The 134,981-nt window shown below is 46.7% G+C and overlaps 2 protein-coding genes across 2 annotated transcripts; one reads left to right on the plus strand and one right to left on the minus strand.

The window, feature by feature from the left end:
- Nucleotides 1–39,144: 39,144 nt before the first annotated feature.
- LOC142259342 (uncharacterized) lies at nucleotides 39,145–110,558 on the plus strand (the record flags this gene model as incomplete). Its single annotated transcript, XM_075331806.1, has 2 exons — nucleotides 39,145–40,393; nucleotides 108,647–110,558. Coding segments are annotated over 2 exons (1,956 nt in total), but the record flags the coding sequence as incomplete, so codon positions are not given.
- LOC142259343 (uncharacterized) lies at nucleotides 57,696–87,941 on the minus strand. The gene is made up of 9 exons (XM_075331807.1): nucleotides 87,822–87,941; nucleotides 87,513–87,692; nucleotides 87,307–87,430; nucleotides 87,126–87,223; nucleotides 66,582–66,731; nucleotides 66,279–66,452; nucleotides 66,074–66,197; nucleotides 65,877–65,990; nucleotides 57,696–59,948 (listed from the first exon to the last, which is right to left on the minus strand). Exons 1-9 carry the CDS (start codon nucleotides 87,897–87,899, stop codon nucleotides 58,666–58,668), a joined length of 2,325 nt encoding a protein of 774 aa, XP_075187922.1. The 5' UTR covers nucleotides 87,900–87,941; the 3' UTR covers nucleotides 57,696–58,665.
- Nucleotides 110,559–134,981: the final 24,423 nt, after the last annotated feature.

A 134,981-nucleotide genomic window follows, 5' to 3' on the forward strand; every position in this document is an offset into this window, starting at 1 on the left:
AGCTTGGATGTTGTTTCTCCCCTCCGTGGGTAGGGGGTTGGTTGTCCCGGGGTCCGGTGAGGGAGGGATGGCAGGCGGGTTACGGGGCCTGGTGAGGTGCAAGGTCGCGGGGGCAGCGCTGTGCCGCACGGCACGGTGGTACTCAATCAGCCAATAATGAATGCAAAGTCTCCGGTAAAACAAACGGCTGGATGGACGGGTCCCACAGATGGCTGTGGTGTTTCTCCTCCCGGTAGGTTGATGGTGACTGCCTTTCCCTGCACCTGTGTTGTGTTAACGGTTCCAATGGCTTCCCACCGGTAACCCGCTCCCCAGCTTGGATGGATGCTGAGGGAGCCCCTTTTGCCCGCATGCTCTGGCCCTGGGAACTGTAGCCTTGGCGGTGACTGTGTTTCCCTTTACGGTTTGAGCTGTTGCCTTCAATCGGGTTTTGACTGCTGGGAAACCCCGGAGATTCCCTTCGCTAACGGATTTGACCGGTTTTACGGCGACTCCTAGCCTGGTCGGGGTCCGTAAGCCCTGCCGAATGGTGCTGGCTTCTCTTTGCTCCCCGATCCGGTACCGTCGGGCCACCGCCCGTCCCCGGTCCTTACGGTTCGCTCCAATTAGCCTCTCCTGCAGACGGTCACCACCGTCTGCCAACCTTGCTGTTCCGTCCAGGCCACACACCCGGACGCCTTCAGTCTCCTCAACTACCACTTCACTTCACTCCTCACTTCTCCAACTTCAAACTCTATCTGTCTTCTTTTTCCCGCCTCCAGGACTGTGAACTCCTCGGTGGGCGTGGCCAACCGCCTGGCCCACCCCCTGGTGTGGACATCAGCCCCTGGAGGGAGGCAACAAGGATTTTGTTTGACTTCGGTGTGCCTAGCTGGGGTGTGGGGTGTGTTGTTGTAGTATCTGTGACGACCTGGCTTGTCCATGGCGCCACATTCCCCCTTAGTAAAATGCAGACCGTCCGCGGGCTGCCTGTCCATCACCGGTTTTATTTATTTATTTTTTTAACTGCAAAAGATAAAAACGGTAAAAACATGTGAAACATAAGCATTTTTTTTTTTTAATCTTCCCACATCGGGAGGCACATTCTTAAACGTTACAAAACATTTTTATTAAGACGGTTACGGCTTCCGCTCTTCTCCCACCCAAACAACCTGGCCCTGATGCTGCCCCTAAGAAGTGGGCAGCACCCCTTGACCCCAGTCCATCACCAGGCTGCCCGAGCGGGTTCTGTCTCTTTCAGGGGACCCACGTCCATGGGGGACCCCTGAACCCCCGGAGGATCGCCACCGGTTACGGTAGTGGCGGGCCTGGGCCATCACTTTCCTCCAGGCCCATCCTCCCAAATCTGCCTCTCCGGAGGCGGTAACGGTATCAAGCCAACAACATTTTTATTTACATTCCACTAAGTTTGTGGTTGCCCTGCCAGTTTTCGGGCTTGTCCGTAGCAGTTTCTATGCAATGGTTTCAGACAGTCCCTACGGGGACCAGTTGCCGGCAACGGCCGGTTAAATCACGGTTGTCAATCAGATGAACTTCGGTTGATTCGCTTATCATTTAAAAACTTTCAAACTGGTGGTCCCAACGGGGACAACTGCAGCGAGGCTCCGCTGCCATCACTGCTCGCTTTCATCATCCTCAGCCGGCCCCGGGTGGAGGAACACGGGAACCAGCCCCTCCAGCGCATAGCAGGCGCGACGAGGAAGGGCCGCCCGGTACCCGTTATTTCCGCTCCGGGGGATGTAAGTGGCCAACATGTCACACAGGGCAACGACCCCTTCGTCTTCCTCCGAAACAGGCTCTGTGTCAGGTCCGGAGTCGCTATCATCCGTCCCTGTGCCAGGCGGGTCACCGCCAGCTGCCGCAGCCGCCGGGCTCGCCACTCTCTCGGCCACTGCTACGAAGGGGTGTACGCCAGACGGACCAGCAGTAGCGCGGTGCACGGGCAGGGAAGACGGAGGCGGCATGGGGGCCAGGGGTAGACCGGGTCCCTCAGCCGCAACGGCCAGTCCCTCGGGGACACAGGGGCGTGGGTCACTCACCAGCTCCTCCATCATGGCATCCATTCCATACACCCGGGCGACCGCAGCTACCTCCTCCACCTCCGCGGTCCACTGCTCCATCAGCATACATATCTGACTCCGGTAGCGTCGGCAGATCCCTGCCGTTCGGGCCCTGAGCCACGCCGCCGTTCCGGGCACCGGCTCTGTAGCCTCTGCGTAGCTGGGTGGAGCAGACATACTTTCCAGGAATCAGCAGATCGCAGAGTCCCGGCGTCCCTGCTTCTATAGCCGCGGGCTACATGCGGCCAGACGCCATCCGTCCCCCTTAGTCTTTTTCCGGCTCATCCTCTACAGGGGCGGGGTTTCAGCTTTCGCGCCTCCATTACTCGGGAAGACGCTCCCCAGCTTGGATGGATGCTGAGGGAGCCCCTTTTGCCCGCAGGCTCTGGCCCTGGGAACTGTAGCCTTGGCGGTGACTGTGTTTCCCTTTATGGTTTGAGCTGTTGCCTTCAATCGGGTCTTGACTGCTGGGAAACCCCGGAGGTTCCCTTCGCTAACGGATTTGACCGGTTTTACGGCGACTCCTAGCCTGGTCGGGGTCCGTAAGCCCTGCCGAATGGTGCTGGCTTCTCTTTGCTCCCCGATCCGGTACCGTCGGGCCACCGCCCATCTCCGTTCCTTACGGTTCGCTCCAATTAGCCTCTCCTGCAGACGGTCACCACCGTCTGCCAACCTTGCTGTTCCGTCCGGGCCACACACCCGGACGCCTTTAGTCTCCTCTACTACCACTTCACTTCACTCCTCACTTCTCCAACTTCAAACTCTATCTGTCTTCCTTTTCCCGTCTCCAGGACTGTGAACTCCTCGGTGGGCGGGGCCAACTGCCTGGCCCACCCCCTGGTGTGGACATCAGCCCCTGGAGGGAGGCAACAAGGATTTTGTTTGACTTCGGTGTGCCTAGTCGGGGTGTGGGGTGTGTTGTTGTAGTATCTGTGACGACCTGGCTTGTCCAGGGCGCCACATGTGGGGTCAGGAGGGGTTTACAGTGTGGATGTAGCAGAGCCGTGTGTGTACGAGGTGTACGGAGCGGAGCCGTGTGTGTACGAGGTGTATGGAGCAGAGCCGCGTGTGTACGAGGTGAGCGGAGCCGCGTGTGTACGAGGTGTGCGGAGCGGAGCCGCGTGTGTACGAGGTGTACGGAGCGGAGCCGCATGTGTACGAGGTGTACGGAGCGGAGCCGCGTGTGTACGAGGTGTACGGAGCGGAGCCGCGTGTGTACGAGGTGTACGGAGCGGAGCCGTGTGTGTACGAGGTGTGCGGAGCAGAGCTGTGTGTGTACGAGGTGTACTTGAGCGGAGCCGCGTGTGTACGAGGTTCACGGAGCAGAGCTGCGTGTGTACGAGGTGTGCGGAGCGGAGTCGTGTAGGGACTTTCCCAAAAAATATTGTAACTGCGCCATTGGGATCCATGGTCTTGGTATTCTGTGAAGGGCTCACAAAGTGAGGTAATGGAAGCTGTAGGCAGACAGGAGGCTGAAAGCCGTGGACGGACATGTAGCAGATATCCTGGAAAACCTGGGACGAGTAGCAGAGGCACTACCAGTCACAGGCATACAGCAGAAGTCCTGAAGACTGCAGACAGGCTGCAGAGGTACTGACACCCACAGGCAGACAGGTAACTGAGGTATTGGAAGCCGCAGACGTCCTGGAGACCTCAGACAGGGGCAGACATACTGGAAGCCACAGGCAGATTGGTAGCTGAGGTGCTGGAGGCCACAGATAGCCTGGAGATGTTCTGGAGACTGCAGACAGGTCGCTCTGCACAGACTAATAGTCCTAATACCAGGACACATGGGTGTATCTTGGTAGCCTTATATAGGCCAGTTAAGCTCAGCACATGGAGTGTGTCCGGCTACCTATAAAACCCAACATGGAGCACAAGAAAGTTTAGCAGACCGGGGGAAGGGAAGAGATTTTGAAGGATTCTCTTTCTCTGAACAGAAGGCCATTGTAATGCTAAACTAAATGGATGAGGATCGTAATTTGGAAAAATTGGTGGAGGGTCATGATGTAAAATCTAAGGTCTCAAACCCTGATTATTATCCAGTAACATCTCGTATACCATCATTAGACATGATTCAGAATTTGGTAGAAAAGGACCTGTTGGCTCTGCACCGTTATGTCTCCTGCAATAACAGTAAGGCTAAGGACACACGGCGAGTAAAACGGAGAGTGGAATGTGATAAAAAAAAATCGCTTTCTACTCGGACCAATGTTACTCTATGGAGCAGCTCCCATGAGCAATTTTTTTCTCAGCCCTAATCGGACCGAAAAAACAATTGCAGCATTCTGTGAGTGGAATCTGATTAGCTTTCACTCGCACCCATAAAAGTCTATGGGTGCGAGAGAAACATCGCATTGCACTCGCTTCACAACGGAGTGCAGTGCGATATACACATCAGCTGACAAGGGAAAAGATAGGGAGATAAGTCCCTCCCTCTCCTCCGCAGCGCCTGTCCCTCTTTCCCGCAGCTGTGCTGCGATCGCAGGATAGCATCACAGTGGCATCACACTCAGCTTACACTCCAGCAGAGTGGGAGCCAAGTGTCATGCAATGCAATCGCATTAATGCTCATGAGGCCGTAGCCTTAAAAGTTATATAATTTAACCAAAAATTAGTATAATGCCATTCGTGGTCTAAAAAATAACAACTGCATCTGACCAGACCTGCAAACCACAAGGAATGAGGGTTACCATCGTGATTTTCATGTATATAGTTAATCAAGCGGTTGGAGCCTTTTTTCGTGGTGATGGAATTATAGTGTTGTTTGAACCGTATACATATAATGGTCTAATAGTCTGTTAAAAATATATATCTTAAATATATTTTTCTTTAAATATGTGATAAGACGCATGAGTAATAGACTTCAAAAAATGTAAAAATAAATGTATTTTATATTGAGTAGAAATGGTTGACAAAAATAGAACAATTCATTAGTTCAGTTACAGAAATGAAAAATAGTATTCTTCGTTAGCTTACGTGAGGAGTTCAATAATAGTCCATTTCTTTACTAAATCAGTAGAAGTCTTATTCTTCATTCATCTTTCCCTGGATCCTGAATGGGTAAGGGCATGCTGGAGACGTGTCATCATGTGTTGCTTCATCTTGGATGGGTGGATGGTTTAGGGCTCAGCAGCTTCGACATGGGTCCTTCTGCAGGGACGATTCCCCTCTGCCTCCGGACCCTTCCCCTCCGAGAAGTGTCATGTTATATATGCAGCAGTTCAAATCCATATAGGGAGATTCTGCTGTACACATGATGTAAGCCTCCAATATAGACAGGACTGTCAGCATATATACTCAATATGTCCTAATATTCTAAGTTTAGCTAGCTGTATTAATAATATTTAATGGGTTTTTTTTAATTAATTGTGACGGGATCCCTCTCCCATATCACACAATCAACAGAGCGAGAGATGGCTGTACAATCCAAAGAGCATTTATTCCAAGCAAATCAAATGGTCCATAACATAATCCATAAAACAGAGGGTAAAATTGTCCAGTAATGGCATAAATGTCCAGGGAATCAGTCACAATCCTCCAGCATTCCGTTTCCAGGCAAATGGGGGTTTCTCACAGTCTCTCTGGCATGCTGGCCGCAGCCTCAGCTTTTCCCTGCCAGAGGATCAATCTTCTTCCTTCTAGTTCTCAAACAGACTGACTGAATCTCCCTGGTAAGCAAAGAGGTTACAGTAGGTGGACTCTAGGCCCACCTTCACCCACATCCAGGGACGGAAGTTCCTCAAGAGGCTGTAACCTTGCACTTACTTACAAACAATACAATGTACACACAAGCAGTACAAATAATGGACAATGAACCAAGCTTAAAATAGGAATCTGTACAGCAAGATACACTTCCCCCCATATCCCACCATCACAACCTCTCCCTTCTTCTGAATAAGTGAGTATGCCATGAGGTCTACACAGATCTCTGGCCATCTCACTTAAGTCCATATTGCTCAGCTGTGGATAGTATATGGTTCTACTTGCCGGGACAGTCCATCAGCATTCTGGTGTTGGCTTCCACGCTTGTATTGGATGGAGAAGCTGTAGGTAGTCCCTTGTACAGCGATAGGGTTGGAAGGACAAACTTCCCTTTTTGTCCTCCTTTACTCCAACTGTGTTTCCTGCACCCACAAATCGGCATTGTAGATCTCCCACATCATTTCCTAGGAGAATATCTGCAGGCAGGCCGCTCATCACCCCAACCACACATTGCTTGACTCCAAAGCCAAAGTCCAGATTCACAGTCACCTTTGGGATATTCCTCCTTTGTCCTCCAGCCAATTCAATAACAATCCCTGGTCCATGATGTATCACCTCTGGCCGAGCCACTCGGGGATCAGCTATTGTGAGAAATGCCCTGGAGTCACAAAATCCAATGACTCTGTCCATCCAGCACAACCTCCTGTAAGTGCTTACTTTGATGGTAGTTCGGCTGTAGAGAATGAACAGGTCGATTTGGTGCAAGGTCATTCCTTAAACGACCAGCAGGGCAAGTGTTTTGCAAATGCCCAGGTTGCCCACATCGATAACATCTCCTCTGCGTCGTACTCCTTCCAATGTGCATTCTGGAGAAGGTAGTAGGAGAACCTGGTGACAAAGGCCGGAGGCCATACACTCCAACAGCAGCATCTATGGTGCAGGCGTCAGTGGTACACTCCAGTGGAGGTGGTAGTAACTCTTCCTCAGGAAATATGGAGTGCACAAAATGTACCGGACGAGATGTAGGTGTGTGGGGGTCCCTCCGAATCTTTGCGGGACAATTGGATTGCAGCTGCCTAGGTTGCCCGCACCCATAACATCTCCTCTCTGTAATTTCCTCAGGGCGTGGTCGGAACTGTTGGGGCCCAGAATTGTGAGCCGTGGTTGTCATTGGCCTGCAGCTGCGTGGAGGGGCAGATATAATTGGAGAGGGCCGAGGAGCAGGAGAATGCTGTGGCTTATTGTCCAGAAGCCCCCTCCATAGTGGTCAGATAGTAAGGGCTTCATCAGCCAGGGCTGCAACTCGATCCAAGGGGCACGGCTTGCGCTCTCTGACCCATTCCCATAATTCTGAGGGACACTTGTAAAGAAATTGTTCTATAAGAAATACCTGCATAACGTCTTCCACAGTGAAAGCGTCTTCCGCTTCCAGCCATCTTCGACATTCCTGGGACATCTTATGGGCATACATCCTAAACGATCCCCACGTGGTGCATGGGAGGTCTTGGAACTGTGCCCTATGTGAGTCTGGGGTGATGGAATGGAAATCCAGGATAGTCCGTTTTACAATGTTATAATCCCGGTTCCGCTGTGAGTCAATGGTGCGATAAGCCTCTGCCAGGCTTCCATTCAGGAGTCCCACTAACAAACGCACCCAGCCAGAGTGGGGAACCTCCATCACCGCACACTGCTGCTCAAAGTCCTTGAAGAACCCTTCCACATCTCCAGAAGCCTCATCAAATGGCTTGAAGTCTGCCCGGGTGATCAGTACAGGCTCCCAGATCGCTGAGTTTACACTCCAACTCACATTACTCCCTCTGTCGGACTCCATTGTTTCTTGTCTCCGCTGTGCTCGGCGAGCAGCCTGCTCCGTATATTCCTGAGATACACCGGGGCCAAGAGCTGCCATTTTTTCTTCAAACCGCACCACCCACTGGCTTTTTGGAGCAGGGTTCCCCGTCCCCAATGTTTGTCCGTCAGACATCTGGGAGGAGGTGGACTGGCTCGCATCAACCAGTAGATCAATTAAGGCCTCTTTACTCAGTCCCTGGTAGCTCAGGCCCAGATCTCTGGCTATCTCCTGTAGACTGGATACGGTCCAGTCTCTGTACTCACTCTGTGGGTGGATCTCCATTGGGCTGTGCTCTGTTGATCCCACCACTGCCACCTGTTGTCACGGGGTTCTTCTCCCATATCACACATTCAACAGAGCGAGAGATGGCTGTACAATACAAAAAGCATTTATTCCAAGCAAATCAAATGGTCCATAACATAATCCACAAAACAGAGGGTAAAATTGTCCAGTAATGGCATAAATGTCCAGGGAATCAGTCACAATCCTCCAGCAGTCCTTTTCCAGGCAAATGGGGGTTTCTCACAGTCTCTCTGGCATGCTGGCCGCAGCCTCAGCTTTTCCCTGCCAGAGGATCAATCTTCTTCCTTCTAGTTCTCAAACAGACTGACTGAATCTCCCTGGTAAGCAAAGAGGTTACAGTAGGTGGACTCTAGGCCCACCTTCACCCACACCCAGGGACGGAAGTTCCTCAAGAGGCTGTAACCTTGCACTTACTTACAAACAATACAATGTACACACAAGCAGTACAAATAATGGACAATGAACCAAGCTTAAAATAGGAATCTGTACAGCAAGATACACTTCCCCCCATATCCCACCATCACACTCAATATGTCCTATTATAATGGGTATGATAGCTAGATGTATTAATAATATTTAATGTTTTTACAGTACACGTCGCGCACACACGGCTCCGCTCCGTACACCTCGTACACACGGCTCTGATCCGTACACCTCATACACACACGGCTCCGCTTCGTACACCTCGTACACACACGGCTCTGATTCGTACACCTCGTACACACACGGCTCCGCTCCGTACACCTCGTACACACACGGCACCGCTCCGTACACCTCGTACATATACGGCTCCGCTCCGTACACCTCGTACACACACGGCTCCGCTCCGTACACCTCGTACATATACGCTCCGCTCCGTACACCTCGTACACACACGGCACCGCTCCGTACACCTCGTACATATACGGCTCCGCTCCGTACACCTCGTACACACACGGCACCGCTCCGTACACCTCGTACATATACAGCTCCGCTCCGTACACCTCGTACACACACGGCTCTGATCCGTACACCTCGTACACACACGGCTCCGCTCCGTACACCTCGTACACACACGGCTCTGATCCGTACACCTCGTACACACACGGCTCTGATCCGTACACCTCGTACACACACGGCTCCGCTCCGTACACCTCGTACACACACGGCACCGCTCCGTACACCTCGTACATATACGGCTCCGCTCCGTACAGCTCGTACACACACGGCACCGCTCCGTACACCTCGTACATATACGCTCCGCTCCGTACACCTCGTACACACACGGCACCGCTCCGTACACCTCGTACATATACGGCTCCGCTCCGTACACCTCGTACACACACGGCACCGCTCCGTACACCTCGTACATATACAGCTCCGCTCCGTACAGCTCGTACACACACGGCTCTGATCCGTACACCTCGTACACACACGGCTCCGCTCCGTACACCTCGTACACACACGGCTCTGCTCCGTACACCTCGTACACACACGGCTCCGCTCCGTACACCTCGTACACACACGGCTCTGCTCCGTACACCTCGTACACTCACGGCTCCGCTCCGTACACCTCGTACACTCACGGCTCCGCTCAGTACACCTCGTACACTCACGGCTCCGCTCCGTACACCTCGTACACACACGGCTCTGCTCCGTACACCTCGTACACACACGGCTCCGCTCCGTACACCTCGTACACACACGGCTCCGCTCTGTACACCTCGTACACACACTGCTCCGCTTCGTACACCTCGTACACACACGGCTCTGATCCGTACACCTCGTACACACACGGCTCCGCTCCGTACACCTCGTACACACACGGCTCCGCTCCGTACATCTCGTACACACACGGCTCCGCTCCGTACACCTCGTACACTCACGGCTCCGCTCCGTACACCTCGTACACACATGGCTCCGCTCCGTACACCTCGTACACACGCGGCTCCGCTCCGTACACACACGGCTCTGCTCCGTACACCTCGTACACACACGGCTCCGCTCCGTACACCTCGTACACACACGGCTCCGCTCCGTACACCTCGTACACACACAGCTCCGCCCCGTACACCTCGTACACACACAGCTCTGCTACATCCACACTGTAAACCCTCCTGACCCCACACATAAACTTCCCCTCATCCAGCACCATGACAACCAGCACAGCAGAGTCCTGCATACACTGAGGAGCTGATCATGTGACCCCTGACTCCTCCCCTCCATGTGACATCATCACATGTCCTGTAAGCACAGAGCAGCCATACATCTAGTGTGCGGCTCTGCAGGTGGAGGTAGGTGCAGGGTCTCTGTTATTTTGGGGTCATCATCATTATCATTAACCCCTTCATGTCCAGTTCCAGACCAGTTTACTCCGGTTTTTGATCAGGTACATGTTTATATTAGAAAGGGAGGAGCCAGCACTGCTTGATCAGACATGTCATATGGGAGATAAATCCCCTCCTCCGGTCCCCCCCCCCCCCGTGTGGCCAAAGTGCCCCCCATTCCCCCTCCTCATACTGATAATCTAAGATGGTGGCTGCACGCTGCATTCATCCTCCTCCTCTGTTTTATGTCACATCTGACATGTCAGATGTGACAGAAATGTCCTCCCCAGGTCCAGCTAAGTCACCCCCTGTCACTCCCCGGTCCTCCCCCGGTCTCCTGATACCAGCTGCTGCTCCTCCCTCGCGATCCCTACTCATCTTCTGAAAAATATCGGCTGCATACGCAGAGCGGTTCTATCCCCAGGGCTTGATGCCAGGTGACATTACACAGCTGGTATCAACCCCATTTATTACCCTGTTTGCCACCGCACCAGGGCAACGGGATGAGCCAGAGTGAAGTGCCAGGATTGGTACATCTAATGGATGCGCCACTGCTGGGACGGCTGCAGCCTGCTATTTTTAGGCTGGGAAGGGCCAAATAACCATGGACCTTCCCACCCTGAGAATACCAGACGCCAGCTGTCAGCTTTACCTTCGCTGGTGATCCAATTTGGGGGGAACCCATGGTTTTTTTTTTAATTATTTATCAATAATTAAAAAAAAAAAATAGCGTGGGGTGCCCTCTGTTTTGGATCACCAGCCAAGGTGAAGCTGCCAACTGTGATCTGCAGGCTTCAGCCATCTGCTTTACCCTAGCTGGCTATCAAAAATGGGGGGAACCCACATAGGTTTTTTTTAAATTATTTATTTTTTTGGTTAAATATAAGGTAAACACCCTTCACTGCCACATGAAAGTCACTAAAGGGTGCCAGCTTAGATTATGCTGGGGGGTGGGACATTATATATGTGTTTGTCTATCTATCCATCCATCCTAGCTTTTTAGGCTTTGTGTCCACAATCAGTGTTTGCAGCATTTTGGACACAGAGTCTTTTTGCTGCGTCCAAAATGCTGCGCTGTGCAGTACAAGCGCAATGGAAGGATTTTTGGAAATCTCCTGCCCACCGTGCTTGTTTTTTTTCCTTAGCATAATCTGACCTGCAGCGCGGCTTCCTGAGCCTCAGCATGTCAATTTATGCTGTGGAGACGAGAGTTTCGTCCAAAGGGAAAATACAGCTAAAGTCTTCAGCATCCTGAATCTGGATCGTGGCCCGGGCAGCTGCGTTCTCCAGTGGACAATACTCGCATCTCTGCACGAAAGCTGACATTGCGTCTAGACACAGTGTCACCTGGTCGTGGGCACATAGCCTAAAAGTGAGAAATTTGGCACTACAGCAACACTTTTGTGAAGTACCTGTGGGTTCAAAATGCTCACTATACCCTCGAATGAAATCCTTGAGGGTCTAGTTTTCAAAATGGGGTCACTTGTGGGGGTTTATGCTGTATAGGTCCCTTTAGGGGTCCTCAAAAAGGCGACATGGTGCCTGCAATTTTTTTCAATTTTTCCAAAATTCACATGGTGCTCCTTCTGTTATGAGCCCTCCCGTTTGTCCAAACAGAGATTTTTAGCCACGTGTTGGGTATTCCTGCGCTCATAAGAAATTGGATTACAAACTGTGGTGTCCACATTTTGGTGTTGCCGCTTGAAAAAGTGAGAAATTTGGTGCTAAAGCAACAGTTTTGTGAAAAAAAAAGAAAATTTTCAATATGACGACCTAAGTTTATTAAATTCTATAAAGTACCTGTGGGTTCAAAATGCTCACTATACCCCTGGAGAAAATCCTTGAGGGGGTCTACTTTCCAAAATGTGATCACTTTTGATGGAGCTCCACTGTTTAGGCACCTCAGGAGCTCCAAACGCGACATAGCATTCGCTAATGAATCCAGCCAATTTTACAGTCAAATGGCGCTCCTTCCCTTCCGAGCCCTGCCGTGCACCCAAACATTTGATTTCCAGGACATATGAGGTATCTGTGTACTCAGGAAAAACTGCACAATAAATTGTATGGTGCATTTTTTCCTGTTTCCCTTGTGAAAAAAGAGCTTTGATGTCACTTTGATGCCCATTTTGTGCCAGTTTGATACTTTTTTTTGCTGCTTTTAAGTGTATTCACATCAGGGCTCCGCATTGTATTGTATTTTATTATTGTGATTTTTTGTTTGTTGTAAAAAAAACCCAAAACAATAAAAACTGAAAAAAAAAAAAAATAAACCAACTTCAGCCTCGAATAAGAAACTGGATGATTAAGAAACCAACTTCAGCATTGTGTCTGATGTCGAGCAATACCAGTTTGAAAATAAGGGAAATGTCTGTTATTACCACATATATACCCTGCCCCCCGCACTGACTGACAGCCGCTGAGCATTGGAACCTGCTGTCAGTCAGTGCTGAGAGCGCAGTATACTGAGCAGTGACTAAAACTGCATCGGTGCCACCCCTATGACTGAAAGCTGGACGCCGTCTCAATATATGTCTATGATCACATTTACATATTTCTTAGCTATTTAGTAACACTTCTTATTTTGTGTATATGGCTGCTTTTTACCTGGTCGGGGCTAATAACAGAGATTTGCATTGACAGTGGTATTTTCCTATATGTCACACATTTGGAAGAGGGTGAGGGGGGGGTCAGTTCCGTATTTTTATTTTCATCTTCCTTCCCTTGTAACTGGGGCTGATATAATGACTCAGCGGTGACCATATCCTCTGTATATGGGGGAGGAAGCACCATCTGCTCTTTCTACCCTGTTTCCTCGAAAATAAGACGTACCCTGAAAATAAGCCCTAGTAGGATTTTTGGGGGCTTTTTTTGAGTATACTTAAAATATAAGCCCTAATCCAAAAATACACCTTGTTGTGGTTCCATAATGAATTGTCCAAACATCTAAAAAAGTTAAAGAATACAGCAGAAGTTTTATCAAAGAAAGCAGACACCACCAAAAGAAAGCAAATATCCCCCCCAAAAAAATAATTGCACTCACCAGACCCCAAATAATTACAGTTGGCAAGTACCGATGGTGCATAGCCTCTCACACAGAGATCTGTGTCACTGTCAGGTCCCTCACCATTCATTACACCAATGTATACAGTGACAGAGAAGACAGAGGCAGTAATAAACCGTCTGTGCCTTATGTAGAGATGGATGGATTTCCTCTCCGTTGCTACATGATTGTGTGTAGCTGCGCGGCTCTTTTATTTTTCCACCCACATTGCCGTATAAAGGATAGTTGTTTTTTTTTAAATGACTCATAGGTTTTAATTTTACCATAAAATCTACTGGAAATTAAGTAAAAATTCCAAGTGCGGTGAAATGGTGAAAAAACAAATTTTTCATCATTCTTTTTACTCCGTTCACAATGTGCTGAAAGTGAGCGGTCAGCGTGATTCTCCAGGTCAGTGTGATTACAGCAATATCAGACATTTCTTATTATCTAAGTGGTGACTAGAGATGAGCGGACCCGTGGACGTTCGGCTTCTGCTGGTCCAGCTGAACATTTGCAAAGTTCAGTTCTGGACTTGACCTGGACTTTATTTGAAGTCACTGATTGGCAGTTCCGGTCTCCGCCCACATGCAGCCATAAACAGATCACTAACAGGGGTCTTTTCAGTTTTATTTCTTGGTGCACAATACATCTGATCACACGAGAGCGGTTTCCATACGTGAAGCTCCTGAACCCAAACCTGAACTTTGCTATCTTGGAGAAGTCTGAGTTTGTACCGAAAACTGAACTCCAGGTTCACTCATCTCTAGGAGTAAATAAAAATCAGAGTTTTCTAAAAAAAAAAAGAAAATCAGCTTGTGTCTCCATTTTCCGACATCAGAGTTGAGTGACGACTTGTTTTTTGCTTGATGAGCCGACGTTTTCATTGATACCATTTTAGGTGCAACTTCATTTCATGTTGAAATTTTTTCTACTGCCCAAATGATGATAATAATAATAATTTTATTCATTTATATAGCGCTATTAAGCGCTTTACATACATTGGAAATAATATCGTCCCTTCATTATTATCTCGATTAATGTTACATATCGGCTCATCTCCTTCCCATTCAGGTCCTTATAATATCGGATCCTCTCAGTGGTTTTATTCTATAGAAGAGAATTCTCCTGATTGCCCCGTGAAGGATGGATATGGACAGGGACAAGATGGCGGAGAGGATATTACACCTCACCCTAGAGATCCTCTTCCGGCTTACTGGAGAGGTAAGAGATTCTGATGACGTCACATTACATCATTCTTATCTATGGGAATAACAGATGGACAGAACTGGAGAGGTGAGGACTCTGGAAATGTCTGGAGTGAGATTTCTTACTGTGTCTCTCCATAACCAGGATTACACAGTAGTGAAGAAGACCTCTAGTGAGCGCTGTCAGGCCCCTGTGTCTGAGGGATGGGGAAGACCCCTGAGCCCAATCACGGGGCCTCCACCCCACCCCCCGATACATGAGGACATCAATGACCAGAAGATCCTAGAACTCACCTACAAGATGATTGAGCTGCTGACTGGAGAGGTGACACTGCTGGGAATGCTGGGACATTATACAGTAATGCTATGAAGGGATCGGTGGTGACGGTATCATTGTATGTGTCAGGTTCCTATAAGGTCTCAGGACGTCACCGTCTATTTCTCCATGGAGGAGTGGGAGTATTTAGAAGGACACAAAGATCTGTACAAGGACGTCATGATGGAGGATCCCCAGCCCCTCACATCACCAGGTAATAGACAGGACTAAATACACACGGCCTATAATTATCTGTATGTAAGGAATGAATTCAGTCCCTGTATGTGTCTCCTCCAGTTCTTTCCAGTAAGAGGACAACACCAGAGAGATGTCCCCGTCCTCTTCTCCCACAGGACTGTAAACAAGAAGATCCCGATGTTCCTCAGGATCATCAGGTAGATGGAGAGAAGGAGCCATGAAATCTCCCTATGATGTGTAGACGCTGTGAAGGTCTTGTGCTCAGTCTTGTTTTATCCTCCAGTATTATATGTGTTATGCTTGTGTAATCAGAGCGGTGGAGATGGCAGGATTAGGAGATATAAGAGCTTTGATTCCTTTTAGTTCTCGTTCAGTTTAAGGGGTACTTCTCACATAGCGAGATCGCTGCTGAGTCACGGTTTTTGTGACGCACCAGTGACCTCATTAGCGATCTCGCTGTGTGTGACACTGAGCAGCGATCTGGCCCCTGCTGTGAGATCGCTGCTCATTACACACAGTGCTGGTTCATTTTTTAGACGTTGCTCTCCCGCTGTGAGGCACACATCGCTGTGCGCAAGAGAGCAACGATCTGAATGTGTAGGGAGCAGGGAGCCGGCGTCTGGCAGCCTGCGGTAAGCTGTAACCAAGGTAAATATCGGGTAACCAAGGGAAGCCCTTTCTTGGTTACCTGATATTTACCTTCGTTACTAGCGTCCGCCGCTCTCAGGCTGCCAGTGCCGGCTCCCTGCTCTCTGCACACGTAGCTGGAGTACAGATCGGGTAAATAAGCACAGCGGTTTGCTTATTAACCCGATGTGTACTCTGGCTAGGAGTGCAGGGAGCCAGCGCTAAGCAGTGTGCGCTGGTAACAGAGGTAAATATCGGGTAACCAAGCGCTTGGTTACCCGATATTTACCTTAGTTACCAAGCGCAGCATCGCTTCCACGCGTCGCTGCTGGCTGGGGGCTGGTCACTGGTCGCTGGTGAGATCTGCCTGATTGACAGCTCACCAGCGACCATGTAGCGACGCACCAGCGATCCTGACCAGGTCATATCGCTGGTTGGATCGCTAGAGCGTCACTAAAGTGTGACAGTACCCTAAAAGAAAACACTAGCGCTCACGGAAAAAGATGAAAGGGGACTGTATCAACTCTATCAACTCTGAAACAAATGAGGTTTATTGAGAAGATAGCTAGTCTCACAATTTTGAAAGCTGCAAGCAGTGGACAGGGTCCGTGTGAACCTGTCAGGGTAAAAATACAAAACGGGATTATGTATATGACTGCTGCGCTAATAAAGGAAACACAGTGAGAAGGGAATTGAATAAAATATGTATAAATATATAAATACTAAAAATATTTTGGATACCTGCAGTTTTGGAGGTTAATTGAGTGATCTTTAAGGAGGTAATGTAGAGCCAAAGTAGTAGGCAGAGTTTCACTAGTATGGCAAAAACAAAAAGATTTAAAATGAGTATGAAACAAAAAAGTGGGGGGGGGAAGAGGGGGAGGGGGTAATGGATTACAGTGGGGTCATAGATATAAACTTGGCTTTTTGGGTTCCCAGATGGAGATAGGGTTTGTAGTTCCCTAGATAGTGGACTCTGAAAGGGCAACAAGGGTGTATGGCTGAATCTTGCCTAAAGGTACCATCACACATAACGAGATCGCTAGCGAGATCGCAGTTGAGTCACGGTTTCTGTGACGCATCCCGTTAGCGATCTCATTATGTGTGACATCTACCAGCGATCAGGCCCCTGCTGTGAGATCTCTAGTCCTTGCAGAATGGTCCAGGCCATTTTCTTCAAAGGCGATATCCTGCTGGGCAGGACACATCGCTGTGTTTTACACTGTGTGACAGGGTCACAGTGACTGCTGAGATCGTTATACAGGTCACTACTGCGACCTGTATTGTTCCTGCATCGCTGGTAAGATCTGACTGTGTGACATCTCACCAGCGACCTCCCAGCGACTTACCAGCGATCCCTATCAGGTCGCATCGTTTTCGGGATCGCTGGTGTTAGGTTGACCTAACGGTCACAGCTGTTGCCAGCGATGTCCGAATGCAGAGAGGGTACCGGTGAGTGTGACCCCCCCCCTCTGCTACTCCGTCTCAATGAAAACAAGCGGACGCCGTTATACACATAAGACTAGAGATGTGCGGCTCCGAATAGAAAGTGTATTGGTATTGTTTACATTACAAAGTTATACAAAGTTGATTAGGGCGTAACTATGCAACATACATATTCATTAATCTACATTCATTAAGGCGTGGATTGCATATTCCCAGCAAGAGAAATTAATATAATGACTTATACTCCCATAACAAGATGTTTTTCAGTCGTCTCTAAGTCAAAACATTCTGCGTCCTTGAGGTTGGTCTCACAGTTTATTACGCAAATAAGTCTGGTTTGGTCTTGCCAGGGAGAAAGAATTTCTATTATTTTCTAAGTCAGTGAAAAAGGTTAACTCTTTCCTCACAATCCCCCCTATTGGCGTGATTGATGGACAGGGGGCCATCGAGAAGCTGTGGACTATAGAGAGAGTAGGCTAGCCTCCAGATACTTTGAGCCGCGGGTTTGCTCAGGGAGTGTCGTCTCACATCCGTCACCCAGGACTGCCTGCATGCCTCTCGATAGGAGTCTCATCATGATACGCCAAGGTGATTTCTAGAGGAAAGAGTAGAGAAGAGAAAAAAGGCATATTAGTGATTTCATACAGGTGCTGAATAATCATTGTATCTACATTGTTTCAAGCAGCGGGAAAACAAAGCCATTAGCAACTTGAACACTACATAAGCAACTAGTAAACAGAGTAACACTTGGAACACTGATAGTCTGTTGTAACAGCCTCCCCATTGAAACACTTCGTTTATTGGGACTGGTATGGCTAAGTATGGCATGGAAGAGGCTGTCACAGGTGCGTGTGTACATATCCAGCAGTCTGTGATCTCAAGTTTTTCAGCTAACACTTCATGATGGGTCTCAAATGAATTCTGCCGTGGTGTAGAAGGCCCCAAAAAGGGAGTACACATAGAAATACTTATCAGCAGTATTAGGCCTTCTTGCAGTGGCTGGCATGGACCCATGTTGATCTCCCCTCAAGTTTGACGGAGGTTGGAGTGGTCAGCTGGATAGTCAAAGGCCCTTCGAATCGTGGCTCAAGGGTCTTTCTCACATGCTTCTTTAGGTAGACCCGGTCACCAGGCTTTAGAGAGTGGGTTCCTGGAATGGCATCAGGATCAGGTAGAGAAGAGTAGACCCTTTGGTGGGTTTCAGTTAGTCTCTTCTGCAGGGAAACAACATAAGACGTTAGGCTATCACATTGCAGGTGTAACTCCTGTGGGAAGTAGCATCCTAATCTGGGTGCACTACCAAAGAGTATTTCAAAGGGTGAGAGCCTGTGCTTTCCCTGCGGGGTAGTCCTTATAGAGTAAAGAGCTATGGGGAGACATTCTGTCCATGGTCTACCAGTCTCCTCCACTGCCTTGGCTAGTTTGAGCTTTAGAGTTCCATTTAACCTTTCCACTTTCCCTGATGACTGTGGGTGGTAAGGAGTGTGTAAGGCTGACTGAATGCCTAACAGGGTACAGGTGTTCTGGAAAACTTGTCCAGTGAAATGAGTACCTCGGTCTGACTCTATGACTTCAGGGAGTCCAAACCGAGGCACCAGCTCACAGGCCAATTTTTTTGCTGTAATTCGGGCCGTGGCTGAGCTTACAGGATAGGCCTCTGGCCATCCTGAGAAGAGGTCTACACAGACAAGTACAAACTCGTAGATGCCATGTTTTGGCAACTGTATATAGTCTATTTGTACTCTTTGAAATGGGGCAAACGTCTTTGGCATGTGTCTTTGCGGGGTTTTAGTTAGCTGGCCTGGATTATGTTGTTGACAGATGTGACAAGCTTTTATTCTCTGGGAGGCGTATTGTCTGAAGCCGGGGGCTATCCAATATGGTTGCATCTGGTTCATGATTGAGTTTGTGCTACTGTGTGTGGGATAGTGGAGTACTTGGAAAATGGCAGGGAACCAACTGCGTGGCAGGACGTGAAGTCCGTTTAGGCGCCAAATCCCCTCCACTTTTTCTGCCCCCTTGGCCCACCATCCGGCCTTTTCTTCTTCAGAGGCGTTTTCTTGTGTCTCAAAGAGGTTCTGCATTTCTTCCTCCGTCGTTGACACTGTTTCCGTCTCCTTCAAAGGGAGTAAGGCTGCTTGTTTTGCTGTTTGATCGGCCAAGCGATTTCCCCCTTGCCTCGGGTGTTTGAGCCTTGGTGTGGGCAGCAACCTTTATGATTGCTAGCTGTTTTGGTATCAAGGCTACTTCCATTAGTTTCTTCACTGAGGCTCCATGCCTGATGGGATTTCCTGTTGCTATGAGGAATCCTCTTGTCTGCCAGATAGTGCCAAAATCGTGCACAATGCCGTGTGCATAGGCTGAGTCCGTGTAGATGTTCGCCGTTCGTTCTTCCAGAAACTCAATTGCCCAGATGAGAGCAAGAAGTTCTGCTTCTTGAGCAGATATGCGTGGAGGTAGCGGTTGTTTGGCTAAGACTGCATATAGAGTCACTACTGCAAATCCGTCGTGGAACTTGCCTGCTTCATCAGCGTATCTGCTACCATCCACAAAAAGTTCAAAGTCTGGATTTGTAAGCGGTGTTGCCTGTATATTGTGCAGGGGCTTTGCCTCATGTTCAATGAGTTCCTGACAATCATGATCAAATGGTGCGCTGGTACGTTTGTCACTCTCTTCTGTCCTCTCTTCTGTCCCCCCCTCTAAACTTGTAAAGATCAGCAGATCAGCAAGGTTTAGACTTGTAACTCGAGCAAATGAGATGTTTGGGGGTAGCAACAGCGTGCACTGGAGTCTGACTTGTCTTGCCATGGAGAGGTATTTCAACTGCACTTGATTGAGAACAGCATAGATGTAATGGCTGGTAAGGATGGTAGTCGGGAAATCGAGTGATATTTCAGATGCTTTCTTCAGTATGTTTGAAACTGCTGTAACAGCACAGACACAGGTTGGTGCTGCTTTTGTGGCGTTGTCAAGTTGAGAGGAGTAGCACCCGATTATGTGATGTTTGTCCGTCTTCTGGGTGAGTACTCCTACGGCAAATCCTTGAAGGTCTGCTACAAACAGATTAAAGGTGAGATCATAGTTTGGTAGTGCCAGAGCAGGTGCATCAATCACTAGTTCCTTGAGCTTTTGAAAGTTTTGTCGAGCTTCTTCTGTAAGGGAGAAAGGAACATTCTTTGTGCAATCATACAGCGGTTGCATGAGTAGTGACGCATTGGGAATCCACCGTCTGCATTTATCTCTGCTTGCTTTGCATCCTACTTCTGCCAGAAATGTAAGCCTTCCTCTTCACTAGGGCAGCACAGTAGTAAATCATCCACGTACTGGTAGATGTACTGCGAGAGGTAGCGGGAGGGGGGATTGTCTCAGCTGCGGTGGCGTAATTCCAGGCTTGACTGAAACTTTTACTGTGGGCACGGGTAGTGTGCCGAGGTCAGTTTTTGATGTGGACCAGAGTTTTGCAGGAACTTGTAGAAGTATTGGGTCCGTGTTTACTTCATGTGTAACTTCAGATTCTGGTTGATCTTCTATCATCTGGAGGGTGCACAGGACTTCTTCTGGGATATCTTCTGGAATTTGCAGGATAGCAGATCCATCTTCATTGTAGACAATCTGAGCTTGTAGTCTTGATAGTAGATCTGCTCCCACTAGGGCATCTCCACCCAGGGGGGACACTAAGAATTTAGACACGAACATGTGTGGTCCCAGTTTCACCTTCAGTGGATGTGTTATTGGGATTATCTGGGCTTGTCCATCAAATCCGGATACTACAGTAACTTCAGATGAGATGGATCCTTCAGGCACTAGGTTCCTGGGGTTCAGGAGCGTGAGGCTCCTGAGTCCACCAAAGCTCTTATTTCCTTGTTGCCAATGTGAAGGGGGACGTGTATAAATGGACCTCTGGCATCCCTATCCCGTGCTGCCGCAAGTCAGGCAGTCTTCTCCTCCTGACTCTCGGGTTGGTTTTGAGTGTCCCTCTTCTTCTTTCTACAGTCTCTGATCACATGTCCTCTGACTCCCACAATAGTAGCAGGTCGGTGCCTTCCTTCTTGTACCTTCTGGCTGACCGTCCACTGCTGCTATGACAACTTTCTTGTTGCTCCTTTTATCCTTTGCGTCGGTTTCTAAGCCACTTGCTTTGTTGACTAGAAGATCTATGTCTTCCATGTTTCTCCATTCTGGGCAGCACGCTTTCAATCTTTCTGCCAGAGGTGCATGTATTCCATCCATGAAGGATCTTACCATCAGGCGACATATTGCACCCGCTTGTAAGTCCAGCCCTTCATCTGCGAATGACTGCATCAATCTGTAGTAAAATGAGCTGACATTCTCCACAGGACCTTGATGCACTGGTCCCATTGTGCCCTTAGTTCTTTGCTCCTGGGCGCAGAAGAGATTGAGTCTTATCATGAAATCTTGGCCCGATTCCACATTACGGGTATTGTCCGGAACATGTCCTGTCAGGTGGGCAGTGAGTTTGGCATACAGTTCGGGAGACATTTTAACTCTACACAAACCTTCCATGTCCAACCAAGTGCTTCTGTAGGAGACCTGTATTTGGTTCAGGTAACGTGAAAAACTGACTGGGTTTCTAGTCGGGTCTGGAGCATTTTGCAGGAAAGCCATCTGCTCGGCTGGAGTCCAGGGTACGTAGTCATCATACGTACGAGGAACTGCATCTCTGGGAGCATCTGGGTTTTGTGGATTAACAGGTGGTCTTATCAGGACTCTTCTTTCCACTACGGGATAGAGAGGCACTGGTGCTGTGGCTTGTAGCTTGTGCTGTGGGGCTCCACAGGCTAGGCATGTTTCACTCCAGTCCGGATTTTGTTGGCCACAGTTTGTGCAGGTCCATCCCGGGAATCCTGTTATTTTTGGAGCTGTTCCAGGAGTAGCTGACAGGTACTGAGGAAGCTGCTGTTGATCCTTATTAGCCTTCTTCCCAGCTTCTTCCCATGTGTCTGATTCTTCATGGTATATCCAACCTTGATCGTGGGCTGTTTTTGCCATGTCAGAAAGAGTTCTGACTAGTTTAGTCCATGATTTATCTGCTATTACTCCTGCTCTAGTAGCTCTTATTGTGTCCCATTTGTTGGGGTCCAATTGATCCTTCCCCTTCAATCCAAATGTCTTAAAAACTTCCTTGGACTGACTGGCTGTTCTTTTGCCATGATAACACGTAATGAGATGTTGCAGGGTGCATCCAGCTCTTCTGTCTTTTGATATTCCTTGCCCCATTCTTCTTCTTCTATCTTCTTCAGCTTTTAGACCCTTGAACGTCCTTTGGACTAAACCTACCTATCCTGGAGATACTCAGAGACTAACTCCTTTTGTATTCCTACCTAAGGTGAGGTCTAGAACCACCTTTCCTGGAAGTACCCAAAGACTGATTCTTGATCTGTATTCCTACTGAAAGGTGGTGTCCTAACTTCAGAGGGGGCTGAGAATGTTGAATGGTGCTGGGTTACCCTTCTTGTACCAGAGATACACTCTATATCCGATAGCAATGGCAAACAGGGCTATTCCCACTAACACTAGGGCAGTGAATATCACATCCATTGGACAGAGCAGGTACACTATTCCCTTTCAACACTCACTGATCTATGACAACCAACAAGGACAACAGCACAGAAGTAAAGCGCAGGAGAGCAGACACGCGACACACGGAGAGGCAGAGAAACACAGAGAAACAAACAAACAAACAACCAAGCAAGGCACAGAAAACATCAGCTGGCAAGGCTCTCTCAGAGTTCAATAGAAACCCACCAATAACCCAGTATCTACTCACAGTGTACCTCTTGCGCGTTGAGGAGAGGGGAGATCAGATGTGGGGAGCATAAAGAGAAGAATAAGGTTCAACTCTTACCTGGCCAGGTGTTTCTGGTCCCCACGTCTGGTCCACCCCTCCTCTGAATGGCAAGATAGTCCACTGCGTCCTGGGATTAGAAACACGGGTCCCTGGTTTTCGGGCGCCAGATAATGTTAGGTTGACCTAACGGTCACAGCTGTTGCCAGCGATGTCCGAATGCAGAGAGGGTACCGGTGACCCCCCCCCCTCTGCTACTCCGTCTCAATGAAAACAAGCGGACGCCGTTATACACATAAGACTAGAGATGTGCGGCTCCGAATAGAAAGTGTATTGGTATTGTTTACATTACAAAGTTATACAAAGTTGATTAGGGCGTAACTATGCAACATACATATGCATTAAGGCGTGGATTGCATATTCCCAGCAAGAGAAATTAATATAATGACTTATACTCCCATAACAAGATGTTTTTCAGTCGTCTCTAAGTCAAAACATTCTGCGTCCTTGAGGTTGGTCTCACAGTTTATTACGCAAATAAGTCTGGTTTGGTCTTGCCAGGGAGAAAGAATTTCTATTATTTTCTAAGTCAGTGAAAAAGGTTAACTCTTTCCTCACACTGGTAAGTCGTTGTGTGTGACTGGGCCTTAAGGGAATAAAATCAGTGAATGCGGGAGGTTAAGATTAGGTAATACTGTTACAAGATAGGATAGTACAGTGATCCTAATGCCTGGCATATAGGGGCTGTCTGATTGGGGTGTCCAAATATGTAATGCCCAGATTGGATTAGATGTGGTGTCCAAAGGAAGATTAACAGGCTGTAAATATACAAATATACAAAGGTAGTCTGACTAGTTCCAGATTTACCAAAATGACTAAAGATCTGCCTGGTGCAGGAGAAGCCGGTATAGTCACTTGCCTTGCAGTGGTGGTCAGCGGTGTAAGCGCTGGATACACAGGAACAGATTTTCCTTAGAAGTGTGCTTAGAGACACCGTGGATCTGATGGGAGCAGTGGGCGCTCTAATATGGGTGGTGAAACACGGTACAGAGAGAGTTCCGGACGGAAAACTACTTCCTCCAGTGACCGCGTACAAGGGAGAGCTGGGTGACGTCACTCGCTGAGGGCTACAGAAGCCAGTAAGGGGCAAAACAGGAGCACTTTTTTGTTTCTTACTCATTTTAAATCTTTTTGTTTTTGCCATACTAGTGAAACTCTGCATACTACTTTGGATCTACATTACCTCCTTAAAGTTCTCGTTCACACTAATGTACTTTCAGTGCTGTCCATAAAATAACACAACATCTCGCCCTCAGACCATTGTTATTGGATGTGGCGGTGCAGATGGGGATTTTTCTTTCTCAATGACTGAATCTGCGTGTGAGAATAATCCCAGCATCCCACGCCTTCCGTAAATCAGAGGAGACTCGTCCATTCAGGTCTGTGTCTGCACAAACCATCAGATTCCCACCAGCTCCACCATACAGCACACATTGTATTACGGATACATTGCAGTTCTGTAATGTAGGAAGCTGTAAATGGTCTTGTAAATTATTTTTTTAAATTAAATGGTTTTATGAAAGTTTTACAAGTTACAACCAAATAAACATTGGAGGCTACCCAGCCGCTACCCAGCCTCTACCCCCCTCCCAACCCTCCCCTCCCCAACAAACATTAAACAGTCTTGTAGAAAGGAGAGATAATGTTAAATCTGCAGCTCCACACATTCCTAGACAAAAGTTCTTAAGTACCATTATTACATTTATCAATTAATCCAATTAGACTTTTGTTTTTCTTTGAGCTTTTGCTTTGTTTGGCATTGTACACATTTGAATGTCATTTTTGATGAAGAATCTAACCTGTTCCCATGCTCTCTGTTCTCCCCAAACCTCCGTCATCATTATAGATAAGTTCTGCAGAAATTTCTCCACCTTTGCCCCTTGTTATCAATTTAGAGTAAGCCCAATCTAAACCTAATCAGTTCCCTCGAAGCCAACCCTGACCCGTCTATCCATCGTGCCCATACTTTTTCAAATTTGATGACGCCATTTCTTTTACGGTATATACTTTTCTCCACATTTATCACCCAATTAACTTTTTTGACATATTCAGATATTGTAGGACTGTGGTCCGAGATCCAGTGATGAGCGATTAGTTTCCTGGCAATAAATAATAGTCTAGATACGGCCACTTTGCCCTCCTCCTTCAAAGGTAAATCCTCCATGTATCCCAGAATACATACAAAGGGAGTTAAGCTCGTCTCTATCGTATATACTCTATCGATTATTTCTGTCACCTCTCTCCAGTAATGGTCAATATCAGGACACGACCACATCATATGTAATAGATCTCCGGAACATATTTTGCATCGCGGGCAGAAGGGGTCAGTTCTGACTCCGATATCAAACAGGAATCTAGGAGTGCGATATACTTGGTGAATAACGTACAGGTGTGACAGTCTGTATGCCTCCCCCAATGATAGACTAGGAATTCTTTCTAAAATTTCTACCCATTGGTTGTCCTGAATAGGTCCTATAGCTCGTTCCCATTTTTCTTTTGCGTTTACTGGAAAGTTCCGGTGGACCAAATATAATAGATCCCAATATAAACGAGAGATCACTCCCGCTGAGCCTCTAGAGGTTGCTATGCGTTGCATGACTTTGTTCTGCTCCAATGCTCTGTCCGTAATAGAGATTTCTGCCTGATAGGCATGTCTCAGTTGCAAGTACTTATAAAACTCCGAATTCTGGATCCCAAACTCCGCTTGCAACTGAGGGAAGCCTCTGAGTTGCCCCCCCCTCCACAATATGGGTGAATCTATTTATCCCTCTCAAAGCCCAGCTCCCAAACCCCTCTAAATGATGATGCAAGTTAGGTAACCTTGGAGTTTTCCATATAGAGGTGTATTGTGAAATTCCCTGAATGTCTTGTAGTTTTTTAGTTTTATCCCAAAGTTTTTGGATTAGTAGTAGGGTTTGGCAACTATTAGCAGCAGCTCCGAAGCCTCCTGCCTCTAGAACCTCGTATAGACTAGTGGAGTGAAAATATTGTTGTAGAATCATATACTGTGCCCCCCCCTCCAGGGTCCTGCCATCCCCTAATGTGCTGAAGCTGAGCCACCAAATAGTAAACCCATGGATTGGGTACCGCCAGACCTCCACTACTTTTATCCCTCTGCAGGGTCTCGAGCCTAATGCGCGGCATCTTTCCGCTCCAGATCAATTCCCGGAATAATGCATTTACCTTATGGAAAAATATTTGTGGGATCCATTGTGGAGAGTTGTGTAGCTTGTATAATAGTTGGGGCATCCAGATCATTTTGATCAAGTTAGTGCGGCCAACTGCTGAGAAGGGCAGGCGAGACCAGACTTCCTTCTTATCCTTAAATTTCGACAGAATAGGGGTTAGGTTGAGATTCTCATAATCCTCAACACGAGTGGTGACTATTATCCTCAAATATTTAAACTGGGCAACAACCTGGAGGCCCGAGTGTACGTAGTTAAGTGAGTTTGTGGTTCCATCCACCGGAAGTAATACAGACTTTTCCCAGTTGATTGATAGACCTGAGTAGTTCACAAATTCTTGTATAACCCCCATTGCTCTTGGCAGTGATGATGTTGCATTGGCCAGAAAAAGGAGTGTATCATCTGCGTACAACGCTATTTTTTCCTCCTGACCACCCCTCCTGAACCCTGTTATGTCTGGATTGGATCTAACCATTGCCGCCATAGGCTCAACGGCCAGAGCAAATAGTAAGGGCGATAGCGGGCATCCCTGGCGGGTGCCGCTACCTAGGTGGAAAGGAGAAGTAAGGCATCCATTAACTTTGATCCTAGCAGTAGGGTTATTATATAGAAGTCTTACCCAGAAAATAAAGTCGCTCCCCAGTCCAAATCTGTCAAGTACTGCCCAGAGAAACTCCCACTCAATAGAGTCGAAAGCCTTAGTGGCGTCTAGGGAGCAAATTACTCTATCCCCTGAGTTATCAACTGGCAATTGTAAGTTGAGTTGTAACCGTCGTATATTCACTGCCGTTGATCTGGAAGGCGTGAACCCCGACTGGTCCGAATAGATTACTGAAAGTATAACCTTATTAAGTCTGGAAGCTAGTACTTTAGCTATTATTTTGATATCTGTAGGTAACAGAGAGATACCGTGTTTCCCCGAAAGTAAGACAGTGTCTTACATTCTTTTTACCCCCAAAAGTCCCACTATGTCTTACTTTCGGGGTATGTCTTATATTGGAAAAAAATCCCACAGCAATCGCAGCAAGTCTCCATGCAATGTACCGTATGGGGACTTGCCGCGATTGCTGCACATTAGGGCACTGAGGCTGCGTGTTTTTGTATGTTGTCCGTGGTCCTGATGGACCACGGACAACATTACTGCAACATTTCTCGGTGGCCGAGCGTTCGGCTGAGCGCTCGGCCGCCGGCATGTCAGGGCGCTCGGCTGGGTGCCCGACCGCCGGCATCTGACTGCTCTCAGCTTGGCACTTGGCCGCCGGCATGTCAGGGTGCTCGGCCGCCGGCATGTCAGGGCGCTCGGCTGATTGCTCGGCCGCCGGCATGTCAGGGCGCTCAGCTGGGCGCTCGGCCGCCGGCATGTCAGGGCGCTCGGCTGGGTGCCCGACCGCCGGCATTTCAGGGCGCTCGGCTGAACGCTCGGCCGCCGGCATGTCAGGGCGCTCAGCTGAGCGCTCGGCCGCCGGCATGTCAGGGCGCTCGGCTGGGCGCCCGACCGCCGGCATGTGACGGCTCTCAGCTGGGCGCTCGGCCGCCGGCATGTCAGGGCGCTCAGCTGGGCGCTCGGCCGCCAGCATGTCAGGGCGCTCAGCTGGGCGCTCGGCCGCCGTGCATGTCAGGGCGCTCAGCTGAGCGCTCGGCCGCCGGCATGTCAGGGCGCTCAGCTGAGCGCTCGGCCACCGGCATGTCAGGGCGCTCAGCTGAGCGCTCGGCCGCCGGCATGTGAGAGCGCTCGGCCGCTGGCTATTGGGAGCGATCAGCTGATCGTTCACAATAGTCGGCTGCCGGTACTGTAAAGAAGAAAATAAATAAATAAATAAATAACGCTTTCCGTTTACTATGTCTTACTTTCGGGGTACGTCTTACATTAGCCGACCCCCCCAAAACCCCCACGACGTCTTACTATCGGGGGTGTCTTACTATCGGGGAAACATGGTAGGTCTATAAGAGTCAGGGATGAGGGGATCCTTGCCAGGTTTAGGTATGACAACTATCACTGCTTCTCGCATCGACTGGGGCAAGGAGCCATTTTTGGCTGCTTGCTGGAAGGTCGACAGCAGCTGGGGGAGCAGGATGTCTCCAAACTTTTTGTAAATCTCTGTGGGGATCCCATCTGAACCCGGTGACTTATTATTGGGCATGGAGGATACCGCTAAATGCAACTCTTCCAGTGTGAGTGGACTGTTTAGGTATACCCTGTCCTCATCTGAAAGTGAGGGCAAGGGGATGTCTTTCAGGTAAGAAGCTATCTGTTCCCTATCATATTGCAATTTAGTACTGTAAAGTTGTTCGTAGAATTCAGAGAAGGTAGCCAAAATTTGGTCAGGTTGATTGACTATGGTCCCGGTTTTGTCCCTTAGCGCCCCCACAAATGTGTTCTCCCTTTGTGCTTTAGCAATCACCGCTAATAAATGACCCGCTTTTTCGCCCTCTTCAAAGAATCTCTGTTGTGAAAAAAGTCTTTTGTTAGTGGCCCGTTCCTTAATGTGAGAGTCATATGCTTCTTGTGCCCCCTACATTCCAGTAAGTCCCGTGTATCCCCTGACAGAATGTACTTCTGTTCTGTCGTCTGGACCCGTTCTTGAAGAAAAATTTTAGATCTACTGACCCCCTGTATCAGTGACCCCCTCAGACAGGCCTTCATGGCATCCCAAACAGTGTTAAGCGACACCTCCCCAGTACAGTTGTCCTGAAAATAGTATTCAAGGGCTAGTTCAACTGGGCCCACATCTAATCTGTAGCCAAAAAGGATTGAAGGACCACAAGCTGCGGGTACGATCAAGCCCGGGTAAAATATTAAGTCGTGTCAACAGTGGGGAATGGTCTGATAAACCTCTAGGAATGTATTCTGTGTTTTCCACCATTGGCAGTATACCCTCCGAGCCCAAGATCAGGTCTATTCTGGACAGACTGTTGTGTGTTTTGGAATAGCACGAGAATCTCTTGATTCCAGGGTTTCTGATTCACCACAGATCTGAAAGTGCCAGTTCAGCCACCGTGTCCCCAAATTTGGAGTTAGGATAGTGTTCTAAGTGAGTACCCGCATTGTGTTTGTCCCAATATGGGTGAATGATGTTGTTGAAATCCCCCGTGCACACCACCTGAACATTGGGGGTCTTGCTAATCATTTCCGCAATTTTGTTCATAACAGTATTATTATATGGAGGCGGTATATAAACTGTTATCAGAAGGAGCTCCTTGTTAAATATTTTACAGTGCACGCAAATGAATCTACCTTCCTGATCTACTGTGGATGAAATGATCTCAAATGGGATTGCTCTGTGGACTAAGATACTGACACCTCTGGAATGAGCTGTGTAGGTTGAGTGGAAACAATGGCCCACCCATGAGCGATTCATGATGATTGCTGGAAAGTGGGATTTGACCTGTTCCATTACTGCTACCCTTTTTGTGGGGTCCCCCAAGCCACGGACATTCCAAGAAAGAATGTTAATCCTACTCGCCGTCCTGGTGGTATGCGTATGTAGTGGAAGTAGTCACACCCAGCAAAGAGTTCCAACCCTCCTCCACCTTCCTGAACCACATGAGAACCATTAGCAGACATAAATATAAAAGCATCAATAAAGCTGCAGAAACATTCCCCCCCCTCAACCCCCTCCCATCTAACAGTTGTCCCACAACATAAATGTTGAAACTGAGGCACCAGTCCATCCTGAAGCCGATAACAAGAGAGACAAAATTTCCGCTTCCCAAAATGGTTTAAGGCAAGAAAAAAAAAAAAGCCTGAGAACAATGAAAAATGCAGGGAAGTGAGAAAAACAAAAACCGTCTCTGGAAGTGAAAAAGGGAAAGAAAAAGGAAACCCAAACTCCTCTTCCAGGGAGTTCTGCTGGAACCAATCAATGGGTATCATAATAATTTTATCCACTGGGACAATCCTATGTAATCGTAGCAGACAGTCGAGTATTCATCACCCATAAAGTCCTTAAAGGGTTACATATCAACGTCGTGGACTTTGCCTGAGCCGTTGCTCATTCATATCGAGCCATCTGAGAGCATCTTTAGGATTTTCAAAAAAGAATGTCTGTTGCAGTGCAGCCACCCTGAGCCTCGCTGGGTACAGCATGGAGTACGAGACTTGTGCATTTCTCAGCTACCCTGAGCCTCGCTGGGTACAGCATGGAGTACGAGACTTGTGCATTTCTCAGGCGTCGTTTCACATCTGTGAATTGAGCTCTTCTTTTTGAAATTTAAACTGAATAATCAGGCAAGAAGGATATTTTGTGGCCGTCCACAGTTATGGAGCCTTTGTTTCTAGCCACTCTTAGGATCACATCCCGGTCTCTATAATGTAGTAGTTTCACCAGGACAGGTCTTGGAGGAGCTCCCGGAGGCAGGGGTCTGGTGGGCACTCTGTGGGCTCTCTCCACAGCATACAGGGGGGATAGGACCTCTGTGCCAAATACTTTTTGCAGCCATCTCTCAAAGAATTCTGACGGATTTGTGCCCTCCGTTTTTTCTGGAACCCCTATCAGCCACACATTGTTTCTCCTCAATTTATTTTCTAAATCATCTGTCTTGTTAAGTAGAAATGACAGTTCCTGATCATGCCTGTGGGAGTCACGGGTAACCTGGGACATTTTGTCCTCTAAGTCACTGATTCTCCCCTCTGACGCAGTCATGTGGTCATTCACTTTTTGGAGGCTCTGTTTCACACCTGATAACTCCTCCATGATTTGGCCCATCTGGAAGCTGAGGGATGTCATCGTGGAGCCATTTTGAGCTATAGCTGCAAGCACGTCTTTCAGAGTGGGCTCAGCACCCTGCAAAGTTGTGTCAGGCTCATGTGGACATTTATTATGCATGGATGCAGGGAGCTCCAGCTTGTCCTGCAAGCCTTGCTGTAATAATGAGTCTGCACTATTTCCTCCTTCCTCCTCCACTGCATTGTGAGGGCTGTGCTGCGTGGAGCTCCCCAGTTTAACTCTTTCATCCCTGTGCACCGTGGGAGCCCTGCATTCTGTGCCCCTGGCATACTCGGATAGTTTTTCAGCTGCATGAGTTGCTGCAGCTCTAGCTGCTTTGGAGGCTGGTGTCTGTGTCCCACTACCATTTTGTGCAGTACCTTCCATTCCTGTTGCCGCCTCCTTCTGCCTCCTGCTCGTCCCCCCAGCCATGTAACCTCCGTCCAAGCTGTGCAGTAAGTTCAGGGTGATCTCTGGTTGCTGCACGGATGATTTTTGTCCTCGCCACGGCCCAGTGGAAGTCAGGATAATCGGCAGTTCCAGGAGCTCTCTTCTTAGCTGCTTCTCACATCTCTGGCCAGGCCACACCCCCTTGCATCCCCCCTTTTTACCACTTGTTATTTGGGAATGCAGTTTCTTTTTCCTTTGTCTGTTGTTTTCCTTTTGTGTCATTATCATAAAGGAGGACTAGTGTTCCTCCTGCCCTGCTCACTAGACACGGTTGTTGGTTAGGTAAGACACGTGATTGTTGCACGACGTGAAAGAACCTGTCTTGGGACATCGGGGAGCTCAGGGTTGCTCAGAGTAAGTGACAGGGTTTATCCTTCCTGTTCTTCTCTAGAGGCAGTGGTTCCCACCCCATCTTTCTCATGATACGCAGCCTGTTGGTGGAACACATTGGTAACTGGTGCCTACTGTCAGCAAAGTCCAATTACAGAGGCTCTGGTGATGACTGGGTAGGCACTTAATCATGCCCCTCTGGGTAAGCCTGGTTCAGGGCGCAGTGAGGCTACACCCTTCTCCTCAACCTATTAGCATGACAGGTCTACATGTAATTCTTCAAATGACATGATTCAGAAGAAACCCTCAAAGGCTCCATTCACTGTAATGAGTCAGCAGAGTTAGTCTAGACTTCTCATGGCAGTGCGTCAATCATCCCTATCTAGTGAACGTGTAGAGCTGTAGGGGGAAAAAGCGCAATAGGGTCTTACCCGGTATGAGGGTAGAGAGACAGAAAGAGGTACACTCACCTGGTAGGGTTGTGAAAGTCACAACTCCTTATGATCGCATGTGAGTGCCTTTTTGTGGTTTAGCAGCGGCCCCGGAATGCAGTATATAAAATATAGGTCAGGTAAAGAGAAAACCGGTTTAAATGCCGCGCTAAAAACCACTGATGTTGTAGATGAAAAAGATTTCCTTTATTTCATAATTCATATTGAATTATGAAATAAAGGAAATCTTTTTCATCTACAACATCAGTGGTTTTTAGCGCGGCATTTAAACCGGTTTTCTCTTTACCTGACCTATATTTTATATCTAGTGAACGGTTATCTCCAGTAATTGTATTATTACAGCGGATTCTGTATGATGTTACATTGTCATCTTCTCCCCATTCAGGTCCCTACAATATTGGATCCTCTCAGTGGAGATCTTCTATATAAGAGAATTCTCCTGATTGACCCATCAAGGATGGATATGGACAGGGACAAGATGGCGGAGAGGATATTACACCTCACCCTAGAGATCCTCTTCCGGCTTACTGGAGAGGTGAGAGATTCTGATGACGTCACATTACATCATTCTTATCTATGGGAATAACAGATGGACAGAACTGGAGAGGTGAGGACTCTGGAAATGTCTGGAGTGAGATTTATTACTGTGTCTCTCCATAACCAGGATTACACAGTAGTGAAGAAGACCTCTAGTGAGCGCTGTCAGGCCCCTATGTCTGAGGGATGGGGAAGACCCCTGAGCCCAATCACGGGGCCTCACCCCCCGATACATGAGGACATCAATGACCAGAAGATCCTAGAACTCACCTACAAGATGATTGAGCTGCTGACTGGAGAGGTGACACTGCTGGGAATGCTGGGACATTATACAGTAACGCTATGAAGGGATCGGGGGTGACGGTATCATTGTATGTGTCAGGTTCGTATTAGGTGTCAGGATGTCACCGTCTATTTCTCCATGGAGGAGTGGGAGTATTTAGAAGGACACAAAGATCTGTACAAGGACGTCATGATGGAGGTTCCCCAGCCCCTCACATCACCAGGTAATAGACAGGACTAAATACACACGGCCTATAATTATCTGTATGTAAGGAATTAATTCAGTCCGTGTATGTGTCTCCTCCAGGTCTATCCAGTAAGAGGACAACACCAGAGAGATGTCCCCGTCCTCTTCTCCCACAGGACTGTAAACAAGAAGATCCCGATGTTCCTCAGGATGTGTTTCCTCCAGCTCTAGCCTGTAAGAGATATCTACTCATGTACTTTCTGCACTAAGTTTGTGTTTACATTTTTAGGTTTTCTGCTCTGGATTTTTTTTTCAGCTGTATTTTCTTTGCTTCTGCTTCTTCTGCTGTTTGTTTCTAGTGTCTTCTCTATGTCATTATGAAGGCAACTCAAAGACCTGCAGAGTGTTCATGAATACCCTGTTTCCCTGAAAATAAGACCTACACCAAAAATAAGCCCTAACATGATTTTATGGGATTTTTCGAGAATGCTTGAAATATAAGCCCTACTCCAAGAATAAGCCCTAGTTACAGTCAGGAGTTGGGAGGAATCAAATTGCTCAATTTCTGAGGAACCCCACTCTCTTATGGACTCCATCAGTTGTATTCTAAGGTTGATTGTTTAAGTAACTTTGATGATTTCAAAGTCATGTGACATGATGTAACCAAAGGTCTCTTAATTGCAGGAGTCTAAATGAACTGAACAGGACACAGGCTGGCATGCCGGACTGGTATTAGGGGAAAGGGAGAGCAAACTGGACAATTTCACAGGGCCCCCATAATCCTAGTGGCCCCAGTGTTTATATGCCAATTATAGGACTGCTTAGGCTACTTTCACACCTCCGGGTTTTGCAATGCGGCACAATCCGGCACTTTGCAGGAAAACCGCAACCGTTTTTTTTTTGCTGCCGGTTGCGTTTTTCCTGCATAGACTTTAATTAGTGCCGCATTGTGCCGCATGGGCTTGCGTTCGGTCCGGTTTTTGCCGCATGCGGCAGATTTAGCCGATGCGGCGGCCGGATGGAACGTTCCCTGCAACGTTTTTTGCTCCGGCAAAAAAAAAAAACGCATCGCGCCGCATCCGGCCGATGCGGCGCTTTTCCCAATGCATCCCTATGGATGCCGGATGCGGCACGATGCGGCAAAAACCGCATCCAGCCGCCGCATGCGGTTTTTGCCACTGCGCATGCTCAGTAGCATGCCGCAAGCGGCAAAAACCGGACCGGCCGCATGTAAAAAACTTATGCAAAGGATGCGGTGTTTTCACCGCATCCGTTGCATAGGCTTCACAGCCGGATTGAGCCGCACGGCTCAAACCGGATGTGTGAAAGTAGCCTTAAGGACCTTTTTTACATCACATCATGTGACCAAAGGCTGGTGTGTGTGTGTGTGTGTGTGTGTGTGTGTGTTCACGCCAATTTTAACCAGCTTTGCCAAAATGGGCAGAACTTGGCCAGAACAAGGGTGTGATGCCACCTCTTCTCTAATTCATAACAAACTGCAATGTTTCCTATGCGAGAAATCTCACTCCAGTCCCTGATGTCATTTTTCAGTGCACATCACCGGTCTTGATGAATTTGAACCCTTATGCTTATCTGTACAGGCTGCAAGACCCTGCTACCTGCTTTGGTTACAAAGCCTAATGCGGGCTTTACACGAGACGATATATCATGCGATATGTCGTCGGGGTCACGGTTTTCGTGACGCACATCCGGCATAGCGCACTACGTCGTCTTGTGTGACACTTCCGAGCGCCGCAGTATCGCTCACAAATCGTGAGTCGTGTACTCGTCGTTAACTTTCATAATATCGTTTATTTTCATGGGTGCAGGTTGTTCATCGTTTCTGTGGCATCACACGTTGCTCCGTGTGATACCACGGGAACGATGAACACAGCTTACCTGCGTCCCACGGCACCCGCCGGCTTAATGGAAGGAAGGAGGTGGGCGGGATGTTTACATCCCGCTCATCTCCACCCCTCCGCTTCTATTAGCCGGCTGCCGTGTGACGTCGCTATGACGCCGAACGTTCCTCCCACTTCAGGAAGTGGACGTTCGTCGACCACAGCGAGGTCATCCGGAAGGTAAGTGCGTGTGACGGGGTTAAACGAGTTTGTGCGCCACGGGCAGCGATTTTTCCCGTTACGCAAAAACGACGGGGGCGGGTACGATCGCTCGTGCTATCGCATGATAGTTTGACTCGTGTAAAGCAGGCTTTAGGATAGGCCATCAGCATTACAGTCTCAGACAAACCAGTTGAGTTTTCAACATCTGTCTTTATTTTATTTTCATCTTCGAAAAAAACCTCTTTGAAATTGTCTATGTTGTGGATCAATGTTTCAAGGAGATGTTTGCAGGTTTTGCCAACTGTCATGGCAGCGTCAGGATCTGTTGAAATAATAGACTCTGTTACTTTGCATGTTAATTTCTCTACTGTCTGTGAGCAGCGCAGGGAGACGCAGGCATCAAACCACAGGCTTGGGCAGGCTAGTAAGAGTTATTCTCTTCTGGGTTGCTTGTTAATGTCTGTGATCACATGCTGTAGAGGAGAAAGTATTGTTTGCTCCCGTTCTGTATATGCTGGCAGGACTATTTCATTAATGCCAGCTATAGTTTACCTATACTGACCTGGTGAGGTTTTGTGATCCAGATTTATGGGTGTTTTGTGCATTATTACTGTGAGCTGTTGTTGTGTTAACCCTTGTTGTCATTATTGTTGCTGCCTTCCTGCTCTTGCTTTTCTCCTTAGCCTCTCACTGTTTATTTTTGTGAATTTGCAATGATTCCCGTCTGTCTTAGGCCCCCTTCACACGTCCGTGAAACACGTGCGTGTTTGTTCCGTTTCCGTATATACCAGAGACACGGACAAACATGCACCAATGTTAATCTATGATTGTGGTCACACGTGCGTTATTTCATTATGTCCGTGTGTGCGTGTCCGTGATCCGTATGTGTTTCCGTTTTGCACGGGTGCATGTCCGTTATCTGCACGGAGCACGCACACGTGGACACAATGAAAGTCTATGGGTATGTGTCCGTTTGGTGTTTTTTTTTCTAGCGATGTCGGCCATTCTTTCTATTTCTGTCTATGTCGGTCGATCTCCCTGAGTCCGTCGGTCGGTCTCTCTGTCTGTCTGTCGGTCTCTCTCTCTGTCTGTCTGTCCCTCTCTCACAGTCTGTTGGTGAGTTTCCCCCCTCTCTCATACTTACCGTTCCCCGATCCCCGGCGCGGCGGTGCACGGCGTTCACACTGCTCCGGCGGCTTTTACTATTTTGAAAAAGCCGGCCGCTCATTAAACAATCTCGTATTCCCTGCTTTCCCCGCCCACCGGCGCCTATGATTGGTTGCAGTGAGACACGCCCCCACGCTGAGTGACAGGTGTCTCACTGCACCCAATCACAGCAGCCGGTGGCCGTGTCTATACTGTGCATTGAAATAAATAAATATATAATTAAAAAAAACGGCGTGCGGTCCCCCCCAATTTTAATGCCAGCCAGATAAAGCCATACGGCTGAAGGCTGGTATTCTCAGGATGGGGAGCCCCACGTTATGGGGAGCCCCCCAGCCTAACAATATCAGTCAGCAGCCGCCCAGAATTGCCGCATACATTAGATGCGACAGTTCTGGGACTGTACCCGGCTCTTCCCGATTTGCCCTGGTGCTTTGGCAAATCGGGGTAATAAGGAGTTAATGGCAGCCCATAGCTGCCACTAAATCCTAGATTAATCATGTCAGGTGTCTCCCCGAGATTCCTTTCATGATTAATCTGTAAGTTACAGTAAATAAACACACACACACACCTGAAAAAATCCTTTATTAGAAATAAAAAAAACACTAACAAATTCCCTCATCACCACTTTAATAAGCCAGAAAAAGCCCTCCATGTCCGGCATAATCCAGGATGGTCCAGCGTCGCTTCCAGCTCTGCTGCATGAAGGTGACAGAAGCTGCAGCAGACACCGCCGCTCCTGTCAGCTCCACGCAGCAACTGAGGTGAGTAGCGCGATCAGCTCAGCTGTCACTGAGGTTACCCGCTGTCACTGGATCCAGCGGTGGCCGCGGGTAACCTCAGTGACAGCACAGCTGATCGCGCAGCTGTCTTCATTTGCCGCGTGGAGCTGACAGGAGCGGCGGTGTCTTCTGCTGCTCCGGTCACCTTCATGCAGCAGAGCTGGAAGCGACGCTGGACCATCCTGGATTACGCCGGACATGGAGGGCTTTTTCGGGCTGATTAAATTGGTGAACCAGGGTATATGTTTGTGTTTTTTATTTCTAATAAATGATTTTTTCTGGTGTGTGTTTATTTACTGTAACTTACAGATTAATCATGAAAGGAATCTCGTGGAGACGCCTGACATGATTAATCTAGGATTTAGTGGCAGCTATGGGCTGCCATTAACTTTTTATTACCCCGATTTGCCAAAGCACCAGGGCAAATCAGGAAGAGCCGGGTACAGTCCCAGAACTGTCGCATCTAATGTATGCGGCAATTCTGGGCGGCTGATGACTGATATTGTTAGGGTGGGGGGCTCCCCATAACGTGGTGCTCCCCATCCTGAGAATACCAGCCTTCAGCCGTATGGCTTTATCTGGCTGGCATTAAAATTGGGGGGACCGCACGCCGTTTTTTTTAATTATTTATTTATTTCAATGCACAGTATAGACACGGCCACCGACTGCTGTGATTGGCTGCAGTGAGACATCTGTTACTCAGCGTGGGGGCGTGTCTCACTGCAACCAATCATAGGCGCCGGTGGGCGGGGAAAGCAGGGAATACGAGATTGTTTAATGAGCGGCCGGCTTTTTCAAAATAGTAAAAGCCGCCGCAGCAGTGTGAATGCCGTGAAGCGCTGCGCCGGTGATCGGGGATCGGTGAGTATGAGAGAGGGGGGGAAACTTCAGTCACTCGGGGGATTAGCGGTCACCGGTGAATCCTTCACAGGTGACCGCTAATCAGTACTTGACACAGACAGAGACGCGGTATGAGGATGAAGTTGGGTGAAGTTCACCCGAGTTCATTCTCATCTCGCAACTCTGTCTGCTGTCAGCCGACATTTATAAACGACATTGTGCATCACACACACGGACATTCCTCGTACACATACATGTTCATTCCACACGCGCACACGGACATTCTACACACAAACACGGCTAGCATACGCAATTCACACAGATGCCACACGGACCATAAAAACGGACACAAAAACGGGACACGGACCCGAAAAACGACCCGTAACACACGTGCGTGTTTTTCACGGACGTGTGAAGGGGGCCTTAATCTGTATTTCCATCATAATCCTGCCCCTTCCTTCCCTTGGGGATTACAGATTAGATCTAGTCAGTAGACTAGTAATGCACGAGACTCCGGCATCTCCATCTTCAGGGGTAATCCAGAGGTTAGGAATAGCTTGGGGTCCCCTAGTGTGAGGGACAGTATAGGAGCCCCCTATCCCTCATTATCCTGCAGTCACATTGTGACAATCAATCAGATTATTTACTGTAGCACATTCCAGAGAACTGGTGCTAGGAATGGGAGAGCCGAATTAACAAAGATGTAACTCTTAAGGCTGCTTTACACACAATGATATCGCTAGTGATCTCGTTAGCGACGTGACACTCCCAGATCGTTGCTACGATTTGCCGAGATTGCTCATAAGTCATTTTGTAGCGGTCACTCGTACCCATCTCACAAACAACGATACATCGTTCAGCGAGATATTGTTTGATCAAGGCGGTCATGTGGATGTTGTTCGTCGTTGGCAGGGTGTCAAACGTAGCAATATGTCTGCTGCGTTTCAAACGCCGAACAGTATTTTGAAACTGAACGTCGTGTCAACGATCAACGATTTTCGCTATTTTTCAGATCGTTCAGAGTCGTACGTAGGTGTCACACGCAACGACGTCGTTAACGACGACGGAAGTGCGTCACGAAAACTGTGATCCCGACGACATATTGTCAGATAAATCGTAGTATGTAAAGGGGCCTTTAGATCTCGATATTGGACAACAGATTCAGAATAATTTTTTCCCTAATTTAATTTCTGATGTTATGGTTTAAAAAAATTAAATGTACTTTCAAGATATCATTAAAAATTAATAACTTGGTGTTTATTTTTAGCAGATGACTGTATTGGGAGTTCAGATGGATCTCTAATATCTTCAGAATTTATAACAGATGATGAAAGTATCCCACATGATACATATGAAGAGCATGTTGTTGTCCCAGATATACCTTCAGTCCTTCCTAGGAAATCTCTATCATCTGATCTTTTCAAACAAGTCCAAAATTCCGATTTATCACAGAATTGTAAGCAAAATAAAAGTTACAGAAGGGATATTGAATACGAAACTGCTCCTACAAGGGAGAAACCATTTTCATGTTCAAAATGTGGGAAATGTTTTACCAGGAAATCAAATCTTAATATCCATGAAAAAACTCACACAGGGGAGAAGACCTTTTCATGTTCAGAGTGTGGGAAATGTTTTATTTGGAAATCAAATTTTGTTGTGCATCAAAGATCTCACACAGGTGAGAAGCCATTTTCATGTTCAGAGTGTGGGAAATGTTTTACCAGGAAATCACATCTTGTTGACCATCAAAAATATCACACTGGGAAGAAGGCATTTTCATGTCAAGAATGTGGGAAATGTTTTATTCAGAAATCATACTTTGTTAGACATCAGAAACTTCACACAGGGGAGAAACCATTTTCATGTTCAGAATGTGGTAAATGTTTTACTCAGAAATCATCTCTTGTTGTGCATCAAAGATCTCACACTGGGGAGAAGCCATTTTCATGTTCAGAATGTGGGAAATGTTTTATTGAGAAATCAGTTCTTGTTGTGCATCAAAGATCTCACACAGGGGTGAAGCCATTTTCATGTTCAGAATGTGGGAAATGTTTTATTCAGAAATCAGATCTTGTTGTGCATCAAAGATCTCACACAGGGGAGAAGCCATTTTCATGTTCAAAATGTGGGCAATGTTTTACTAGTAAATCACATTTTCTTAAACATCATAAAATTCACACAGGGGAGAAGCCATTTTCATGTTCAGAATGCGGGAAATGTTTTATTGAGAAATCAGCTCTTGTTGTGCATCAAAGATGTCACACAGGGGAGAAGCCGTTTTCATGTTCAGAATGTGGGAAATATTTTATTCGGAAAGAAAATCTTGTTAGGCATCAAAGATCTCACACAGGAGAGAAGCCGTTTTCATGTTCAGAATGTGGGAAATGTTTTATTCGTAAAGCACATCTTGTTAGGCATCAAAGATCTCACACAGGAGAGAAGCCGTTTTCATGTTCAGAATGTGGGCAATGTTTTACTAGTAAATCAGGTCTTGTTAAACATGTGAAGATGCTGCACAGGGAAAGGAACCTTTTTCATGTTGTGAATAATTGAAATGTTTAACTGGTAAATCAAGTTTTGCCAACCATCAGAAAACCAACAGAGCGGAGCAGCCATTCTTGCTTTCAGAATTTGCCAAATGGTTTTAAGACTAATCAGATCCTGTTGTCCGATGAGTCACACAGGAGAAGCGATCATGATGTACTATAATTCAAAGGGTTTTATAAAAAGATTGGCTACAATTGCTCAAGTAAGAATTTGTGAGGAAAAGAACCATTTTATTTCTTTTTAAACCTATTGTATTTTTTGGACCATAAGACACACCTAGGTTTTGAAGGAGAAATATAGGGAAAAAGATTGACACAAAAAATGTGGTCATGAAGCACTGTTATGGGGGGATCTGCTGCTGACACTGTTACTGGGACAAAATCCCCCGATTCTGTACTGATGTCACCCATTCTGGGCCCCTTCCAGGTACTGTTGATGTGTCTCTCATCCTCGTGTATATTGTATATCTATCCTGGTATATATGTTGCCCATCTTTATTCCATCCTGGTATATATGATCCCCATCCTGGTATATATGGTTCTTGTCCTAGTATATATGTCCCCATTCTTGTATATACAGTTAGGTCCAGAAATATTTGGACAGTGAAGTTTTGTTATTTTAGCTGTTTACAAAAACATGTTCAGAAATACAATTATATATATAATATGGGCTGAAAGTGCACACCCCCAGCTGCAATATGAGAGTTTTCACATCCAAATCGGAGAAATGGTTTAGGAATCATAGCTGTGTAATGCATAGCCTCCTCTTTTTAAAGGGACCAAAAGTAATTGGACAAGGGACTCTAAGGGCTGCAATTAACTCTGAAGGCGTCTCCCTCGTTAACCTGTAATCAATGAAATAGTTAAAAGGTCTGGGGTTGATTTACAGGTGTGTGGTTTTGCATTTGGAAGCTGTTGCTGTGACCAGACAACATGCGGTCTAAGGAACTCTCAATTGAGGTGAAGCAGAACATCCTGAGGCTGAAAAAAAAGAAAAAATCCATCAGAGAGATAGCAGACATGCTTGGAGTAGCAAAATCAACAGTCGGGTACATTCTGAGAAAAAAGGAATTGACTGGTGAGCTTGGGAACTCAAAAAGGCCTGGGCGTCCACGGATGATAACAGTGGTGGATGATCGCCGCATACTTTCTTTGGTGAAGAAGAACCCGTTCACAACATCAACTGAAGTCCAGAACACTCTCAGTGAAGTAGGTGTATCTGTCTCTAAGTCAACAGTAAAGAGAAAACTCCATGAAAGTAAATACAAAGGGTTCACATCTAGATGCAAACCATTCATCAATTCCAAAAATAGACAGGCCAGAGTTAAATTTGCTGAAAAACACCTCATGAAGCCAGCTCAGTTCTGGAAAAGTATTCTATGGACAGATGAGACAAAGATCAACCTGTACCAGAATGATGGGAAGAAAAAAGTTTGGAGAAGAAAGGGAACGTCACATGATCCAAGGCACACCACATCCTCTGTAAAACATGGTGGAGGCAACGTGATGGCATGGGCATGCATGGCTTTCAATGGCACTGGGTCACTTGTGTTTATTGATGACATAACAGCAGACAAGAGTAGCCGGATGAATTCTGAAGTGTACCGGGATATACTTTCAGCCCAGATTCAGCCAAATGCCGCAAAGTTGATCGGACGGCGCTTCATAGTACAGATGGACAATGATCCCAAGCATACAGCCAAAGCTACCCAGGAGTTCATGAGTGCAAAAAAAGTGGAGCATTCTGCAATGGCCAAGTCAATCACCAGATCTTAACCCAATTGAGCATGCATTTCACTTGCTCAAATCCAGACTTAAGACGGAAAGACCCACAAACAAGCAAGACCTGAAGGCTGCGGCTGTAAAGGCCTGGCAAAGCATTAAGAAGGAGGAAACCCAGCGTTTGGTGATGTCCATGGGTTCCAGACTTAAGGCAGTGATTGCCTTCAAAGGATTCACAACAAAATATTGAAAATAAAAATATTTTGTTTGGGTTTGGTTTATTTGTCCAATTACTTTTGACCTCCTAAAATGTGGAGTGTTTGTAAAGAAATGTGTACAATTCCTACAATTTCTATCAGATATTTTTGTTCAAACCTTCAAATTAAACGTTACAATCTGCACTTGAATTCTGTTGTAGAGGTTTCATTTCAAATCCAATGTGGTGGCATGCAGAGCCCAACTCGCGAAAATTGTGTCACTGTCCAAATATTTCTGGACGTAACTGTATAGCCCTCATCTTGGGCCCATTCTGGTATATATTTCCCCATCACACTGCATACATAAGAAAAGAAATGATTATACTCCCCATCCCTCTGCTCTCCCGGTGCACGGTGTTCTCTTCTGATGCTGGCAAGTGACTTCACCATGTAAGCGGAGAAGCGCATGACATTACTGCCATGTGCCCTCAGTTACACGCAGACGTAAGTGTTAGAGAATAGTCAGCCATAATGTGCTGAGCAGCCATGTTGTATCTAACAGCTATCTTGGGAAGACTTGAGCAAACTAACTTTGCAGCTAATGAGATGCACTGGCTAGAGTTCTCCCCCCAGAGAGGAGATAGAGATGACATCAGTGTAATTAGGAAGTATAAGAAAAGGTCCAAAAAAGGTTAAATCGAATAGAAGAATATAATTGCGTCAGTTGATAGATGGTGATGTGTCGTCATGAATAGCAGGTATATTGAATTGATAAAGAAATTAAGTTGTCAGTAGAGTTGTCAGTGTGTGAAGAGTTATGTGAAGTAGAGGCGCCTTCAGGGATCAGAAATGTCAGCAATGATGACATGGCTGAACTAGTGAAAAGTATCATGGAGGCCCATAGGAATCCAATACGTTTATACCGCAATGCTCGTAAATAATGTCATGATGTATCATTATATTCTTTGTTCTCCAACGTATACGCCTTTCTCTGCAGTATGAGCTTTCCTTTGTCTAATATGTATAAGAGCCCCACACGCCTTTCGGGGGACACTTCTTCTTCTTCATCTGTTGCTAATTCTGCTGTTCTGCCAGACACCTGCGTGTGTCATCCTGCCGCATAACCTGTCTTATCTGCTCTGTTGCTATCTCGGAATAAACTTCAGTCTTTGCTTGGAACGGATTGTCTACAACGTCTTCTTAGCTCTCAAGGTCTACGGACATTTTCTTTCGGTAAGCTGCCAGAATATTCACTGCTCCCCACAGCCGGGATTATGGGTTTGGAGAGCAGTGAATATTCAATGTCTAATAGTAGACACACGTGATCGCCCAGTCATAGCAGTAAGTGGACGGCTTAGTAATCATGTGTACCCGATATTAAAGAGAATGAATATTCGTTGCTCCCCATGCTAATAATACCGCCTACTTCTTGGTTGGGGCTGGCTTCATTGCCTAGAGGTGGGCGGGATTATGGCATGGGGAGCAGTGAATATTCATTTTCTTTTTTAGCTGGCACACTGTTAGCCTTTTTGAGAGCCTTTAGGAACATTTGTGAAAGGTTTTGATACTGGATTATATTTATATAATTCACTAATCTCAGGTTGCCCACTGCTTTATTTACTAAAAAGCGCAGCCCAGATTGGAGATAGGAACTCTGAAGTATATCACATTGTATATAATTGCATTTCAAATCTTGTTTTGTTAATAAATGCTTGTAAATATATATTCTTCCTGCCTAGCTTTCTCTATTGTCTAGATGTGATGATTTTGCCTCAGAACCTCTGGAGTTGATGCAGAGCTGTAGACATTTTACACAATAATATTGAGGGGAGAATTGAATCACACCGCATCCTAGATATGTGGAAGTTGTTAAGATGCTCTGTTCCCAAATTATCAAAGCTTTTATGCCAAAAAAACTGTCACAAAAATTTGGAAAGTTGTGCCAAGATTTGGCATTTTCACTCTAAAATTGGCAAAGCTTGGGTGGGACGGGGGCGTGATACCACAGCTCCTTGTTGTTCCCTATGCCAGAAATATCACTCCAGTGTCTGATGGGAGTAATATTTCTAGCATGGCACAAGGAGACACATGCCACTCGTCAAAAGCTCCAGATTCATGAGGAGGCATGCACCACTTCATGAATCAGGAGTGGTCCCCGCATAAATGGGGCTTTTTATGTTATAAAACTGATTCCTTTACAAAGGATAATTGTTGTAATAAAAAAAACTAAAGGATTTTATCTGTCTGATATCTAAGAGGTTACTTTTTTGTGGGGCTACCCACACATAGAGATATACGGACCCGTTGAAGTTCGGGTTTTTCAGTCGGACTTTAAATAAAGTTCAGTTCGGGAACCGGACTGGTTCTGAACCCCGTTGGAAGTCACTGATTGGGCAGTTCGGGTCTCCGCCCACATGCATCCAGCCATAAACAGAGCATTTATTACCAGGGGAGGGAGGGTTTTTTCCTTGTACACAATACATCCTATAAGGCCTTGTGCGCACTAGGTGTTTTTGCTGCGTTTTTAGCGGCGTTTTTACCGCGCTTTTGCGCTGAAAACGCAGTGACATTGCTTCCCCAGCAATGTCTATGAGTTTTAATTTTTGCTGTCCGCACACAGCGTTTTTTTGTAGCTGCGTTTTTGTGGTGACCACAAAAATGCAGCATGTCAATTATTTCTGCGTTTTTCACTGCGTTTTTCACCCATTGAGTTCAATGAGATGTTCAAAAACGCAAAGAGAAACGCATATAGCTGCGTTTCTATGACTAAAAACGCAGCTATAAACGCAAGGGGTGGGTAGTAAAGTGACGTGTACAGGAAGAGGATTCCTTCTGATGGTAAACACAGAAGCATGAATCCTCCCGGTACCGTCACCGCCGCTTCCACCTCCATCCTGTGCATGTCAGCTCCCGTGCGGCGTCATGGCTGGGCGGGAGGTGGAGGCAGCGGCAAAAACAAAGTGAACAGTAGAAAAAATGTCATACTCACCTGTCTGCAGGGTCCCGGTGCCATGTCCGCTCCCAGCTCCTGTCCCGGTACTTCTGCTTCGGCTGTGTGCTCTCAGGCACGTACGAAGCCTGCAGGACCTGGCAAAGGATCACCTGATGCAGTCACCTGACGCATCAGCTGATCGTAATTCTCGCGGTGTCGCCGGCTTTTTAGCGCCCGGCCGGCTTAACTTATCAGCTGATCCTGCCATCAGGAGACTTCATCAGCTGATTACCGGCAGCTCCTGCAGCGATGGGACAGGATCAGACTCTCATCCGATCGCTCCAGGAGCTGCCGGTAATCAGCACGGACGTGACTCAGTATTTTTTTTTCTTTTTTCTACTGATGCATCAGCTGATTGTATAACCGGCTTTTATACAATCAGCTGCTGTGTCATGTGATTCACATCCTTGATCCTGACACATCATCTGATCACTTTGCCTTCCAGCAAACCGATCAGATGATATTGGATCCGGATTGGAAGGCGCGGGACCCTTGACCCAGGATTACTGCGGAGGGGGTTCTTTATTTCAATAAAGATGGAGTCACTAATTGTGTTGTTTTATTTCTAATAAAAATATTTTTCTGTGTGTTGTGTTTTTTATTTATCTTTACTAGAAATTCATGGTGGCCATGTCTAATATTGGCGTGACACCATGAATTTCGGGCTTAGGGCCAGCTGATAATATACAGCTAGCCCTAACCCCATTATTACCCAGCGAGCCACCGTCACCAGGGCAGCTGGAAGAGTTGGATACAGCGCCAGAAGATGGCGCTTCTATGAAAGCGCCATTTTCTGGGGCGGCTGCGGACTGCAATTCGCAGCGGGGGTGCCCAGAAAGCAAGGGCACCCTGCACTGTGGATTCCAATCCCCAGCTGCCTAGTTGTACCTGGCTGGACTCAAAAATTGGGCGAAGCCAACGTCATTTTTTTTTAATTATTTCATGAAATTCATGAAATAAAAAAAGGGCTTCCCTATATTTTTGGTTCCCAGCCGGGTACAAATAGGCAGCTGGGGGTTGGGGGGCAGCCCGTACCTGCCTGCTGTACCTGGCTAGCATATAAAAATATAGCGAAGCCTATGTCATTTTTTTTTTAATTATTTCATGAAATTCATGAAATAAAAAAAAAAAAAGGGCTTCCCTATATTTTTGGTTCCCAGCCGGGTACAAATAGGCAGCTGGGGGTTGGGGGCAGCCTGTCTCTGTCCGCTGTGTCTGGCTAGCATGCAAAAATATAGCGAAGCTTATGTTTTGTTTTTTTTTGGGCAAAAAACTCCTGCATACAGTCCTGGATGGAGGATGCTGAGCCTTGTAGTTCTGCAGCTGCTGTCTGCTCTCCTACATACACTAGTTCTGCAGCTGTCTGCTCTCCTGCATACAATGAAGAACATATTAAAGAAGGAAATGACATCAAAACTTTTTTTTTTCATCAACAATCTTTAATGGCATTTGTTCACTGAAAAAAAACGCACCAAAACGCGGTAAAAACGCATGCGTTTTTTTGCCGCAAGTGCGTTTTTTAAGACAAAAACGCACATAAAAACGCAGCGTGAAAAAAACGCCTAGTGCGCACATACCCAAACGTCTGTCAGACACTTGATCCATCTAGAGGAACATCGCATGTACTCAATAGAGGAGCTTCAGGCTAAATATCCTACTGTCACATTCCCGGTGTTTTACTACCTACAGGCTAGAAGTTATGTAACAAAGCTATTGGCGGCTCTCCCTTAAGAAATTCGCATGTAAGAGGTAATGGAAGCTGTAGGTAGACAGCTGACATTGTGGAAGCCGTTGACAGACATTTAGCAGATATCCAGGAAAACCAGAGACGAGCAGCAGAGGTAAAAGCTGCCACAGGCATACAGCAGAAGTCCTGAAGACTGCAGACAGGCTGCAGAGGTACTGACACCCACAGGCAGACAGGTAACTGAGGTATTGGATGCCGCAGACGTCCTGAAGACCTCAGACAGGTGCAGACATACTGGAAGCCACAGGCAGATTGGTAGCTGAGGTGCTGGAGGCCACAGATAGTCTGGAGATGTTCTGGAGACCTCAGACAGGTGCAGACATACTGGAAGCCACAGGCAGATTGGTAGCTGAGGTGCTGGAGGCCACAGATAGTCTGGAGATGTGCTGGAGACTGCAGACAGGTCGCTGTGCACACACAAACTAAAAGGCTACATGCAAAGCCCAACGTGGAGCAGAAGAAAGTTTAGCAGAGCGGGGGGAAGGGCACAGATCCCAGACACGGGACAGGCGTGTAACAAGTGTATGTTGTCAGCCAAATATCCAACAATGATCCATAAAATTGTGATAACTCTTTATTTTTCTTCCCCTTACATCTATTGATTATTTTCTATTGATCTATTCTCCCCTTTATCAGTGAATATAATTTATTTTCATCCTTTATTGAGTAAAATAATAATTGCAGATAGTGAAAGTCATTCTTCTGTTACCCAAATCTCTGCTGAACATTACACAATGCACATATCACATTCCTCTAAATAATGGGGACAATCTAGTTATACCTTTATCAATCCATTCTGTGACATTCCCAAAGTGCTCACAATTCCTGTTCTTCCAGATCAGAGCACAACATAAGTAATAACCTATACTAAAATGGATTTTATTTCTGTCCAACACTGATCACACATTTTTCCCGCTCCAAATGTGTCCCCCGTTTGTCCCAGGAGTCCACTTCTAGGGGGAGATCGATTGCCGCCTTTCTCTGCACCATGATAGACATTTGGCTCATAGCGCAATGTTGGGCAAACACCTTCTGATGGTTTATAGACACTGTTTGATGTCTTATTCTCATTGTATATATAAGAAAAAGAAAAAATCCTCTCCAATTCAAAGAAGTAAATCTCAAAGAAAATCCCTCACAATAACTATTGCACGGACGCTGCAAAAATCTACAGATCTGGAATCTTCAGACTGTAATCCTGAGAATTTAAGTGAGTAACAAAGAGAAAATGGTTATTCTATTACATCATTCAGAGAATTCCGGAATTCAGAAAATCAAGAGGAGGAAGGAGAACCAATAAGAAGGATATGAAAATATCTCCAATAAGGAACAAAAAAAAATGAACTTGAGTATGAGTGAATTTATGGATAATGTGTCATGAGTGTGTCCCGCTCTGGGGAGACCTCTGGTGAGTCTGGGATCAGAAGATCACAGCACCTTATTGTTCGTAGGTTTACAACTTGATTTGAGTGAATTTACTTTCTTTTAGTGCTGTAGGGGTTAGGTACTTTTTCTAATCTGGCTGTCCTTTGTAGCCTTAATCTCCGGTGCATCTATTTTGTGATCACGCCTCGTCGTTATTAAAAGTGGAAGGAACCTGTCTCTGGAAGAAGCTGAGGAGTTGTGACTATTGCAGCTGTGATGTTTAGCTGCATTGGAAGAGCTTGACGTGTTTTTACTTTTTGTGTCTATTTTCCCTCTGTATCCTTTACCTTGTGTTGTATTATTGCAGTGGTGATACTATTGCTTTTGCCATCCTTCTCACTAGCCAAGGTGAGATCAGGGTGAGCGAAGGCCTAGTCACATGATGACAATGGGAGGAAGGACCCGTATAGAGATGTCAGGGAGCATAGCGTACAGCCTCAGGTGAGTTGCAGGAGGTGTCCCCTCTCCTCATCATCAGGGTCTTCCTTTTTTAACATTGTTACATGTATGCAAAGTAGTAATTAAAGCAAAAGGTGGCTACTTTGAAGAACCTAGAATATAAGACATATTTTCAGTTGTTTCACACTTTTTTAAGTATTTCATTCCACATGTGTTAATTCATAGTTTTGATGCCTTCAATGTGAATGTACAATTTTCAGAGTCATGGAAATAAAGAAAACTCTTTGAATGAGAAGGTGTGTCCAAACTTTTGGTCTGTACTGTACGTTCAAGTGGAGTCCTTCCTTCCAGAAATCTGAAGCCATTTCTGTGACCCAGGTTCCCTAATTTTCTGTTTTATTTTATGTAATTGTATATGCTGTATTGTTTTGTTTCCATTTGTAACATCTTTTGTACATTTTTATAAATATTACCTACTTTTCAGATTACATATATAACATTTCATAGCGTATGGTTTCAGGATGTGGTTTATAGATTAGGAGGAACAAAGTTACCTGTAACGTGTGTCCAACTGACCTGTATAAGCAGAGACACTGATTCCAGCGATGTGTCACTTACTTGGCTGCTTGCTGAAGTTTTGATAAAAATCAATTTTATCTGCTTAAGATCTACCATTTCTCAAAATGCTTCTCTGTGTATAACCCCACCCACATCACTGATTAGCTGCTGTGTACAATAAGCATAGACAGAAAGCTGCCAATCAGGGGTGAGGTGGGGTTATACAGAGCTGATGGAGATGGAGGATACATGGCTGCTGGTTTACTAGTTCTCTAGTGATAATCCCCTAATAATAATACTGTAATTTTATCAAAACAGCAAGCAGCTCAGTAAATGACACATCATTGGAATCAGAGGAGTCCCTGTCTGTCACGGGTGACAGACAGTCCTGTGGTGTCCGGCAATAGAAAATCACAGCGTCTGGCTGTGCAAAATGGTCCCTGATTTTCTATTATTGCTGCTGTCAGTATTCAGTGTACTAGGTAGCTACTCTGCTGGGTTTTCATCCTTTTCCCTGTAGGACCCAGCAGAGCTCCCCTTCCCTTCTGCTGTTAATCATCTGTATATCCCCTTGGGTTTAAGTACATTTTCCCTGAATTTGTGCTGGTGATATTCAGTTCCTTCGCAAGCTCTGGATGCAAGCAGGTGGCTTGCACGCATCAGTAGGATTGTTGCTGCTCTTTACTGAACTTCTTACTGAGTTATCTAGAGATAAGTTGTATATTGTTTCCCCTTGTTTGTTATTCCTGTGTGTTCTTTAGTGCCTAGTGGGGTTGACGAAGAGCTCATCCAACCTAGGGTCCAGACCAGGGTCAGCCTAGGGTTAGGTATCCGGCTCGGCTCATAGATGTGGAACCTATCTAAGGCTGTGAGGGGACCGAGGGCCCAGTGATAGATTTAGTCAGAAGTCACCATCTTGCCCTTTGCTACGCACAGGGTTTCCCTTTCGCCATTCACTTGGTACTTCCCCGTACCTAATGTCACACTGTCTTTATATTATTCTCATTTTTAATTAACCCCTTCAGCCCCGGGGCACTTTCCGTTTTTGCGTTTTTGTTTTTTGCTCCCCTTCTTCCGAGAGCCGTAACTTTTTTATTTTTCCGTCAATCTTGCCATATGAGGGCTTGTTTTTTGCAGGACAAGTTGTACTTTTAAATGAAACCATAAGTTTTACCATATGGTGTACTGGAAAGCAGCAAAAAAATTCCAAGTGTGGAAAAATTGCAAAAAAAGTGTGATGGCACAATAGTTTTTGGGATGTTTTATTCATGGTGTTCACTATATGGTAAAACTGATGTGTGGGTATGATACCTGAGGTCGGTGCGAGTTTGTAGACACCAAACATGTATAGGTTTACTTGTATCTAAGGGGTTAAAAAAAAATCACAAGTTTGTCCAATAAAAGTGGCGCACGTTTTGCGCCATTTTCCGAAACACGTAGCGTTCTTATTTTTTGGGATCTTTGGCTCAGTGATGGCTTATTTTTTGCGTCTCGAGCTGATGTTTCTAATGGTAGCATTTTTGCGCAGATGCTACGTTTTGATCGCCTGTTATTACATTTTGCGTAAAACTTGCGGCGACCAAAAAACGTAATTTTGGCGTTTGGAATTTTTTTGCCACTACGCCGTTTACCAATCAGATTAATTGATTTTATATTTTGATAGATCGGGCATTTCTGAACGCAGCGATACCAAATATGTGTATATTTATTTATTTTTTAACCCTTTAATTTTCAATGGGGGGAAAGGGGGGTGATTTGAACTTTTAGGTTTTTTGTTTTTTTTTTTAATTTTTTAAAACTTTTTTTTTACTTTTTTTATTTTATTTTACTAGTCCCTCTAGGGGGCTATAGCGATCAGCAATCCGATTGCTGATCGCTATCTGCTGATCACAGCTAGACCGCTGTAAACAGCAGAAATAGTCACTTTCTTTCTTCCTCTGCTCCGTGCCGAGGAAGAATGAAAGTGAAACTTCGTAGCACCAGGCGTCATCACATGACCCTGTGCTACGATGGCAACCACCGAACGTCACGTGATCACTCACGTGACGTCCGGAGGGGGTGGCGGTAAGTAAAAAAGATGGCCGCGCGCATATAGATCTCGCTGCCAGACTTTGGCAGCGAGATCTAAGGGGTTAATGTTCCGGGTGGAATGCGATTCCACTCGGAACATGTAGGCACACATGTCAGCTGTTGAAAACAGCTGATATGTGTGCCGATCCACGCCGCCTGCCCGCGGCAGGGGGCGGGGCTTACCGGGACACGATCCATGACGGATATATCCGTCCATGGTCGTGAAGGGGTTAAGGATAAACACTTAGTGACCGAATCCCATAAAATTCACAAAACCCCAGCATAGGTATCATAAATGTTACTTCCTCTCCACCAAGAGATAGACCCCTTTCAGTTCTGGTCTCTTCTATACCCATATTATAAACTGTAATAAAGGTTTGTGGGCAGAGATGAGGGAACCTGAATAGTAAAGTTCGAGGTTTGTACCAAATACAGACTTAATGCAAAGAATCAGTGTTAAAGTTCAGAGTTCAGGTGATTTATGTATCCTAACCACTCGATCTAGCATCGCTGTGCTCGGATACACTCAGTGCTCGGCCCAGTGCGAGCTGCTTGCAGTGTGTGAATGGCTTTCACGGGGAGGAAAAAAACATCGTTTGGTATGTGTGCACTAGGCGTTTTTTTCACGCTGCGTTTTTATGTGCGTTTTTGTCGTAAAAAACGCACTTGCGGCAAAAAAAACGCATGCGTTTTTACCGCGTTTTGGTGCGTTTTTTTTCAGTGAACAAATGCCATTAAAGATTGTTGATGAAAAAAAAAAGTTTTGATGTCATTTCCTTCTTCAATATGTTCTTCATTGTATGCAGGAGAGCAGACAGCTGCAGAACTAGTGTATGTAGGAGAGCAGGCAGCAGCTGCAGAACTACAAGGCTCAGCATCCTCCATCCAGGACTGTATGCAGGAGTTTTTTGCCCAAAAAAACCAAAACATAAGCTTCGCTATATTTTTGTATGCTAGCTATGCTAGATACAGCGGACAGGGACGGGCTGCCCCCAACCCCCAGCTGCCTATTTGTACCCGGCTGGGAACCAAAAATATAGGGAAGCCCTTTTTTTTTTTTTATTTCATCAATTTCATGAAATAATTAAAAAAAAATGACATAGGCTTCGCTATATTTTTATATGCTAGCCAGGTACAGCAGGCAGGTACGGGCTGCCCCCCAACCCCCAGCTGCCTATTTGTACCCGGCTGGGAACCAAAAATATAGGGAAGCCCTTTTTTTATTTCATGAATTTCATGAAATAATTAAAAAAAAATTACGTTGGCTTCGCCCAATTTTTGAGTCCAGCCAGGTACAACTAGGCAGCTGGGGATTGGAATCCACAGTGCAGGGTGCCCTTGCTTTCTGGGCACCCCCGCTGCGAATTGCAGTCCGCAGCCGCCCCAGAAAATGGCGCTTTCATAGAAGCGCCATCTTCTGGCGCTGTATCCAACTCTTCCAGCTGCCCTGGTGATGGTGGATCGCTGGGTAATAATGGGGTTAGGGCTAGCTGTATATTATCAGCTGGCCCTAAGCCCGAAATTCATGGTGTCACGCCAATATTAGACATGGCCACCATGAATTTCTAGTAAAGATAAATAAAAAACACAACACACAGAAAAATATTTTTATTAGAAATAAAACAACACAATTAGTGACTCCATCTTTATTGAAATAAAGAACCCCCCTCCGCAGTAATCCTGGGTCAAGGGTCCCGCGCCTTCCAATCCGGATCCAATATCATCTGATCGGTTTGCTGGAAGGCAAAGTGATCAGATGATGTGTCAGGATCAAGGATGTGAAGCACATGACACAGCAGCTGATTGTATAAAAGCCGGTTATACAATCAGCTGATGCATCAGTAGAAAAAAGAAAAAAAAAATACTGAGTCACGTCCGTGCTGATTACCGGCAGCTCCTGGAGTGATTGGATGAGAGTCTGATCCTGTCCCATCGCTGCAGGAGCTGCCGGTAATCAGCTGATGAAGTCTCCTGACGGCAGGATCAGCTGATAAGTTAAGCCGGCCGGGCGCTAAAAAGCCGGCGACACCGCGAGAATTACGATCAGCTGATGCGTCAGGTGACTGCATCAGGTGATCCTTTGCCAGGTCCTGCAGGCTTCGTACGTGCCTGAGAGCACACAGCCGAAGCAGAAGTACCGGGACAGGAGCTGGGAGCGGACATGGCACTGGGACCCTGCAGACAGGGGAGTATGACATTTTTTCTACTGTTCACTTTTGTTTTTGCCGCTGCCTCCACCTCCCGCCCAGCCATGACGCCGCACGGGAGCTGACATGCACAGGATGGAGGTGGAAGCGGCAGTGACGGTACCGGGAGGATTCATGCTTCTGTGTTTACCATCAGAAGGAATCCTCTTCCTGTACACGTCACTTTACTACCCACCCCTTGCGTTTATAGCTGCGTTTTTAGTCATAGATAGCTATATGCGTTTCTCTTTGCGTTTTTGAACATCTCATTGAACTCAATGGGTGAAAAACGCAGTGAAAAACGCAGAAATAATTGACATGCTGCATTTTTGTGGTCACCACAAAAACGCAGCTACAAAAAAACGCTGTGTGCGGACAGCAAAAATGAAAACTCATAGACATTGCTGGGGAAGCAATGTCACTGCGTTTTCAGCGCAAAAGCGCGGTAAAAACGCCGCTAAAAACGCAGCAAAAACACCTAGTGCGCACAAGGCCTTATAGGATGTATTGTGTACAAGGAAAAAACCCTCCCTCCCCTGGTAATAAATGCTCTGTTTATGGCTGGATGCATGTGGGCGGAGACCCGAACTGCCCAATCAGTGACTTCCAATGGGGTTCAGAACCAGTCCGCTTCCCGAACTGAACTTTATTTAAAGTCCGACTGAAAAACCCGAACTTCAACGGGTTTGTATATCTCTATGTGTGGGTAGCCCCACAAAAAAGTAACCTCTTGGATATCAGACAGATAAAATCCTTTAGTTTTTTTTATTACAACAATTATCCTTTGTAAAGGAATCAGTTTTATAACATAAAAAGCCCCATTTATGCGGGGACCACTCCTGATTCATGAAGAGGTAAATGCCTCCTCATGAATCTGGAGCTTTTGACGAGTGGCATGTGCCTCCTTGTGCCATGCTAGAAATATTACTCCCATCAGACACTGGAGTGAGATTTCTGGCATAGGGAACACCACAGCTCGTCATGAATTAAAGGAGCTGTGGTATCATGCCCCCGTCCCACCCAAGCTTTGCCAATTTTAGAGTGAAAATGCCAAATCTTGGCACAACTTTCCAAATTTTTGTGAGTTTTTTTGGCATAAAAGCTTTGATAATTTGGGAACAGAGCGTCTTAACAACTTCCACATATCTAGGATGCAGTGTGATTCAATTCTCCCCTCAATATTATTGTGTAAAATGTCTACAGCTCTGCATCAACTCCAGAGGTTCTGAGGCAAAATCATCACATCTAGACAATAGAGAAAGCTAGGCATGAAGAATATATATTTACAAGCATTTATTAACAAAACAAGATTTGAAATGCAATTATATACAATGTGATATACTTCAGAGTTCCTATCTCCAATCTGGGCTGCGCTTTTTAGTAAATAAAGCAGTGGGAAACCTGAGATTAGTGAATTATCTAAATATAATCCAGTATCAAAACCTTTCACAAATGTTCCTAAAGGCTCTCAAAAAGGCTAACAGTGTGCCAGCTAAAAAAGAAAATGAATATTCACTGCTCCCCACGCCATAATCCCGCCCACCTCTAGGCAATGAAGCCAGCCCCAACCAAGAAGTAGGCGGTATTATTAGCATGGGGAGCAACGAATATTCATTCTCTTTAATATCGGGTACACATGATTACTAAGCCGTCCACTTACTGCTATGACTGGGCGATCACGTGTGTCTACTATTAGACATTGAATATTCACTGCTCTCCAAACCCATAATCCCGGCTGTGGGGAGCAGTGAATATTCTGGCAGCTTACCGAAAGAAAATGTCCGTAGACCTTGAGAGCTAAGAAGATGTTGTAGACAATCCGTTCCAAGCAAAGACTGAAGTTTATTCCGAGATAGCAACAGAGCAGATAAGACAGGTTATACGGCAGGATGACACACGCAGGCGTCTGGCAGAACAGCAGAATTAGCAACAGATGAAGAAGAAGAAGTGTCCCCCGAAAGGCGTGTGGGGCTCTTATACATATTAGACAAAGGAAAGCTCATACTGCAGAGAAAGGCGTATACGTTGGAGAACAAAGAATATAATGATACATCATGACATTATTTACGAGCATTGCGGTATAAACGTATTGGATTCCTATGGGCCTCCATGATACTTTTCACTAGTTCAGCCATGTCATCATTGCTGACATTTCTGATCCCTGAAGGCGCCTCTACTTCACATAACTCTTCACACACTGACAACTCTACTGACAACTTAATTTCTTTATCAATTCAATACACCTGCTATTCATGACGACACATCACCATCTATCAACTGACGCAATTGTATTCTTCTATTCAATTTAACCTTTTTTGGGCCTTTTCTTATACTTCCTAATTACACTGATGTCATCTCTATCTCCTCTCTGGGGGGAGAACTCTAGCCAGTGCATCTCATTAGCTGCAAAGTTAGTTTGCTCAAGTCTTCCCAAGATGGCTGTTAGATACAACATGACTGCTCAGCACATTATGGCTGACTATTCTGTAACACTTACGTCTGCATGTAACTGAGGGCACTTACTGGCAGTAATGTCATGCGCTGCGCCGCTTACATGCTGAAGTCACTTGCTAGCATCAGAAGAGAACACCGTGCACCGGAAGAGCAGAGGGATGGGGAGTATAATCATTTCTTTTCTTATGTATGCAGTGTGATGGGGAAATATATACCAGAATGGGCCCAAGATGAGGGCTATACAGTTAGGTCCAGAAATATTTGGACAGTGACACAATTTTCGCGAGTTGGGCTCTGCATGCCACCACATTGGATTTGAAATGAAACCTCTACAACAGAATTCAAGTGCAGATTGTAACGTTTAATTTGAAGGTTTGAACAAAAATATCTGATAGAAATTGTAGGAATTGTATACATTTCTTTACAAACACTCCACATTTTAGGAGGTCAAAAGTAATTGGACAAATAAACCAAACCCAAACAAAATATTTTTATTTTCAATATTTTGTTGCGAATCCTTTGAAGGCAATCACTGCCTTAAGTCTGGAACCCATGGACATCACCAAACGCTGGGTTTCCTCCTTCTTAATGCTTTGCCAGGCCTTTACAGCCGCAGCCTTCAGGTCTTGCTTGTTTGTGGGTCTTTCCGTCTTAAGTCTGGATTTGAGCAAGTGAAATGCATGCTCAATTGGGTTAAGATCTGGTGATTGACTTGGCCATTGCAGAATGCTCCACTTTTTTTGCACTCATGAACTCCTGGGTAGCTTTGGCTGTATGCTTGGGATCATTGTCCATCTGTACTATGAAGCGCCGTCCGATCAACTTTGCGGCATTTGGCTGAATCTGGGCTGAAAGTATATCCCGGTACACTTCAGAATTCATCCGGCTACTCTTGTCTGCTGTTATGTCATCAATAAACACAAGTGACCCAGTGCCATTGAAAGCCATGCATGCCCATGCCATCACGTTGCCTCCACCATGTTTTACAGAGGATGTGGTGTGCCTTGGATCATGTGCCGTTCCCTTTCTTCTCCAAACTTTTTTCTTCCCATCATTCTGGTACAGGTTGATCTTTGTCTCATCTGTCCATAGAATACTTTTCCAGAACTGAGCTGGCTTCATGAGGTGTTTTTCAGCAAATTTAACTCTGGCCTGTCTATTTTTGGAATTGATGAATGGTTTGCATCTAGATGTGAACCCTTTGTATTTACTTTCATGGAGTCTTCTCTTTACTGTTGACTTAGAGACAGATACACCTACTTCACTGAGAGTGTTCTGGACTTCAGTTGATGTTGTGAACAGGTTCTTCTTCACCAAAGAAAGTATGCGGCGATCATCCACCACTGTTGTCATCCGTGGACGCCCAGGCCTTTTTGAGTTCCCAAGCTCACCAGTCAATTCCTTTTTTCTCAGAATGTACCCGACTGTTGATTTTGCTACTCCAAGCATGTCTGCTATCTCTCTGATGGATTTTTTCTTTTTTTTCAGCCTCAGGATGTTCTGCTTCACCTCAATTGAGAGTTCCTTAGACCGCATGTTGTCTGGTCACAGCAACAGCTTCCAAATGCAAAACCACACACCTGTAAATCAACCCCAGACCTTTTAACTATTTCATTGATTACAGGTTAACGAGGGAGACGCCTTCAGAGTTAATTGCAGCCCTTAGAGTCCCTTGTCCAATTACTTTTGGTCCCTTTAAAAAGAGGAGGCTATGCATTACACAGCTATGATTCCTAAACCCTTTCTCCGATTTGGATGTGAAAACTCTCATATTGCAGCTGGGAGTGTGCACTTTCAGCCCATATTATATATATATAATTGTATTTCTGAACATGTTTTTGTAAACAGCTAAAATAACAAAACTTCACTGTCCAAATATTTCTGGACCTAACTGTATATACAAGAATGGGGACATATATACTAGGACAAGAACCATATATACCAGGATGGGGATCATATATACCAGGATGGGATAAAGATGGGCAACATATATACCAGGATAGATATACAATATACACGAGGATGAGAGACACATCAACAGTACCTGGAAGGGGCCCAGAATGGGTGACATCAGTACAGAATTGGGGGATTTTATCCCAGTAACAGTGTCAGCAGCAGATCCCCCCATAACAGTGCTTCATGACCACATTTTTTGTGTCAATCTTTTTCCCTATATTTCTCCTTCAAAACCTAGGTGTGTCTTATGGTCCAAAAAATACAATAGGTTTAAAAAGAAATAAAATGGTTCTTTTCCTCACAAATTCTTACTTGAGCAATTGTAGCCAATCTTTTTATAAAACCCTTTGAATTATAGTACATCATGATCGCTTCTCCTGTGTGACTCATCGGACAACAGGATCTGATTAGTCTTAAAACCATTTGGCAAATTCTGAAAGCAAGAATGGCTGCTCCGCTCTGTTGGTTTTCTGATGGTTGGCAAAACTTGATTTACCAGTTAAACATTTCAATTATTCACAACATGAAAAAGGTTCCTTTCCCTGTGCAGCATCTTCACATGTTTAACAAGACCTGATTTACTAGTAAAACATTGCCCACATTCTGAACATGAAAACGGCTTCTCTCCTGTGTGAGATCTTTGATGCCTAACAAGATGTGCTTTACGAATAAAACATTTCCCACATTCTGAACATGAAAACGGCTTCTCTCCTGTGTGAGATCTTTGATGCCTAACAAGATTTTCTTTCCGAATAAAATATTTCCCACATTCTGAACATGAAAACGGCTTCTCCCCTGTGTGACATCTTTGATGCACAACAAGAGCTGATTTCTCAATAAAACATTTCCCGCATTCTGAACATGAAAATGGCTTCTCCCCTGTGTGAATTTTATGATGTTTAAGAAAATGTGATTTACTAGTAAAACATTGCCCACATTTTGAACATGAAAATGGCTTCTCCCCTGTGTGAGATCTTTGATGCACAACAAGATCTGATTTCTGAATAAAACATTTCCCACATTCTGAACATGAAAATGGCTTCACCCCTGTGTGAGATCTTTGATGCACAACAAGAACTGATTTCTCAATAAAACATTTCCCACATTCTGAACATGAAAATGGCTTCTCCCCAGTGTGAGATCTTTGATGCACAACAAGAGATGATTTCTGAGTAAAACATTTACCACATTCTGAACATGAAAATGGTTTCTCCCCTGTGTGAAGTTTCTGATGTCTAACAAAGTATGATTTCTGAATAAAACATTTCCCACATTCTTGACATGAAAATGCCTTCTTCCCAGTGTGATATTTTTGATGGTCAACAAGATGTGATTTCCTGGTAAAACATTTCCCACACTCTGAACATGAAAATGGCTTCTCACCTGTGTGAGATCTTTGATGCACAACAAAATTTGATTTCCAAATAAAACATTTCCCACACTCTGAACATGAAAAGGTCTTCTCCCCTGTGTGAGTTTTTTCATGGATATTAAGATTTGATTTCCTGGTAAAACATTTCCCACATTTTGAACATGAAAATGGTTTCTCCCTTGTAGGAGCAGTTTCGTATTCAATATCCCTTCTGTAACTTTTATTTTGCTTACAATTCTGTGATAAATCGGAATTTTGGACTTGTTTGAAAAGATCAGATGATAGAGATTTCCTAGGAAGGACTGAAGGTATATCTGGGACAACAACATGCTCTTCATATGTATCATGTGGGATACTTTCATCATCTGTTATAAATTCTGAAGATATTAGAGATCCATCTGAACTCCCAATACAGTCATCTGCTAAAAATAAACACCAAGTTATTAATTTTTAATGATATCTTTAAAGTACATTTAATTTTTTTAAACCATAACATCAGAAATTAAATTAGGGAAAAAATTATTCTGAATCTGTTGTCCAATATCGAGATCTAAAGGCCCCTTTACATGCTACGATTTATCTGACAATATGTCGTCGGGATCACAGTTTTCGTGACGCACTTCCGTCGTCGTTAACGACGTCGTTGCGTGTGACACCTACGTACGACTCTGAACGATCTGAAAAATAGCGAAAATCGTTGATCGTTGACACGACGTTCAGTTTCAAAATACTGTTCGGCGTTTGAAACGCAGCAGACATATTGCTACGTTTGACACCCTGCCAACGACGAACAACATCCACATGACCGCCTTGATCAAACAATATCTCGCTGAACGATGTAGCGTTGTTTGTGAGATGGGTACGAGTGACCGCTACAAAATGACTTATGAGCGATCTCGGCAAATCGTAGCAACGATCTGGGAGTGTCACGTCGCTAACGAGATCACTAGCGATATCATTGTGTGTAAAGCAGCCTTAAGAGTTACATCTTTGTTAATTCGGCTCTCCCATTCCTAGCACCAGTTCTCTGGAATGTGCTACAGTAAATAATCTGATTGATTGTCACAATGTGACTGCAGGATAATGAGGGATAGGGGGCTCCTATACTGTCCCTCACACTAGGGGACCCCAAGCTATTCCTAACCTCTGGATTACCCCTGAAGATGGAGATGCCGGAGTCTCGTGCATTACTAGTCTACTGACTAGATCTAATCTGTAATCCCCAAGGGAAGGAAGGGGCAGGATTATGATGGAAATACAGATTAAGGCCCCCTTCACACGTCCGTGAAAAACACGCACGTGTGTTACGGGTCGTTTTTCGGGTCCGTGTCCCGTTTTTGTGTCCGTTTTTATGGTCCGTGTGGCATCTGTGTGAATTGCGTATGCTAGCCGTGTTTGTGTGTAGAATGTCCGTGTGTGCGTGTGGAATGAACATGTATGTGTACGAGGAATGTCCGTGTGTGTGATGCACAATGTCGTTTATAAATGTCGGCTGACAGCAGACAGAGTTGCGAGATGAGAATGAACTCGGGTGAACTTCACCCAACTTCATCCTCATACCGCGTCTCTGTCTGTGTCAAGTACTGATTAGCGGTCACCTGTGAAGGATTCACCGGTGACCGCTAATCCCCCGAGTGACTGAAGTTTCCCCCCCTCTCTCATACTCACCGATCCCCGATCACCGGCGCAGCGCTTCACGGCATTCACACTGCTGCGGCGGCTTTTACTATTTTGAAAAAGACGGCCGCTCATTAAACAATCTCGTATTCCCTGCTTTCCCCGCCCACCGGCGCCTATGATTGGTTGCAGTGAGACACGCCCCCACGCTGAGTAACAGATGTCTCACTGCAGCCAATCACAGCAGTCGGTGGCCGTGTCTATACTGTGCATTGAAATAAATAAATAATTAAAAAAAACGGCGTGCGGTCCCCCCAATTTTAATGCCAGCCAGATAAAGCCATACGGCTGAAGGCTGGTATTCTCAGTATGGGGAGCACCACGTTATGGGGAGCCCCCCACCCTAACAATATCAGTCAGCAGCCGCCCAGAATTGCCGCATACATTAGATGCGACAGTTCTGGGACTGTACCCGGCTCTTCCTGATTTTGCCCTGGTGCTTTGGCAAATCGGGGTAATAAAAAGTTAATGGCAGCCCATAGCTGCCACTAAATCCTAGATTAATCATGTCAGGCATCTCCACGAGATTCCTTTCATGATTAATCTGTAAGTTACAGTAAATAAACACACACCAGAAAAAATCATTTATTAGAAATAAAAAACACAAACATATACCCTGGTTCACCAATTTAATCAGCCCGAAAAAGCCCTCCATGTCCGGCGTAATCCAGGATGGTCCAGCGTCGCTTCCAGCTCTGCTGCATGAAGGTGACCGGAGCAGCAGAAGACACCGCCGCTCCTGTCAGCTCCACGCGGCAAATGAAGACAGCTGCGCGATCAGCTGTGCTGTCACTGAGGTTACCCGCGGCCACCGCTGGATCCAGTGACAGCGGGTAACCTCAGTGACAGCTGAGCCGATTGCGCTACTCACCTCAGTTGCTGCGTGGAGCTGACAGGAGCGGCGGTGTCTGCTGCAGCTTCTGTCACCTTCATGCAGCAGAGCTGGAAGCGACGCTGGACCATCCTGGATTATGCCGGACATGGAGGGCTTTTTCTGGCTTATTAAAGTGGTGATGAGGGAATTTGTTAGTGTTTTTTTTATTTCTAATAAAGGATTTTTTCAGGTGTGTGTGTGTTTATTTACTGTAACTTACAGATTAATCATGAAAGGAATCTCGGGGAGACACCTGACATGATTAATCTAGGATTTAGTGGCAGCTATGGGCTGCCATTAACTCCTTATTACCCCGATTTGCCAAAGCACCAGGGCAAATCGGGAAGAGCCGGGTACAGTCCCAGAACTGTCGCATCTAATGTATGCGGCAATTCTGGGCGGCTGCTGACTGATATTGTTAGGCTGGGGGGCTCCCCATAACGTGGGGCTCCCCATCCTGAGAATACCAGCCTTCAGCCGTATGGCTTTATCTGGCTGGCATTAAAATTGGGGGGGACCGCACGCCGGTTTTTTTAATTATATATTTATTTATTTCAATGCACAGTATAGACACGGCCACCGGCTGCTGTGATTGGGTGCAGTGAGACACCTGTCACTCAGCGTGGGGGCGTGTCTCACTGCAACCAATCATAGGCGCCGGTGGGCGGGGAAAGCAGGGAATACGAGATTGTTTAATGAGCGGCCGGCTTTTTCAAAATAGTAAAAGCCGCCGGAGCAGTGTGAACGCCGTGCAGCGCCGCGCCGGGGATCGGGGAATGGTAAGTATGGGGAAACTCACCGACAGACTGTGAGAGAGGGACAGACAGACAGAGAGAGAGACCGACAGACAGACAGAGAGACCGACAGACAGACAGAGAGACCGACCGACGGACTCAGGGAGATCGACCGACATAGACAAAAATAGAAAGAATGGCCGACATCGCTAGAAAAAAAAACACCAAACGGACACGGACTATAGGTAGATGCATACGTGTTTACTAACGTGTCTGCACATACCCATAGACTTTCATTGTGTCCACGTGTGCGTGCTCCGTGCAGATAACGGACATGCACCCGTGCAAAACGGAAACACATACGGATCACGGACACGCACACACGGACATAATGAAATAACGCACGTGCGACCACAATCATAGATTAACATTGGTGCATGTTTGTCCGTGTCTCCGGTATATACGGAAACGGAACAAACACGCACGTGTTTCACGGACGTGTGAAGGGGGCCTAAGACAGATGGGAATCATTGCAAATTCACAAAAATAAACAGTGAGAGGCTAAGGAGAAAAGCAAGAGCAGGAAGGCAGCAACAATAATGACAACAAGGGTTAACACAACAACAGCTCACAGTAATAATGCACAAAACACCCATAAATCTGGATCACAAAACCTCACCAGGTCAGTATAGGTAAACTATAGCTGGCATTAATGAAATAGTCCTGCCAGCATATACAGAACGGGAGCAAACAATACTTTCTCCTCTACAGCATGTGATCACAGACATTAACAAGCAGCCCAGCAGAGAATAACTCTTACTAGCCTGCCCAAGCCTGTGGTTTGATGCCTGCGTCTCCCTGCGCTGCTCACAGACAGTAGAGAAATTAACATGCAAAGTACCAGAGTCTATTATTTCAACAGATCCTGACGCTGCCATGACAGTTGGCAAAACCTGCAAACATCTCCTTGAAACATTGATCCACAACATAGACAATTTCAAAGAGGTTTTTTTCGAAGATGAAAATAAAATAAAGACAGATGTTGAAAACTCAACTGGTTTGTCTGAGACTGTAATGCTGATGGCCTATCCTAAAGCCTGCTTTACACGAGTCGAACTATCATGCGATAGCACGAGCGATCGTACCCGCCCCCGTCGTTTTTGCGTAACGGGAAAAATCGCTGCCCGTGGCGCACAAACTCGTTTAACCCCGTCACACGCACTTACCTTCCGGATGACCTCGCTGTGGTCGACGAACGTCCACTTCCTGAAGTGGGAGGAACGTTCGGCGTCATAGCGACGTCACACGGCAGCCGGCTAATAGAAGCGGAGGGGTGGAGATGAGCGGGATGTAAACATCCCGCCCACCTCCTTCCTTCCATTAAGCCGGCGGGTGCCGTGGGACGCAGGTAAGCTGTGTTCATCGTTCCCGTGGTGTCACACGGAGCAACGTGTGATGCCACAGAAACGATGAACAACCTGCACCCATGAAAATAAACGATATTATGAAAGTTAACGACGAGTACACGACTCACGATTTGTGAGCGATACTGCGGCGCTCGGAAGTGTCACACAAGACGACGTAGTGCGCTATGCCGGATGTGCGTCACGAAAACCGTGACCCCGACGACATATCGCATGATATATCGTCTCGTGTAAAGCCCGCATTAGGCTTTGTAACCAAAGCAGGTAGCAGGGTCTTGCAGCCTGTACAGATAAGCATAAGGGTTCAAATTCATCAAGACCGGTGATGTGCACTGAAAAATGACGTCAGGGACTGGAGTGAGATTTCTCGCATAGGGAACATTGCAGTTTGTTAAGAATTAGAGAAGAGGTGGCATCACACCCTTGTTCTGGCCAAGTTCTGCCCATTTTGGCAAAGCTGGTTAAAATTGGCGTGAACACACACACACACACACACACACACACCAGCCTTTGGTCACATGATGTGATGTAAAAAAGGTCCTTAAGGCTACTTTCACACATCCGGTTTGAGCCGTGCGGCTCAATCCGGCTGTGAAGCCTATGCAACGGATGCGGTGAAAACACCGCATCCTTTGCATAAGTTTTTTACATGCGGCCGGTCCGGATTTTGCCGCTTGCGGCATGCTACTGAGCATGCGCAGTGGCAAAAACCGCATGCGGCGGCCGGATGCGGTTTTTGCCGCATCGTGCCGCATCCGGCATCCATAGGGATGCATTGGGAAAAGCGCCGCATCGGCCGGATGCGGCGCGATGCGTTTTTTTTTTGCCGGAGCAAAAAACGTTGCAGGGAACGTTCAATCCGGCCGCCGCATCGGCTAAATCTGCCGCATGCGGCAAAAACCGGACCGAACGCAAGCCCATGCGGCACAATGCGGCACTAATTAAAGTCTATGCAGGAAAAACGCAACCGGCAGCAAAAAAAAAACGGTTGCGGTTTTCCTGCAAAGTGCCGGATTGTGCCGCATTGCAAAACCCGGAGGTGTGAAAGTAGCCTAAGCAGTCCTATAATTGGCATATAAACACTGGGGCCACTAGGATTATGGGGGCCCTGTGAAATTGTCCAGTTTGCTCTCCCTTTCCCCTAATACCAGTCCGGCATGCCAGCTGTGTCCTGTTCAGTTCATTTAGACTCCTGCAATTAAGAGACCTTTGGTTACATCATGTCACATGACTTTGAAATCATCAAAGTTACTTAAACAATCAACCTTAGAATACAACTGATGGAGTCCATAAGAGAGTGGGGTTCCTCAGAAATTGAGCAATTTGATTCCTCCCAACTCCTGACTGTAACTAGGGCTTATTCTTGGAGTAGGGCTTATATTTCAAGCATTCTCGAAAAATCCCATAAAATCATGTTAGGGCTTATTTTTGGTGTAGGTCTTATTTTCAGGGAAACAGGGTATTCATGAACACTCTGCAGGTCTTTGAGTTGCCTTCATAATGACATAGAGAAGACACTAGAAACAAACAGCAGAAGAAGCAGAAGCAAAGAAAATACAGCTGAAAAACCCACAGCAGAAAACCTAAAAATGTAAACACAAAATTAGTGCAGAAAGTACATGAGTAGATATCTCTTACTGGATAGAGCTGGAGGAAACACATCCTTAGGAACATCGGGATCTTCTTGTTTACAGTCCTGTGGGAGAAGAGGACGGGGACATCTCTCTGGTGTTGTCCTCTTACTGGATAGACCTGGAGGAGACACATACAGGGACTGAATTCATTCCTTACATACAGATAATTATAGGCCGTGTGTATTTAGTCCTGTCTATTACCTGGTGATGTGAGGGGCTGGGGAACCTCCATCATGACGTCCTTGTACAGATCTTTGTGTCCTTCTAAATACTCCCACTCCTCCATGGAGAAATAGACGGTGACATCCTGACACCTAATACGAACCTGACACATACAATGATACCGTCACCCCCGATCCCTTCATAGCGTTACTGTATAATGTCCCAGCATTCCCAGCAGTGTCACCTCTCCAGTCAGCAGCTCAATCATCTTGTAGGTGAGTTCTAGGATCTTCTGGTCATTGATGTCCTCATGTATCGGGGGGTGAGGCCCCGTGATTGGGCTCAGGGGTCTTCCCCATCCCTCAGACACAGGGGCCTGACAGCGCTCACTAGAGGTCTTCTTCACTACTGTGTAATCCTGGTTATGGAGAGACACAGTAATAAATCTCACTCCAGACATTTCCAGAGTCCTCACCTCTCCAGTTCTGTCCATCTGTTATTCCCATAGATAAGAATGATGTAATGTGACGTCATCAGAATCTCTCACCTCTCCAGTAAGCCGGAAGAGGATCTCTAGGGTGAGCTGTAATATCCTCTCCGCCATCTTGTCCCTGTCCATATCCATCCTTGATGGGTCAATCAGGAGAATTCTCTTATATAGAAGATCTCCACTGAGAGGATCCAATATTGTAGGGACCTGAATGGGGAGAAGATGACGATGTAACATCATAAAGAATCCGCTGTAATAATACAATTACTGGAGATAACCGTTCACTAGATAGGGATGATTGACGCACTGCCATGAGAAGTCTAGACTAACTCTGCTGACTCATTACAGTGAATGGAGCCTTTGAGGGTTTCTTCTGAATCATGTCATTTGAAGAATTACATGTAGACCTGTCATGCTAATAGGTTGAGGAGAAGGGTGTAGCCTCACTGCGCCCTGAACCAGGCTTACCCAGAGGGGCATGATTAAGTGCCTACCCAGTCATCACCAGAGCCTCTGTAATTGGACTTTGCTGACAGTAGGCACCAGTTACCAATGTGTTCCACCAACAGGCTGTGTATCATGAGAACGATGGGGTGGGAACCACTGCCTCTAGAGAAGAACAGGAAGGATAAACCCTGTCACTTACTCTGAGCAACCCTGAGCTCCCCGATGTCCCAAGACAGGTTCTTTCACGTCGTGCAACAATCACGTGTCTTACCTAACCAACAACCGTGTCTAGTGAGCAGGGCAGGAGGAACACTAGTCCTCCTTTATGATAATGACACAAAAGGAAAACAACAGACAAAGGAAAAAGAAACTGCATTCCCAAATAACAAGTGGTAAAAAGGGGGGATGCAAGGGGGTGTGGCCTGGCCAGAGATGTGAGAAGCAGCTAAGAAGAGAGCTCCTGGAACTGCCGATTATCCTGACTTCCACTGGGCCGTGGCGAGGACAAAAATCATCCGTGCAGCAACCAGAGATCACCCTGAACTTACTGCACAGCTTGGACGGAGGTTACATGGCTGGGGGGACGAGCAGGAGGCAGAAGGAGGCGGCAACAGGAATGGAAGGTACTGCACAAAATGGTAGTGGGACACAGACACCAGCCTCCAAAGCAGCTAGAGCTGCAGCAACTCATGCAGCTGAAAAACTATCCGAGTATGCCAGGGGCACAGAATGCAGGGCTCCCACGGTGCACAGGGATGAAAGAGTTAAACTGGGGAGCTCCACGCAGCACAGCCCTCACAATGCAGTGGAGGAGGAAGGAGGAAATAGTGCAGACTCATTATTACAGCAAGGCTTGCAGGACAAGCTGGAGCTCCCTGCATCCATGCATAATAAATGTCCACATGAGCCTGACACAACTTTGCAGGGTGCTGAGCCCACTCTGAAAGACGTGCTTGCAGCTATAGCTCAAAATGGCTCCACGATGACATCCCTCAGCTTCCAGATGGGCCAAATCATGGAGGAGTTATCAGGTGTGAAACAGAGCCTCCAAAAAGTGAATGACCGCATGACTGCGTCAGAGGGGAGAATCAGTGACTTAGAGGACAAAATGTCCCAGGTTACCCGTGACTCCCACAGGCATGATCAGGAACTGTAATTTCTACTTAACAAGACAGATGATTTAGAAAATAGATTGAGGAGAAACAATGTGTGGCTGATAGGGGTTCCAGAAAAAACGGAGGGCACAAATCCGTCAGAATTCTTTGAGAGATGGCTGCAAAAAGTATTTGGCACAGAGGTCCTATCCCCCCTGTATGCTGTGGAGAGAGCCCACAGAGTGCCCACCAGACCCCTGCCTCCGGGAGCTCCTCCAAGACCTGTCCTGGTGAAACTACTACATTATAGAGACCGGGATGCGATCCTAAGAGTGGCTAGAAACAAAGGCTCCATAACTGTGGACGGCCACAAAATATCCTTCTTGCCTGATTATTCAGTTTAAATTTCAAAAAGAAGAGCTCAATTCACAGATGTGAAACGACGCCTGAGAAATGCACAAGTCTCGTACTCCATGCTGTACCCAGCGAGGCTCAGGGTAGCTGAGAAATGCACAAGTCTCGTACTCCATGCTGTACCCAGCGAGGCTCAGGGTGGCTGCACTGCAACAGACATTCTTTTTTGAAAATCCTAAAGATGCTCTCAGATGGCTCGATATGAATGAGCAACGGCTCAGGCAAAGTCCACAACGTTGATATGTAACCCTTTAAGGACTTTATGGGTGATGAATACTCGACTGTCTGCTACGATTACATAGGATTGTCCCAGTGGATAAAATTATTATGATACCCATTGATTGGTTCCAGCAGAACTCCCTGGAAGAGGAGTTTGGGTTTCCTTTTTCTTTCCCTTTTTCACTTCCAGAGACTGTTTTTGTTTTTCTCACTTCCCTGCATTTTTCATTGTTCTCAGGCTTTTTTTTTTTCTTGCCTTAAACCATTTTGGGAAGCGGAAATTTTGTCTCTCTTGTTATCGGCTTCAGGATGGACTGGTGCCTCAGTTTCAACATTTATGTTGTGGGAAAACTGTTAGATGGGAGGGGGTTGAGGGGGGGGGAATGTTTCTGCAGCTTTATTGATGCTTTTATATTTATGTCTGCTAATGGTTCTCATGTGGTTCAGGAAGGTGGAGGAGGGTTGGAACTCTTTGCTGGGTGTGACTACTTCCACTACATACGCATACCACCAGGATGGCGAGTAGGATTAACATTCTTTCTTGGAATGTCCGTGGCTTGGGGGACCCCACAAAAAGGGTAGCAGTAATGGAACAGGTCAAATCCCACTTTCCAGCAATCATCATGAATCGCTCATGGGTGGGCCATTGTTTCCACTCAACCTACACAGCTCATTCCAGAGGTGTCAGTATCTTAGTCCACAGAGCAATCCCATTTGAGATCATTTCATCCACAGTAGATCAGGAAGGTAGATTCATTTGCGTGCACTGTAAAATATTTAACAAGGAGCTCCTTCTGATAACAGCTTATACATACCTCCCAACCGTCCCGGATTCTGCGGGACTTGCACGATTTATCAGGGCTGTCCCGCACTCCCGCGGCTCACAGCTGATGTCCCGGCTCCTCCCCTCAGTGGAGTGAATAAATTAAATTAAATTATCATCGGCTCTGGATTTTCGGGGCGGCCGGGACTCGAACTCGTGGAGCTGTGAGTTCATTGTTTCAAAGGCAGCAGCTCTAACCACTGAGCTACTGCCTCTATTGAAAGCAATAGGAAGATTTTGTTATCTTGACCTATATACTGCAGGTGAGACACCAGAAGCAGGTTATTCAGCTGCAAAGATGGATGGAGGGATGGATGAATGGAGGGATAGAGGGAGGGATGGATGGATGATAGAGGGATGAATGGAGGGATAGAAGGAGGGATGAATGGAGGGATGAATGGAGGGATAGAGGGATGAATGGAGGGATGAATGGAGGGATAGAGGGAGGATGGATGCATGGATGATAGAGGGATGAATGGAGGGATAGAGGGAGGGATGGATGGATGATAGAGGGATGAATGGAGGGATAGAGGGAGGGATGGATGCATGGATGATAGAGGGATGAATGGAGGGATAGAGGGAGGGATGGATGCATGGATGATAGAGGGATGAATGGAGGGATAGAGGGAGGGATGGATGGATGATAGAGGGATGAATGGAGGGATAGAGGGAGGGATGGAGGCAGGGATGGATGGATGATAGAGGGATGAATGGAGGGATAGAGGGAGGGATGGATGGAGGGATAGAGGCAGGGATGGATGGAGGGATAGAGGCAGGGATGGATGGATGATAGAGGGATGAATGGAGGGATAGAGGGAGGGATGGATGGATGATAGAGGGATGAATGGAGGGATAAATGGAGGGATAGAAGGAGGGATGAATGGAGGGATAGAGGGATGAAAGGAGGGATAGAGGGAGGGATGAATGGAGGGATGAATGGAGAGATGAATGGAGAGATAGAGGGAAGGATGGATGATAGAGGGATGAATGGAGGGATAGAGGGAGGGATGGATGATAGAGGGATGAATGGAGGGATGAATGGAGGGATAGAGGGAGGGATGGATGCATGGATGATAGAGGGATGAATGGAGGGATAGAGGGAGGGATGGAGGGATGATAGAGGGATGAATGGAGGGATAGAGGGAGGGATGGATGGATGATAGAGGGATGAATGGAGGGATAGAGGGAGGGATGGATGGATGATAGAGGGATGAATGGAGGGATGAATGGAGGGATAGAAGGAGGGATGAATGGAGGGATGAATGGAGGGATAGAGGGATGAATGGAGGGATGAATGGAGGGATAGAGGGAGGGATGGATGCATGGATGATAGAGGGATGAATGGAGGGATAGAGGGAGGGATGGAGGGATGATAGAGGGATGAATGGAGGGATAGAGGGATAGAGGGAGGGATGGATGGATGATAGAGGGATGAATGGAGGGATAGAAGGAGGGATGAACGGAGGGATAGAGGGATGAAAGGAGGGATAGAGGGAGGGATGGATGGATGATAGAGGGATGAATGGAGGGCTAGAGGGAGGGATGGATGGATGATAGAGGGATGAATGGAGGGATGAATGGAGGGATAGAAGGAGGGATGAATGGAGGGATGAATGGAGGGATAGAGGGATGAATGGAGGGATGAATGAATGGAGGGATAGAGGGAGGGATGGATGCATGGATGATAGAGGGATGAATGGAGGGATAGAGGGAGGGATGGAGGGATGATAGAGGGATGAATGGAGGGATAGAGGGAGGGATGGAGGGATGGATGGATGATAGAGGGATGAATGGAGGGATAGAGGGAGGGATGGATGGATGATGGATGGATAATAGAGGGATGAATGGAGGGATGAATGGAGGGATAGAGGGAGGGATGGATGGATGAATGGAGGGATAGAGGGAGGGATAGAGGGAGGGATGGATGATAGTGGGATGGATGGATGATAGAGGGATGGATGATAGAGGGATATATAGGTACACGACAGATAATAGATAGATAGAGATAGAATCATAGATAGATAGAGGGATAGAATCATAGATAGCTAGAATCATAGATAGATAGAATCATAGATAGATAGATAGAGAGATAGAATCATAGATAGATAGATAGAGGGATAGAGATAAATAGATAAATACTGTAGCTCAATGTTGGTGAAAGAGTCAGATTCATTTGTTCCCATAAAACTACTATAAAGAAATGAGGAAAAAAATACAAATACAATTTTATTTTTTTTTAATCTTCACCACCTTGGATTCAAACCAGCAACGTTCAAAACTTGTGTCCAGCAACCTCCTAGCTTTCCTAGCTGCTCTAGCTGTTGAGCCACTAGGATTGATGATGTCAGAAGGAGGATTTCACATAAATGAACCTACAATGCAGCCTCTTACACAGCAGATTACACAGGACACAGCTCCATTGTACAGAGCAGCATCTCTATGTCCTATATTCTAGAGGGAGAGGAAAAGAGGATTTTTTTTTCTTCTAATAAAGTTACTAAAAATAATAAAAAAAATAGAATAATGTAATTTTATAGCACTTTTTTATAAAATAATAAACATCACAAATCAGCAAATAACATGGACATATTTGGTGTCCCTGTAATCGTAATGACCTGAACAACACAGCGATCAGATTATTTATGGGGATCTGTAAATGGCGGGGAAAAAAAGGCGCAATTTATTATTTTTCTTTATTAAAACCCATAAAAAATGTAATAAAAATGGATCACTGAGGCCGTGTTCACACATAGCGTAAATGCTGCATTTTTTCTGCAGGTGTCCGCGCCACGAGTGCAATAACAATGTTCTCTGATTATTGCGTGTTTGCGGTATTTTTTATGCATTGTCCTCTTATTTGATACATGTTTGTTGCTGATGTGAATCCTGAAGCTTATAAAGAAAGAAACACCAAATCCGCACCGTTCAGCGGCGTCTTTCCACGCACCAGGGGCGGAGATTTCAGGACGTCTCATCCACTTTGCTTGGACAATTAGTCCATATTCACATGTAGTGTAAATGCTGCATTTTTTTCTGCTGTTTCTTTGCACATTTATTCTGCTGTGTTTAATTGTCCAAGTAAAGTGGATGTGATTCCATGGGGTTTCCTCTGGAGGTTTCTATGTGGAGCTTAAAAAAATGCAGGAAAAAGCTTCTCTGTACAATAAAAACACTTAAAAACGCAGATTCACATCTGAACCAAAAACGCATTAAATAATGGAGAAAAGGCAGAAAAAATGCAGCAAAAATGGAAAAAACAGAGAAGATTGTTATTGTGTAGTTTGGTGCAGACAGAAACAAAAAGAAATAGAATTTATGCAACGTGTGAACACAGATTGATAGGCACAAATAAGCAACATGTCATATAGTGACACAGAAATATAAAAAAATTCTGACTGCTATAAATATGAACGAACAGTCCGGGGCATCTGCTGAATGACCCTTACTTCCAAATGGGTGTGGCTAGGGGTGTGGCTAGGGGCTTGGTCAAAATTTGCCGCGGCGCGCCGCATGCTTTGTCCCTCTTCCCTTTCTTGAAAAGTTGGGAGGTATGGCTTATATACCGCCTCCATATAATAATACTGTTATGAACAAAATTGCGGAAATGATTAGCAAGACCCCCAATGTTCAGGTGGTGTGCACGGGGGATTTCAACAACATCATTCACCCATATTGGGACAAACACAATGCGGGTACTCACTTAGAACACTATCCTAACTCCAAATTTGGGGACACGGTGGCTGAACTGGCACTTTCAGATCTGTGGTGAATCAGAAACCCTGGAATCAAGAGATTCTCGTGCTATTCCAAAACACACAACAGTCTGTCCAGGATAGACCTGATCTTGGGCTCGGAGGGTATACTGCCAATGGTGGAAAACACAGAATACATTCCTAGAGGTTTATCAGACCATTCCCCACTGTTGACACGACTTAATATTTTACCCGGGCTTGATCGTACCCGCAGCTTGTGGTCCTTCAATCCTTTTTGGCTACAGATTAGATGTGGGCCCAGTTGAACTAGCCCTTGAATACTATTTTCAGGACAACTGTACTGGGGAGGTGTCGCTTAACACTGTTTGGGATGCCATGAAGGCCTGTCTGAGGGGGTCACTGATACAGGGGGTCAGTAGATCTAAAATTTTTCTTAAAGAACGGGTCCAGACGACAGAACAGAAGTACATTCTGTCAGGGGATACACGGGACTTACTAGAATGTAGGGGGCACAAGAAGCATATGACTCTCACATTAAGGAACGGGCCACTAACAAAAGACTTTTTTCACAACAGAGATTCTTTGAAGAGGGCGAAAAAGCGGGTCATTTATTAGCGGTGATTGCTAAAGCACAAAGGGAGAACACATTTGTGGGGGCGCTAAGGGACAAAACCGGGACCATAGTCAATCAACCTGACCAAATTTTGGCTACCTTCTCTGAATTCTACGAACAACTTTACAGTACTAAATTGCAATATGATAGGGAACAGATAGCTTCTTACCTGAAAGACATCCCCTTGCCCTCACTTTCAGATGAGGACAGGGTATACCTAAACAGTCCACTCACACTGGAAGAGTTGCATTTAGCGGTATCCTCCATGCCCAATAATAAGTCACCGGGTTCAGATGGGATCCCCACAGAGATTTACAAAAAGTTTGGAGACATCCTGCTCCCCCAGCTGCTGTCGACCTTCCAGCAAGCAGCCAAAAATGGCTCCTTGCCCCAGTCGATGCGAGAAGCAGTGATAGTTGTCATACCTAAACCTGGCAAGGATCCCCTCATCCCTGACTCTTATAGACCTACCATGTTTCCCCGATAGTAAGACACCCCCAATAGTAAGACGTCGTGGGGGTTTTGGGGGGGTCGGCTAATGTAAGACGTACCCCGAAAGTAAGACATAGTAAACGGAAAGCGTTATTTATTTATTTATTTTTTTTTCTTCTTTACAGTACCGGCAGCCGACTATTGTGAACGATCAGCTGATCGCTCCCAATAGCCAGCGGCCGAGCGCTCTCACATGCCGGCGGCCGAGCGCTCAGCTGAGCGCCCTGACATGCCGGTGGCCGAGCGCTCAGCTGAGCGCCCTGACATGCCGGCGGCCGAGCGCTCAGCTGAGCGCCCTGACATGCACGGCGGCCGAGAGCCCAGCTGAGCGCCCTGACATGCTGGCGGCCGAGCGCCCAGCTGAGCGCCCTGACATGCCGGCGGCCGAGCGCCCAGCTGAGAGCCGTCACATGCCGGCGGTCGGGCGCCCAGCCGAGCGCCCTGACATGCCGGCGGCCAAGCGCTCAGCTGAGCGCCCTGACATGCCGGCGGCCGAGCGTTCAGCCGAGCGCCCTGAAATGCCGGCGGTCGGGCACCCAGCCGAGCGCCCTGACATGCCGGCGGCCGAGCGCCCAGCTGAGCGCCCTGACATGCCGGCGGCCGAGCAATCAGCCGAGCGCCCTGACATGCCGGCGGCCGAGCACCCTGACATGCCGGCGGCCAAGTGCCAAGCTGAGAGCAGTCAGATGCCGGCGGTCGGGCACCCAGCCGAGCGCCCTGACATGCCGGCGGCCGAGCGCTCAGCCGAACGCTCGGCCACCGAGAAATGTTGCAGTAATGTTGTCCGTGGTCCATCAGGACCACGGACAACATACAAAAACACGCAGCCTCAGTGCCCTCATGTGCAGCAATCGCGGCAAGTCCCCATACGGTACATTGCATGGAGACTTGCTGCGATTGCTGTGGGATTTTTTTCCAATATAAGACATATCCCGAAAGTAAGACATAGTGGGACTTTTGGGGGTAAAAAGAATGTAAGACACTGTCTTACTTTCGGGGAAACACGGTATCTCTCTGTTACCTACAGATATCAAAATAATAGCTAAAGTACTAGCTTCCAGACTTAATAAGGTTATACTTTCAGTAATCCATTCGGACCAGTCGGGGTTCACGCCTTCCAGATCAACGGCAGTGAATATACGACGGTTACAACTCAACTTACAATTGCCAGTTGATAACTCAGGGGATAGAGTAATTTGCTCCCTAGACGCCACTAAGGCTTTCGACTCTATTGAGTGGGAGTTTCTCTGGGCAGTACTTGACAGATTTGGACTGGGGAGCGACTTTATTTTCTGGGTAAGACTTCTATATAATAACCCTACTGCTAGGATCAAAGTTAATGGATGCCTTACTTCTCCTTTCCACCTAGGTAGCGGCACCCGCCAGGGATGCCCGCTATCGCCCTTACTATTTGCTCTGGCCGTTGAGCCTATGGCGGCAATGGTTAGATCCAATCCAGACATAACAGGGTTCAGGAGGGGTGGTCAGGAGGAAAAAATAGCGTTGTACGCAGATGATACACTCCTTTTTCTGGCCAATGCAACATCATCACTGCCAAGAGCAATGGGGGTTATACAAGAATTTGGGAAGTACTCAGGTCTATCAATCAACTGGGAAAAGTCTGTATTACTTCCGGTGGATGGAACCACAAACTCACTTAACTACGTACACTCGGGCCTCCAGGTTGTTGCCCAGTTTAAATATTTGAGGATAATAGTCACCACTCGTGTTGAGGATTATGAGAATCTCAACCTAACCCCTATTCTGTCGAAATTTAAGGATAAGAAGGAAGTCTGGTCTCGCCTGCCCTTCTCAGCAGTTGGCCGCACTAACTTGATCAAAATGATCTGGATGCCCCAACTATTATACAAGCTACACAACTCTCCACAATGGATCCCACAAATATTTTTCCATAAGGTAAATGCATTATTCCGGGAATTGATCTGGAGCTGAAAGATGCCGCGCATTAGGCTCGAGACCCTGCAGAGGGATAAAAGTAGTGGAGGTCTGGCGGTACCCAATCCATGGGTTTACTATTTGGTGGCTCAGCTTCAGCACATTAGGGGATGGGAGGACCCTGGAGGGGGGGGCACAGTATATGATTCTACAACAATATTTTCACTCCACTAGTCTATACGAGGTTCTTGAGGCAGGAGGCTTCGGAGCTGCTGCTAATAGTTGCCAAACCCTACTACTAATCCAAAAACTTTGGGATAAAACTAAAAAACTACAAGACATTCAGGGAATTTCACAATACACCTCTATATGGAAAACTCCATGGTTACCTAACTTGCATCATCATTTAGAGGGGTTTGGGAGCTGGGCTTTGAGAGGGATAAATAGATTCACCCATATTGTGGAGGGGGGGGCAACTCAGAGGCTTCCCTCAGTTGCAAGCGGAGTTTGGGATCCAGAATTCGGAGTTTTATAAGTACTTGCAACTGAGACATGCCTATCAGGCAGAAATCTCTATTACGGACAGAGCATTGGAGCAGAACAAAGTCATGCAACGCATAGCAACCTCTAGAGGCTCAGCGGGAGTGATCTCTCGTTTATATTGGGATCTATTATATTTGGTCCACCGGAACTTTCCAGTAAACGCAAAAGAAAAATGGGAACGAGCTATAGGACCTATTCAGGACAACCAGTGGGTAGAAATTTTAGAAAGAATTCCTAGTCTATCATTGGGGGAGGCATACAGACTGTCACACCTGTACGTTATTCACCAAGTATATCGCACTCCTAGATTCCTGTTTGATATCGGAGTCAGAACTGACCCCTTCTGCCCGCGATGCAAAATATGTTCCGGAGATCTATTACATATGATGTGGTCGTGTCCTGATATTGACCATTACTGGAGAGAGGTGACAGAAATAATCGATAGAGTATATACGATAGAGACGAGCTTAACTCCCTTTGTATGTATTCTGGGATACATGGAGGATTTACCTTTGAAGGAGGAGGGCAAAGTGGCCGTATCTAGACTATTATATATTGCCAGGAAACTAATCGCTCATCACTGGATCTCGGACCACAGTCCTACAATATCTGAATATGTCAAAAAAGTTAATTGGGTGATAAATGTGGAGAAAAGTATATACCGGAAAAGAAATGGCGTCATCAAATTTGAAAAAATATGGGCACGATGGATAGACAGGTCAGGGTTGGCTTCGAGGGAACTGATTAGGTTTAGATTGGGCTTACTCTAAATTGATAACAAGGGGCAAAGGTGGAGAAATTTCTGCAGAACTTATCTATAATGATGACGGAGGTTTGGGGAGAACAGAGAGCATGGGAACAGGTTAGAGTCTTCATCAAAAATGACATTCAAATGTGTACAATGCCAAACAAAGCAAAAGCTCAAAGAAAAACAAAAGTCTAATTGGATTAATTGATAAATGTAATAATGGTACTTAAGAACTTTTGTCTAGGAATGTGTGGAGCTGCAGATTTAACATTATCTCTCCTTTCTACAAGACTGTTTAATGTTTGTTGGGGAGGGGAGGGTTGGGAGGGGGGTAGAGGCTGGGTAGCGGCTGGGTAACCTCCAATGTTTATTTGGTTGTAACTTGTAAAACTTTCATAAAACCATTTAATTTAAAAAAATAATTTACAAGACCATTTACAGCTTCCTACATTACAGAACTGCAATGTATCCGTAATACAATGTGTGCTGTATGGTGGAGCTGGTGGGAATCTGATGGTTTGTGCAGACACAGACCTGAATGGACGAGTCTCCTCTGATTTACGGAAGGCGTGGGATGCTGGGATTATTCTCACACGCAGATTCAGTCATTGAGAAAGAAAAATCCCCATCTGCACCGCCACATCCAATAACAATGGTCTGAGGGCGAGACGTTGTGTTATTTTATGGACAGCACTGAAAGTACATTAGTGTGAACGAGAACTTTAAGGAGGTAATGTAGATCCAAAGTAGTATGCAGAGTTTCACTAGTATGGCAAAAACAAAAAGATTTAAAATGAGTAAGAAACAAAAAAGTGCTCCTGTTTTGCCCCTTACCGGCTTCTGTAGCCCTCAGCGAGTGACGTCACCCAGCTCTCCCTTGTACGCGGTCACTGGAGGAAGTAGTTTTCCGTCCGGAACTCTCTCTGTACCGTGTTTCACCACCCATATTAGAGCGCCCACTGCTCCCATCAGATCCACGGTGTCTCTAAGCACACTTCTAAGGAAAATCTGTTCCTGTGTATCCAGCCTTTACACCGCTGACCACCACTGCAAGGCAAGTGACTATACCGGCTTCTCCTGCACCAGGCAGATCTTTAGTCATTTTGTTAAATCTGGAACTAGTCAGACTACCTTTGTATATTTACAGCCTGTTAATCCTCCTTTGGACACCACATCTAATCCAATCTGGGCATTACATATTTGGACACCCCAATCAGACAGCCCCTATATGCCAGGCATTAGGATCACTGTACTATCCTATCTTGTAACAGTATTACCTAATCTTAACCTCCCCCATTCACTGATTTTATTCCCTTAAGGCCCAGTCACACACAACGACTTACCAGTGTGAGGAAAGAGTTAACCTTTTTCACTGACTTAGAAAATAATAGAAATTCTTTCTCCCTGGCAAGACCAAACCAGACTTATTTGCGTAATAAACTGTGAGACCAACCTCAAGGACGCAGAATGTTTTGACTTAGAGACGACTGAAAAACATCTTGTTATGGGAGTATAAGTCATTATATTAATTTCTCTTGCTGGGAATATGCAATCCACGCCTTAATGCATATGTATGTTGCATAGTTACGCCCTAATCAACTTTGTATAACTTTGTAATGTAAACAATACCAATACACTTTCTATTCGGAGCCGCACATCTCTAGTCTTATGTGTATAACGGCGTCCGCTTGTTTTCATTGAGACGGAGTAGCAGGGGGGGGGGGGGGTCACCGGTACCCTCTCTGCATTCGGACATCGCTGGCAACAGCTGTGACCGTTAGGTCAACCTAACATTATCTGGCGCCCGAAAAGCAGGGACCCGTGTTTCTAATCCCAGGACGCAGTGGACTATCTTGCCATTCAGAGGAGGGGTGGACCAGACGTGGGGACCAGAAACACCTGGCCAGGTAAGAGTTGAACCTTATTCTTCTCTTTATGCTCCCCACATCTGATCTCCCCTCTCCTCAACGCGCAAGAGGTACACTGTGAGTAGATACTGGGTTATTGGTGGGTTTCTATTGAACTCTGAGAGAGCCTTGCCAGCTGATGTTTTCTGTGCCTTGTTTGGTTGTTTGTTTGTTTCTCTGTGTTTCTCTGCCTCTCCGTGTGTCGCGTGTCTGCTCTCCTGCGCTTTACTTCTGTGCTGTTGTCCTTGTTGGTTGTCATAGATCAGTGAGTGTTGAAAGGGAATAGTGTACCTGCTCTGTCCAATGGATGTGATATTCACTGCCCTAGTGTTAGTGGGAATAGCCCTGTTTGCCATTGCTATCGGATATAGAGTGTATCTCTGGTACAAGAAGGGTAACCCAGCACCATTCAACATTCTCAGCCCCCTCTGAAGTTAGGACACCACCTTTCAGTAGGAATACAGATCAAGAATCAGTCTTTGGGTACTTCCAGGAAAGGTGGTTCTAGACCTCACCTTAGGTAGGAATACAAAAGGAGTTAGTCTCTGAGTATCTCCAGGATAGGTAGGTTTAGTCCAAAGGACGTTCAAGGGTCTAAAAGCTGAAGAAGATAGAAGAAGAAGAATGGGGCAAGGAATATCAAAAGACAGAAGAGCTGGATGCACCCTGCAACATCTCATTACGTGTTATCATGGCAAAAGAACAGCCAGTCAGTCCAAGGAAGTTTTTAAGACATTTGGATTGAAGGGGAAGGATCAATTGGACCCCAACAAATGGGACACAATAAGAGCTACTAGAGCAGGAGTAATAGCAGATAAATCATGGACTAAACTAGTCAGAACTCTTTCTGACATGGCAAAAACAGCCCACGATCAAGGTTGGATATACCATGAAGAATCAGACACATGGGAAGAAGCTGGGAAGAAGGCTAATAAGGATCAACAGCAGCTTCCTCAGTACCTGTCAGCTACTCCTGGAACAGCTCCAAAAATAACAGGATTCCCGGGATGGACCTGCACAAACTGTGGCCAACAAAATCCGGACTGGAGTGAAACATGCCTAGCCTGTGGAGCCCCACAGCACAAGCTACAAGCCACAGCACCAGTGCCTCTCTATCCCGTAGTGGAAAGAAGAGTCCTGATAAGACCACCTGTTAATCCACAAAACCCAGATGCTCCCAGAGATGCAGTTCCTCGTACGTATGATGACTACGTACCCTGGACTCCAGCCGAGCAGATGGCTTTCCTGCAAAATGCTCCAGACCCGACTAGAAACCCAGTCAGTTTTTCACGTTACCTGAACCAAATACAGGTCTCCTACAGAAGCACTTGGTTGGACATGGAAGGTTTGTGTAGAGTTAAAATGTCTCCCGAACTGTATGCCAAACTCACTGCCCACCTGACAGGACATGTTCCGGACAATACCCGTAATGTGGAATCGGGCCAAGATTTCATGATAAGACTCAATCTCTTCTGCGCCCAGGAGCAAAGAACTAAGGGCACAATGGGACCAGTGCATCAAGGTCCTGTGGAGAATGTCAGCTCATTTTACTACAGATTGATGCAGTCATTCGCAGATGAAGGGCTGGACTTACAAGCGGGTGCAATATGTCGCCTGATGGTAAGATCCTTCATGGATGGAATACATGCACCTCTGGCAGAAAGATTGAAAGCGTGCTGCCCAGAATGGAGAAACATGGAAGACATAGATCTTCTAGTCAACAAAGCAAGTGGCTTAGAAACCGACGCAAAGGATAAAAGGAGCAACAAGAAAGTTGTCATAGCAGCAGTGGACGGTCAGCCAGAAGGTACAAGAAGGAAGGCACCGACCTGCTACTATTGTGGGAGTCAGAGGACATGTGATCAGAGACTGTAGAAAGAAGAAGAGGGACACTCAAAACCAACCCGACAGTCAGGAGGAGAAGACTGCCTGACTTGCGGCAGCACGGGATAGGGATGCCAGAGGCCCATTTATACACGTCCCCCTTCACATTGGCAACAAGGAAATAAGAGCTTTGGTGGACTCAGGAGCCTCACGCTCCTGAACCCCAGGAACCTAGTGCCTGAAGGATCCATCTCATCTGAAGCTACTGTAGTATCCGGATTTGATGGACAAGCCCAGATAATCCCAATAACACATCCACTGAAGGTGAAACTGGGACCACACATGTTCGTGTCTAAATTCTTAGTGTCCCCCCTGGGTGGAGATGCCCTAGTGGGAGCAGATCTACTATCAAGACTACAAGCTCAGATTGTCTACAATGAAGATGGATCTGCTATCCTGCAAATTCCAGAAGATATCCCAGAAGAAGTCCTGTGCACCCTCCAGATGATAGAAGATCAACCAGAATCTGAAGTTACACATGAAGTAAACACGGACCCAATACTTCTACAAGTTCCTGCAAAACTCTGGTCCACATCAAAAACTGACCTCGGCACACTACCCGTGCCCACAGTAAAAGTTTCAGTCAAGCCTGGAATTACGCCACCGCAGCTGAGACAATCCCCCCTCCCGCTACCTCTCGCAGTACATCTACCAGTACGTGGATGATTTACTACTGTGCTGCCCTAGTGAAGAGGAAGGCTTACATTTCTGGCAGAAGTAGGATGCAAAGCAAGTAGAGATAAATGCAGACGGTGGATTCCCAATGCGTCACTACTCATGCAACCGCTGTATGATTGCACAAAGAATGTTCCTTTCTCCCTTACAGAAGAAGCTCGACAAAACTTTCAAAAGCTCAAGGAACTAGTGATTGATGCACCTGCTCTGGCACTACCAAACTATGATCTCACCTTTAATCTGTTTGTAGCAGACCTTCAAGGATTTGCCGTAGGAGTACTCACCCAGAAGACGGACAAACATCACATAATCGGGTGCTACTCCTCTCAACTTGACAACGTCACAAAAGCAGCACCAACCTGTGTCCGTGCTGTTACAGCAGTTTCAAACATACTGAAGAAAGCATCTGAAATCTCACTCGATTTCCCGACTACCATCCTTACCAGCCATTACATCTATGCTGTTCTCAATCAAGTGCAGTTGAAATACCTCTCCATGGCAAGACAAGTCAGACTCCAGTGCACGCTGTTGCTACCCCCAAACATCTCATTTGCTCGAGTTACAAGTCTAAACCTTGCTGATCTGCTGATCTTTACAAGTTTAGAGGGGGGGACAGAAGAGAGGACAGAAGAGAGTGACAAACGTACCAGCGCACCATTTGATCATGATTGTCAGGAACTCATTGAACATGAGGCAAAGCCCCTGCACAATATACAGGCAACACCGCTTACAAATCCAGACTTTGAACTTTTTGTGGATGGTAGCAGATACGCTGATGAAGCAGGCAAGTTCCACGACGGATTTGCAGCAGTGACTCTATATGCAGTCTTAGCCAAACAACCGCTACCTCCACGCATATCTGCTCAAGAAGCAGAACTTCTTGCTCTCATCTGGGCAATTGAGTTTCTGGAAGAACGAACGGCGAACATCTACACGGACTCAGCCTATGCACACGGCATTGTGCACGATTTTGGCACTATCTGGCAGACAAGAGGATTCCTCATAGCAACAGGAAATCCCATCAGGCATGGAGCCTCAGTGAAGAAACTAATGGAAGTAGCCTTGATACCAAAACAGCTAGCAATCATAAAGGTTGCTGCCCACACCAAGGCTCAAACACCCGAGGCAAGGGGGAAATCGCTTGGCCGATCAAACAGCAAAACAAGCAGCCTTACTCCCTTTGAAGGAGACGGAAACAGTGTCAACGACGGAGGAAGAAATGCAGAACCTCTTTGAGACACAACAAAACGCCTCTGAAGAAGAAAAGGCCGGATGGTGGGCCAAGGGGGCAGAAAAAGTGGAGGGGATTTGGCGCCTAAACGGACTTCACGTCCTGCCACGCAGTTGGTTCCCTGCCATTTTCCAAGTACTCCACTATCCCACACACAGTAGCACAAACTCAATCATGAACCAGATGCAACCATATTGGATAGCCCCCGGCTTCAGACAATACGCCTCCCAGAGAATAAAAGCTTGTCACATCTGTCAACAACATAATCCAGGCCAGCTAACTAAAACCCCGCAAAGACACATGCCAAAGACGTTTGCCCCATTTCAAAGAGTACAAATAGACTATATACAGTTGCCAAAACATGGCATCTACGAGTTTGTACTTGTCTGTGTAGACCTCTTCTCAGGATGGCCAGAGGCCTATCCTGTAAGCTCAGCCACGGCCCGAATTACAGCAAAAAAATTGGCCTGTGAGCTGGTGCCTCGGTTTGGACTCCCTGAAGTCATAGAGTCAGACCGAGGTACTCATTTCACTGGACACACTCCTTACCACCCACAGTCATCAGGGAAAGTGGAAAGGTTAAATGGAACTCTAAAGCTCAAACTAGCCAAGGCAGTGGAGGAGACTGGTAGACCATGGACAGAATGTCTCCCCATAGCTCTTTACTCTATAAGGACTACCCCGCAGGGAAAGCACAGGCTCTCACCCTTTGAAATACTCTTTGGTAGTGCACCCAGATTAGGATGCTACTTCCCACAGGAGTTACACCTGCAATGTGATAGCCTAACGTCTTATGTTGTTTCCCTGCAGAAGAGACTAACTGAAACCCACCAAAGGGTCTACTCTTCTCTACCTGATCCTGATGCCATTCCAGGAACCCACTCTCTAAAGCCTGGTGACCGGGTCTACCTAAAGAAGCATGTGAGAAAGACCCTTGAGCCACAATTCGAAGGGCCTTTGACTATCCAGCTGACCACTCCAACCTCCGTCAAACTTGAGGGGAGATCGACATGGGTCCATGCCAGCCACTGCAAGAAGGCCTAATACTGCTGATAAGTATTTCTATGTGTACTCCCTTTTTGGGGCCTTCTACACCACGGCAGAATTCATTTGAGACCCATCATGAAGTGTTAGCTGAAAAACTTGAGATCACAGACTGCTGGATATGTACACACGCACCTGTGACAGCCTCTTCCATGCCATACTTAGCCATACCAGTCCCAATAAACGAAGTGTTTCAATGGGGAGGCTGTTACAACAGACTATCAGTGTTCCAAGTGTTACTCTGTTTACTAGTTGCTTATGTAGTGTTCAAGTTGCTAATGGCTTTGTTTTCCCGCTGCTTGAAACAATGTAGATACAATGATTATTCAGCACCTGTATGAAATCACTAATATGCCTTTTTTCTCTTCTCTACTCTTTCCTCTAGAAATCACCTTGGCGTATCATGATGAGACTCCTATCGAGAGGCATGCAGGCAGTCCTGGGTGACGGATGTGAGACGACACTCCCTGAGCAACCCGCGGCTCAGAAAGTATCTGGAGGCTAGCCTGCTCTCTCTATAGTCCACAGCTTCTCGATGGCCCCCTGTCCATCAATCACGCCAATAGGGGGGATTGTGAAGAAAGAGTTAACCTTTTTCACTGACTTAGAAAATAATAGAAATTCTTTCTCCCTGGCAAGACCAAACCAGACTTATTTGCGTAATAAACTGTGAGACCAACCTCAAGGACGCAGAATGTTTTGACTTAGAGACGACTGAAAAACATCTTGTTATGGGAGTATAAGTCATTATATTAATTTCTCTTGCTGGGAATATGCAATCCACGCCTTAATGAATGTAGATTAATGAATATGTATGTTGCATAGTTACGCCCTAATCAACTTTGTATAACTTTGTAATGTAAACAATACCAATACACTTTCTATTCGGAGCCGCACATCTCTAGTCTTATGTGTATAACGGCGTCCGCTTGTTTTCATTGAGACGGAGTAGCAGAGGGGGGGGGGGTCACACTCACCGGTACCCTCTCTGCATTCGGACATCGCTGGCAACAGCTGTGACCGTTAGGTCAACCTAACACCAGCGATCCCGAAAACGATGCGACCTGATAGGGATCGCTGGTAAGTCGCTGGGAGGTCGCTGGTGAGATGTCACACAGTCAGACCTTACCAGCGATGCAGGAACAATACAGGTCGCAGTAGTGACCTGTATAACGATCTCAGCAGTCACTGTGACCCTGTCACACAGTGTAAAACACAGCGATGTGTGCTTCCCAGCAGGACATCGCCTTTGAAGAAAATGGCCTGGACCATTCTGCAACGACTAGAGATCTCACAGCAGGGGCCTGATCGCTGGTAGGTGTCACACATAACGAGATCGCTAACGGGATGCGTCACAGAAACCGTGACTCAGCTGCGATCTCGCTAGCGATCTCGTTATGTGTGATGGTACCTTTAGGCAAGATTCAGCCATACACCCTTGTTGCCCTTTCAGAGTCCACTATCTAGGGAACTACAAACCCTATCTCCATCTGGGAACCCAAAAAGCCAAGTTTATATCTATGACCCCACTGTAATCCATTACCCCCTCCCCCTCTCCCCCCCCACTTTTTTGTTTCATACTCATTTTAAATCTTTTTGTTTTTGCCATACTAGTGAAACTCTGCCTACTACTTTGGCTCTACATTACCTCCTTAAAGATCACTCAATTAACCTCCAAAACTGCAGGTATCCAAAATATTTTTAGTATTTATATATTTATACATATTTTATTCAATTCCCTTCTCACTGTGTTTCCTTTATTAGCGCAGCAGTCATATACATAATCCCGTTTTGTATTTTTACCCTGACAGGTTCACACGGACCCTGTCCACTGCTTGCAGCTTTCAAAATTGTGAGACTAGCTATCTTCTCAATAAACCTCATTTGTTTCAGAGTTGATAGAGTTGATACAGTCCCCTTTCATCTTTTTCCGTGAGCGCTAGTGTTATCTTTTAGGGTACTGTCACACTTTAGTGATGCTCCAGCGATCCAACCAGCGATATGACCTGGTCAGGATCGCTGGTGCATCGCTACATGGTCGCTGGTGAGCTGTCAATCAGGCAGATCTCACCAGCGACCAGTGACCAGCCCCCAGCCAGCAGCGACGCGTGGAAACGATGCTGCGCTTGGTAACTAAGGTAAATATCGGGTAACCAAGCGCTTGGTTACCCGATATTTACCTCTGTTACCAGCGCACACTGCTTAGCGCTGGCTCCCTGCACTCCTAGCCAGAGTACACATCGGGTTAATAAGCAAACCGCTGTGCTTATTTACCCGATCTGTACTCCAGCTACGTGTGCAGAGAGCAGGGAGCCGGCACTGGCAGCCTGAGAGCGGCGGACGCTAGTAACGAAGGTAAATATCAGGTAACCAAGAAAGGGCTTCCCTTGGTTACCCGATATTTACCTTGGTTACAGCTTACCGCAGGCTGCCAGACGCCGGCTCCCTGCTCCCTACACATTCAGATCGTTGCTCTCTTGCGCACAGCGATGTGTGCCTCACAGCGGGAAAGCAACGTCTAAAAAATGAACCAGCACTGTGTGTAATGAGCAGCGATCTCACAGCACGGGCCAGATCGCTGCTCAGTGTCACACACAGCGAGATCGCTAATGAGGTCACTGGTGCGTCACAAAAACCGTGACTCAGCAGCGATCTCGCTATGTGAGAAGTACCCCTTAAACTGAACGAGAACTAAAAGGAATCAAAGCTCTTATATCTCCTAATCCTGCCATCTCCACCGCTCTCATTACACAAGCATAACACATATAATACTGGAGGATAAAACAAGACTGAGCACAAGACCTTCACAGCCGTCTACACATCATAGGGAGATTTCATGGCCCCTTCTCTCCATCTACCTGATGATCCTGAGGAACATCGGGATCTTCTTGTTTACAGTCCTGTGGGAGAAGATGACAGGGACATCTCTCTGGTGTTGTCCTCTTACTGGATAGAACTGGAGGAGACACATACAGGGACTGAATTCATTCCTTACATACAGATAATTATAGGCCGTGTGTATTTAGTCCTGTCTATTACCTGGTGATGTGAGGGGCTGGGGATCCTCCATCATGACGTCCTTGTACAGATCTTTGTGTCCTTCTAAATACTCCCACTCCTCCATGGAGAAATAGACGGTGACGTCCTGAGACCTTATAGGAACCTGACACATACAATGATACCGTCATCCCCCGATCCCTTCATAGCGTTACTGTATAATGTCCCAGCATTCCCAGCAGTGTCACCTCTCCAGTCAGCAGCTCAATCATCTTGTAGGTGAGTTCTAGGATCTTCTGGTCATTGATGTCCTCCTGTATCGGGGGGTGAGGTGGAGGCCCCGTGATTGGGCTCAGGGGTCTTCCCCATCCCTCAGACACAGGGGCCTGACAGCGCTCACTAGAGGTCTTCTTCACTACTGTGTAATCCTGGTTATGGAGAGACACAGTAATAAATCTCACTCCAGACATTTCCAGAGTCCTCACCTCTCCAGTTCTGTCCATCTGTTATTCGCATAGATAAGAATGATGTAATGTGACGTCATCAGAATCTCTCACCTCTCCAGTAAGCCGGAAGAGGATCTCTAGGGTGAGGTGGAATATCCTCTCCGCCATCTTGTCCCTGTCCATATCCATCCTTCACGGGGCAATCAGGAGAATTCTCTTCTATAGAATAAAACCACTGAGAGGATCCGATATTATAAGGACCTGAATGGGAAGGAGATGAGCCGATATGTAACATTAATCGAGATAATAATGAAGGGACGATATTATTTCCAATGTATGTAAAGCGCTTAATAGCGCTATATGAATGAATAAATTTATATGAATAAAAAATTAAAATTAAATGAATAAAATTATTATTGTTATTATTATTATCATCATTTGGGCAGTAGAAAAAATTTCAACATGAAATGAAGTTGCACCTAAAATGGTATCAATGAAAACGTCGGCTCATCAAGCAAAAAACAAGTCGTCACTCAACTCCGATGTCGGAAAATGGAGACACAAGCTGATTTTCTTTTTTTTTTTTTTTTTTTTAGAAAACTCTGATTTTTATTTACTCCTAGAGATGAGTGAACCTGGAGTTCGGTTTTCGGTACAAACTCAGACTTCTCCAAGATAGCAAAGTTCAGGTTTGGAGTTCGGGGCTTCACGTATGGAAACCGCTCTCGTGTTATCAGATGTATTGTGCACCAAGAAATAAAACTGAAAAGACCCCTGTTAGTGATCGGTTTATGGCTGCATGTGGGCGGAGACCGGAACTGCCAATCAGTGACTTCAAATAAAGTGCAGGTCAAGTCCAGAACTGAACTTTGCAAATGTTCAGCTGGACCAGCAGAAGCCGAACGTCCACGGGTCCGCTCATCTCTAGTCACCACTGAGATAAGAAATGTCTGATATTGCCGTAATCACACTGACCTGGAGAATCACGCTGACCGCTCACTTTCAGCACATCGTGAACGGAGTAAAAAGAATGATGAAAAAAAAATTTTTTTCACCATTTCACCGCACTTGGAATTTTTACTTAATTTCCAGTAGATTTTATGGTAAAATTAAAACCTATGAGTCATTTAAAAAAAAAACAACTATCCTTTATACGGCAATGTGGGTGGAAAAATAAAAGAGCAGCGCAGCTACACACAATCATGTAGCAACAGAGATGAAATCCAACCATCTTTACATAAGGCACAGACGGTTTATTACTGCCTCTGTCTTCTCTGTCACTGTATACATTGGTGTAATGAATGGTGAGGGACCTGACAGTGACACAGATCTCTGTGTGAGAGGCTATGCACCATCGGTACTTGCCAACTGTAATTGTTTGGGGTCTGGTGAGTGCAATTATTTTTTTACAAGGTGTATTTTTGGATGAGGGCTTATATTTTATGTATACTCAAAAAAAGCCCCCAAAAATCCTACTAGGGCTTATTTTCAGGGTACGTCTTATTTTCGAGGAAACAGGGTAGAAAGAGCAGATGGTGCTTCCTCCCCCATATACAGAGGATATGGTCACCGCTGAGTCATTATATCAGCCCCAGTTACAAGGGAAGGAAGATGAAAATAAATACTGATTTGACCCCCCCCCCCCCCGCCCCCTTCCAAATGTGTGACATATAGGAGAATACCACTGTCAATCCAAATCTCTGTTATTAGCCCCAACCAGGTAAAAAACAGCCATATATACAAAATAAGAAGTGTTACTAAATAGCTATGAAATATGTAAATGTGATCATAGACATATATTGAGACGGCGTCCAGCTTTCAGTCATAGGGGTGGCACCGATGCGGTTTTAGTCACTGCTCAGTATACCGCGCTCTCGACACTGACTGACAGCAGGTTCCAATGCTCAGCGGCTGTCAGTCAGTGTGGGGGCAGGGTATATATGTGGTAATAACAGACATTTCCCTTATTTTCAAACTTGTATTGCTCGACATCAGACACAATGCTGAAGTTGGTTTCTTAATCATCCAGTTTCTTATTCGAGGCTGAAGTTGGTTTATTTTTTTTTTCAGTTTTTATTGTTTTGTTTTTTTTTACAGGTTTAACAACAAACATAAAAAAATCACAATAATAAAATACAATACAGTGCGGAGCCCTGATGTGAATACACTTAAAAGCAGCAAAAAAAAGTATCAAACTAACACAAAATGGGCATCAAAGTGACATCAAAGCTCTTTATTCACAAGGGTAACAGGAAAAAATGCACCATACAATTAATTGTGCAGCTTTTCCTGAGTACACAGATACCTCATAGGTGCTGGAAATCAAATGTTTGGGTGCACGGCAGGGCTCGGAAGGGAAGGAGCGCCATTTGACTGTAAAATTGGCTGGATTCATTAGCGAATGACATGTCGCATTTGGAGAGCTCCTGAGGTGCCTAAACAGTGGAGCTCCATCAAAAGTGATCACATTTTGGAAAGTAGACCCCCTCAAGGACTTTATCGAGGGGTATAGTGAGCATTTTGAACCCACAGGTACTTTATAGAATTTAATAAACTTAGGTCGTCATGTTGAAAATTTTCTTCATTTTTTTCACAAAACTGTTGCTTTAGCACCAAATTTCTCACTTTTTCAAGCGGCAACAGCAAAATGTGGACGCCACAGTTTGTAATCCAATTTCTTATGAGCGCAGTGATACCCCACATGTGGCTAAAAACCTCTGTTTGGACAAACGAGAGGGCTCATAACAGAAGGAGCACCATGTGAATTTTGGAAAAATTGAAAAAAATTGCGAGCACCATGTCGCATTTTCAGGACCCCTAAATTACCTATAAAGCAGAAACCCCCACAAGTGACCCCATTTTTAAAACTAGACCCTCAAGGATTTCATTTGGGGGTATAGTGAGCATTTTGAACCCACAGGTACTTCACAAAAATGTTGCTGTAGTGCCAAATTTCTCACTTTTAGGCTATGTGCCCACAACCAGGTGACACTGTGTCTAGACGCAATGTCAGCTTTCGTGCAGAGATGTGAGTATTGTCCACTGGAGAACGCAGCTGCCCGGGCCCACGATCCAGGTTCAGGCTGCTGAGGACTTTAGCTCTATTTTCTCTTTGGACGAAACTCTCGTCTCCACAGCATAAATTGACATGCTGAGGCTCAGGAAGCCGCGCTGCAGGTCAGTTTATGCTTAGGAAAAAAACAAGCAAAGTGGGCAGGAGATTTCCAAAAATCCTTCCATTGCGCTTGTACTGCACAGCGCAGCATTTTGGACGCAGCGAAAAGACTGTGTCCAAAACGCTGAAAACACTGATCGTGGACACAGCCTAAAAAGCTAGGATGGATGGATGGATGGACAAACACATATCTAATGTCCCACCCCCCAGCATAATCTAAGCTGGCACCCTTTAGTGACTTTCATGTGGCAGTGAAGGGTGTTTACCTTATATTTAGCCAAAAAATAAATAATTAAATAAACCTATGTGGGTTCTCCCCATTTTTGATAGCCAGCTAGGGTAAAGCAGATAGCTGAAGCCTGCAGATCACAGTTGGCAGCTTCACCTTGGCTGGTAATCCAAAACAGAGGGCACCCCACGCTGTTTTTTTTTCTAAATTATGAGAAATAATAATTAAAAAAAATGGGTTCCCCCCAAATTGGATCACCAGCCAAGGTGAAGCTGACAGTTGGCGTCTGGTATTCTCAGGGTGGGAAGGGTCATGGTTATTTGGCCCTTCCCAGCCTAAAAATAGCAGACTGCAGCCGTCCCAGCAGTGGCGCATCCATTAGATGTACCAATCCTGGCACTTCACTCTGGCTCATCTCGTTGCCCTGGTGCGGTGGCAAACAGGGTAATAAATGGGGTTGATACCAGCTGTGTAATGTCACCTGGCATCAAGCCCTGGGGATAGAACCGCTCTGCGTATGCAGCCGATATTTTTCAGAAGATGAGTAGGGATCGCGAGGAAGGAGCAGCAGCTGGTATCAGGAGACCGGGGGAGGACCGGGGAGTGACAGGGGGTGACTTAGCTGGACCTGGGAAGGACATTTCTGTCACATCTGACATGTCACATGTGACAGAAATCAGAGGAGGAGGATGAATGCAGCGTGCAGCCACCATCTTAGATTATCAGTATGGGGAGGGTGTGTGGGGGGCACTTTGGCCAGATGGGTGGGGAGGACCGGGGGAGGGGATTTATCTCCCATCTGACATGTCTGATCAAGCAGTGCTGGCTCCTCCCTTTCTAATATGAACATGTGCCTGATCAAGAACCGGAGTAAACTGGTCTGGAACTGGACATGAAGGGGTTAATGATAATGATGATGACCCCAAAATAATAGAGACCCTGCACCTACCTCCTCCTGCAGAGCCGCACACTAGATATATGGCTGCTCTGTGCTTCCAGGACCTGTGATGATGTCACATGGAGGGGAGGAGTCAGGGGTCACATGATCAGCTCCTCAGTGTATGCAGGACTCTGCTGTGCTGGTTGTCATGGTGCTGGATGAGGGGAAGTTTATGTGTGGGGTCAGGAGGGGTTTACAGTGTGGATGTAGCAGAGCCGTGTGTGTACGAGGTGTACGGAGCGGAGCCGTGTGTGTACGAGGTGTACGGAGCGGAGCCGTGTGTGTACGAGGTGCACGGAGCGGAGCCGTGTGTGTACGAGGTGTACGGAGTGGAGCCGTGTGTGTACGAGGTGTACGGAGCAGAGCCGTGTGTGCACGAGGTGTACGGAGTGGAGCCACGTGTGTACGAGGTGTACGGAGCAGAGCCGTGTGTGTACGAGGTGTACGGAGCGGAGCCGTGTGTGTACGAGGTGTACGGAGCAGAGCCGTGTGTGTACGAGGTGTACGGAGCGGAGCTGTGTGTGTACGAGGTGTACGGAGCGGAGCCGTGTGGACCAGGTGTACGGAACGGAGCCGTGTGTGTACGAGGTGTACGGAGCGGAGCCGTGTGTGTACGAGGTGTACGGAGCGGAGCCGTGTGGACGAGGTGTACGGAACGGAGCCGTGTGTGTACGAGGTGTACGGAGCGGAGCCGTGTGTGTACGAGGTGTACGGAGCAGAGCCGTGTGTGTACGAGGTGTACGGATCAGAGCCGTGTGTGTACGAGGTGTACGGAGCGGAGCCGTGTGTGTACGAGGTGTACGGAGCGGAGCCGTGTGTGTACAAGCTGTACGGAGCGGAGCCGTGTGTGTACGAGGTGTACGGAGCGGAGCCGTATGTGTATGAGGTGTACGGAGCGGAGCCGTGTGTGTGTACGAGGAGTACGGAGCGGAGCCGTGTGTGTACGAGGTGTATGGAGCGGAGCCGTGTGTGTACGAGGTGTACGGAGCGGAGCCGTGTGTGTACGAGGTGTACAGATCAGAGCCGTGTGTGTACGAGGTGTACGGAGCGGAGCCGTGTGTGTACGAGGTGTACGGAGCAGAGCCGTGTGTGTATGAGGTGTACGGAGCAGAGCCGTGTGTGTACGAGGTGTACGGAGCGGAGCCGTGTGTGCGCGACGTGTACTGTAAAAACATTAAATATTATTAATACATCTAGCTATCATACCCATTATAATAGGACATATTGAGTGTGATGGTGGGATATGGGGGAAGTGTATCTTGCTGTACAGATTCCTATTTTAAGCTTGGTTCATTGTCCATTATTTGTACTGCTTGTGTGTACATTGTATTGTTTGTAAGTAAGTGCAAGGTTACAGCCTCTTGAGGAACTTCCGTCCCTGGGTGTGGGTGAAGGTGGGCCTAGAGTCCACCTACTGTAACCTCTTTGCTTACCAGGGAGATTCAGTCAGTCTGTTTGAGAACTAGAAGGAAGATTGAACCTCTGGCAGGAAAAAGCTGAGGCTGCGGCCAGCATGCCAGAGAGACTGTGAGAAACCCCCATTTGCCTGGAAAAGGACTGCTGGAGGATTGTGACTGATTCCCTGGACATTTATGCCATTAATGGACAATTTTACCCTCTGTTTTGTGGATTATGTTATGGACCATTTGATTTGCTTGGAATAAATGCTTTTTGTATTGTACAGCCATCTCTCGCTCTGTTGAATGTGTGATATAGGAGAAGAACCCCGTGACAACAGGTGGCAGTGGTGGGATCAACAGAGCACAGCCCAATGGAGATCCACCCACAGAGTGAGTACAGAGACTGGACCGTATCCAGTCTACAGGAGATAGCCAGAGATCTGGGCCTGAGCTACCAGGGACTGAGTAAAGAGGCCTTAATTGATCTACTGGTTGATGCGAGCCAGTCCACCTCCTCCCAGATGTCTGACGGACAAACATTGGGGACGGGGAACCCTGCTCCAAAAAGTCAGTGGGTGGTGCGGTTTGAAGAAAAAATGGCAGCTCTTGGCCCCGGTGTATCTCAGGAATATACGGAGCAGGCTGCTCGCCGAGCACAGCGGAGACAAGAAAGAATGGAGTCTGACAAAGGGAGTAATGTGAGTTGGAGTGTAAACTCAGCGATCCGGGAGCCTGTACTGATCACCCGGGCGGACTTCAAGCCATTTGATGAGGCTTCTGGAGATGTGGAAGGGTTCTTCAAGGACTTTGAGCAGCAGTGTGTCATGATGGAGGTTCCCCACTCTGGCTGGAGGCGTTTGTTAGTGGGACTCCTGAATGGAAGCCTGGCAGAGGCTTATCGCACCATTGACTCACAGCGGAACCGGGATTATAACATTGTAAAACGGACTATCCTGGATTTCCATGCCATCACCCCAGACTCACATAGGGCACAGTTCCAAGACCTCCCATGCACCACGTGGGGATCGTTTAGGATGTATGCCCATAAGATGTCCCAGGAATGTCGAAGATGGCTGGAAGCGGAAGATACTTTCACTGTGGAAGACGTTATGCAGGTATTTCTTATAGAACAATTTCTTTACAAGTGTCCCTCAGAATTATGGGAATGGGTCAGAGAGCGCAAGCCGTGCCCCTTGGATAGAGCTGGAGCCCTGACTGATGAGGCCCTTACTATCTGACCACTATAGAGGGGGCTTCTGGACAATAAGCCACAGCCTTCTCCTGCTCCTCGGCCCTCTCCAATTATATCTGCCCCTCCACGCAGCTGCAGGCCAATGACAACCACGGCTCACGATTCTGGGCCCCAACAGTTCTGACCACGCCCTGAGGAAATTACAGAGAGGAGATGTTATGGGTGCGGGCAACCTAGGCAGCTGCAATCCAATTGTCCCACAAGGATTCGGAGGGACCCCCACACACCTACATCTCGTCCGGTACATTTTGTGCACTCCATATTTCCTGAGGAAGAGTTACTACCACCTCCACCGGAGTGTACCACTGACGCCTGCACCATAGATGCCGCTGTTGGAGTGTATGGTCTCCGGCCTTTGTCACCAGGTTCTCCTACTGCCTTCTCCAGAATGCACATTGGAAGGAGTACGACGCAGAGGAGATGTTATCGATGTGGGCAACCTGGGCATTTGCAAAACACTTGCCCTGCTGGTCGTTTAAGTAATGACCTTGCACCAAATTGACCTGTTCATTCTCTACAGCCGAACTACCATCAAAGTAAGCACTTACAGGAGGTTGTGCTGGATGGACAGAGAGTCATTGGATTTTGTGACTCCAGGGCATTTCTCACAATAGTTGATCCCCGAGTGGCTCGGCCAGAGGTGATACATCATGGACCAGGGATTGTTATTGAATTGGCTGGAGGACAAAGGAGGAATATCCCAAAGGCGACTGTGAATCTGGACTTTGGCTTTGGAGTCAAGCAATGTGTGGTTGGGGTGATGAGCAGCCTGCCTGCAGATATTCTCCTAGGAAATGATGTGGGAGATCTACAATGCCGATTTGTGGGTGCAGGAAACACAGTTGGAGTAAAGGAGGACAAAAAGGGAAGCTTGTCCTTCCAACCCTATCGCTGTACAAGGGACTACCTACAGCTTCTCCATCCAATACAAGCGTGGAAGCCAACACCAGAATGCTGATGGACTGTCCCAGCAAGTAGAACCATATACTATCCACAGCTGAGCAACATGGACTTAAGTGAGATGGCCAGAGATATGTGTAGACCTCATGGCATACTCACTTATTCAGAAGAAGGGAGAGGTTGTGATGGTGGGATATGGGGGGAAGTGTATCTTGCTGTACAGATTCCTATTTTAAGCTTGGTTCATTGTCCATTATTTGTACTGCTTGTGTGTACATTGTATTGTTTTGTAAGTAAGTGCAAGGTTACAGCCTCTTGAGGAACTTCCGTCCCTGGGTGTGGGTGAAGGTGGGCCTAGAGTCCACCTACTGTAACCTCTTTGTTTACCAGGGAGATTCAGTCAGTCTGTTTGAGAACTAGAAGGAAGAAGATTGATCCTCTGGCAGGGAAAAGCTGAGGCTGCGGCCAGTGTGAAGATGTAATTTACCCTCTCACTGTATATGCTGTACAGATTCCTATTTCAAGCTGGGTTCATTGTCTTATTTGAACTACTTCTGTGTACATTTCTATTGTTGTAGGTAATCACCCCCCTAAAATGCAAGGTTATATCCTCTTGAGGCACTTCCATCCCTGGGAGTAGGGGGAGGTGGGCCTAGAGTCCAACTAGTGTAAACTCTGCTTACCTGGGAGATTCAGGCAGAGTGAGCTGAAACTTGAAGGGAGCAGGAGCTCCAGCCTGTGTGGCTGTGGACACGGACGGAGCTAGGCCTGTGTGGCGGCCCGTGGGATTGTGTGGAACTCTTTGGACTACTGTAAGGACGATTGCTTTGTAATCCGGTCCGAGGATTGTCGGGAAGGGCCCCCGAATCTGTTTTACGTTGACTTATCGTGTGCTGTTCTTGCATTCCTGTTAATAAACCTGTTGGATCGTCCCTCGGCCTCGTCCATCCTTTGCTCTGTTGTACACCCCCGTCACAAACTGGTTGGCAGCGGCGGGATCAGAGCAGAAGAGACTGGAGGACAACAGCCAATCGACGTCTGAAACCAGAACCTCAGGATACAGGAACTGGACTGTGGCGAGTCTACAAACAAAGGCCCGTGAATTAGGTGTCGGCTACAAAGGACTCTCTAAGGAGCAACTAATTGAGGCATTGGAACACGCTTGCCTGCAAGATGGCACCGAGGAACAATTTCCACAGCAAGGGGAGCAAAGACGGGAGCCGGAGGTGAATACCCAAAAAAGTCAATGGGTTGTGTGGTACAAGGAAAAGATGGCACTGCTTGGAGATGAGGCCACCATAGAAGATAAGAGGGAGGCCATGCGTGGAGCTGAAGAGAAGGAGCGCAGGATGGAGGAGATGGCATTGCTGGATAAGCAGCTCGCTGTGGAAGCCGCGAGAGGTTCCAGACAGACTGTAACCCCAGCACCCATCATGAGGGAACTTCCCAGAGTGTCCCGCAAAGACTTCAAGCAGTTTAATGAGGCTGCTGGTGACATTGAGGGCTTCTTCCAGGACTTTGAGCATCAGTGTCGATTAATGGAAGTCCCAGAAAGGGAGCGCGTCCGGCATCTGGTTGGGCTCTTAGAGGGTGGAGCTGCTGCAGCCTATAGAGCTATGGACCATCGGTGGAACTGTGAGTATGCGGATATTAAACAGACTATTCTAGAACATTATGCTGTAACGCCAGACACTTACAGGACTCAGTTCCATACTCTAGCATGTGATGAGGAAGTGTCCTTCAAGATGTATGCCCACAAACTCAAACATCTGTGGCATCGTTGGTTGGAGGCAGAGGAGGCCTTAACCTTGGAGACCGTCCTCCAGGTCCTCCTAAAAGAGCAGTTTTACTTCAAGTGCCCCGCTGAGATCCGGGAATGGGTGCGTGAGAGAAAACCAGCGACAGTGGAGGAAGCTGCTGCTCTAGCTGATGAGGTGCTCACCATCAAGCCTCAGTGGAGGGTTCTGTTGGAGGATGGAGAGACGCCTAACAGCTCCACAACACCGGATGCCCCCAGTTATTCTGTCCCCATTGTTCCCCGTTCCTCTAAGCCACCACATGTTGATACCCGTGTTAATGTGCCTCCAGTTGCTTCTACTGCACTTTCTGGAATACGCCGGGGAGAGGAAGTAACAGAGCGCAGGTGTTATGTTTGTAGGCATCCCGGGCATTTGCAGGCCTCATGCCCAGCCAGGCCATGGAGGAATCATCCTCAAACCCCTACAGCACCTTCAGGTGGGAGCCGGCCTCCAAGTTCCCCTACCCCTTACCCAAGAGGACGCCTTGGATGGAGGGAGACCCAGCTCAGATGCTATCAATGTGGACAGCCAGGGCATCGGCAAGTCTCCTGCCCAGCTGTTCAAATGAGGACTGATCCTGCGCCCAATCGGATTGTTAATTATTTACAGCCCAGCGCCATGGAGGAAGATGTGGCACCGCTATGTGAGGACTGGCCTAGTGACTCAGCCCATGTTGCACCACCAGGAGTTTACGGGGTGCGACCTGCAGTTATGACGACTTCTGCTCATCGAGGTAAGCACTTGCAGGAGGTTGTGCTGGATGGACAGAGACTTGTTGGATTTTGTGACTCGGGTGCTTTCCTCACACTGGCTGATCCCCGAGTGGTTCGGCCTGAGGCAATCCATAGAGGACCTGGGATTGTCATTGAACTGGCTGGTGGACAATGGAGGACTATTCCCACAGCCACTGTGGATCTGAGCTTTGGTTTTGGGGTCAGGCGATGTGTGTTTGGGGTGATGGGTGGTCTGCCTGCAGCTGTTCTCCTGGGCAATGATGTGGGAGAGCTACGATGCCAATTCGTGGCTGCATGAAGCCACATGTAAGTAACGCTCTGCCTGTGTGTACTTAACCAGTGACCTGTAGAGGTCCCTAGTACGTACACAAGTTGGGAGGGGGAGGGATTGTGAAGATGTAATTTACCCTCTCACTGTATATGCTGTACAGATTCCTATTTCAAGCTGGGTTCATTGTCTTATTTGAACTACTTCTGTGTACATTTCTATTGTTGTAGGTAATCACCCCCCTAAAATGCAAGGTTATATCCTCTTGAGGCACTTCCATCCCTGGGAGTAGGGGGAGGTGGGCCTAGAGTCCAACTAGTGTAAACTCTGCTTACCTGGGAGATTCAGGCAGAGTGAGCTGAAACTTGAAGGGAGCAGGAGCTCCAGCCTGTGTGGCTGTGGACACGGACGGAGCTAGGCCTGTGTGGCGGCCCGTGGGATTGTGTGGAACTCTTTGGACTACTGTAAGGACGATTGCTTTGTAATCCGGTCCGAGGATTGTCGGGAAGGGCCCCCGAATCTGTTTTACGTTGACTTATCGTGTGCTGTTCTTGCATTCCTGTTAATAAACCTGTTGGATCGTCCCTCGGCCTCGTCCATCCTTTGCTCTGTTGTACACCCCCGTCACAGCCAGCATGCCAGAGAGACTGTGAGAAACCCCCATTTGCCTGGAAACGGAATGCTGGAGGATTGTGACTGATTCCCTGGACATTTATGCCATTACTGGACAATTTTACCCTCTGTTTTGTGGATTATGTTATGGACCATTTGATTTGCTTGGCATAAATGCTCTTTGGATTGTACAGCCATCTCTCGCTCTGTTGATTGTGTGATATGGGAGAAGGATCCCGTCACAATTAATTAAAAAAAAACATTAAATATTATTAATACAGCTAGCTAAACTTATATTAATATATAATATTAGGACATATTGAGTATATATGCTGACAGTCCTGTCTATATTGGAGGCTTACATCATGTGTACAGCAGAATCTCCCTATATGGATTTGAACTGCTGCATATATAACATGACACTTCTCGGAGGGGAAGGGTCTGGAGGCAGAGGGGAATCGTCCCTGCAGAAGGACCCATGTCGAAGCTGCTGAGCCCTAAACCATCCACCCATCCAAGATGAAGCAACACATGATGACATGTCTCCAGCATTCCCTTACCCATTCAGGATCCAGGGAAAGATGAATGAAGAATAAGACTTCTACTGATTTAGTAAAGAAATGGACTATTATTGAACTCCTCACGTAAGCTAACGAAGAATACTATTTTTCATTTCTGTAACTGAACTAATGAATTGTTCTATTTTTGTCAATCATTTCTACTCAATATAAAATACATTTATTTTTACATTTTTTGAAGTCTATTACTCATGCGTCTTAATACGTATTTAAAGAAAAATATATTTAAGATATATATTTTTAACAGACTATTAGACCATTATATGTATACGGTTCAAACAACACTATAATTCCATCACCACGAAAAAAGGCTCCAACCGCTTGATTAACTATATACATGAAAATCACGATGGTAACCCTCACTCCTTGTGGTTTGCAGGTCTGGTCAGATGCAGTTGTTATTTTTTAGTTCACGAATGGCATTATACTAATTTTTGGTTAAATTATATAACTTTTAAGGCTGGGGTCACATGAGCATTAATGCGATTGCATTGCATGACACTTGGCTCCCGCTCTGCTGGAGTGTAAGCTGAGTGTGATGCCACTGTGATGCTATCCTGCGATCGCAGCACAGCTGCGGGGAAGAGGGACAGGCGCTGCGGAGGAGAGGGAGGGACTTATCTCCCTATCTTTTCCCTTGTCAGCTGATGTGTATATCGCACTGCACTCCGTTGTGAAGCGAGTGCAATGCGATGTTTCTCTCACACCCATAAACTTTTATGGGTGCGAGTGAAAACGAATCAGATTCCAACCACAGAATGCTGCAATTGTTTTTTCGGTCCGATTAGGGCTGAGAAAAAAATTGCTCATGGGAGCTGCTCCATAGAGTAACATTGGTCCGAGTGGAAAGCGATTTTTTTATCACATTCCACTCTCCGTTTTACTCGCCGTGTGTCCTTAGCCTTACTGTTATTGCAGGAAACATAACGGTGCAGAGCCAATAGGTCCTTTTCTACCAAATTCTGAATCATGTCTAATGATGGTATACGAGATGTTACTGGATAATAATGAGGGTTTGAGACCTTAGATTTTACATCATGATCCCCGACCAATTCTTCCAAATTACGATCCTCCTCCAATTAGTTTAGCATTACAATGGCCTTCTGTTCAGAGAAAGAGAATCCTTCAAAATCTGCTCCCTTCCCCCGATCTGCTAAACTTTCCTGTGCTCCATGTTGGGCTTTGTAAGTAGCCGGACACGCTCCATGTGCTGAGCTTAACTGGCCTATATAAGACTACCAAGATACACACCCGTGTCCTGGTATTAGGACTATTAGTCTGTGCAGAGCGACCTGTCTGCAGTCTCCAGAACATCTCCAGACTATCTGTGGCCTCCAGCACCTCAGCTACCAATCTGCCTGTGGCTTCCAGTATGTCTGCACCTGTCTGAGGTCTCCAGGACGTCTGCAGCTTCCAATACCTCAGTTACCTGTCTGCCTGTGGGTGTCAGTACCTCTGCAGCCTGTCTGCAGTCTTCAGGACTTCTGCTGTATGCCTGTGACTGGTAGTGCCTCTGCTACTCGTCCCAGGTTTTCCAGGATATCTGCTCCATGTCCGTCCACGGCTTTCAGTCTCCTGTCTCCCTACAGCCTCCATTACCTCACTTTGTGAGCCCTTCACAGAATCCAAGACCATGGTTCTCAATGGCGCAGTTACGATCTTTTTTGGGAAAGTCCCTACACGACTCCGCTCCGCACACCTCGTACACACACGACTCTGCTCCGTACACCTCGTACACACACGACTCTGCTCTGTACACCTCGTACACACGCGGCTCTGCTCCGTACACCTCGTACACACGCGGCTCCGCTCCGTACACCTCGTACACACGCGGCTCCGCTCCGTACACCTCGTACACACACGACTCCGCTCCGTACACCTCGTACACACACGACTCTGCTCTGTACACCTCGTACACACACGACTCTGCTCCGTACACCTCGTACACACACGACTCTGCTCTGTACACCTCGTACACACGCGGCTCCGCTCCGTACACCTCGTACACATGCGGCTCTGCTCCGTACACCTCGTACACACTCGGCTCTGCTCCGCACACCTCGTACACACTCGGCTCTGCTCCGCACACCTCATACACACGGCTCCGCTCCGCACACCTCGTACACACTCGGCTCTGCTCCGCACACCTCATACACACGGCTCCGCTCCGCACACCTCGTACACACACGGCTCCGCTCCGTACACCTCGTACACACACGGCTCCGCTCCGTACACCTCGTACACACTCGGCTCTGCTCCGCACACCTCGTACACACTCGGCTCTGCTCCGCACACCTCGTACACACTCGGCTCTGCTCCGCACACCTCGTACACACACGGCTCTGCTCCGTACACCTCGTACACACACGGCTCTGCTCCGTACACCTCGTACACCCACGGCTCTGCTCCGTACACCTCGTACACACACGGCTCTGCTCCGTACACCTCGTACACACACGGCTCCGCTCCGTACACCTCGTACACACACGGCTCTGCTCCGTACACCTCGTACACACACGGCTCCGCTCCGTACACCTCGTACACACACGGCTCTGCTCTGTACACCTCGTACACACACGGCTCCGCTCCGTACACCTCGTACACGCACGGCTCCGCTCCGTACACCTCGTACACGCACGGCTCTGCTCCGTACACCTCGTACACACATGGCTCCGCTCCGTACACACATGGCTCCGCTCCGTACACATCGTACACACACGGCTCTGCTACATCCACACTGTAAACCCCTCCTGACCCCACACATAAACTTCCCCTCATCCAGCACCATGACAACCAGCACAGCAGAGTCCTGCATACACTGAGGAGCTGATCATGTGACCCTGACTCCTCCCCTCCATGTGACATCATCACAGGTCCTGTAAGCACAGAGCAGCCATATCTCTAGTGTGCGGCTCTGCAGGTGGAGGTAGGTGCAGGGTATTATATATCTAGTGTGCGGCTCTGCAGGTGGAGGTAGGTGCAGGGTATTATATATCTAGTGTGCGGCTCTGCAGGTGGAGGTAGGTGCAGGGTATTATATATCTAGTGTGCGGCTCTGCAGGAGGAGGTAGGTGCAGGGTATTATATATCTAGTGTGCGGCTCTGCAGGTGGAGGTAGGTGCAGGGTATTATATATCTAGTGTGCGGCTCTGCAGGTGGAGGTAGGTGCAGGGTATTATATATCTAGTGTGCGGCTCTGCAGGTGGAGGTAGGTGCAGGGTATTATATATCTAGTGTGCGGCTCTGCAGGTGGAGGTAGGTGCAGGGTATTATATATCTAGTGTGCGGCTCTGCAGGTGGAGGTAGGTGCAGGGTATTATATATCTAGTGTGCGGCTCTGCAGGTGGAGGTAGGTGCAGGGTATTATATATCTAGTGTGCGGCTCTGCAGGTGGAGGTAGGTGCAGGGTATTATATATCTAGTGTGCGGCTCTGCAGGAGGAGGTAGGTGCAGGGTATTATATATCTAGTGTGCGGCTCTGCAGGTGGAGGTAGGTGCAGGGTATTATATATCTAGTGTGCGGCTCTGCAGGTGGAGGTAGGTGCAGGTTATTATATATCTAGTGTGCGGCTCTGCAGGTGGAGGTAGGTGCAGGGTATTATATATCTAGTGTGCGGCTCTGCAGGTGGAGGTAGGTGCAGGGTATTATATATCTAGTGTGCGGCTCTGCAGGTGGAGGTAGGTGCAGGGTAATATATATCTAGTGTGCGGCTCTGCAGGTGGAGGTAGGTGCAGGGTAATATATATCTAGTGTGCGGCTCTGCAGGTGGAGGTAGGTGCAGGGTATTATATATCTAGTGTGCGGCTCTGCAGGTGGAGGTAGGTGCAGGGTATTATATATCTAGTGTGCGGCTCTGCAGGTGGAGGTAGGTGCAGGGTATTATATATCTAGTGTGCGGCTCTGCAGGTGGAGGTAGGTGCAGGGTATTATATATCTAGTGTGCGGCTCTGCAGGTGGAGGTGTGTGGAGATTCCTCATTACTGGGGCAGGCGGCATTAACCCCTTCAGCTTTGAGACTTTATTGATGTTTTTCTCTCGCTGATTTCTATGAATAATGAGGTTTTTGTTCCTTTTCCTCTGATAGATACAAACGCCCCAACTATGAGAGGCCGGAAGTGAGGAAATCCGTCTGCCCTCGGTCCTCGGCTCCTTTCTGCCCTCGGCTCCTTTCTGCCCTCGGTCCCCGGCCCCTTTCTGCCCTCGGTCCTTGGCCCCTTTCTGCCCTCGGTCCTTGGCCCCTTTCTGCCCTCAGTCCCCGGCCCCTTTCTGCCCTCGCTCCTCGGCCCCTTTTTTCTCCCCATTCAGGTCCCTACAATATCGGATCCTCTCAGTGGAGATCTTCTATAGAAGAGAATTCTCCTGATTGCCCCGTGAAGGATGGATATGGACAGGGACAAGATGGCGGAGAGGATATTACACCTCACCCTAGAGATCCTCTTCCGGCTTACTGGAGAGGTGAGAGATTCTGATGACGTCACATTACATCATTCTTATCTATGGGAATAACAGATGGACAGAACTGGAGAGGTGAGGACTCTGGAAATGTCTGGAGTGAGATTTATTACTGTGTCTCTCCATAACCAGGATTACACAGTAGTGAAGAAGACCTCTAGTGAGCGCTGTCAGGCCCCTGTGTCTGAGGGATGGGGAAGACCCCTGAGCCCAATCACGGGGCCTCCACCTCACCCCACGATACATGAGGACATCAATGACCAGAAGATCCTAGAACTCACCTACAAGATGATTGAGCTGCTGACTGGAGAGGTGACACTGCTGGGACATTATACAGTAACGCTATGAAGGGATCGGGGGTGACGGTATCATTGTATGTGTCAGGTTCCTATAAGGTGTCAGGACGTCACCGTCTATTTCTCCATGGAGGAGTGGCAGTATTTAGAAGGACACAAAGATCTGTACAAGGACGCCATGATGGAGGATCCCCAGCCCCTCACATCACCAGGTAATAGACAGGACTAAATACACACGGCTTATAATTATCTGTATGTAAGGAATGAATTCAGCCCCTGTATGTGTCTCCTCCAGGTCTATCCAGTAAGAGGACAACACCAGAGAGATGTCCCCGTCCTCTTCTCCCAGAGGACTGTAAACAAGAAGACCCCGATGTTCCTCAGGATGTGATTCCTCCAGCTCTATCCTGTAAGAGATATCTACTCATGTACTTTCTGCACTAATTTTGTGTTTACATTTTTAGGCTTTCTGCTCTGGTTTTTTTCAGTTGTATTTTCTTTGCTTCTGCTTCTTCTGCTGTTTGTTTCTAGTCCCTTCTCTATGTCGTTATGAAGGCAACTTAAAGACCTGCAGAGGGTTCATGAATACTCTGTTTCCCTAAAAATATGCCCTCGTTACAGTCAGGGCCAGCATTGGGAGGAATCAAACTGTGCAATTTCTTAGGAACCCCAGTCTCTTAAGGCCACTTTACACATACAGATAAATCTTTGGCAGATCTGTGGTTGCAGTGAAATCATGGACATATTGTTCCATTTGTACACAGCCACAAATCTGGCACTGATTGTCCACAATTTCACTGCAACCACAGATATGCCGCAGATTTATCTGTGTGTAAAGTGGCCTTTACGGTCACCATCAGTTGTATTCAGAAGTTGATTGTTTAAGGACCTCTGATGAAGTCATGTGACATGATGTAACCAAAGGTCTCTTAATTGCAGGAGTCTAAAATAATTGAACAGAAGACAGGCTGGCATGCAGGACTGGCATTAGGGAAAAGGGAGAGAAAACTGGGCAATTTCACAGGGCCCCCATTTTCCTAGCGGCCCCAGTGTTTATATGCCGATTAGGACTGCTTAAGAACCTTTTTGACATCACGTCATGTGACCAAAGGTCTCTTAATTGCAGGAGTCTAAAGCTGAAGAGGAGACAGGCTGGTGTGTGTGTGTGTGTGTGTGTGTGTGTATATAGCTAGATAATAGAAAAAAAGACTACAGCCGCACACTGAAATACCACATTTTTAAACTACCATAAAATATCTAATAAAATTATTGCTTTAGAGAATGTGAACTACTGGCAAACTACCCTGGAAGGAATGGAGACCCCTACAGAAGGAGATTTGACACCTAGACCCTGATTCTTCAAAGCAATAATGCCAGAATTCTGACAGAAATCACTTATCAATCAATTTTTTGTGCAACACAGAGTTGTGAAAAAAGATTATGCGACTAAATCATCATGGCGCGCTGTGCTGACATCACTCGTATGTCCTTCAGCTCCCAGCAGTACAAGCAGACATGGCCTCGCCATGGCCTTCGCCACTGCGAATAATCTGACTATCAAGCACGTGACTGTGATCGGAGGAGGTCTGATAGGTGCTGGGATAGCGCAGGTAGCTGCAGCAACCAGACACACTGTTGTTTTAGTGGACCAGACTGATGACATCTTGAAAAAGTCTGCAAAAAGTATTGTAGACAGCTTGAAAAGGGTCACTAAGAAGATGTTTGCGGACAAGCCTGAGGCTGCTGCACAATTCATCAGCAAAACCCTCCCAAACTTCAGCACAAGCACAGACCCAGCGGCCGTGGTGCACAGCAGTGATCTGGTGGTGGAAGCCATAATAGAAAACTTGGAAGTGGAAAAATGCACTAATCAAGACACTGGACAAATTTGCATCAGAACACACCATATTTGCCAGCAACACATTCTTATTGACATAGCCAACTCCACAACTAGGCAGGATCAGTTCGTAGGGCTGCATTTCTTTAATCCAGTACCAATGATGAAGCTGGTGGAGGTCATTAAAACACCAATGACTAGCCAAACGACTTCTGACTCTCTCATGGACTTCAGTTAAACACTAGGAAAGACGCCTGTGTCATGTAAGGACACTCCAGGGTTCATTATTAACCATCTTCTGGTACCACACCTAATGGAATTCGTGCATCTTCATGAACGAGGTCATGCATCTAAGGAAGACATGGATGTTGCAATGAAATTGGAAGTCCGTTACCAAATGGGTCCTTTTGAGCTTTTGGAATATGTTGGTCTTGACACTAGTAAATACACCACTGATGGTTGGTACCAGATGGAACCTGAAAACCCATTTTTTGCCCCCCCTGAATTACTCAATAAGCTTCGAAAGAAGACTGGAGAAGGATTTTATAAAGACAGATGGTTGGCCTGGCTGCACTGCAGAGCTATATTTTTATAGTCTCTTGTTTACTTTGATTACGATGACCGCTGTTGTTTTTACATTGCACTGTTTTCTCAGCACTTATTTACACTCTAGTGCCTTAAGGCCCCGTCACACATAGAGATAAATCTTTGGCAGATCTGTGGTTGCAGTGAAATTATGGCCATATTGTTCAATTTTTACACGGCCACAGACCTGGCACTGATTGTCCACAATTTCACTGCAACCACAGATCTGCCGCAGATTTATCTGTGTGTGACAGGGGCTTTACAGCCATGATTCTCTATTTCCTCCACATAGTTTTGTACCACTGATTCCAAACATTTATAAGTCATAGCCATTCTACAGTCAATAAAAAATAAATGTAAATAAAAATAAATTGTGTGACTTTTAGAGGTTTCACGCCAATTTTAACCAGCTTCGCAAAAATGGACAGTGCTTGGCCAGAAGACGGGTGGGATGTCACCGCTTCTCTACTTCATAACAAACTGTGGCGTTCCCTATGCCAGAAATCTCACGCCAGTCCCTGATGTCATTTTTCAGTGTACATCTCCGGTCTTGATGAATTGGAGCGCTAATGTATACCTGCACAGACAGCAAGACCATGCTACCTGCTTGGTTCCAAAGCCTAAGGATTGGCCATCAATCTTACAGTCCCGAACAAGCCCATTAAATATTTGGCTTCTGTCTCTATTATATTTTCATCTTCGAAAAAAAACCTTTTTGAAATTGTCTATGTTGTGGATCAATGTCACAACGAGATGCTTGCAGGCATCGCCAACTGTCATGGCAGCATCAGGATCTGTGGAAATTACACATTCTGGCACTCTTGCTTGCTAACTTCTCTGTTATCTGTGATCAGCGCAGGGAGACGCAGGCATCGAACCACATACTTAGTAAGACTAGCAAGAGTTATTCTCTGCTGGGCTCCTTGTTAGTGTCTTTGTTTACATGCTGTAGGGGAGCCAGTATCATTCGCTTCCCTTCTGTATATGCTGGCTGGATAATTCCATTAATGCCAGCTATAGTTTACCTATACAGGTCTGGTGAGGTGTTGTGATACAAACTAGTGGTTGTTGTGCATTATTGCTGTGAGCAGTTGTGGTGTTAACCCTTGTTGTCTTTTTGTTTCTGCCTTCCTTCTCTTGCTTTTCTCCTTAGTATCTCACTGTTTATTTCTGGGAGTTTGCAGTGTGTCTGAATTTTGGTTTTCCCATCTGTCTTAATCTGTATTTACATCATACTCCTGCCCCTTTCTTCCACGTTCAGGGGTAATCCAGAGGTTAGGGATAGCCTAAAGTCTCCTAGCATGACGGAAAGTATAGTAGCCCCCTGTCCCTCATTACTCATTATCCTACAGTCACATTGCGACAATCAATCAGATTATTTACTGTAGCACATTCCAGAGAACTGGTGCTAGGAATGGGAGATCAGAATTAACGAAGATGTAATTCTTAGATCTCAAAATTGGAAAACAGATTCAGAATAATTTGTTTCCTAATTTAATTTCTGATGTTATGGTTTAAAAATATAAATCTACTTTCAAAATTATATAATTAAAAAATAATAATATTGTGTTTTATTTATAGCCGATAACTGTATCAGGAGTTCAGATGGACGTCTAATATCTTCAGAATTTAAAACAGATGATGAAAGTATTACACATTATACATATGAGGAGCATGCTGTTGTCCCAGATATACCTTCAGTCCTTTCATGGAAAACTCTATCATCAGATCTTTTCAAACAAGTCCAAAATTCCCATTTATCACAGAATTGTAAGCAAAATAAAAGTTACAGAAGGGATGTGGAACATGAAACGGCTCCTACAAGGGAGAAACCATTTTCATGTTCAGAGTGTAAGAAATGTTTTATTCGGAAATCAGACCTTGTTAAACATCAGAAAATTCACACAGGGGAGAAGCCATTTTCATGTTCAGAGTGTGGGGAATGTTTTATTCAGAAATCAGACCTTGTTAGACATCAGAAAAATCACGCAGGGGAGAAGCCATTTTCATGTTCAGAGTGTGGGGAATGTTTTATTCGGAAATCACACCTTGTTAGACATCAGAAAATTCACACAGGGGAGAAGCCATTTTCGTGTTCAGAATGTGGGAAAGGTTTTATTCAGAAAATAAACCTTGTTACACATCAGAAAATTCACACAGGGGAGAAGCCATTTTCATGTTCAGAGTGTGGGAAAGGTTTTATTTGGAAATCTGATCTTGTTTGGCATCAAAGAACTCACACAGGGGAGAAGCCATTTTCATGTTCAGAGTGTGGGAAATGTTTTATTCGGAAAGCAGACCTTGTTAGACATCAGAAAATTCACACAGGGGAGAAGCCATTTTCATGTTCAGAGTGTGGGGAATGTTTTATTCGGAAAGCAGACCTTGTTAGACATCAGAAAAATCACACAGGGGAGAAGCCATTTTCATGTTCAGAGTGTGGGGAATGTTTTATTCACAAATCACACCTTGTTAGACATCAGATAAATCACAACGGGGAGAAGCCGTTTTCATGCCCAGAATGTGGTAAATGTTTTACTAGGAAATCAGGTCTTGTTTACCATCAAAAAGATCACACAAAATAAACCATTTTTATGTTCTGATTGTAGAAAATGTAATTCTCAGAAATCAGATCTTGTTAAACATGTGAAGAAGCCGCACAGGGAAGGAACCTTTTTCATGTTGTGAATAATTGAAATGTTCAACTGGCAAATCAAGTCTTGCCGACATCAGAAAACCAACAGATCAGAGCAGCCATTCTTGCTTGCAGAATTTGCCAAATGTTTTTTTATCATTAATCAGGTCTTGTTGTCAGATGAGTCACATGGGAGAAGCCATCATGATGTACTAGAATTCAACTGGTTTTATTTAAAAATCAGCTACAAGTGCTCAAGTAAGAATTGGTGAGGGAAAGAACCATTTTCTCTCTTTTTAAACTTATCGTATTTTTCAGACCATAAGAATCTGGTCATGACGCACTGTTATGGGGGGATTTGCTGCTGACACTTTATGAGGGTAATATCCCCCAGTTTCTATGTGTTTGATGACTTTCCCTTTAAATAGTGCTTATAACAAATCTGTGGCTGCCTTTATTATTTCCTAAAACAGTGAAGAGCCGCAGATTAGTGTTTTTTTTTTTAATATAATCCAGTACTAAAACTTTTGGAACTGTCCCTAATGTCTCCAAAAGGAACTTCCAGGTTGTTAGATCCCACAACTGTCAGTGATCATTCACAGTGGAAGAGTAAACTCTACGACCCCAGCTCTGCGGCATCCTTCTTAAGCAGTTCAGTAAAACCTTAAAGAAGTTGTCCCGTTACCAAAACTGATTTTTTTTTTTTTTCTGTGACATCTTGCTAATATGTGCCTCTCAACACATCTATTATGTTTTTTCAGCAAAATTACCTTTTATTGTGCACTAGCAGCACATGCTCATTGCTGGCTCCAGCTCTGATGGGGTAATCTCTCCTCTGACTTCCTGTGTTCAGTTCCTACAAGTCCCAGAATTCTTTGTGGCTCTAGGGCGGTGTCTAGCTTATCTAACACACCCATTGTGTCTAATACACCCACTCTGCTCTCCACCCACACCCTCCTCCCTGCCTCTTCCCAGTGGATGTGCACTGAGAGAAATCACAGAGACAGCAGCAGCTCTGCACAGCCAGAGGAAGATAGTGTGTGTGCGCGTATATACAGTGTGTGTGTATGTGTGCGCGTATATACAGTGTGTGTGTATGTGTGCGCGTATATACAGTGTGTGTATGTGTCCGCTTTACCTTGGCTGGTGATCCAATTTTGGGGGACCCCGTGTTTTTTGTTTTAAATTATTTATTTAATTTAAAATAACAACAGCGTGGGGTGCCCTTTGTTTTGGATTACCAGCCAAGGTGAAGCTGCCAGCTGTGGTTTGCAGGCTGCAGCCGTTTGCTTTACCCTAGCTGGCTACAAAAGATAGGGGGACCGCATGTCATTTTTTTTTATTATTTATTTATTTTTTGGCTAAAAACAAGGCTAAGCACCCCTTAGTGCCACATGAAAGTCACAAAAGGGTGCCAGCTTAGAATATGCAGGGGGTAAGACATTATATATGTATTTCTTATCTATCTATCTATCCATTCATTCATTCATCCCTCTATCCCTCTGTCTCTATATCTATCTATTCATCTCTATATCTACTCATCTATTTATCTTTCTTGCTGCGGACCGCAAAAAACGGAAGGCACGCAGATGTCACACGGATGCCACTAGGATGCATCCATGAAAAAAAGGACCGTTTTTTTGTGGCCCGCAAAAATGGAACGGTCATGTGAATGTAGCCTTAACAGCAGTCGCTGCCTGCTGCCGGTCACATGTGACCGTGTGCGGGCTGTGTGTACAGGAGTTCAGCTGAGTTCAGATCAGCTGACTCAAGTGTCGGCCGATCAGGCTGGGGCCACACGGGGATTACTGCGATCCCCTCGCATTACACTCGGCTCACGCTCAGTACAGCAGAGCTGAGTGTCATGCGTGTGTCCCTGTGACTGAGGTCCGACTGTGCGAGCAGACCTCAGCTGCGGGGGGGCGGTCCAGCACTCGAGGGGTGGGCCAGCACTGAGGAGGGGTGGGAGGGATTTCTCTCCCTCTCTCCTACGTAATCCACCGATGTACCGCAAGTGCAGTGCGATTTTTCTCTCACCACATACACTTGAATGGGTAAAAGAGAGAGTCTTGCATTACAGTTGTAGCATGCTGCGATTGTTTTCTCGGTCCAATTAGGGTGGAGAAAATAATCGCTCATGTGTGCTGACACACAGGCTAATATTGGTCCGAGTGGAATGCGATGTTTTATCGCACTCCACTCGCACTGTTTTTCTCGCCATGTGGCTTAGACCTTACTTGTTCTATGTCCCCCGGCATCCATCGCAGCGTGTGCAGGCTGGAGTTCAGCTGAGTTCAGATCAGCTGACTCCAGTGCTGGAGTGAACTCCGCTGACCTCACAGCCCGTACACGCTGCAATGGATGCAGGGGGACACAGAACAAGTAATCGGCCGACACTGGAGTCATCTGATTACTTGGGATAAATTGAGCAGTAAAATGCTCTGGTGCTCGATGGGCGAAGCCCATGTCGATTTTTTTTTTTTTTTTAAATTCATTAAAAATAAAAAATAAAAAAAAAAATCACATTGTTTGTGGGCTCCCGTTGCATTTTCTATTGCTAAGGGTAACCCAAGCAGCTACTGGCTGCTAACCACCGCTGCTTGGTGTTACTTTCACTGGCAATAGAAATCCAGGGAAGCATTTTTTTTTTATAAAGGTTTTTGCCTGAAAACGTTTTTAAAAAAATGACGTGGGCTTTGCCATATTTTTGTATGCTAGCCAGGTACAGCAGGCAGCTACGGGCTGCCCCCAACCCCCAGCTGCCTATTTGTACCCAGCTGGAAACCAAAAATATAGAGAAGCCCTTTTTTTTTTTTTTAATTTCATGAATTTTATGAAATAATTAAAAAAAAAAAATGACATGGGCTTCGCCGAATTTTTGAGTCCAGCCAGGTACAACTAGGCAGCTGGGGATTGGAATCCGCAGTGAAGGGTGCCCAAACTTTCTGGGCCCCCCGCTGCGAATTGCAGTCCACAGCCGCCCCAGAAAATGGCGCTTTCATAGAAGCGCCATCTTCTTGCGCTGTATCCAACTCTTCCAGTGGCCCTGGTGGCAGGTGGCACGCTGGGTAATAAGGGGTTAATACCAGCTATGTTTTACCAGCTGGTATAAAGCCCGAGATTCTTAATGTCAGGCCAAGTTTGACCTGGCCATTAAGAATCCCCAATAAAGGGTTTAAAAAAAAAAAAAAAAAAGACCACACAGAGAAAAATACTTTATTCAAAGTAAATACACAGACATGTTTAGTACTCCATCTCACCCCTCCACGATGGAGAGATTTCTGTACTGGGAGGAAAAGAGAGCGCGGGGGGGAGGAAAAGAGAGCGCGGTGGGGGAGGAAAAGAGAGCGCGGTGGGGGAGGAAAAGAGAGCGCGCAGGGGGGAGGAAAAGAGAGCGCGCGGGGGGGAGGAAAAGAGAGCGCGCGGGGGGGAGGAAAAGGGAGCGCGCGGGGGAGGAAAAGAGAGCGAGTGGGGGAGGAAAAGAGAGCGAGGTAGGAGGGAAAGAGTGCGGGGGGGGAGGAAAAGAGAGCACGGTGGGGAAGAAAAGAGAGCGAGGGGGGGGAAGAGAGGGAGGGAAAAGAGAGGAGAGAGGGATAAGAGGGGGGCAGAGAAGAGGGGGAAGAGGGGAGGGGGAGAAGAGTGGGGGGAGAGAAGAGAGTGGGGAAAGAACGGGGGGGGGCAGAGGTGCTCTGTCACCAACTGTCTCCACTCTGTGACTTGTGGTGCAGGTGACAGAGTGCAGACAGTTGGTCCCATGCAGCAGAACAGATGGCAGAGCACAGTGGTGACATGCCTGTCAGTGTCTTGCTGCTGGGAGGAGCAGATGTTCACACTGCCCGACACCGGCCGCTCTCCTGACATCGCAGCAGAGCGGGCGGGTGGAGAGTGTGATCACATACTTACGTGCAGGGGGGGATTCAGCTGAAGAACCCCCCCCCCTGTACTGCACACTGGCGCCCCGTGCCTCACCATCTGCAGGACGCTTTGCCGGCTCCACAGTGACGTCCTCCAGCTCCTCCCCTCGATACTGGGCTGTGATGTGCAGTAGTTACCGCCCACAGCCCTGTCACTCAATCTGAGTGGTGCCAGCCTCATCTGACGTACCCGTCTTGTTTGAGAGCCCGGAAATGCCGGGACGTCAGAGGATGCTGGCGGCCACAGCTCCAGGGGGTCATGTGACAGGCACTGAGCGTGCAGGATAGCGCCGCTCAGTGCCAGAACTGGAAACAGAAGACAATGGAGAAAACGCCTAGAAAGGTAAGTAGAACAAAAAAAAAATGGGTGAACCACCCCTTTAAACAGTATGTGACAAAGCTAGATTAGTTGAGAGAGCAATTACTTGTGCTTAGAGCAGCTGCAGAGATTTGTGGGATCCCACGCTGCACACTAAGATCCCACAAAATGGAAATTCGAGCTCCAATTTGCTAGTAAGTTGGGTATTTCAAGAGCATTTAGGAACATTTGTGAAATGTTTTGATACTGGATTATATTTAGATAATTCAGTAATCTCAGGTTGCCCACTGCTTTATTTACTAAAAAGTGCAGCCCCAGATTGGAGATAGGAACTCTTAAGTATATCACACTGTATATAATTGCATTTCAAAACTTGTTTTGTTAATAAATGCTTGTACAATATACAGTATATTATTCTTCCCTGTCTTTCTCTATTGTTTAGATGTGATGATTTTGCCTCAGAACCTCTGGGGTTGAGGCAGATCTGTAGACATTTAGCACAAAAATAGTGAGGGGATGTCACAGAGGTGTCACGGCCGGCTGACAATCCAGTGGCAGAAGTTTTGAAAAATCCCAGAGATTTGCAGAATGTGTTGTTAACTGACAGTTCTTTGTTTCTGCAGCAGCGGACTCTATAACTCTGGGAAACTGTCAGTTTTTCCTCTCAGTTGCCAGCCTCTGACTTCCTTTATAAACCTCACCCTGGGGTGCCTTGGGTGAGGTTTATAGTTGATTTTGGCTGCTGTTTGCAGCGGTTGTCTCCTCTTGTTGTTCCAGAGACGTTTGTGGTAGCTGCTCCTAAGATAAGTGTTTGAATTTTGCTATGTACCTGGGCTCAGGTGGTAGCATTTATGTCTCCCCTGTATTGTTTCCTTTTGTCTCCCTTAGCATTAGTGGTGTTGACGAAGAACTCATACCTGCCATTCTTACTTAGTCCCAGATCAGGGTTTGCCTAGGGTGAGGTATTGCTGCTCGGCGACAAGTGCAGAACCTATATAGGGTTGGTGAGGGTGAGCTGTATTGTCAGGGGTCACCACTTCCCTCTTTCCCTAGTGATAGGGCATTCTTTTTCCCTTCCCTTTGTATTGTACTATACGGATGGTATAGCTTCTACCCTCAGCCGTGATAGGGGAGAAGTGAATCGCATTCTGCGTCCTGGATATGTGGAAGTTGTGCCGGGCCCAACTAGAGGGGCAGCCCTTCTGGACTTAATTTTAAGCAACAGGCCAGATAGAATAACAGACGTACGAGTGGATGGGCACCTAGGGAATAGTGACCACAATATAATACAATTCCACTTGTTCTTCAGTAAGGTGCCTTGGAGGGGGGTTACAAAAACGCTGAATTTCAGGAAAGCAAAGTTTGATCAGCTTAGAGAAGACCTTCGCCAAATTGATTGGGACAATGTCCTCAAAAATGGGAGCACAGAAAATAAGTGGAACATTTTTAAATCGGTATTAAACACCCACTGCGAGCTAGCCATACCATACAGAAATAAGAGGGCTAGGAACAGGAGAAAACCAATGTGGCTAAATAAGGATGTAAAAGGGGCAATGAATAATAAGAAAAAGGCATTTAAAAAGCTAAAACAAGAAGGCAGCGAGGAAGCATTAAAAATATATAGAGAAAAAAATAAAATGTGTAAAAAAACAAATATATTTAGCAAAAGTAGAAACTGAGAGACTCATTGCTAAGGAAAGCAAAACAAATCCCAAACTATTCTTTAATTATATAAACAGAAAAAAGATTAAAATTGATGGTGTTGGCCCTTTAAAGAATAATGAGGGTAAAATCATAGAAAGCGATGTGGGAAAAGCAAATGTTTTAAATACTTTTTTCTCAACTGTGTTCACACAGGAAAAGCATATGCCAGGGGAAATGCAGAGTGATCATGTAAATGCCCCATTAAGTATGACCTGCCTAACCCAGGAAGAAGTGCAGAACCGACTTAGTAACATTAAAATTGACAAATCACCAGGCCCTGATGGCATTCACCCTCGGGTATTAAGGGAGTTAAGTAATGTGATAGACAGGCCTCTATTCCTTTTATTTAAAGACTCTATAGAAACTGGGTCTGTTCCACTGGATTGGCGGCTAGCAAATATGGTACCAATATTCAAAAAAGGGTGCAAAAGGGAACCTGGAAACTATAGGCCGGTAAGCTTAACATCTGTTGTGGGTAAAATGTTTGAAGGGTTTTTAAGGGATACTATTATGGAATGTCTCAATGTTAATAACTGTTTAACTCCATATCAACATGGATTTATGAAGGATCGCTCCTGTCAAACTAACCTGATCAGCTTCTATGAGGATGTAAGCTCTCACATGGACCGAGGAGAATCATTGGATGTCATTTATCTCGACTTCGGTAAAGCATTTGACACTGTCCCACATAAAAGACTGCTAAGTAAAATGAGAAAGCTTGGGCTCGGGGAAAATGTGTGTAGATGGGTAGGTAGCTGGCTTAGTGGTAGAAAACAAAGAGTGGTTATTAATGGTGCATACTCAGATTGGGCCAGGGTTACTAGTGGGGTGCCACAGGGGTCTGTATTGGGCCCCCTACTATTTAATATATTTATTAATGATCTGGTGGATGGTTTACAGAGTAAAATATCAGTATTTGCAGATGATACAAAACTATGTAAGGTAGTTAACACAAAGGAGGACAGTTTGCAACTACAGATGGATTTGAGTAAATTGGAGAATTGGGCTGAAAAATGGCAAATGAGGTTTAACACAGATAAGTGTAAGGTTATGCACATGGGAAGGAGAAACAGATGCTACGATTACTTACTAAATGGGAAACTGCTGGGGAAATCAGACATGGAAAAAGACTTAGGCATCTTAGTGAATAAGAATCTAAATTGGAGTGCCCAGTGTCAGGCATTAGAAGAGGTCTGGGGGCACGAGATGAAAACATCATTCTCCCTCTGTACAAATCACTCGTCAAACCACACTTGGAGTATTGTGTGCAATTTTGGGCGCCGGTGCTGAAGAAAGACATTACTGAACTTGACCGCTCCGGTCACCTCCACGCAGGTAATGAAGACAGCCGCGCGATCAGCTGATCTGTCACTGAGGTTACCCGCGGCCACCGCTGGATCCAGCGGTGGCCGCGGGTAACCGCAGTGACAGCAGCTGATCGCGCGGCTGTCTTCATTACCTGCGTGGAGGTGACCGGAGCGGCGGTGTCTTCTGCTGCTCCTGTCACCTCCATGCAGCAGAGCTGGACGCGACGCTGGAGGACTGTGGAGTACGCCGGACATGGAGGGTTTGTGGGGGGTAAATTGGTAATGAGGGAATGTGTTTGTGTTTTTTATTTCTAATAAAGGATTTTTTCATGTGTGTGTGTTTTTTTACTGTCACTTACAGATTAATCATGGAAGGTGTCTCATAGACGCCTGAGAATACCATCCTTCAGCCGTATGGCTTTATCTGGCTGGTTTTAAAATTGGGGGGGACCGCACGCCGTTTTTTTTAATTATTTAATTATTTATTTCAATACACAGTATAGACACGCCCACCGGCTGCTGTGATTGGGTGCAGTGTGACAGCTGTCACTCAGCGTGGGGGCGTGTCTCACTGTAACCAATCATAGGCGCCGGTGGGCGGGGAAAGCAGGGAATACGAAATTGTTTAATGGGCGGCCGGCTTTTTCAAAACAGTAAAAGCCGCCGGAGCAGTGTGAATGCCGTGCAGCGCCGGAGATCGGGGATTGGTGAGTATGAGAGAGGGCTGCTAACTTTAGGAATTTAGGAGATTAGCGGTCACCGGTGAGTCCTTCACTGGTGACCGCTAATCAGGACGCGGCACAGACAGAGCCGCAGCATGACCGTGAAGTCGGGTGAAGTTCACCCGAGTTCATTCTGACAGTGCGGCTCTGTCTGTGTCTGCTGTCATCTGCCATTCAGCTCTGCTTCATGGCTGTCTGTGTCTGCTGTTAGCGGCCATGTAGCAGAGCTGAATGGCAGATGACATAGTAAAAACGCATCCCTACACATTACACACGCTTGGCAAGTCAATAAAAAAAAAAAAAAAAAAGGTGCCCAATGCATACGTCACGGAACACATGATCTAAAGGATCGCACACAAAATTGACCAATTTAACATAGACTACTAACGCTCGTGTGACAGCAAATGAACGACCAACGTGAAATCTCATAGATCCCGTATGCAACCTGGGCGTGTCACATCGCAAATGCGATTGTACAACTAATTGCAACGTGTAAAGTGGGCTTTAGAGTCTCCCTTCAACCTTAAAAACTATGAAACTATAAGTTGTTAAGACATTCTGGTCCCAATTTATCGAAGCTTTTATGCCAAAAAAATGTCACAAAAGCTTTGAAAAGTCACAAAAATTTGGATCAATTCATAATTGTGCCAAATTTTGGGGGCTCTTGCCATTTTCACTCTAATATTGGCAGGGTTTGGGTGGGACGGGGGCGTGACACCTCAACTCCTTAAATTCATGACGAGCTGTGGTGTTCCATATGCCAGAAATCTCACTCCATTAATACTAATATTTCTGGCATGCACAGGAAAAAGATGTCAATATGGTTTCTAAGAATATTTTATTTTCATATTCTGCATAAGGAGTCAACCAAAATGCCAACGTTTCGGCTCACATTTGAGCCTTTTTCAAGGCATGTATATCTAATAACAAAAATAAATATAAAGGCAATGTCAGTCAAAGGAAAAAATAAAATTATATAAAACAAAACAAAATTATGTACAGATATGTGCACAGGTTACATAGTGCAATTTAACCATGAACATATTGAATATAATAATTGACGATATGTCATACAGGAATCCATAAGGAAGAAGAATTAAATTATGACATAGAATATATTTTACATCATATGGATGACTAGCAGACAGTCTTAATGGCAAATGGAAATTGAGCAACGAGATATATAAGCACGAATTAGTAATATTATACAGTAGGTGTTGTTTAGATCAGCAAGATGAGCAGGTTTAATAACCAAAAACTTCTTCTTATTTGAGGATGACTTCTACCTTCAGAAGAAAGGGACCGCTATGGGTAGTAACGTTGCACCACTTTATGCAAATATCTTTATGGCCCATTTTGAAGACCTATACATCTATCCTTACCCCCTCTTCATGTCACATGCCAAAACCTGGAAGCGCTTCATTGATGACGTGTTCTGTATTTGGGATGGCTGCCTAGATGACTTTACACAATTCTTTGCTCATCTAAACAACACCCCAGCACGGATTACATTTACCTTACATCATGATTCCAGACGTATTAATTTTCTGGATACGATGGTCATTATAGATGAGGTTCATCACCTTATCACCGACCTTTACACCAAATCCACAGACAAGAATAGTCTCTTACACTTTAAAAGCAGCCATCCCATGCATGTAAAGAAATCTCTACCTAAATCTCGACAGGTTCGTGTTGAGAGGATCGTATCGGAACATCATACACGACAAAGCACACATACAGAGATGAACGAACGTTTTTTGGCAAGAGGTTACCCACCCAATATTGCCAAACCATCGACAGCTCACTCTACTCGAACAAACAAGGAAACAAAAAGGGTGGCCTTTGTGAACACGTATCACCCCTTCTCAACATTGATACGTAACACCATATTGGACCACTGGCCCCTCCTAACCAATTCCTACCCTCACATTCCTGAATTTCAAACACAACTATTATTTTGTCATAAACGTGACCGCAATCTCAAAGATATCCTTATTCGGGCTGACATTGGGCCCTCTAGACTTTTTCTACGGCAGACTACTCTCACCACAAGCCGCAATGGCACTTTTGCCTGTCTAGGTTGTGTCCAATGCTCTAACGTATTGAAAGGAGATCTTGTGTTCCATCCTAGGACTGATAAGGGAATCCTGATCCGTGGTTTCTTCACCTGCGACTCATCTTATGTGATCTACTTTATTAAATGCGCGTGCGGTCTCGGATATGTGGGTGAAACATCCCAACATATCCAAGATCGCATTAGCAAGCACAAGTCTACAATCCATTGCAACCAAACATTACTACCCATTCCAGCACACTTCATTTCTAATGGTCAGTCTATTTCACAGCTTAAGTTCCAGGTTCTGGAACATATCCCTGTACCTCGCAGAGGTGGTAACAGGATCCAGAGACTACGACTACGTGAATCCTTTTGAATTCACACACTACAGCCCCTGGAACCACTTTGTCTAAACAGGGAATACAAAGTTTTTGTGTAACTTGTCTTGATATGTATATGGATCACGTGATGATATTCTATTCATCCATAGTGTTATTCCTATTTATATGCAATTTATACTACCATGCTTTTGTACCTGGGCATCTCCATCCACCCACCACAGGACCGTTCTAATACTCTCAAGCACTCTCTACTGCCTTCCAAAACCAATCACATCTTTCTCCTACACACATGCTGCTCTTACACTCCATTCACACAGTTTCACGCTGATTCACGCATGCGCGTACCTATCAGGCTCTTACTTTCATTCTTTACTCCATTTCCTCATATTTACGCCGTCCTTACACCTTTTGCGTATGTCCCGGCGTATCTCCGCGCATGCGCACTCTCTACCTTCCCTATCTCCTCCTGTCTACGCTTTCGCGCACATCAGTCACCCGGGAAACACTACCTCCTCCTGACTTCTATAAAAGTTTCTGGTGCCATCCATTCACCACCTTGCCACCAGACAGCCAGTTCACCGGACATAGTTCCTTCTGCACCCAGCATGCTTTCATTCCAGGTAACTTTCCATCTCACCGCTCTCCCCCTTTCACTTGTGTAGACTGTACGATTAAGCTTTACAAATATACCATTACTTTTTCAGGTACTATCACCTACTTACCCTGGTCTCCTATGACTCACCTCTGCCTCCCCCCATCCTCTGGTATGTTTCTACCCTTTCATACTGTTGATTTTATAATCTGCTATATACTCATGTCATCTCTATCTTCCCTAGGTATTTGCTAGTCTAAAGTGGGCTTTACACGCTGCGACATCGCTAGCATCGGATAGCGATGTCGAGTGCGTTAGCACCCGCCCCCGTCGTACGTGCGATATTGTGTGATTGCTACCATAGCGAACATTATCGCTACGGCAGCGTCACACGCACATACCTGGTCAGCGACGTCGCTCTGGCCAGCGACCCGCCTCCTTTCTAAGGGGGCGGTTCATTCAGCGTCACTGAACCGCCGCCCAATAGAAAAGGAGGGGAGGAGATGAGCGGCCGGAACATGCCGCCCACCTTCTTCCTTCCTCCTTTTCCGGTGAATGGAGGTAAGGTGATGATTGTCGTTCCTGCGGTGTCACACACAGCGATGTGTGATGCCGCAGAAGCGACGAACCACATCACTAAAAAGCAGATAACGATTTTTTGTTTCAGGACGACCTCTCCACGGCAAACGATTTTGACCTCTTTTGCGATCGTTAAAGGTCGCTCGTACGTTTCACACACTGCGATATCGTTAATAACGCCGGATGTGGGTCACAAACAACGTGACCCCGACGATAAATCATTAACGATATCGTAGCGTGTAAAGCCCGCTTAAGCCTATTCTGCCGAGCACCTATACTTGCGCTTACCTGCCTTATGGTATGGGTGCCTCATGCTGCGTTACTCATATATTACCAAATTTTATGCAACTAGCCTTTTCCTCATTGAGATACATGACCCATGTTCTTGGTATTACTATTTCGTGCTTATATATCTCGTTCCTCAATTTCCATTTGCCATTAAGACTGTATGCTAGTCATCCATATGATGTAAAATATATTCTATGTCATAATTTAATTCTTCTTCCTTATGGATTCCTGTATGACATATCGTCAATTATTATATTCAATATGTTTATGGTTAAAGTGCACTATGTAACCCATGCACATATCTGTACAACCTTTTGTTTTCGTTTAATATATTTTTTATTTTTTTCCTTTGACTGACTTTGTCTTTATATTTACTTTGGTTATTAGATATATGTGACGCCCCTGGATTATCAGGGCGTCACAGGGTATTGTGAAATCTGCCCTTCTGTGCAATATCCATCTCCTCCTTGGTTATGGGTCCCCAACTGTATGGTGTTGCCAACATCAGTCAATTAAAGTCCTAGGTACACTCTGCACCACACCCACCAGACACACCAGTGGACGGCCTGAGTGGAATAGGGTCGCCCTCTTGGGGGGTTGGTAAGGGGAGGTCAAGAGTGTCAGGAGTAGGTCAGTGTTGCGTTAGAGGTGAAGGAGATAGGAGGTCAGGAGCTGGGCTCCTTGGTAGTAACTAGGTGACAGACGGTGGTCTGGGCCTAGTATGAGCTGGACTCCTGGTCGCAGGGGATCATGACAAGGGGCACGGAAATGTCGAGGAGGACAGCTGGCGGCCTTGTACCATCACCGGGCTGGGCTCAGGGAACGACTGGGTACGTGGACCCTAGGTCAGGGAGTAGCTTCAGGCAACCTGACAATTTCCCCGACAAGAACGAAGCCTTCAAGATCCGCTCTCCACCTGCTCCAGAATCTGGGTACTAGCACAACGAGGGGGATAGGACTTTCCATTAATACGGTCCAGAAAATCTCAAGCGTGAACCCTGAGAGCAAGCTCCCTCAGTTAGCCATACTTGGGAGCGGGACCCGACTAGTTTTATGCTACCGGGGCCAACCGAGCAGAGAACTAAGTGCCAGGAGGAAGGTCACAGAACACCAGACAGCAGCATCGGGGATGGAACCCAAACTAGCTGCCCTCAGTGGCAGCAGTGTCCAGAACTTTGGTTTATCCAGTTGTCGGTGTCAGCTTTTTGGACTGAGTACGACTGTGACCCCCTTTTCTCCCCACGGCGCTCCCCAACACCATCACCGAGTCCTGGGGCATTCCCCCTACCCGTGGAGGGTACTAACACTTGGCTTCCCCCTTTCATCACCCCCGGGTACTCCCAACTGCAGCGGTGGTACTACGAATTACCACATACCACGGGTGCTGTCACAAACTCTTTAACTACCCCCTGTAAATATCCCCCTTCATTTGATTGGCCGCACGAGCCCCGGGTCCGGAGACCCTCGAGCCACCGAGCACCCAGATCCGAGCAGCCCGTCTGCTGACATGGGAGCGACACATATACATGTCTTGAAAAAGGCTCAAATGTGAGCCGAAACATTGGCATTTTGGTTGACTCCTTTTGCAGATTATGAAAATAAAATATTCTTCAAAACCATATTGACATCTTTTTCCTGTGCGTGCCAGAAATATTGGTATTAATGTAAAAAAAATTCTGAGCACCAACATATTACATGGTTGTAGCAGAGCTTTTTCCTTCATACAGAAATCTCACTCCAGTCCCTGATGGGAGTAATATTTCTTGCATTGCACTAGGAGGCACATGCCACTCGTCAAACGCTCCAAATTCATGAAGAGGCATGCACCATTTCATGAATCAGTAGTGGCCCGCGCATAAATTGAGCCCTTTATGTTATAAGAACGAGCCCTTTACAAAGGATAATTATTGTAATTAAAAAACTAAAGGATTTTATCTGTCTGATATCCAATGGATTATTTTTTTGTAGGGCTACCCACAAATAGAGATGCACAGACCTGTTGAAGTTTGGGTTCAGCTTTCTCAGTTGGACTTTAGATAAAGTTCAGTTCGGAAACCGGACTGGTCCTAAACGCTGTTGGAAGTCACTGATTGGGTAGTTCGGGTCTCCGCCCACATGCATCCAGTCATTTATTACTGGGGGACGGATGGCGGGGTTTTTTCCTTGTACACAATACATCTTATAACAATGTTTTTACCTCCCCGTGAAAGCAATTCAAACACTACAAGCAGCTCACACCTGGCCAAGCACTGATAGATCGAGCGGTTAGGAAACATAAAGCACCAAAACTCCGAACTCTAACACTGATTTTTTTGTATAAAGTCTGTATTTGGTACAAACACTGAACTTTACTATTTAGGTTCACTCGTCTCTGCCCACAAAGGTTTATTCCAGTTTAGATTATGGGTGTAAAAGAAGCCAGAACTGAAAGGGGTCTATCTCTTGGTGGAGAGGAAGTAACATTTATGATACCTATGCTGGGGTTTTGTGAATTCAATGGGATTCGGTCACTTAATTAAAAATCAGAATAATGTAGACAGTGTCACTCTAGGTACCAAGCGAACGGCGAAAGGGAAGGGAAACCCTGTGCCTAGGGTAAGGGGATATGAGAGCCCTGACCAAGCCTACCGCTGGGCCCTGAGTTCCCTCACCACCCTATATAGATTCCACACCTATGCGCCGAGCCAGATACCTGACCCTAGGCTGACCCTGAACTGAGCCCTAAATAGGGAACGGATGGGATGAGCTCTTCATCAACCTCACTAAGTACTAAAGGACACACACGAATAACAAACAAGGGAAACAACAAACAACGTACTGCTAGACGACTCAGTAAGAAGTTCAGTAAAGAGCAACAACGATCCTACTGGTGTGTGCAAGCCACCTGGTTGCATCCAGAGCTTGTGAAGGAACTGAATATCTCCATCACAAGGCCAGGAAAAATGAGAATATTTTAACCCAAGAGGAAATACAGATGATTATCAACTGAACGAAAGAGGAGCTCCCCAGTGTCCTAAAGTAAAAGGATGAAAACCCAGCAGAGGAGATACCTAGTACACAGAATACTAACAGCTGGAAAAATAGAAAATCAGGGAACATTTTGCACAGCCAAACGCTGTAACCTTCTATTGCCAGATACCACATTACTGTCTGTCACCCGTGACACACCTCTGACAGAGAGGGACTCTGATTTACTGGGCTGCTTGCTGTAGTTTTGATAAATTCACTGTTTTATCACTAGGGGATTATCACTAGAGAACTAGTAAACCTGCTGCTATGTATCCTCTATCTCCATAGGCTTTGTATAACTCCACCCTGATTAGCAGCTTTCTGTCTATGCTCATTGTACACAGCTGGCAATCAGTGGTGTGGGAGGGTTATACACAGAGCAGTAGTTCAAGAACTGGTAGATTTTAAACAAAGAAAACTGATTTTCAAAACTTCAGCAAGCAGCCAAGTAAGTGACACATTGCTGGAATCAGGGTCTTTGCTTATGCAGGTTAATTGGACACACATTACAAGTAGCTTTGTTCCTCTTACTCCATAAACAACATCCCAAATCCATAAGCTATTAAATTTTATATATTTCATCTGAAAAGTAGGCTGTGTTTATAAAAATACACAAAAGATATTACAAAGGGGAACAAAACATTACAGCATATACAATTACATAAAATAAAAGGGAATAACGAGAGAAAATAAATGAACCTAGATCACAAACATAGATTCTGATTTATAGAGGGAAGGACGCCAATGGAACGTGGAACAATCCTATACAGCAATGTTGCGTTCATTGAATGAGGATCATATTTGGCATTAGCATTTTATTAACACAAGTTACACCCACATACTTCCCCTCTGGTGACACATAACACGGCTGGACTTCAGATAACTACAGAATGTGTCTAAGTCTTAAGGGTGCGTTACACGCTGCGACATCGCTAACGATATATCGTCGGGGTCACGGTGGTTGTGACGAACATCCGGCGCCGTTAGCGACATCGCAGCGTGTGACAGCTAGGAGCGACGATCAACGATCAAAAAGACGGAAAAAATCGTTGATCGTTGACACGTCGCTCCTTTTCCAAATGTTGCTGTTGCATGCCGCTGGTTGTTCCTCTTTCCTGCGGCATCACACATCGCTATGTGTGACACCGCAGGAACGAGGAACATCTCCTTACCTGCGTCCACCGGCAATGAGTTAGGAAGTAGGTGGGCGGAAGGTTACGGCCGCTCATCTCCGCCCCTCCTCTGCTATTGGACGGCTGCCGTGTGACATCACAGTGACGCCGAACGCCCCTCCCCCTTAAAGGAGAGCTTGTTCGGTGTCTCCAGCAACGTCACGAAGCAGGTATGTGCGTATGACGCTGCCATAGAGATAATGTTCGCTACGGCAGCGATCACCACATGTTGCACGAACAATGGGGGCAGGTGCTATCGCGTACGACATCGCTAGTTATCGCTAGCGATGTCGCAGCGTGTAAAGCACACTTTAGAAAATTATGAGATTCCCAACTTTTACAATATCTTTGCCACTGGAGGTTCTAGGCGGAAGATATTACTGTCATCTTTCCTCTCATGATTTTATCTGTTCAAAAATAGGAAACATTGCATAGATATTTTCATCTCTTTGGCCAATATCCATTTGGTGAGACCCTGGCCATCACCCAATGATGCAAAACAATTCTTTGCATTCTCCGTTTTATCACAAATTTGAAAATATGACTTTTCTTTTTAACAATGCAGTTCATAAAACCTCAATTCATATTTTCTGTAAGGCGATACAAAGGATTTGAATTTATTTGCTATTTTTCCGTTCCACTGCTGCTCTTATCTCTATCGGTCATAAATCTGTCCTTTTCTGCATTCTTGTGCATTTACGCTGAGATTGGCCTTACATCTGGTAGAGGATTCTCTTTAGTTACTTGTTTCCAAAGGACAGGGTCAGCTTCATAGCTGACCCCCTTTATAGGAGTCTTTATGGTTATTTTAATTTGTATATGATACAGGACAAGACATTAATACATCTTTTTCCAAAATTGAGCTGTTAACCCCTTGAAAGCCAGGGTCATTTTTTTGGACACTTTCCTGTACTTGGTGCTTGAAGAGTTCAATAAAATCAGAAATATTACTGTCATGATTCTTGTCTGACTTTGCTTGTGGAGAGCCATTGTAGGTGTTTGGTTTCCTGCTGTCTACATTCTCCAGGGTTAGGTCCAATGGGAGGACCCTATTCTGTCGTGCCTCATTCCGGGGGTCACGCTGCCTTATTTTGGAACTGTTTTCCTTGGTACGCCTCCAGTGAATAGTTCCTGCTCTGCAGTGAGTGCTTCTGGTTCCTGTGAGTCTGTTCTGATGCTACCCGCTACCTACTACTCCTTTCCCTGACCTCCATCCTTCCCGTCTTGTCTTACCGCTCTGTCTCCCTAACCCGTTCTCTGCTTTGTTATCCCGTCTCCACTCCCTCTATACTTCCTTGTCCTCTCGGTTTACGACCCCGGTTTGCAATCTGACTACGGCTCTGCTCCCCTCCGGCTCCTGACGATACTTCCTGGCTTTCCGACCCTCGGCTCTCACTTGACTCCAGCTCCACTTATCCCTCTGTACCTACGTGACTTCCCGGTACTGAATTACCGCTTGATCGACCATTCTATTGTATCCTTCTGCGGATGCTAGTGACCTCTAGTGGGCTTCAAATATAAAAATTAAATTGATCCTGCACCACCAGGGTTTACCTTCTGTTTCGTGGCTGAAGGAAAGCTGCTCCCGTCCTTGTAACAAAACGAGCCAGGAGGAGCACACTCAGATGAGAAATAAAATGTCCAAAGGATTATCCACAGAAGAAGAGAAAGTGGCTCCACTCCAAGGCCCGTAAAAATGGATTAATTAATATAAAAAGATGTACATAAAACAGGTGGAGCTGGGTGCAAGCTCCTCATGGGAGTAGGTAGCATCTTGGCCTCTATAACCGTCTTGGCTTTGAGCAGTTTGTGGCTTTCTGGATCTCGCTATGTTCGGGGCCTTCCTTGATTTAGGATAAATGGCAGCCTGGATTTTCCTTTCCACAGAGAGTTTCCTTCTTACCAAACACTGTAAATAGAGGATAGAAGTGACTGGAAGTAGCCCCACCACCTCCAGCGTCATACACCTCTCCCCCCAATACTCAGTCCTCACCTCCTGAGTCCTCAGACACAGACATCTTTCTCTATTTTTCCTGTCAGAAAAGGACCCGGAAATGTCCTCACTGCTGCGTCACTTCCTTTTACCATATAAGGCAAAGGTAGTTTTGAGAACGGCCAGCAGAGGTCAGTGTAGATGCTACAACTCTCAGAGCAAGGCTTCAGAAGGCACAGATAATGCGCAGCATTATAGAGAAACACACGGCCATCAGGGGACATTCTAGTAGTGTCTACTCTGGGTCACTGCACACTCACAGCCCCACTCACTACACGTCATAAACACGCAGCTCCACTCACTACACGTCATACACACATGGCTCTGCTCCGTACACCTCGTACACACACGGCTCCACTCACTACATGTCATACACTCACAGCCCCACTCACTACACATCATAAACACGCAGCTCCACTCAGTACACATCGTACACACACAGCCCAACTCAATACACGTCTTACACACTCGGCTCTGCTCTATACACCTCGTACACACACGGCTCCGCTCCGTACACCTCATATACACACATCTTTGCTCTATACACCTCGTACACACACGGCTCCGCTCCGTACACCTCGTACACACACGGCTCCGCTCCGTACACCTCGTACACACACGGCTCCGCTCTGTACACCTCGTACACACACGGCTCCGCTCCGTACACCTCGTACACACACGGCTCCGCTCCGTACACCTCGTACACACACGGCTCCGCTCCGTACACCTCGTACACACACGGCTCCGCTCCGTACACCTCGTACACACACGGCTCCGCTCCGTACACCTCGTACACACACGGCTCCGCTCCGTACACCTCGTACACACACGGCTCCGCTCCGTACACCTCGTACACACACGGCTCCACTCTGTACACCTTATACACACATGGCTCCGCTCCGTACACATCGTACACACGCGGCTCCGCTCCGTACACATCGTACACACGCGGCTCCGCTCCATACACCTCGTACACACACGGCTCTGCTCCGTACACCTCGTACACACACGACTCCGCTCCGTACACCTCGTACACACACGGCTCTGCTCCGTACACCTCGTACACACACGACTCCGCTCCGTACACCTCGTACACACACGGCTCTGCTCCGTACACCTCGTACACACACGGCTCCGCTCCGTACACCTCGTACACACACGGCTCCGCTCCGTACACCTCGTACACACACGGCTCCACTCTGTACACCTCATACACACATGGCTCCGCTCCGTACACATCGTACACACGCGGCTCCGCTCCATACACCTCGTACACACACGGCTCCGCTCCGTACACCTCGTACACACACGGCTCTGCTCCGTACACCTCGTACACACACGGCTCTGCTACATCCACACTGTAAACCCCTCCTGACCCCACACATAAACTTCCCCTCATCCGGCACCATGACACCCAGCACAGCAGAGTCCTGCATACACTGAGGAGCTGATCATGTGACCCCTGACTCCTCCCCTCCATGTGACATCATCACAGGTCCTGGAAGCACAGAGCAGCCATATATCTAGTGTGCGGCTCTGCAGGTGGAGGTAGGTGCAGGGTATTATATATCTAGTGTGCGGCTCTGCAGGTGGAGGTAGGTGCAGGGTATTATATATCTAGTGTGCGGCTCTGCAGGTGGAGGTAGGTGCAGGGTATTATATATCTAGTGTGCGGCTCTGCAGGTGGAGGTAGGTGCAGGGTATTATATATCTAGTGTGCGGCTCTGCAGGTGGAGGTAGGTGCAGGGTATTATATATCTAGTGTGCGGCTCTGCAGGTGGAGGTAGGTGCAGGGTCTCTGTTATTTTGGGGTCAGCATTATCATTAACCCCTTCATTTCTCAACTATTTTCACCTTTAACCAGTTCAGGACCAGTTTCCCACTATTCCTGACCGCCTCATTTACATTCAGTTTAACCCCTTAAGGACGGAGCCAGTTTTGTACTTCATGACTCGGCCATTTTTTTGCCATTCTGACCAGTATCACTTTGACAGTTTCGAGAGGTAACGCCAAAAAGTGGACCCCACGGTTTGTTCCCCACTTTCTTATGAGCGCGGTGATACCCCACATGTGGTCAGAAACCTCTATTTGGACAAATGGGAGGAGCTGAAACAGAAGGAGCAATATTTGAATTTTGGAAAGGAAATTTGGCTGAAATATATTGCGGGCGCCATGTAGCATTTGTAGGGCCACTAAGGTACCTAAACAGCAGAAACCCCCACAAGTGACCCCATTTTGGAAGCTAGACCAATGGAGGAATTTCTCTAGATGTTTGGTGAGCACTTTGAACCCCCGGAGGCTTCACAGAATTTTATAGTGTTGAGCCGAGAAAATAAAAAAATAAATTTTTACCACAAAATTGTTACTTCAACCAGGCAGCTTTTAGGCTATGTGCGCACGTTGCGTTCTGTTCCTGTAGAAATTTCTGCAGCGATTTGAACAGCACACGTGCGCTTCAAATCGCTGCAGAAAGAGTCCGTAATGAAAAAAAAAGCCGATTTCATGCGCTCTGATTGCAGCCCCTCCCATAGACAGAGCGGGGGGTGCAGGCAGAGCGCACGAAAGAAGTGACATGTCACTTCTTAGAACGCGCGCTTCGGGCAGCAGCTGAAGCGCTGCGTTCTAATACGCAACGTGCGCACGTCTCATGCATAATCTTCATAGATTATGCTGGGGACGCAGGACGCATGCAGTTACGCTGCGGTGCAGATCGCAGCGTAACTGCATGCAATACGCACAAGTCCGCACATAGCCTCATTCACAAGGGTAACAGGAAAAAATGCATCATACAATTTATTGTACAATTTCTCATGAGTACGCAGATACCTGATATGTGGTGGAAATCAACTGTTTGGGCGTACGGTAGGGCTCGAAAGGGTCGAAACGCCATTTGACTGTAAAATTAGCTGGTATCATTAGCGAAAGCCATGTCGTGTTTGGAGAGCCGCCGAGATACCTAAACATTAGAGCTCCCCCATATGTGACCCCATTCTGAAAACTAAACCCCTCAAGGATTTTATCCAGGGTTATGGTGAGCATTTTGAATCCACAATTACTTCACAGAATTTGATAACCTTAGGTCATCATATTGAAATTTTCATTTTTTTAACAAAAATGTTGCTTTAGCACCACATTTCTCACTTTTTTAAGAGGCAACACCAATATGTGGACACCACAGTTTGTTATACAAATTTTTATGAGCTCAGTGATACCCCACATGTGGCCAAAAACCTCTGTTTGGACAAACGGGAGGGCTCAGAACGGAAGGAGCACCATGTGAATTTTGGAAACGTTGAAATAAATTGCGGGCACCATACCGCATTTGCAGGGCTCCTAAGGTACCTATACAGCAGAAACCTCCCACAAGTGACCCCATTTTGGCACTACACCACTCAAGGATTTTATTCAGGGTTATGTTGAGCAGGTAGTTCACAAAAATATTGTTGTAGTGCCAAATTTCTCACTTATAAGACCGACGTATCTAACGATATATCACCAGGGTCACGGATTCCGTGATGCACATCTGGCATCGTTAGTGAGGTCGTTGCGTGTGAAAGCAAGGAACGACCGTTAACGATGGAAAATACTTACCTTATCGTCCTTCGTTGACACGTCGTTCCTTTTTAAAAAATCGTTGATTGTTGAGCACGCAGGTTGTTCGTCGTTCCCGAGGCAGCACACATCGCTATGTGTGACACCTCAGGAACGACGATCTGCAGCTTACCTGCGGCCGCCGGCAATACGGAAGGAAAGAGGTGGGCGGGATGTTACGTCCCACTCATCTCCACCCCTCCGCTTCTATTGGGCGGCCGCTTAGTGACGCCGCTGTGACGCGGCACGAACCGCCCCCTTAGAAAGGAGGCAGTTCGCTGGCAACAGCGACGCCGCTAGGCAGGTAAGTCCGTGTGATGGCTCCTAATGATGTTTTGTGCCACAGGCAGCGATTTGCCCATGACGCACAAACAACGGGGGCGGGTGCTTTCACCAGCGATATCGCTGCGTGTAACACCCCCTTTAGGCTGTGTCCCCACAATTCGGTGACAGTTCATCTAGGCTGCAGTGTCAGCCCTTCTGCGCAGATGCCAGTGTTGTCCACACGAGAATGCAGCTGCCCGTGCCTACGATCCGGGTTCAGGCCACTGCGGACTTTACTCTCCCTGCAAAGAACACTCTCATCTCCACAGCATAAACTGACATCCTGCGGCTCAGGAAGCCACACCGCTAGTTAGTTTATGCTGCAGAGAAAAGAAGCACAATGGGCATGAGATTCCTAAACATCCCGCCACTGCACTTGTACTGCACAACATCGCAGTCAAAACACTCTGCGCCCAAACCGCTGCATATCCTGATTGTGGGCACATAACCTAAAAGCTAGGATAGATAGATGGATAGATGGCATGTCAGATGCGACATGCCACGAGCCCCACTGAACCAGCAGAGATGTCCTGAGACCCGGCGTGAACGGACCCAACTGAACCAGCAGAGGCGTCCTGAGACCCGGCATGAACGGGCCCCACTGAAGAACGCCGCTGCCTGCAGTGAGCATCTGTGAGACCTGCTGCACTGAAAGACTGCCGGGGAGACTCCTGCATCCAGCTATCTACCCACCGGGCATCACCGGCTGCTGCTGGCAAGTCCAGCCACCTGTACTGCTCCATCTAATGTTCCTGAGCAGCAAGAAAGAACTGACTAAAAGTCATAGTGACTGAGGTTAGACAAGTGAGAACCTGTCGCCATCTTGGTTCCCTGGAAGTCAAGTTGGCATGCCCTTAGCATTTCTAGTCTGCTCTCAGGAAGCTTCCCAGTACTACCGGAGGTGTAGTTGCCAACCTGCATAGTGGACCTCCGACCGGACAGAGGGGCGCCCTGGGACATGGCGGGTGGTGAGTGTGCGGCCCTGTGCCCGGGGGAGCGTGGAGTGTTCAGCGTGCTGCCTGCCTGTCTGTTTGCCCACCGGGTCCGCCGCAGTGGTCTGCTTCATTGGACGCTGCTTTGGACGCTTGCCAGCTTGGAGTCCTGTGCTCCGAACATCTGTTGGTCCCCTTGATCTGCTGCATGTGCTCGACGGAGGGTTTTCCCCCCATGAGAGCTCTGTACCCACCAGGTCCGCTACCCAGGATCTCAGGATTCATAATCCCCATGTGAACGATATTGGAGGCAGTAACACAGGACACCCCCGTTTATTGCTGGGTGTCTTGACTGGGGGTGGGGGGGTGCAGAGGGGGTGTAGTTGTGGAAGCTCCCGAGGGGACTGCTGCCAGGACTTGGACCTGGGGCTTCTCCTTCTTCCCACTGGCATCACTGAGCTGGAGCTCAGTACACAGGCTTGGCCACAGATAAACAGCCTCCTGCTTCGGGCTATTCGTATTGCTGTTTGAGGGGGCGAGAGTTCATACAGTGAGATATAGGCTGCCGGATTCCGCCAAAGATACCTCATATAATATACAATTTTTATTTTTTATACCTAATTAATTAATCTTGTTTTAATTTTTAAGTATTTTTTGTGGGGGGAGATAATGCTTTTTGATTATTATGATAGGTGTGGGAATAATTTGCCTGAGTATGATAGATGTATCAATGAAGAGTGGGAATTGGCAGGCTTGTCCAGGGAGGAAATGGCGGGGGAAGGGAGGATGATCCTATGGTGGTTTAGGGCTAAAATATTTCGGTCGTATTAGGTAGGGGCAGATATGGTGGGAGCCGGGGGATGGACTTCTCTCGGGGAACAAGGGGCCGCTGCATGATAGTGGTCCCTTGTTCGGCTCCCCAGAAACATTCTGGCTCAACTTATTGGTTTTCTGGAGATAGACGAATTCCAGACCCTGGGCTCAGGTTTTTAATGTTTAATGCCAGATCGGTTAAAAATAAAGCCCCACCTTGTTCATGATCTTCTTTTAGATGAGGGGGGCCGACCTGGACTGTATCACCGAGACCTGGCTGGAACCCGAGGGAGGGGTTCCTCTCTCGGAAATTTGCCCGGCCAAGTTTGAGGTGTGGCATCAACCGCGACCCCAGGGAAGAGCAGGAGGAGTGGCTATTATTGCCCGGAAGTCCCTTGGCCTACGCAGACTCTCTGCCCCCGAGTTTCGGGGGTGTGAGTTCCTCCGTGTGAAGTTGGACCTAGGGATTCAGGTAGGCTTGTTGCTTGCATACCTGCCTCCCAGCTGCGTGGCAACAGCTCTACCAGTGCTAGTCGAGGAGATAGCTGGTTGGCGGTTGAGTTCCCCAGATTGATGGTGCTGGGGGACTTTAATTTACCGTCGCTCGGTGAATCCTCTGGGCTGGCACGGGAGTTCATGGCTTCCATGACAACCATGGACCTGAATCAAGTAATACAGGGTCCAACTCACAGGGGGACACACACCCCCGATATGATATTCTTTTAGGGGCAATTGAGAGATGATCTCGATGTAAGGGGCTTAGATACTTCGCCCTTGTCACGGTCGGATCATTTTCTGCTACGGCTTGACTTTCAGATGCCAATCCTTCCTTTCAGGGAGGCGGAACCAGTTAAGTGGTTCCGCCCCAGACGCTTGATGGATCCGAAGGACTTTCAGATGGCGCTTGGGGAATTACCGGATTCGTTTGTCCATACTTCGGCAGAGTCTCTAGCATCAGCCTGTAATATGGATGCCAAGGAGGCTCTTGACCAGATTGCGCCTATCCAGCCTCTCCACGGCGATGAACCCAGGAGATCTCCTTGGTTTAGGCTGGTTTCACACTACGTCTTTTTAACATCCGTCGAAAACGTTTTTTTTAACGGAGGTACGGATCCTGTGCAAATCCGTTTTCATGTCAATGCATTTTCAATGGACTCGCGTCCACCTGCGTTTGCGTGCGTTTGCGTCCGTTAGACGCAGGATCCGTCCTTTTGCGTTATTTTAACATGTTTCAAAAACGCAACATGTAGCGTTTTTGAGCTCCGTCCAAATACTGCAAATTGCTGGATCCTGACTATAACACACGCAAACGCAGGTGAACGCTGCATGCTGATAGACAGGATCCTGCTTTCGGACTGAGCATGCCCAGAATCATATATATGATTCTGGTCTCTCTCGCTCTCGCTCTCGCTCTCGCTCTCGCTCTCTCTCTCTCTCGCTCTCTCTCTCTCTCTCTCTCTCTCTCTCTCTCGCGCTCTCTCTCTCTCTCGCGCTCTCTCTCTCTCTCTCGCGCTCTCTCTCTCTCTCTCGCGCTCTCTCTCTCTCCTCGCGCTCTCTCTCTCGCGCTCTCTCTCTCGCGCTCTCTCTCTCGCGCTCTCTCTCTCTCTCGCGCTCTCTCTCTCGCGCTCTCTCTCTCTCTCGCGCTCTCTCTCTCGCGCTCTCTCTCCTCTCGCTCTCTCTCTCTCTCTCTCTCTCTCTCTCTCTCTCTCTCTCTCTCTCGCTCTCTCGCTCTCTCCGCTCTCTCTCTCTCTCTCTCGCTCTCTCTCGCGCGCGCGCTCTCTCTCTCTCTCTCGCTCTCTCTCTCTCGCTCTCTCTCTCTCGCTCTCTCTCTCTCGCTCTCTCTCTCGCTCTCTCTCTCGCTCTCTCTCTCTCTCTCGCTCTCTCTCTCGCTCTCTCTCTCGCGCGCGCGCTCTCTCTCA

Source organism: Anomaloglossus baeobatrachus, assembly GCF_048569485.1.
Source record: "Anomaloglossus baeobatrachus isolate aAnoBae1 chromosome 5 unlocalized genomic scaffold, aAnoBae1.hap1 SUPER_5_unloc_9, whole genome shotgun sequence".
NCBI classification, from domain to species: domain Eukaryota; kingdom Metazoa; phylum Chordata; class Amphibia; order Anura; family Aromobatidae; genus Anomaloglossus; species Anomaloglossus baeobatrachus.

Coding starts and splice junctions, on each gene's coding strand:
- LOC142259343 (XM_075331807.1), bottom strand. CDS start 87,899: ATGGATATGGACAGGGACAAGATGGCGGAGAGGATATTCCACCTCACC. Junction 87,431..87,512: donor TTGAGCTGCTGACTGGAGAG/GTGACACTGCTG, acceptor TGTATGTGTCAG/GTTCCTATAAGGTCTCAGGA. Junction 87,224..87,306: donor CCAGCCCCTCACATCACCAG/GTAATAGACAGG, acceptor TGTCTCCTCCAG/TTCTATCCAGTAAGAGGACA.